This window comes from Electrona antarctica, assembly GCF_951216825.1.
Source record: "Electrona antarctica genome assembly, chromosome: 22".
In the NCBI taxonomy this organism is placed as follows: domain Eukaryota; kingdom Metazoa; phylum Chordata; class Actinopteri; order Myctophiformes; family Myctophidae; genus Electrona; species Electrona antarctica.
Genome location: NC_136805.1, coordinates 34,688,899 through 34,833,077, shown reverse-complemented (window position 1 = coordinate 34,833,077; position 144,179 = coordinate 34,688,899). Strand labels below are relative to the sequence as shown.

The 144,179-nt window shown below is 42.6% G+C and overlaps 4 protein-coding genes and 1 long non-coding RNA gene across 7 annotated transcripts in view; 1 reads left to right on the top strand and 4 right to left on the bottom strand.

Annotated features, from left to right (window-relative positions):
* The window catches only part of star2 (steroidogenic acute regulatory protein 2), a 15,032-nt gene extending 7,662 nt beyond the window's left edge, over positions 1 to 7,370 (bottom strand). For both annotated transcript variants that reach the window (XM_079492728.1, XM_079492729.1), the window contains exons 1-5: positions 7,231 to 7,370; positions 5,033 to 5,170; positions 4,395 to 4,531; positions 2,781 to 2,951; positions 602 to 786 (exon numbers count right to left, since the gene is read on the bottom strand). In XM_079492728.1, coding sequence (XP_079348854.1) covers positions 602 to 786; positions 2,781 to 2,951; positions 4,395 to 4,531; positions 5,033 to 5,170; positions 7,231 to 7,294 — 695 coding nt within the window. In that variant the 5' untranslated portion in view covers positions 7,295 to 7,370. The remainder of the gene's footprint in view (positions 1 to 601; positions 787 to 2,780; positions 2,952 to 4,394; positions 4,532 to 5,032; positions 5,171 to 7,230) is intronic.
* A 15,090-nt stretch (positions 7,371 to 22,460) lies between these two features.
* On the bottom strand, positions 22,461 to 42,520 carry tbata (thymus, brain and testes associated). The gene is made up of 13 exons (XM_079492363.1): positions 42,493 to 42,520; positions 41,839 to 41,914; positions 40,496 to 40,708; positions 36,186 to 36,344; positions 34,336 to 34,424; positions 33,804 to 33,959; positions 31,912 to 32,071; positions 30,499 to 30,587; positions 29,967 to 30,122; positions 26,424 to 26,505; positions 25,873 to 26,041; positions 24,900 to 24,943; positions 22,461 to 22,674 (listed from the first exon to the last, which is right to left on the bottom strand). The coding sequence occupies exons 3-13, from the start codon at positions 40,701 to 40,703 to the stop codon at positions 22,592 to 22,594; spliced, it is 1,395 nt and encodes a 464-aa protein (XP_079348489.1). The 5' UTR covers positions 40,704 to 40,708; positions 41,839 to 41,914; positions 42,493 to 42,520; the 3' UTR covers positions 22,461 to 22,591.
* Positions 42,521 to 49,348: 6,828 nt separating this feature from the next.
* Positions 49,349 to 65,760, top strand: qrfprb (pyroglutamylated RFamide peptide receptor b). Its single transcript, XM_079492001.1, has 6 exons — positions 49,349 to 50,054; positions 52,258 to 52,416; positions 53,179 to 53,240; positions 59,109 to 59,344; positions 62,043 to 62,140; positions 64,106 to 65,760. Exons 1-6 carry the CDS (start codon positions 49,664 to 49,666, stop codon positions 64,540 to 64,542), a joined length of 1,383 nt encoding a protein of 460 aa, XP_079348127.1. The 5' UTR covers positions 49,349 to 49,663; the 3' UTR covers positions 64,543 to 65,760.
* A 3,452-nt stretch (positions 65,761 to 69,212) lies between these two features.
* On the bottom strand, positions 69,213 to 69,920 carry LOC306915634. Its single transcript, XR_013788853.1, has 2 exons — positions 69,800 to 69,920; positions 69,213 to 69,486 (listed from the first exon to the last, which is right to left on the bottom strand). It is a non-coding gene; the product is annotated as an uncharacterized lncRNA (long non-coding RNA).
* A 2,088-nt stretch (positions 69,921 to 72,008) lies between these two features.
* Positions 72,009 to 132,414, bottom strand: polr3a (polymerase (RNA) III (DNA directed) polypeptide A). 2 transcript variants are annotated; one of them, XM_079493072.1, is made up of 32 exons: positions 132,214 to 132,414; positions 130,436 to 130,571; positions 130,005 to 130,142; positions 128,940 to 129,111; positions 128,666 to 128,820; positions 127,630 to 127,869; positions 127,342 to 127,504; positions 126,220 to 126,356; positions 125,882 to 125,985; positions 123,744 to 123,885; positions 122,769 to 122,909; positions 113,793 to 113,862; positions 111,883 to 112,010; positions 111,259 to 111,397; positions 110,768 to 110,932; positions 106,146 to 106,318; positions 104,526 to 104,637; positions 102,332 to 102,450; positions 97,617 to 97,754; positions 94,000 to 94,170; positions 92,577 to 92,690; positions 88,203 to 88,238; positions 86,408 to 86,494; positions 85,805 to 85,887; positions 84,751 to 84,921; positions 83,643 to 83,736; positions 81,578 to 81,670; positions 79,601 to 79,765; positions 75,837 to 76,001; positions 74,806 to 74,937; positions 72,861 to 72,993; positions 72,009 to 72,360 (listed from the first exon to the last, which is right to left on the bottom strand). In XM_079493072.1, exons 1-32 carry the CDS (start codon positions 132,255 to 132,257, stop codon positions 72,209 to 72,211), a joined length of 4,212 nt encoding a protein of 1,403 aa, XP_079349198.1. In that variant the 5' UTR covers positions 132,258 to 132,414; the 3' UTR covers positions 72,009 to 72,208. The 2 variants fall into 2 exon arrangements, with proteins under 2 accessions (XP_079349198.1, XP_079349199.1); XM_079493073.1 differs by lacking the exon at positions 88,203 to 88,238.
* Positions 132,415 to 144,179: the final 11,765 nt, after the last annotated feature.

The following is a 144,179-nucleotide window of genomic DNA, read 5'->3' as shown; positions in this document are numbered from 1 at the left end:
CTCTTGGGAGCATTTAAATGAAACCAAAAAGGGTCCGTTTGGTTACCAACTCTCCATCATTCAGCTGGGGACCACCTGGAACCCCCTCAAGGACCACTGGTGGTCCCCGGACAACTGGTTGAGAACCACTGTCATATATCATATAACGTATCATTTCAGGGATGCACCGAATATTCGGCCGAATAGTGGCAAAAAAAATGCATATTCGGTATTCGGTTCGGTTGATTTTAGAGCTGAAACGGAATAGTCAAAGAACCTCGGTTACCTTTCGTATGGCTATGACAGCAATGGTACAATAACTATAAATAAATAATAATAAATATATTATATACCGTAATAGTAATCATATTCGGCTATGCGGTATTCGGTTTTCGGCCAGCTGTTTCCTACTGTATTTTCAGTTTCGGCCAAGAACTTCCCATTCGGTGCATCCCTATATCATATGTATCATATCATATCATATCATATTCTGAAAGCCAGGAAGGTCTTCAAAAGTACTTTGAACTGCACTCGTTGTCTGAAATGTGCTATATAAATATTTGATATAAGATTGATTGATTGATTGATTGATTGATTGATTGATTGATTGATTGATCCTCACCTAACAAAGCCTTTCTGAAGTGGGAAGGATTCCAGCTGCGTCGGCGCTCCTCCGAGGTAGATGCAGGACTCGTGCCTGCAGCTGTGCCGGACGCTCAAGAAGTCCCGCTGGCCAATCAGATTGCCCGCCGTCTCCGCGGACACCTCGTGCGTGACGACGGTCTCGGGCCCGACGTGCTTGAGGACCTGGCGAGGAAAACACCAAAGGCAACGTCCCATTTAGTGCTGCTGAGAGTCTGAGGCATGTATCATTTGAGCTGCAGCGATGTTGGCGCATATGGCATAATATGTTTATGCATCTGCACGTTGTTGGGATTTGCAGCGTTAGTTGTATTCTGTGCAGGTACTGTAGAGTGGATTCTGATACAGGTTACGGGTATGTGATATTATACATAGGATCCAACAGGAAGCACGCACATCTCCAGAAATTCTACAGGTGCTACGGTTGGAGGCCATCGATATTGTCCTTTTCTTTTTGCTGAGGTTTGGGTGATCTGCGCAAACGGGAACCCCTTTTGGTGTTTTAAACATTATGTTATAATTTAGCTATTGAAAAATAGCAGATCTACAAGCTCATAGCGCGCCACTGAGTGGCGCGCTACGAGCTTGTAGGTCTGCTATTTTTGAAAAATCGTGAATATATTTATTTCAGAAAACTGGAGGATTTAGAAGGATTTTTTAAAATTTTGAGGTCAGGCCTAAATGGGTCAAATGATAAGGGACAATGTCGGTGGCACCCAACTGTAAGTTGAGCGGCCTTCATCAGGTGACAGGGGGTGACACCTGTCATCTGATGAAGGCCGCTCAAGGCCGAAACGTTGTGTCCTGAATAATGTCAGCGTTTTAACAAAAATAAACACTGTTGGAGCAGTGTGCTGTGTGCGGACTTCTCCTTCTCTGTATATTGTCATGACAGGATTTGGCTTTGTCCATGGCGTACACATCTGTAAATAAATACTTTTAGAAAAGTCTATGGGGAAAATGAACAGGGAATTATTTCCTGGGCCTTCGTCGGGGGCGGGACTGCGACGCTCTATAGAGTCTGATGGCAGTTGGCATGAAAGAGAGTCTGTACCGCTCCGTATGCATTCTCGGGAGGGAAGGTAGAGCCTTCGACTGATGGTGCTATATCCTGCAGTACAACATAAAAAGGGTTTCGAGGGAATAGGGATTTGCCAGCATATTGTCCATAATCCTCCTCTCCACTCGGAGGCCAACAGCAGTTCTCAATGTTTGTAGAATCTGCCTCAGGTCTTAATGGATTAGAGAGAGCAGGCCCACTTAGACATTTGTTTAAAAAATACATATAATTCATCGTTTTGGTCATGGCTCTCCTCGTGTGGGACCTCTGCCACATGGGGGATAGATAAGATAATACACAGTGAGGAGGTCATTATTGGGAGATAAACCCTGGGTAAGCCCAGGTTAAAGCAGGACTGAAGCAAAAGCCCTGAAGTGGTACTATACTTATTATACGGCTGCCTGCAACGAGCAAGATCAATGACTTGAACACACAATATTGATATAGCAAGATGTGGAAAAGCCCAACCAACCAGCAGCGTCCAGGCCTAAGAGGCATAGTGCTGCTTTACATTTATTTGACATTTATTTAGAGGATAAGCCCTTTGAGATGCCTCCTCATCTCTGTTCGAGGGTGTAAAAGTAATGCAAGCAGCGTTCAAGTGCTTTGAACTCACTCACATAGAGCACCGCAGTCTGACGTCACTTTCAGTAGAGGGCGCCAATACACAGGTTCATGTATTTTTTTAGTTGCATTTGAGATCCCCATAGGGCGATTTTAGGTCGCTTCATATAAGAACTGTGTTTGGGAAAAAAAACGACCACCCCGGCCTTTCTGTCAGGGGAGTGGCTGTGCGTCGTTAATGATGTCCATTCATATTTGATACAGCCAGTTTCTGGAGAAAATGGAATTAATGTGGCCGCAAAAGCCTTGAAACTACATATGAAGGCCGTAGACTAATACATGTCAAACTGGGGGGTCCTTGAAATTAAACGTGTTGAGAATCACTGCTAGAGCATCTAGCTCTTATGGGAGTCCCTGGCATATCTTTTCAAATGGGGGTCCGCGGGGCTAATTGGTGTCAATGTGGGGGTCCTTGACATGAAAAGGTTTGGGAACCACTGTCCTACACACTACACCACTCTGATGTGTGTCTTACTTTGATGCGATGGATGCTGGGGTTCCACGTGTGCATGTCCTCCACTCTGAGGAAGAGGGCGCCGTAGAGCTCCTCCGGACTGGCGTCGAGCACGCCCTCCAGCCGGAAGACCTTCTTGGAGCCTCCTCCTCCTCCTGGCATGGCTTTGCTACGGACCACGTCACCGTTGTCCTGGAAGACGGGATGGAATTAAAACAAGAGGTTGGGCTTGCAGCAAAAAAAAAGGGTCTCTATAGGTGCAAATAGTATTATGAAAAATGTGTGTACGGTACACATTTTTTTGTAATTACTGTTTTCTTTGTAGGCCATTTACCAATAAATCCAACTTAACGGCTTAAAACGTTTAGGCATCAGTCACACTATTGAGACGGCTGTCTTGTCCGTGTCTTGTGTCATAATTGTCCGTGTTTAATGGCCGCCCCAATGCATTTCCAATGGAAGTCACATGGTTTCACCAAACATTTTTGTTTGATGGGGGGGAGAGGGGCACAACACAGCCATCAAACAAAAATGTTTGGAGAAACCATGTGACTTCCATTGGAAATGCATTGGGGGCGGCCATTAAACACGGACAAGACACAAGACACGGACAAGACAGCCGTCTCAATAGTGTGACTGAGGCCTTAGGCTTCGTACACACATACAGAACAACTGTGCTGTGCTTTGCCTGTGTTTCATGGCCGCCCCAATGCTTTTCCAATGGAAGTCACGTGGTTTCACCAAACACTTGTGTTTGATTGCCCCCCCCTCCCCATCACACACAACTGTTTGGTCAAACCACGTGACTTCCATTGGAAAAGCATTGAAGCATTGAAACACGGACAGCACAGAGCATGTTCGTCTGATATGTATGTACGAAGCCTTAGACTTAATGGACCCGAGTTGCCTCTGTAGTTGGATCGCATTATATTCTGTCTAATCTTTTTGGCAAAAAATAGCCGAACTACACACTCCAGTGAGCTTTATAGGTCTGCTATTTTTGGCTAATCAAACAAAATATATAATGTATACTTTTTTTAGCCATCATTTCCCTCTATACCAACAGTCATCATCCGCCACTGGAACAGTGTGGGGGTGTTTGTTTACCCAGCAATGTGTTTCAGCAGGTAAACGCCACCACAATAATGCAGATGATGACCGCTGGCATAGAGGGAAATGATTGGTAAAACAAATTACACAGCCTATTATGCCTTTAAAGGAGTAGTTCACCCAGAAAAGTTACTTATTTTTTATCAATTCCACACCCCATGAAGCCTTGAATTCATGGAGATTTTTCTGGTTTCTTTTGGTTTTTTCAGATTTCTCTGTTTTAGTCGCATTCGTTAGCCAATAATTTGTTGACCGGTTGAGTATCGAACCTACCGTAGAAAGACTCTCCATGAATTCAAGGCTTCATGTGGTGAGTGAACTACTACTTTATGGCCCGACAGGCCGACACTCAGCCACCGAGTGGCGCGCTACGAGCTTGTAGGTCTGCTATTTTTGAAAAATCAAAGAACGACTGACATAGAAACATAGCCTTTTCAGAAAACTGTCAGGATGTAGAAGACATTTTTAGAATCTGATCTCAGGTCAAAATGGCTTAAGCGCTGTGATTAATCACAAGACAGTTACCTCTACAACTTCGGTCTTCCATCCGTTTTGGTCGCTCAAGATATCCAGTGCTCTCCTCAGCGCTTCCTGGCCTTGGTTTACGTAGAACAGGTCTTTGTCCTCCAGAGGAACAGCCGTTGAATCCTCCTTTCTGGCTTCTGCATCAGCAATTATACATACACATTTATTTCATATATCAATCGTTCAGTAATCAAACTCTCAATAAAATGTATATTAAAAGACAGTGGTTTTCAAAGTCAAGTCCCGGGGTTCCCGGTAATCCCCCAATGGACCCTTACAGGTCCATTTGGTTCCATTTGCACACTCACTGGCCCCTTTTCTACCAGTGTTCAACTTCAACCGGTTCGGTTCTATTTTTGCCTATAATGCTGAACCAGTCTAGAGTGAATTGGTTCAGAACCCTGAAACTTGGTTCGGAACTGTAACCAAAACATGGCTGCCGGACTGTGCCGGTTCCGTGAAAGCACCAAAAAGGTTCCAAGAATCATGAACAGAACCAGTTCTAGAATCAAAGTTATTTTGGTAGAAAAGGGACCTTTTTGCATGTCAAACTGGGGGTCCGTCCTTGAAATGAATACCGTGTGAGAATATAGAAAATAATGAAACTAAAACAATGTTTAGTATAGTTTTTTTTTTACCAGTAGAATTTGAAGCAGGCTGCACCAGTCCCATATAGCTCTGTATCCACTCCGCTGAAAGCTGGATGCGAGCCCATGCGGGGTGATGCCTGCGGCGCGACGATATCTCAATGACAACCACGGCCATGCGCTGCAGTCCTGTGTGTGTGTGTGTGTGGGGACGAAACACAAAGAACTTCAAAAGACGCCCCATGAGTCACCCTTTAATGAGTCACCATATCTTTACCCAAACCTGATAACATGTCGTCGCAGTCGGGTGGAAACCTCGTTGTATAACATCCAAAACCATTCCTTTCTAAAATATATTATTAAAAACAAAAAATGAAAACAGTGAAAATAGCCGATCTACAAGCTCACAACGCACTACCTTTTGTGCGACGCTCTTATATAGTGGGTTTATGAAAAAGAACATACGAGAATTTGAAACATGGAGATCTGAGGTTTCTAGCCCAACAGCCACGATGTCCTAAGATAACTCCTACAGTGCAATCTAAAATGGGACGAGAGATAATGTCCGCCTCCAAAGTCGAGGTTAATCATCGGAGGTGTAAAGATCACAAAAGTACTTTTGTTTCTAATTAACACCGTATTATGTAAGTGTCTGTAAGGTGTAAGGTGTGGAGTAGGTCTTCTTCATTACAGTTTTACAGCGAGGATAACAGAACTGCTGTCCAACAGAAATGCATGTCTATAGCAATGCATGGATAATTCCGTTCTATTAACATCACAATTAGAGATTGCCCCCTGGTAAATGAAATTGTCACACATATCTGCTGACATGTACAGTGTGTGTGTGTGTGTGTGTGTGTGTGTGTGTGTGTGTGTGTGTGTGTGTGTGCGCGTGTGCACGCGTGTGTGTGTGGTTATATTTGGTATCCCTGGTCTTCTATTGAGACCTTCTACATCCTACTCTGTGTCTAGGTTAGATACAGCCTTTGACACAATCCTTTTTCTGGTTTAGACACACATTTGGACCTGATGGTCAAACTTGTATTTCTCCCCAGAGCCAGCGGCCATGCAGGCTATATTAGCTCAGTGGTAAAAAATGACAGCACTTGCACAGGAGGAAAGTTACATACGTTAGAGTAGCAATAGTACAATATATATATAATACATTGCATTTAAAGTCTGACTTAAGTAAAGTACAGTGCAGTACTAGTATTGGCATCAAAATAGACATACCAAAGTAAAAGTCAAAATTGGTCCAGCTCTTTCAAAAAAGATCTACGTTCACGATGTGTCTCATTGTGACGTCTTGTGAACTTGTACATCAGCTATTTTCGAAGTGCAATATTTGCCTAAAAAAACCCTCAGTAAACGTAAAATTGTACTTGTACAGCAAAGTACCTGAGTAAATGTAATAAAGTTTCTTTCAACCGCTTCCAATAACCCCGGCAGTGCATGGCGGCATTGATTGATTGATTGAAATATTTATTAACAGTTTGCAGAATTACAGTACATTTCAAGCACAAACTCAATACAAAGGCTGTTAACTGTGAGTGGACGACCCAATTAAGCATTACACTTGCTTACAAGAGGGTCGACCATGTTCAATTCATCCAAAAAAAGCACAATGTGGGACAACAGAGCCATTCCCTCCTCCATAGCAATGGTTCCCAAACCTTTTAGACCCAAAACAGAAATTAGACATTCTCCCGGGACCCAAACTATAGTGAAAATAGCAGATCATCATCGCATAGCAGATCACAACGCAGCGCGAAGCGACGCGTTGTGAGCTTGTAGATCTGCTACTTCTTAAATATTTGTTCCAATTCATGGAATTTCTTAGATTGTGATTTTATTTGTTCATGAAGTTACTGAATAAAAATAAAAAAAATCATTGAATTTTGTTTTTAATTCATGAAAAGTTTTGCTTTTTCTGAATGTTTTTTTTTTTTGGGGGGGGTGATGTTTTGAAATAACAATTTACAATTACAATTTAGGCATTTAGCAGACGCTCTTAATCCAGAGCGATTTACATTAAGCAATAACAAAAAGCATGGCATACATCACATGTATAAAAAGTAGTTATCATGAATCATGCATGAATCATGCATGCATAACAATAATAAAAAATCCAAATGTAGGAAAGCAAAGTATAAGGGGACCCATAAAAATGTGTCCGCGACCCACAAATGGAGTCCCGACCCAGTGTTTTGGAACCAGGGCTCTACTACAGTGCTCTTCAGTTACCGTACCTGTCATGGTCCTCAGGTGTGGGTAGGCTATTCCACAGCAGAGCTTCACGACGGCAGGCAGCATACTTATTGTCAGTCTTGGCGCACACACGACAGCAGCAGCAGCCTCTCAGAGCGCAGCGCTGGGCTTTATAAAGCCTGTGTGAAGGACGTCCTTAAAGATAAGAGCCTGCGGAAAAGATACCATCTATTCTGAATTCTTGTCCCCCTCAGGGCCATGCACGCACGCTTGTAAAGCATCACATAAAACAGTGGTTGTCAAACCTTTTCTTTCCCCAAGGACGTCACCGTTTGATATTCAATATGGCGTACAACTATATGACAAAGTTGCTGCTAGTATCAGGCTGCTACAGAAACTGTCAGACGAGAAGACCAAAAACACTAGCGGGGGTTCCTGTGTTGCGTTATATTTTTCGACAGAAGCAACAGTTGTACCTATAGTCTCGTACCGGGCCCTGCAAGCTTCGGGCCCTGGCGCTTAAGCTCCACCTAGTTCCATTGTTAGACCGGCTCTGATGACAGGGTACTACAAATGTAACCAAATGGACCGTTTGGTTCCTTTTGGGTGCTTTCAGTGTTACAGTCCTGTAACGTAGGATCCAGTTGGTTCCTTTTGTACAGTCTCAGCACTTGGATCCTGTACACTCATGAGTGTATAAAAGGTGACAGTCTTGCAAGGGTGCATTTGGTTGCTTTTGCTGTCAGAGTTAAAGTCCTGTAAGGGTCCATTTGGTTCCATTTGTACACTCTCAGAGTTACAGTCCTGCAAGAGTCCTTTTGGTTGGTAAACAGAAAGCCTGCCTTATAACATGCTCGCCCTAATGGGTTTCTGCCGACCGCTCGGTGGGGCGGTTCTTGTATTCTTAGATTTGTTTTACTGAGGATAAGGTTAGAAATGGCTTTAGGGTTAGGCATAGTTTTGATCTATATGTATTACTGTATGTGAGATTATGTTCTTATGCCCCTGTGTGCGTGCATGTGTGCATGCATGGACTGGCCAGACTTAAACCACATGTGCTGCTGGTCTGAAGTTACCTTGGAGTGGGTATAGAGCGTCGCAGTCCCGCCCCCTACCATGGACCAGGAAATGATTCTCCTTTCATTTTCCTCATAGACATTTCAGAAAGTATTTTTTAAAGACGTTTACGCCGCGGACAAAGCCAACTCGAGTCGTGACAAATCATGACAACAAACAAAAAAAATTGGGCCGAACAAATAATTAGAAAGAAGAAAAAAACGGCAGGTTACAACACTTTTTTTGTTGTTTTTCTTCTTTGTAATTATTTGTTTGGTCCAAAATATTGTTTGTGTTGTCATGAGTTGTCACGACTCGAGTTGGCTTTGTCCGCGGCGTAACCGTCTTTAAATAAATACTTTTTGAAATGTCTATGGGAAAAATGCATTGGGATTCATTTCCTGGTCCATGGTAGGGGGCGGGACTGCGACGCTCTATAGGGTCTAACTCTGAGAGGTAATGGCTGTCTCAGAGGACTTTATATCTGACCCCAGTATTTCTGTCAGAGCAACTATGACTGTGTGTGGAACAGAGCACCAGCTTCCACGGACTAATGCCAGAGGTTGCCTCCTATTAGCCTGGCGCGGCCAGACTCATAGCGAGGGTTCACTGATGTTTCCTCCCCGCGGGGAAGAATCTTCAGTGAACCCCCGCTATGAGGCTGGCCAAGCCAGGCTAGCCTCCTATGGGCACAACAGCAAAGCCAACGGCAACATTGGACTGAGCTGAGACTGCAATTAAGGCGAGGCACCATGTCTCCCCGCTGCGGACCATTCCGTCTCATGTTCAGAAATGTTGCCATAGACAAGTGTATTGATGTCTTTATACTCTGAAAGCGAGGTAGCAGGTTTTACCATCTACATCTCAATCTCTCCGTCTGGTTTCCAGGCAATCTTCCTCTTAACTGCATACATTATGGTCATAAACATGCTGAAGTGAACATGTATACAGGGGACATCATGTATAGGGGCCAGGGCATTCTACTGTGAAGCCGAGCATGTAGCCTAGTACTGTGTAATGGCTTACAGGGCTTTCATAGAGTCTGTTCATTGTCTCCACCAGCCGAAGGCATGGGGAGAGTATGTTCTGCACTGTGTCCATTTGTTGGTATGGAAACCTTGGCGTAGACTCAAAAATGCCCTTAATGCTGTTGTTAAGGGGGCTAGCAAGATTGTGCATTGTGGGGGTACGATTCAGCTGTCTGCGTCATGAGCAGATGCTCAAGAAAGTGTAATCTATTAGAGAACTCTAGAGATCCTAGAATCTATTTTGGCCTTGGCAGACGACTTCATTCATGATAGAAATAGGCAATAGTCACTTGCCAAAAGGTCTAGGAGGTCTAAGTAATGATGATTGACTTCTTTTTCGTATCCTCAGAAATAAGTGTTCGCTCTCACAAAAAAGCAGAGTAGTATGTATCTCTCATCCTCTGATACTTCCAGGAATCATTAGAATTTTTGAAAAGCAGTTAAATATCTCCAGCAGAGGGGAGTTGCTGGCCCCCCTGCCAAATTTGCAGGAATCTTTTATCTGTGACACAAAGTGAATGTCAAATGTTTTTAATGGCCATTTCAAAAGGGCTGGGCACATATATTTGAGGCACAAAATGCTTCCTCCTCGCATCAAGGTGCTCAGGAGGCGGCTTTTTCATCTGCAGACCCAGACCCCTATATCTTCTGAGATTAGCAGCGTCAGTTGTTGCTAAACCCATAACTGATATTTCCATCCTTTCCTTAACCTCTCAGAACATACCTGTTGAGTGGAAGCATGAAGCGTACGTTTCTTCCCTCCTCAAGGCTGACAACCCTCTGGATGCAGGCTCGGCTCCAGGATGAAATTACTGAGTTTGAAAATGGCGAGGGGAGGAGCACACATTAATTTTATATAGCCTAGTAAAACAATATGTACATATACAACTTAAGCTGAGGGGGAAGAATTTGCAACTGAGGGTGCAAGCCTGCGAGGACCCCTTTGGCACCCCCGTAGGCTACCATAACAGGTCTTAGATCTAGGGGTGGGCAACTTTGACAATGGAGAGAGAGAGCCACTATATTTCCACACTCACTCCATAGGACCGCATTGCATATTTCTGTCATAGCGAAAATAGCAGATCTACAAGCTACAAGCTCAAAACGCATCCCACTGCAACGCGTTTTGAGCTTGTAGATCTGCTATTTTTTGCTATATTTGAATTGAAATCCTGAATTATTGTTTTTAATTTGAATCCTGAAAAGTAACATTTGTATTTAATTTCAGTAGTTATCTTATGTTAACTTTATGAACTTAAATGCAAATACATTGGACATAAAAAACAACAATTAAATTAAACGAATCATTTAGCTACTAATATTGACTGAGTGGGTCATGTTTGCATGTTTGGAATCGTAACAGTTGAAATCAATAATATATAAGTATTAACCTGTGGGCCGCATTAAGTGAAGGTGGGGGCCGCATGTGGCCCCCGGGCCGCCAGTTGCCCATTTATGCTAAAATAGCATGTCTGGTCTTAAATGACATCAGGGCTGCCTCATGGGATAAGTCATAATTTTTGTGCACCCCTGTGTATTGATTTAAGCAAAGCTTTTGACACAGCATGAATTAAAAAAAAAAAAGAAGCAAATGATTGTGTAACGGCAACAAAACCAAGGCAATGTTGTTCACTCCACCGCGTCCACGTGCATTAATATCACCACTGTGGATGGAACACCCATGGGTGGAGTGTTAGAAATACCTTGGTTTCTGGTTGGATAAAAAAAAAAAAATGTCACATTGATTCTTTGAGCAAGAAACTTAGAGGCTGGGTACACGAGGACGTCGCGGGCTGTTCCCCGCCTAAGTTTGAGAACGATATAAAACTTTACTGCGTCTACATTGCGGTTATGTTAATTATGTTTGCTGTACACACGAGACAGGTAAACTGCTCCGTTTTCAAGATAAAGATGCAGTACACATGGTCGGCCTGTAGATGGCCAACAAAAAAAAGAAAAAGCTTATTCTAAAAGTAGGCTATATGAAAGCGTTGGTATTTCACACAGGTGTTGCCAAATAACTAATTATCTTGATCAGATGCGCATATGACATATCTAGGTTATATCAATTGAATGAGCAGAGCAGTGCTGCTTCTCTCTCTGAGTCTGCACACACTGACTGACCAGCTAAAGTGTATGCCTACTAAACCATAATATATGACAAACCTTGGATTAATTCTTCTGAAAACAGCAGCATGCACAAAGTAAGTGTGAGAGAGAGAGAGAGAGAGAGAGAGAGAGCGTGCGCACCCCTTCTCTCGCTCAGATCATCATACACAGCTCACAACGAGGAGCGGCATGGTACATTCTCTCTCTCTCTCTCTCTCTCTCTGTGACTGTGAGACTGACACATACGCGGTCAATAATATATAGCATAAATAATAGGCCAAATATAACACTTTCCCTCTATCTGTGATCAGCTCCTCACACACAACTCTCTCGTGCATGCCTGCTCAATCTCAGCAACTGTTTGCGTGCGTGCGGGCTGCAGATCGGCTATTTTTGGAGAAGAGATTTATAGACATTATGTGCAAATATAAAATAGCTGTGATACTTATATGTAAGTGGTTATGGTGAAATAAACCATTAACACTGGTTAGTTTGGAGGGGGCGAGGGGACTATGACATCAAATTAGGCGGCATTTGCTATACACACGGAGACGTGAAAGTCGCGTCTCCAAACTCTGGAAGGTAGTTTCAAAATTAGCCGTTAAAGTCCCCCAAAACGCTGTCTCCGTGTGACAAAAAGGGCAGATCGGCTAATTACTTGCCCGAGAAACACCGAAATCGTCCTCATCTGGATGGCCCCTAAAATTCACTTTATTTTTGTTATTTTGCTTTTTCCTACAGACTACGCAGGCGTGTTTTTGCCTGTTTGCCTCGCAAACAATTCGTCACTGGTCTGTTTTTGTCCCAGCTGAACTATGGCGACTGTTCCTCCACCTTGGCCAAATTGGATCCCTTGCTGCACTGAGATTCATAACAAACTCACCCTTCAGAACTCATCACTGTATGCTGTATGCTGCTGTTGGTGTGTCTTCATTGACCTCTCACAGACTGTATGCTGCTGTTGGTGTGTCTTCATTGACCTCTCACAGACTGTATGCTGCTGTTGGTGTGTCTTCATTGACCTCTCACAGACTGTATGCTGCTGTTGGTTAGTCTTCATTGACCTCTCACAGACTGTATGCTGCTGTTGGTTTGTCTTCATTGACCTCTCACAGACTGTATGCTGCTGTTGGTTTGTCTTCATTGACCTCTCACAGACTGTATGCTGCTGTTGGTTTGTCTTCATTGACCTCTCACAGACTGTATGCTGCTGTTGGTTTGTCTTCATTGACCTCTCACAGACTGTATGCTGCTGTTGGTTTGTCTTCAGACCTCTCACAGACTGTATGCTGCTGTTGGTTTGTCTTCAGACCTCTCACAGACTGTATGCTGCTGTTGGTTTGTCTTCATTGACCTCTCACAGACTGCATCATTGGTATATTTCCATCTACAAACAAAGCTATTCTTGGTGATCTCCCTTCCTACATTTGCTCCAAATTCAATTTGGTGAAAGTAGCTATAAACAGGAAGCATAGGCCTATAAACAGGAAGTAGGTGTACAAGCAGTGTTGTGTATTCAAAATGTGTCAGACCACAGCATTACATCAAATCCATACTGTAGCAATAGTCATCAAGGATCATAAGCAAGCTAGGAACCTGACATCTGTACAGTAGAATATCTGTACAATGACACTACTGTACGAGTATACACTATAGAGTGCTGCATGTCTACATAATATGCTATCTAAATTACATACGTTTATTTGCATACGCCTGTAAGGCCGAACGGTTTGCGGAGCGGTCTTGTTATCGGAAGGTCGCCAGTTCGAATCCCCGGACCGGCACGTTAAAATTACCACCGCTGAAGTGCCCTTGAGCAAGGCATTGCACCCCTACCATGAAATGTTCTATGAGCAGGATCTGGCTGTAAACAAGCATCTCGAGCTTAGTCCATTCACCCTGGGTAAACAAAGAACTTTGCTTTGCTTTTTGCAAGTGCTGCAGGCTAAGATGGAGTCTTTGCTGGCCTGATCAGATACTCTAGGTTGCTGTGCTTTGACTGCTCCAACTACTGTATTAGTATTATTTATTTATACAATTTTATTTTTTGTTACAGACATGCAGGCCTGATCAGGTTGCTGTAATTGTCTGACTGCTCCAACTACTATATTATTATTATTTATTATTATTATTTGGTACAGAGATGCAGGCCTGATTCAATCAGGCTTGCATCTCTGTACCAAATAAAGAAATAAATAATAATATAGTAGTTGGAGAAGTCAGACAAAGCATAGCAACCTATCTGATCACTGATCAGATAGGTTGCTATGCTTTGTCTGACTGCTCCAACTACTTTAATATTATTATTATTTTTATTTGGTACAAAGATGCAGGCCTGATCAGATAGGTTGCTATGCTTTGTCTGACTGCTCCAACTACTATAGTATTATGATTTATTATTATTATTTTGATTTGGTACAGAGATGCAGGCCTGAGATGCTATGCTTTGTCTGCACTGCTCCAACTACTTTAATAGTATCATGTTTTAATTATTTTGTATTTGGCTAGACACGCGTATGACTTGTGACATTGTCATTTAGCCTACATTCCTCTGCCTGATTTGTGTTCCCAGTCTGGCCTTGATAACAAACATAATTGACGCAAGCCATATTAACAATCATGTTTTTTATCATAGCTCGTCCGGCCTCACTGCCCGCCTCACATTCTCGCGCACGCGCGCGCACACACGCACACAAGCACACACACACACACACACACACACACACACACACACACACCCGAGGGCATTCCATTAGATTTCTGGCCATTTCTAACCTGATTGGTTACCCTGAGATGTGACCATGAGGCGCAGCGAAAGATGACGCCAGTTTTCTCCCTAGCAGAGATAAGCGGCGGTGGCTCAGGGGTAGAGTTTCCGGATGGTAACCACAAGGTCGCCAGTTTGAACCCGGGCTCCCCCAGAGTTAGTGTCGAAGTGTCCTTGAGCAAGACACTGAACCCCTAATTGCTCCTGATGTGCTGGTTGGTACCTTGCATGGTTTCCACCGCCATCAGTGTATGAATGGGTGAATGTAATGCACAATCTATGTAAAGCACCTTGGATAAAGGCGCTATATAAATGCACCATTTACCAAGCCAAGTGGAGATAAATCAGTGGTGGAAACCATACTCACATATATACTCTGTTACAAATAAAAGTCTGTAATAAAGAGTTTACTTGAGTAAAAGTACAAAAGTATTGGTATCAAAATGTAGTTAAAGCTGCTATAAGCAATAATATGTCAACATTTTTTATTTACATTTTTGTATTCAGACAGCCAGCAATTAGTAAAACGCTCCCAAAAATAATTTAGTCTCTGTGACACATCTAGGGGCCACAATCTGCATTCAAAGATGTTCCTAGAAGCTTTGTTATTGGTCGAAAAAAACGGTCTGAAAACCAAAAAATAAAATAAAAAAAGGTCATTAATATTGACATATTATTGCTTATAGCAGCTTTAAAGTGCAGTCCCATTTCACAAGTTTTCAAATGGATCAAAATCCGTTGAAAATAGCAGATCTACAAGTTCACAGTGTGTCACATTGCGCATTGTGAGCTTGTAGATCGGCTATTTTCAAAAGGCCAAAATGTGTAGGCTATAGAGCTGAAGTGGTTAATGTACAGTATGTTGTATGTTGGAGTAAAACAAAGTACAATATTGCCTCTGAGATGTAGTGGAGTAGAACTAAAAGTTGTAAACTTGTGCAGCACTTGAGTACAGTACATGTGCTTACTTTACACCACTGGAGATAATGTACAGTCAGCCTGGAGCGATTGCATAGTTTGCATCACCAATCTTTTTCTTTAATTCACAGAATGTGTTATAATACTGACCCATGCACAGACTGGAATATCATTACATTAAGCACAATATTGCATGGATTCGTCAAACAAGTGAATTGTCAGACGACTTCTTTGCCAAGTGGACTTCAAGGACTTCTGCCAATCTAATCCTCTCTGTGGGAGAACATGGAACAAAAGCAACAAAGTGACTTTCCATGCACTTGCATAATATCGTCTCTGTCGGATGGAAACCTTGTATGTCCAAAACTATTACTTTTTAGGATTCTAATTCAAAAGTAGTACATCTACATACAAGCTACGCTGCTACTTTCTAAGCTTTTGTGTGACGCTGTGGAATGATCAAGTGGCGCACATTCATTTACGGGGGGAAAAAACACGACACAAAAGTTTAGAATAAGCACATACATTAGACACTGCATGAGTCTCTTGTATGACCCGGCGGGGGATCGAACCCCAACCTCCCAGTCTCAGGGTGGACACTCTAACCACAGGGCCACTGAGCAGGAATAAAGACACCAGCTAAATATAGCAGCTCGTTATAATCAGCTCATACAGGTTACAAGAACAATCTGTACATTGCGTGTCAGCGTCATGTAATCATTCACGTTAAAAGTTTCAGCACAAAGAAAAATGGCATATTTACATAGTAATCAGCTCTATACTTTCCAAATCCTTAGAAAAAGCAAAAAATTATATATGATTATTTGATGTAATCATGCTGAAGTAAAGTAATGGATGGTAGCAGAGCATCTATTATTAGATTTTTAATGATAGAGAGGGGCAGGTAGGTATTAATACGATGTATCTTCTTCCTGCTCCTTTTCTTTTATGGAATGTTAAAAAGTACAAGGTAAAATGAATATAATCATGTAAAACCATAAATGAAATTAAATAAAAATATGAAATGAAAAGCCCTCTCTTTCACAAGCACACACATCACACACCGCATGATGTCTATAGCAGCTCATCAGCTGTATGGACTGATGGGTATGCACATACAGCTTAGAACATTGACCAGGGCAGTATTATGCGTGTCTTAAGTACCAGGTCTTATTACTTAACTTAAGACCTGGAGGCATGGTCAATGCTGTTTGGCCACTCAGAATAGCCAAATGGCATTGATCACGCATCCAGGTCTTAAGTTAAGTAATAAGACCTGGTACTTAAGACACGCATAATACTGTGTCCATCTTGTAATATACAGGTATCCGCACATATACAATATTTCAAGAAATATTACATCTTTACAACCATTTACATCCATTAAGATGATACTGTAGTAATCGCCTCTATACTTATGTCCTTATTCCTCTCTGTGTGTGTGTGTGAGTGAGTGAGTGAGTGAGTGAGTGAGTGAGTGAGTGAGTGAGTGAGTGTGTGCGCACGTGGTATTGTGTGCATACACACAATACCGCCTATGGTGCCTATTGTGTAACTTGTGATGTTTACTCTTCCTATGACATATATTTCTCTCCCTCTATCCTTCTGTACCTTGACTGCATGCTGTGCTGCCTCTGGAACCTGAATTTCCCCCGTTAATAAAGGTCTATCTATCTATCTATCTATCTATATCTATCCTTGGCACTACAAACAAACATTCTGCAAAAATAGGTGAACATTTGGCAAAAATAGCAGATCTACATTGTAAGCTTGTGGATTGGCTCTGTTCGTTTGACTATTTTCATTCATTCTGCCTATATGTAGCCTCGATACCCAGGCTTTCATTTCGTCTGCACGAAAAATGAAAGCCTGGATTTACGCATGGGCTGCACTGGCCTAAACGTGGGAGTCAACCCTTCCGCGTAGGCGTCGCTTCAAATGAGGGGCTCTGAGCGGTGTGCACCCGTCAAAATAACACCGTGAGGAAATCATTACCAGTGGAACTTCAAACGAGGCTATGCGAGGAAAATGAGGAGAATGGCTAAAGAACCCACCACACCGTCTAAGAAAAAAAACAACGTGTGCCGACTCTGTGGAAATAACTGTGACAGTCCGTTAGAATGGTATACTCCAGCAACCAGTGGTTTCGACACAATAACAGTGCTGCACTGGGGGGAGGAGAGACCGGGGTTGACGGACAGATCGGTGAACCAATGGTGGGGGTGTGTAAATCTGAGCCGCGGCCCTCCCATCTAGGCCAGAAAGGTCTAGCGTTAGCTCAGGCTAGCCTATATGCAACACCCGGGAATCAAACCCAGGTCTTCCACGTGGAAAGCCAACATCTTAACCACTAGACAAAAGGGATATCCCTATGACTTGGGCGAGATATTAGACTTTTGAGGCCATCAGGCTGAGGCTGTGAGCACTCAGGCCCCTTTTGACCTCCTCCCACAGGGAGACCCGATCCAGGTCACGGCACCGGGAATCGAAACCGGATCTCCCGCGCGGAGAGCCGGCCACTGACCATATCATCAACACCAGCCCCTTATACAGACCACACTCGAAAGCCAGCCTCTTCAACCTGGGACCAGAGATGTTTACGTTATACGAAAGAAAAAGAAGCATGGAGAGCCAACATCTTAACCACTAAGCCAAAGGTACCGGGAATTGCCCTATGACTCGGGGGAGATATTAAGATTTTTGAGGCAATCAGGCTGCAGGCTGTGAGCCACTCTGCTATACTCTGTACACCACAAGGCAGCAAAATATTTACGCGGGTTTTCTCTCTAGAGCACAGCCCTCTGACACTGATAGATAAGCCATGTGGAGATAGTGTACAGTTATCATATTGGAGGTGCATGTGGTGTGTAGCACGGATTCATCACATGGTGAATTATCATGCCACGCACGTGCCAAGTGCACTTCAAGGACTTCTGCCAGCAGAGCATGGAACGTATGCACAACTTCAACGTTATGCCAGGTCATTAATTGACCCGGCATCCTTCACATGTGTAAATGTGTTTATTGATTTTCTTTGGATTTTCTGCCGTTAGACTGATGATAGGTTCTTGGTTTACGTATGATCCTAGATGACTATATTCTATGCATTTGATGTATTACCTTGTGTTGTCCTTGCTTTATAAGTTTTTATTTGATGTAATCATGTATGGTTGGTGGCAGCATCAATTAGATGTTTTTTTAAGGATAGGGGCAGGTATAAATAAGATTTATCTTCTTCCTGCTCCTTTCCTTTTCTGGTATGGAATATGTAAAAAAATAATAAGTACAAAGTAAAAATGAATATGATCATGTAAAACCATAACTGAAATGAAATAAATAAATATGAAATGAAATGCTTTATAAATCGCTCTGGATTAAGAGCGTCTGCTAAATGCCTGAATTGTAAATTAATTGTAAATTGGTTAAGAAAGGCCTTTGAAACAGATGTCTTCCATAAGCACACATAGCAGACTGGATACCATCTACTGTATGACTATTGTGGCCAGCAATGTAACATACACGTAAAAACTTCTAAGCTTTACAATAAGTGTCTGAAAACATTTGATTATTAGGGGTCTACCGTTCTTTCTTCTTCCGCCGCTTTTTGCAGATCTGGCCGTTCTGTGCTGTCGCTTTCCACAAAATTCGGCAATATGGTTATAGTCGGTATGGAAACGAAACTCAGTCATTCATCAAAGAACTTCTGGCTCTGACCTTTAGATCTCCCAATTAAAATTGTATGAATTATATCATCCTCTCTACCCACTCTACCCACAATAAAAATAAAAGGAAAAGAAAGAAATTGCGTACTTTTTCCACCACTGCAGAGTTTAGAAGACAAAATCGACATTCTTTTCACAACCCCACAGTAGGTAAGCGAAGCCATAATGAGCAGTCAATATCTTTAAAGGTCAATCATAATGAATGTCAGCTACTACAGCTAGGTATCCTCTTGCTCGATTCTGTACTTAACTACCCGGGTGTCCCTTAGTCTGGCCATGGCATTTGTGATGAATCTTTCTACAGCAGATCTACAAAGCTCACAATGCATATCTTAGATACATTGTTGTGAGCTTGTAGATCTAGTATTTTTGGGGCAAATTGATTTGGTGTAGAGCAGTGAGTGGTTTTCAAGCTTTCCCTCCGTGTGCATGTTCGGGACTCTCTTTCACTGGCGTGTCGCCCAGTTTGTGCTTAAAACCTAACATTTAACTTCACAAGAACTATGCCTAAACCTAACCTTAACCTCATAAACATGCCTGAACTGAACCCTAACCCTTACAAACACTATGCCTAACCCTAACCTCAAAGAAATAATGCCTAAACCTAATCTTAAAAACTTTGAGTACTTTTTCCAACACTGCTTGTTAAGTCTCTCTGGATTAAGAGCCTACATTTTAATAGTAAACACCCCACAGGTTTTGGAGAACCACTGGTGTAGAGGGAAGAAATGAGGGGCCAAGTACAGAGCCCAGAGGTCAAGGGTGAAATGATAAGTGTACATTATGTAATCTTGGGGGCCAATCCGCTGCCCTGTGACATTGGCGATAACCACACTGGGCAAGACCTATACGCTGTAGAGTGCATAGCTGGAATTTAGCGGAAGTTTCTAGTGGAAGTATTTCTTTCAGAAGTTTTACAACAAAAATGAACAAGTGTAATCTACAGTACGTCCTGCTGCAGTACTACATTACACACAGTGTGGAATTCCACTTTACAATCTCATTGAAATACGTCGGCTACATTACATACACATATACTGCATGAGCAGATAAGCCACCCCATCTCTCTTTTCTATTTGTTTTGAGGTACGGTACAGTCATCATCGACATCAATGAGCTTTACCAATCGCTGCGGTGAAGCTGACAGTACAGTGAGAGAGAATTATAGGAGCGTATAGGCAGTCGTGTCTGTGAAACAGACTCAACTCTCAAACTTGTATTTGTAGAGCACGTTTAAAACGACCCTGGTCGACTCAAGTACGTGCTACACAAAAAAAAGAAAAAACAGCTATACTTAGTAAGAGCCACAGATATGCACACAGACAGAGTTGAAGGCCAAGGAGTCTTAATAAATGATTTATATGAGTGTGACTGCAGCACAACAAATTAAGGGGAAAGCCATTCCATAGCCTAGGGGGACAGCATGCCGCATGCAGGCTCATCACATCACATCATTTATTTATTTTATAGATCTGAGGCATTTTATAGATGCCTCCTCCGCGCTGCTCAGCTAACAGCCCGCCGGCTGAGTTCAGGCCAACAACTAGCCTCTTATCAACATGAAGCAACAGGTGGCCTCGGAAGGATCCAGGGGTTAAGGGCATCTTCACCTAGCCTGGCTAATAAGCCAGACCGAATCAGCCGTTGGCAAAAAGAAAATTGCCTGCCGGCGGATTAGTGTGATTTGAGTCTGGCTTATTAGCCAGGCTAATCTTCACCTGCTATTGACCAAGCCTTTTTTCTTTTTCTTTATTCAGGGAAGGACACTCTTCTCCAAATAACGCCCCGATTACGCCCTGATTACATTCTCTAATGGTGTACTTCTTGTACATTGAGTAATGCAGATGTTTAACAATAATTTAACTCTTGAGACAACTCTTGAAACAAATGGACCCTTATGGGTCCATTTGGTTTCATTTTACGCTCTCGACAGTTGAAGATCTAATAAGTGTCCATTTGGTCACCAACTCTCCATCATTTAGCTGAGGACCACCTGGAACCCCCTCAAGGACCACTGGTGGTCCTCGGACCCTGGAATATCTAGCGGTTGCTTGTGACATGTGCTGTAAGACAAAACTGTGCTGCGCTGCTCTGCTCAACCACCACGACTATTCTTTCCTCCTTGATTGATTGATTGATTGATTGACATCAAAAAGGATGTAGCATTTAAAGTTATATATAAAAGACCCTACCAATTCCATTTCCTCCTCTCTATTTCCCATCCCAAGTGCGCCTTCTAGGTACATTTTTAACTATTTTCAGCAATGCGATAATACTTTTTTTGGTGGGTATAGATCTTGTTGAGCTGGTCATTTTGAAAGTAGCTCGCAAGTCAAAAAAGTGTGGGCACCCCTGCATTACACTCTCAGACACTTCTGGGGGGTCCTTAAACGTTTGAAAACCACTACACAAGAGAGTGTATAATAAATAAGCGTGCATCAAAGTAGAACATAACTTGAATGAAATAAACCACCATAGAGAATTTCAGTACCTGGTTTGTCTCACACAGGCATCGCGGTTCTGGCACAGTTTCTCCAGGTGTCCCCAATCATCTGGGTGACATCCAGGGTTATGACGACAGGCAGTGATGGAAGAAGTAGTCTGGGATGTATACCATTTTTGGGTTTGTGATCTGGTCGTGAGTGGATTGTAACTTACGTCATGTTGTAGTCACTGGTTTCGGTTTGTAGTCAACAGGCCGGAACTCCCAAACCGGAATCAGAATTACAAAAAGTTCCCCGTGATCAAGGGCATCATAATTTTAGGGCCTACCCAATAAATAAAAGCCTTGGTGTACGTCCGTTTCTTCAAGTAATGGTTTGTTTGGTATATCCATCTTTTATTCCAACTCGTAGCGACTGGCGAGACTAAAAACAAACATGGGGGGACTAAAACAAAGCGACGCAAAAAAGAAAAAGCCGGAAACCACAAAACGGACGTTTTCAGTACAGAGCACAGCAGAGTTCAGTAACTATAACAATACATGTATAGTTGTGATGCAAGGTTAGGAAGAAGTAAGCTACTCACATTTTTACTGGAGTAAAAATGTATCAATACTAAAAGTAAAAGTCTGGTATTCATGTTTCCTCTGAGTTTAATCAACACTACTTTTGACCTTGACTGGCATATTGCGGCTTTGCTTGTCTTGGTTTCAAAACAATGAGTACCTCTGCTCTCTTGTCGAAAACATATAGTGAAACACTAAATACATACGTACACTCTACATTAAAGGGACACCTCACCCCTTTTGCAACCAGATCTTACATTAATGATGTTTGGGAGACAAGATACTAAGTAATATGTGTTATTGATATTGATATTTTAGTATTTCAGAGTGTCCATGATGTCATGGACACTGGGCTCACTTCCTTCCTGGACTACAATTCCAATAATGCTTTGGTGCACTGCTCCTCCTTGTGGATAGGGGGAGGGCTGTCTTACTGAGACAACATGTAGTCCAGGAAGTAAGTAGTGTCCATGACATCATGGACAGTGGACACACTGGGACACTGAAATAATAAAATATCTAAAAACAGTACCCACGTAACAACCCCAGGAAAGTGTTTCTTGTCTCCCAAACATCATTAAAATAAGATCTTATTGCAAAAGGGGTGAAGTGTTCCTTTAAGTACAAATAATGACAAAAACCTTGTAGATCACCTGATGCCAGATCTGTTTATGTCGATCAACAGCTATACAAAAACAAACGTTTGAAGTAAAAGCATGCACGTGTGGGATTCCACCAGCTGAAGTGTGCACGTACACTAGGGGAAACACTGCAGCAGCATGGCGATAAGGAGGCCTAAGACTTCTCATCCCGCTGGAGTGGAACTTCTTGAGGAGCTCGGTGGTGTACTCTGAGTACTTCAGCCTCTCCAATCCGCTCTGCAAGAGAACGCTGGCGTCAGAAGAAGTGCATAGATAGTACTACGCAGAACACCAAGAGTGCTCCGGCTAACACACTCACGCAAAGAGTTCTGATAACAACTCCTCCTATTATCTGTCCCCCTAGAGTAGAGTAGTTATAGGGTAGTAAAAAATCACACCCGTGTGAACTGAGTGGTGTAAGGTCTTATATAGACTGATCAGCTGTGGTCTGACGTAATGTCTGACGTAATGAAATCACACCCGTGTGAACTGGGTGACCATAGCAACCATGCTCATTTTTTGGTACGAACAGACAGACACGTAAACTAACAAAGCCAGTTGTAGGAGTGGTTTACACCACTCAAAAAAATGCATATAGTGCGGTGGTGGTAGTGAATTTCCCTCCGGATCAATACATGGCTATCCATCTAACCATCTACAGCAGTGGTTTTCAACCAGTGTACCACCAATGGTCCTTGGGGGGGGGGGGGGGGGGGGGGGGGTTCCAGGTGTTTGCCTGTCATCTCTTCTCTACCATGGTACCACATCAATCAATACAGCATGGAATTGTGGACAAAATCTTATCCAACGATTACAAAATAGTTTTGGGTCTGAGAGGCTGAATGTCACCAAAGTGGTCCGTGGCTCAAATGCAGAATAAATAATGGACCTTGGCATGAAAAAGGTTGAAAACCACTGATCCTGTGTACAGACAGTACAACAGTCTTCATAGTAAAACACTATGCACCCGTCAGGCATGCATCATGCACCAACAGTCCAGACTCTGGACTCCAGAGGGAAAACGTGAGTCAATAATGTCGATCCTTTCATTGATTTATTTGCCTCACCCAGAAAAGCAGCAGGGAAAAATAAATAAAGATTGCTTTCCTAAGTGAGGTGAAAGAAAGGACATGTATCGTTTTCTTGTTCTCAAAACATGAACTATGACGTTCCTGCTCCCCTGTCAGATTCTCAAGAGCGAGACGATTTGATCCGAGTGTCCTTTATCGTTTAACAAAAGGCTCTTGTGAGACTGAGACGAGAGTGTGAATGTACGTTTGTGGAATATAGATCGAGGACACAATGACCAGACAAAGAACGATTACCTAACCGGTGCCTCTCGAAGTGCAGGGTCCATGCAGGGACAAATTATTTTGATTACAGCTATATTATTTTAATTTATTTCAGACAATTTTGTGTTCCAGCTAAATGCTTTTATTTAGAAGCTATTAGGCAATCGGGGTGCATACGTGAATCTATTTAACAGGCAGGCACAGTTTCAGTTTCAGGGACAAATTATTTTGATTACAGCTATATTATTTTAATTTATTTCAGATCATTTTGTGTTCCAGCTAAATGCTTTTATTTAGAAGCTATTAGGCAAGCGGGGTGCATACGTGAATCTATCAGGCAGGCACAGTTTCAGATTCATGCCGGGTCAGATCAGAAGCAGAAACTCATGATGACATTATGCAGATTTTCCTGTAAAAGCTGAAATGGAACAAATCTGTTCATTCTGCCAGGACAGTAGAGTAAATGGTGCATTTATATAGCGCCTTTATACAAGGCGCTTTACATAGATTGTGCATTACATTCACCCATTCACACACACATTCATACACCGATTGCGGCGGAAGCCATGCAGGGTACCAACCAGCACATCGGGAGCAATTTGGGGTTCAGTCAGTGTCTGACTGAACCCCAAAGGTCGTCCATGGATCATTGGACGACCTGCTCTACCTCTTGAGCCACAGTCGCCCCACAGTCTTTTTCAAACCCTGACTGAGTAAGATTTTCTACAGACGAATCCATGGAGGGGTGCCCCGGGCGCAGTCATAGCAGAGGTGTACCATTATAAGCGCGGCATGACACCTTAGCATTGATTGCCTACAGCTGGCCTACAGGGCACCGCCCCATGGATTTGTCTATAGCAGTGGTTTTCAACCCTTTTCATTTCAAGGACCATAATGTACCTGTAATGGATCTGTAAGGGTCCATTTGGTTCCATGTGTACATTCTCAGCTCTGTGGGTCATTGGAATTAAAACGTTTGAGAACCACTGCATTTAATAGAGAGTTGAAAGAAAACAGGGGAGTCTTTGATGTCCAATAGCGCCACCTGCCTGCCTGCCTGGGCTTCATTAAAGACTAATGCATCGAAAGCCGAATGGAACTTGAACAAAATAACTTATATAAACAAAACTAAATGTAAGTAACGTGTGCAACAAGCATAGAGAAAATTACCTGGTTTGTCTAGACCGGAACTTGACTTGTGCGTTCTGCCAGAGCTGTAATAACAAGGCAAGCAAAGCGTGTGATGCACTGGAAGCAGCCTGGTTAGGAATTTGATTGTGAACAATTAACCACTTTTAACCATTATTTTAAACATTAGCTGTTGAAAAATAGCAGTTTTACAAGCTCGTAGCGCGGCACCGAGTGCCACGCTACGAGCTTGTAGATCTGCTATTTTTTTTAAATCGTGAAAACGTGTTCAAATCTTTCAATATTATATTCTTTCCCAGTGAACGCTTTAACATATTTTGACATTGGGGTCCGTGGCCAATTACATATTATTCTGGTGGGCCGTGAGGGCGTTGCAAGTGGCCTGGGCCCCCACATAATTGTCAAAACCTTAAGACTAAAACTATGGCTAAATATACTGACAATTTCATCAACAAATAAAAACTACCGGTAGACCAATGTTAGGGAGGGACTACTAGTGGAGAAGAAAGCGATTCAGTAGAACTAAAAGTAAGAGAAGTAATTTTGTTTTTAGTTTGGTTAGTAAAGTTTGGTTGTGTGCAGGTGTCATTGTAGCCTGGCACAGCCACACTTCACCCGCCCCTATTGCATATGTCCGACGTAGCCCAGCGCAGTGGTATATTAGTATCGCAACGCGAGGCTAGTGTCATTGTGCAGGTGTCATGATTGTGATCTACAAGCTCACAATGAGTCAGAGCGCAGAGCTTGTAGTGCTGCTATTTTTCAGCACACAGCTGTCAGGCATTTCAAGTTTTCAACGCCATCACGGCCGGCCAAAATAAATTTTAGTCACCTCTAATCGTATGATATTTAGTCAACTAGACTAAAAACTAAAACTATTCGGATGACTAAAACATGACTAAAACTAAACGGAATTACATTCAAAAGACGGTGACTATAAACTAAATCAAAATCGTCTGTCAAAATCCCAACAGTGCCGCTGGTCCACTCTGACCTTGTGCTCTGTGGTTTCCTCCCTGGCGGTCCCTGTGCATGCAGAGATGATGTGCATGATGGATCTTGAAGAACCTGCAGATGGTGGAAGTCCCGCTCCTCATCATGGCCACCAGAGGCCTTGATGTCCTCCAAGGCCTGCTGAATCATCCCCATCACCAGGTCTTTCTCTACGGACGACATCGTGAGGAGAATTCATCTTGTGAAGGTTTCTATAATTCAGTCTGTCATGTAGCATGTCTATAATGGCATGGCATGTGTCATGGCATGTAGCAAGGCATGTAGCAAGGCATGTGTCATGGCATGTAGCATCATGGGGCATGGCATATAACAGCATGGCATGTAGCATGGCATATATAGCATGGGGCATGACATATAGCATGGCATGTAGCATGGTGTAGACATGTGAGAGTGACTGTGACTTGTATAGTGGCATTTCCAAACTAGTAAAATATAGAATATTTTCATTTTGGTACTGTATACTGCATTTGTTTTTGCAACATGCTTTGGTTGAGGTATTTGTTTGGGGGGTGGGTGTAGTATTTATTTTACCTCTTGGGCCTGAAAGTAGAAGCCACCGCTGGACCAAAGACAAAGAGTCTGTCTGCAGTATCTGACACAGCAGCTCTAGGACCTGACGGGAGAGGAAAGGAGTGGAACCATAATGTGAACTGTGATGAAATGATTACTATATTTACCCAGGGTATCTGGGCTAAGCTCAAGAACTTGTTTCCAGCCAGGCCCTGCTCATAGAACACATTTCATCGTAGTGGTTCAATGCCTTATTCAAGGGCACTTCAGCGGTGGTAATTTTAACGTGTCGGACCGCTGATTCAAACTGGCGACCTTCCGGTATCAAGACCGATCCGCTATCCGTTCGGCCACCGCTGCCACTAGAGTAGTAGTAGGGCATTGGTTCTCAAACCTTTTCATGTCAAGGACCCCCAAATTGACACTTATCACCGGACCCCCATTTGAAGCGGGTATGCCAGGGACCCATGTATACTTAAAATGTTTCCCTTAAAAAACCTGCACCATCCGCATATGTTTCACACATATAATTGATTTGCTAAATAGTTACTGTATCGATTTTAATTAATGTAATTGTATTGTGCCACCATGAATTAACCAATTTCATCCATGTATTGTATCATCATGTATTGTTATGCTGCTGCATATCGTATCGCTAATAATACAATATATCGTTACACCCTCACTAAGTTGAAATACTGCCATGGGGTTACATTACCGGCTTCCATATTTTCCACAAATGTAAGGAAAGGCTGCCAGATATATGCAATGTCATTATGGATCCTTGAAGAGAATAATTATCTTATGCTCTCCAATTTCAGATATTGCATAATTATCCTCTTTGACTTGACTTAAGCCCTTGACTTAAGCCCTTTGCTCCTCTAGGGTGCATAGGCAGTTGACAAATGTCCTCCATTTCACTCGGCTTTTAGCCGTTCTTTCGAGATCTCCCCACTTGAGCCCACTCTCTGCCATTTCTGCCTCGATTCTCCTGAGGCATGTGTTTGTAAATGTTTGCAGCCTGTGTGTTGTAAGTGTTGTTGTCCTCCAGGTCTCGGCTCCATACAGCAGCACCTGTTTCACACTGGAGTTGAAGATGCGCATTTTGGTGTTGATGGAGATGTTCTTTGAACTCCAGATCTTCCTGAGCATGTTGAACACCACTCTAGCCTTGTTGGTTCTGCTTTTTATGTCAGCGTCTGTCCCTCCGGTGGTGTCCACAATACTGCCTAGGAGACAGCTGGCCTGCATGCATAACTTTGCATGAGGTTCCCTCGTATGAGTTCTTAATGAGGTTTATGATCTTGGTGGGGATTCCATAGTGGTCCATTAGTTGCCATAGTGTTGCCCTATCTAAACTGTCGAAAGCTTTTTCAAAGTCAATGAAGTTGATGTACAAGGACGTGTTCCATTCAATAGACTGTTCAATGATGATGCGTAGTGTTGCTATTTGGTCTGTGCATGAGCGATCTTTCCTGAAACCTGCTTGCTGGTCCCGGAGCCTCTTGTCCACAGCTTCCTGGAGACGGTTAAAGGACCACTTCACCACTTTTCAACTTATCTTCCTATAATTGGTCCTAACTAATGTTCATGATAAAATACCACCATTTTTTCCTACTCAGTCTGTGTCTCATAGGAAGGCTGTGGGCAGTTCAGAAACCCGTCCACCAGTGACATCATCGATGGTGAATCCAAGCTAATAGAAACGGCAGGCTTTCTTTTCCTGAAAAGTTGCAATGCAAAAGTTGAAGCCAATCTTGTTTTAAAAAAAAATCTGCCTAATGATGATGTCACTGGTGGACGGGTGTCCGAACTGCCCAAAACCCTCCTATGAGACACAGGAAAAAATTGTGGTGTTTTATCATGAACATTAGTGAGGACCAATTATATGAAGAGATGTTGAAAAGTGGTGAAGTGGTCCTTTAAGGATGATCCGATTGAAGATCTTACTGGGCACACAAAGTAAGGTGATCCCTCTGTAGTTGTTACATTTCCTTAGGTCACCCTTCTTTGGCCGTTTCACTATGTGACCATCCGCCCATTCTGTGGGTGTATTTTCCTCATCCCAAATTCTCCTAAAGAGGCTGTGGAGCATGTCAGTGGATGTGTTTATGTCCACTTTAAGGGCTTCAGATGGAATATTGTCAGGGCCAGCAGCCTTTGCCGGTTTTCTGTTGCTTGATTGCAGCTTTTATTTCAGTTTTTGTTGGTCTGTGACAATTGATTTTTAGTGGTATCCTGGCCTTAGGGATATCTGGCTGTACTGCTGGTGGTGGCCTGTTCAAAACCTCTTTGAAGTGCTCTACCCATCTTTCGAGCTGTTCCTCCGTGGTTGAAAGCAGTTGGCCATTCTTGTCTGTGATTGGTTTGTTGCTACTGTATGTCGATACGTTCCAGACAGCTTCCTTGTGATGTTGTACAATTCCTTCATGTTCCTTTGAGCCGCTGCGAGTTCCGCCTCCTTGACCTGTGATCTCTTGTCCCTCCTGATGTTCTGTCGCACTTCCTTATGTCACCTGTTGTACTCCTTTTGTGTCGAGGCTTTTTCCGCTCTTGTTCTTGAGTTGTTAACTTTTTCTTTCAGTTCTCTCCTCTGCTGGATTATGTTGAGTGTTTCCTCTTTGATCCACTTCAAAAGAATCTGCTGGCCATGGCGACTGCTTCTATTGATGTATTCAGAGACCTCCATGTATTAAAAATACATCCATTACTTTGTTCAAAAGTGCCTTGCATTACTTTAATTAACTCAATCAACTAGTCGTTGGCGATCTCTATTTGATATTCCACCATGTGGTAAATGTATTTCGAGAAAAGCATTTATTTATTTTTTATGTTTTTTTGTGGTTTTCGCCTTTATTTCATATTTTTTATAGAGGGATAGACAGTAGGCTGACAGGAAAAGGGGAGAGAGATGGGGGGTGACATGCAGTAAAGGCCGCCAGACTGGATTACCGTGCCTGGACCGCTGAGCCACGGCCCAGGCCGAGAAATGCATTTTGAATCATTTGCAAGAGACGTACTTGACTTCACCTGGGAATGTTTCAACCCTGAATTAACATAGAAACATAATAGAGTTCCCTAGCTTTCAAAAAGGACTGAAGAGGAAAGGGAATCTAATAGATCTTTTTGACACCTTCCATAACCTGACACTTCTGTCAAGTTTTCCCATTTGTTTTGTTGTCGTTTATGTTTCCATTACAACCAGAAACAGGGATGTATGTGACCAAAAACAAGTGAAAAAATAGCTGATCTACAAGCTCTCATGATCTTGTAGATCAGCTATTTTGTTGCCCTATTTTTGAAAATGTTAGAAAGTAAAAGGTCTGAATTCTATTTGAAGCATAGCCATAGCGTATATGGAAATAATTAAATAAATCCAGAACTTGTACAATACGTTAGATGGCACATCAATATGTGTCACAGAGACTACATTTTTTGGGAAGCGTTAAACCCATTGTTGGCTGTCTGAATAATACAAAAATAAAAAAGGTCATTCAAAATTTGACATATTATTGCCTTATAGCCACTTTAAGTTGTGGAAAAGAGCCATTGAGTATAATTTACCATGAGTTCTTGGTCGTAGAGGGGCTGTTGGTAACCCAGGCGCTGAGAATGAGAGCGTCTCTGGTAAGCCTTGGTAGACGGAGGGACGATCCGTCCAGTCTGAGTAGAGTACTGGGTCTTTCTCTGACTACCAAGTCCTTCCTCTGGCTGCTCCTCCTGGGCAACAGCACGCACAGAGATGTACACACTTCACAACTAATATTACCGTATATGGCCTATAGTAACAGTGCATGCTCACTCAGTGCACAAAGTGAGTTTGTGGGAAATGACAGAATAATTCTTTGTTGAAAACAGAACTTCAATTCTACTGTGTGAAGTATAATAGGGTGGAGGGGGGGACGGGGACATATTGAGACTACCGGTATTAAGACTATTAAGGCTAGTGAAATAGATCATCTTGGGCTGCACTGGTAACGAACCATTGATTGTGTCAACCACTGTAATCATTGTTCATTCCGGTACGATTTATGTCAGCTTCCCTCCAAACTTAGTTTTTGTCTACATTTATCTAGAGAATCTTAACTTCACTTACACATTTTCTGTCCTCCTTCGCTTGAGAAGACAGGCTGACTTTTGCAGCTAGTTCTTTCAGCTCGTCCTTCCAGGCTTCTGAGAGAAGTACTAAAAAAAAAAAAGAATGTAAATTTGTAGGAGAAAACTATCGCACAACTAGCAATCAGGCGTATGCACAGGTGCGTAGGCCAGTGGACATCAATGAAAGCAATAAGGTACACCCGCACACTGTGTATCTGCTCAGCACAAGATGTCTTAGACAGATGTCAAGACAATACTCTTGTGCCGAGCAGATACACAGTGTGCGGGTGTACCTTATTGCTTAGCTTGAATACATTTGAAAAATAATCTTTTCAGAAAGATATTTGCCACTTCTCAGAAGTGTAGATTAACAAGATTAAAAAACAAACATATGGGACTGTACCAACCTAATCTATAGCTAATCTACACTCAGTGGTGGATGGATTTTTACTTAACTAAAAGGTCACAATACCACAATGTAGAAACACTGTTACAAATTAAAGTCCTGTTATATAGTGTTTTGGCTTGCTGACTCATAATTGCCATTTGCCACTAGAGCCCTTTTTGCCAGTAGTATAGGCAGGAAACTGTGCTTAATAATAATGCATTTTCAGTTTTAAATGCATTTACTTTTTTGCTGTTTGCCTGGGACGTCCTCATGACCGCGGTGCCCGTGTGTTGAAACACAGTCCGGCCCTCGACCTCAACCGATTTCTTTATTTTGGCCCACTGTGTATTTGAGTTTGACATCACTGTAGTAGGGCATTGGTTCTCAAACCTTTTCATGTCAAGGACCCCCAAATTGACACTTATCAGCCAGCGGACCCCCATTTGAAGCGGGTATGCCAGGCACCCATGTATACTTAAAATGTTTCCCTTAAAAAACCTGCACCATCCACATATGTTTCACACATATAATTGATTTGCTAAATAGTTACTGTATCGATTTTAATTCATTTAATTGTATTGTGCCATCATGAATGAACCAATTTCATCCATGTATCGTATCATCATGTATTGTGATGCTGCTGCATATCGTATCGCTAATATAATATATCGTTACACCCTCACTAAGTTGAAATACTGCCATGGGGTTACATTACCGGCTTCCATATTTTCCACAAATGTAAGGAAAGGCTGCCAGATATATGCAATGTCATTATGGATCCTTGAAGAGAATAATTATCTTATGCTCTCCAATTTCAGATATTGCATAATTATCCTCTTTGACTTACTTGACTTAAGCCCTTTGCTCCTCTAGGGTGCATAGGCCGTTGACAAATGTCCTCCATTTCACTCGGCTTTTAGCCGTTCTTTCGAGATCTCCCCACTTGAGCCCACTGAGCAATGTTTGCAGCCTGTGTGTTGTAAGTGTTGTTGTCCTCCAGGTCTCGGCTCCATACAACAGCACCTGTTTCACACTGGAGTTGAAGATTTTTGGTGGAGATGTTCTTTGAACTCCAGATCTTCCTGAGCATGTTGAACACCACTCTAGCCTTGTTGGTTCTGCTTTTTATGTCAGCGTCTGTCCCTCCGGTGGTGTCCACAATACTGCCTAGGAGACAGCTGGCCTGCATGCATAACTTTGCATGAGGTTCCCTCGTATGAGTTCTTAATGAGGTTTAGGATCTTGGTGGGGATTCCATAGTGGTCCTGGAGACGGTTAAGGATGATCCGATTGAAAATCTTACTGGGCACACAAAGTAAGGCGATCCCTCTGTAGTTGTTACATTTCCTTAGGTCACCTTTCGTTTCACTTTGTGACCCTCCGCCCATTCTGTGGTTGTATTTTCCTCATCCCAAATTCTCCTAAAGAGGCTGTGGAGCATGTCAGAGCATGTTTATGTCCACTTTAAGGGCTTCAGATGGAATATTGTCAGGGCCAGCAGCCTTCCCGGTTTTCTGTTGCTTGATTGCAGCTTTTATTTCAGTTTTTGTTGGTCTGGGACAATTGATTTTTAGTGGTATCCTGGCCTTAGGGATATCTGGCTGTACTGCTGGTGGTGGCCTGTTCAAAACCTCTTTGAAGTGCTCTACCCATCTTTCGAGCTGTTCCTCCGGGGCTGAAAGCAGTTGGCCATTCTTGTCTGTGATTGGTTTGTTGCTACTGTATGTCGATTACGTTCCAGACAGCTTCCTTGTGATGTTGTACAATTCCTTCATGTTCCTTTGAGCCGCTGCGAGTTCCGCCTCCTTGACCTGTGATCTCTTGTCCCTCCTGATGTTCTGTCGCACTTCCTTATGTCACCTGTTGTACTCCTTTTGTGTCGAGGCTTTTTCCGCTCTTGTTCTTGAGTTGTTAACTTTTTCTTTCAGTTCTCTCCTCTGCTGGATTATGTTGAGTGTTTCCTCTTTGATCCACTTCAAAAGAATCTGCTGGCCATGGCGACTGCTTCTATTGATGTATTCAGAGACCTCCATTTATTAAAAAGACATCCATTACTTTGTTCAAAAGTGCCTTGCATTACTTTAATTAACTCAATCAACTAGCCGTTGGCGATCTCTATTTGATATTCCACCATGTGGTAAATGTATTTCGAGAAAAGCATTTATTTATTTTTTATGTTTTTTTGTGGTTTTCGCCTTTATTTTATATTTTTATAGAGGGATAGACAGTAGGCTGACAGGAAAAGGGGAGAGAGATGGGGGGTGACATGCAGTAAAGGCCGTCGGGATCGGGAGTCGACACACTGCCAGACTGGATTACCGTGCCTGGACCGCTGAGCCACGGCCCAGGCCGAGAAATGCATTTTGAATCATTTGCAAGAGACGTACTTGACTTCACCTGGGAATGTTTCAACCCTGAATTAACATGGAAACATAATAGATTTTCCTAGCTTTCAAAAAGGACTGAAGAGGAAAGGGAATCTAATAGATCTTTTTGACACCTTCCATAACCTGACACTTCTGTCAAGTTTTCCCATTTGTTTTGTTGTCGTTTATGTTTCCATTACAACCAGAAACAGGGATGTATGTGACCAAAAACAAGTGAAAAAATAGCTGATCTACAAGCTCTCATGATCTTGTAGATCAGCTATTTTGTTGCCCTATTTTTGAAAATGTTAGAAAGTAAAAGGTCTGAATTCTATTTGAAGCATAGCCATAGCGTATATGGAAATAATTAAATAAATCCAGAACTTGTACAATACGTTAGATGGCACATCAAGATGTGTCACAGAGACTACATTTTTTGGGAAGCGTTAAACCCATTGTTGGCTGTCTGAATAATAAAAAATAAAAAAAGGTCATTCAAAATTTGACATATTATTGCCTTATAGCCACTTTAAATTGAGTATAATTTACCATGAGTTCTTGGTCGTAGAGGGGCTGTTGGTAACCCAGGCGCTGAGAATGAGAGCGTCTCTGGTAAGCCTTGGTAGACGGAGGGACGATCCGTCCAGTCTGAGTAGAGTACTGGGTCTTTCTCTGACTACCAAGTCCTTCCTCTGGCTGCTCCTCCTGGGCAACAGCACGCACAGAGATGTACACACTTCACAACTAATATTACCGTATATGGCCTATAGTAACAGTGCATGCTCACTCAGTGCACAAAGTGAGTTTGTGGGAAATGACAGAATAATTCTTTGTTGAAAACAGAACTTCAATTCTACTGTGTGAAGTATAATAGGGTGGAGGGGGGGACGGGGACATATTGAGACTACCGGTATTAAGACTATTAAGGCTAGTGAAATAGATCATCTTGGGCTGCACTGGTAACGAACCATTGATTGTGTCAACCACTGTAATCATTGTTCATTCCGGTACGATTTATGTCAGCTTCCCTCCAAACTTAGTTTTTGTCTACATTTATCTAGAGAATCTTAACTTCACTTACACATTTTCTGTCCTCCTTCGCTTGAGAAGACAGGCTGACTTTTGCAGCTAGTTCTTTCAGCTCGTCCTTCCAGGCTTCTGAGAGAAGTACTACAAAAAAAAAAAGAATGTGAAAAATAAATTAAATGATTTTGCAGCTACAATAGTTCTTTTAGTCAGGTTGCCATTTCAGCTTGAATAAAGTTGTAGGAGAAAACTATCGCACAACTAGCAATCAGGCGTATGCACAGGTGCGTAGGCCAGTGGACATCAATGAAAGCAATAAGGTACACCCGCACACTGTGTATCTGCTCAGCACAAGATGTCTTAGACAGCTGTCAAGACAATACTCTTGTGCCGAGCAGATACACAGTGTGCGGGTGTACCTTATTGCTTAGCTTGAATACATTTGAAAAATAATCTTTTCAGAAAGATATTTGCCACTTCTCAGAAGTGTAGATTAACAAGATTAAAAAACAAACATATGGGACTGTACCAACCTAATCTATAGCTAATCTACACTCAGTGGTGGATGGATTTTTACTTAACTAAAAGGTCACAATACCACAATGTAGAAACACTGTTACAAATTAAAGTCCTGTTATATAGTCAAAAAGTTTGAGTAAAATTACAAAAGTATTGGCATCAAAATATACTTACAGTACCAAAGTAAAAATACTTTAAAACACATTGTATTGCTACTACGCTTGTAGATTGGCTATTTTCGAATAGAAGAGGTGTATAAAACAAGGCTTAATTAATCCATCCATCTTCAACCGCTTATCTGTAGTCGGGTCGCGGGGGCAACAGCTCCACCATGCAGAGAGCTCCAGACTTCACTCTCCAGAGCAACATTAGTAACTTCCTCCTGGAGGACCCCAAGGCGTTCCAGGGCCAGTTGATCCTTGATCCCTGGGGTCTCCTCCCAGTGGGACGAGCATCAAGGAGCTGAGAGGCATCGAGAGGCATCCTAACCTTTCCAAGCGAAGAAGCAGCGACTCTACTCTGAGTCTCTCTCGCATGACTGAACTTCTCATCCTATCTCTAAGGGAGATGCCAGTACCCGTCTGAGAAAACTCATTTCGGCCGCATGTATCCGCGACCTTATTCTTTTGATCATGACCCAAGGTTCAAGGTTCAAGGTTTTTATTAATGTCCCAGAAGGGCAATTGTGTTTACAGCAACACCCACACTTCATGACCATAGGTGAGAGTATGAACGAGAGAGAGCTCGGTAGACAGAGAGCTTTGCCTTCTGGCTCTCCTTCTCTGTCCTCCCCTCACTCGTGAACAAGACCCAGAGATACTATAAACTCCTTCACCTGGGGTAATGTCTCATTCCTTACTTGGACTGCACAATCCATCGGTGTCCTGCTGAGAAGGCTTAATTGCGTACTAAATCTAAATCTACAAAACGAAGGAACTAAGTTTTCAAATAAGTAAATAAGTAAGTAAGTAAGTAAGTAAGTAGTGTGGATGTGTGTGTTTTACACAAATCTTCTCTTCTGGGGTTCCCTGGCAGCCAATTTGGGGGTCCTTGACATGCTTGTACTGTACGTATTGTGTACCTCAGGGTTTCTCAAAGTAGGTGCCAGTTTGAATAGATTGTAATTGTACCGTAATATATCTTGACATAAATGTAAGGTGCTCAGAGTGCGTCCACTAGGGAAAGCGACTCCATCTTTGTATTAGTGAGCAGAGAAAGTGTTATTTTTATTTTTGCAGCAGTCGACAGGCTGCCTTTCATGTGTGCGCAGGAAGTTGAAAGTACCATAGTGTTAAAGAGACACTCCTCCTAACACTATGTACCACGCGATATTTACAGGGGTGACCTGAGCCAAAAGAGTTGGAGAACCTCGGCTGTACTGTATACCTGCTCTGTTGTTACACTTGCTTGCGAGTGTTAGAGTGGGCGGTGCAGCGCCGGCGGCTGTAGTACTGAACACTTGGCTCTTAATGAGAGGATGAGGACACAGAGCCGTGGTGACACACCAGTCATCCTTCACCATGCACACCGGACTGCCGTTGAGACCTGCAACACAAACACCAGTGGTGTAAAGCAGTGGTCCGAGGACCACCAGTGGTGTAAAGCAGTGGTCCGGGGACCACCAGTGGTGTACAGCAGTGGTCCGAGGACCACCAGTGGTGTAAAGCAGTGGTCCGGGGACCACCAGTGGTGTAAAGCAGTGGTCCGGGGACCACCAGTGGTCCTTGAGGGCGGTCCAGGTGGTCCCCAGCTAAATGGAGTTTGTAACCTTAATGGACCCTTATTAGATCTTTAACCCTTGAGAGCGTGAAATGAAACCGAACGGACCCGTATTTTCATTTTACGTATTACTTAATTAAGTTAATTTATAACGTTCCAGTACAGCATGGAATTGTGGACAAATTATCAACAGACAACAAAATGTTTTTTGTTTTGGGTCTGAGAGGCTAATGTCATCAAATGGTGGTTCGTGGCTCAAATGCTAAATAAGTAATGGGCCATGATATGAAAATGGTTAAAAACCACTGGTGTAAAGTAACCTAGTACATTTACTTAAGTACTGTACTTAAGTACAATTTTGAGGTATTTTTTACTTTACTTGAGTATTTCTAATTTTCAATACTTTTGCTTCTACTCCACTATACATCTCAGTGGAACATATTTATTGTAGCCTACTTTTACTCCACTACAATTTATTTGACAACTTTGGTTGCTAGTTACTTTTTAGATATAGATTATTATTACAAAACATACATTGACCACTTAAGTACAATACATTTTGGACATTTGAAAATTACCAATCTACTACGAGCTCACAATGCAACACATCTGCTATTTTCAAAGGATTTGTATTCATTTTATACATTTGAAAACTTGTGGAATGGATATTCTGCACATTGAGTACTTTCTACTTTTGGTACTTTAAGTACATTTTGATACCAATACTTTCATACTTTTACTCGAGTAAAATTTTGAATTCCGGACTTCCGGAGTACATCTATATTACAGTATTGATACTTAAAGTAAAAAACTGTTACTTAAAAATGAGTACTTTTCCCACCACCGACAAAAAGACCTCATACGAGGCTGATTACTGATCTTCCAAATAAGTTTTCTCACACTTTCAAGATAAAAAAATAAATAAATCTAAATAAGCAGATGTACAAGCTCGCATCGCTGACAATCCTGACGAGCAGTTAGAATTTAGGCGTTGAGGGCATTACATTTTGGTTGACTCTGTGAAAATGTTATATCTCTTTAACAGGCAAACATGCAAGGCATGATCAGACATCACACCGCTTCTGGCCACTCTCCACATGTCTGTTTTTAGAATTGATTTTAAGATTATGTTTTTCAAATCGATAAATGGTTTGCCGTCTCATTACCTCCTCCAACGTGTACGCTGCAGGTCATTGAGGTCATAACTGATCAGCTGAAACTGGTCTTCCCAAAAACGAGAGGCCAATGTGGAACAAAGTACCGCAATTACCTCCCTCTCATGCACTTTAAAATCCCAACCTTATGACCCACTATTGTACTTTAGCTTCTAATCCAGCATGAATGTCCTGTGGTCTCTGTTTGGGTCTTGCATTGTTAGGAATCACTGGCTTTTGATGGCTGTGTTTAGTTTTGTTCTTTTATTATCCCTTACTTACTTTTTGACTATTTTTGTTTTGCCATTTGTACAGTTGTGTTGCGTTCAATAGGCCTATCTCACAGCCCGTTTTTCACGCCCACTTCCGGTAAATAGTGGTGACTTTAACATGAGCATTTACACGTTTTTTTCTCTGGAGAATCTAAGTACATTTTCTAATGTAAAAATGTGACAGACCAATATTATTATGAAGCAAACAATATGGTAAATCAGCTCGAACAGATAGAACAAACCTTACCTTGAGAAAACAAAAGTTGTAGACTTCTTAAATTACCTCTGTTAACATGAAGCGTCTATGGAGTGACGTCACGCTATCACCACTAACCCCGAAAGGGGGCGTATTAAGGGGGGCGGGGAAATTCTGTGAGATAGGCTTATAGTCTCATGTCCTTAGCTTAGTATTGTGTATTTGTTTTATGATTTTGTGCAGCACTTTGGTAGCCCTGTTTTCTTAAAATGTGCACTCTCACTTACTTTTTACTTCAGCTATCCAAGCTCACAGCGCATCATTTCGTGCCGTGCTGCTATTTTTGAAATGTGTGCAAATCTTTAAATATATATATATAAAACAAATTAAGCAAACATTTTTAACGCAAATCTTTGCTTCTGGGGGTCCCTGGAACAAATACAAAAATAGATGGGGGTCTGTGGCCAACTACATATATATATTTTGGGGCTCCTTGACATTAAAACGTTTGAGAACCACTGATACGTAGCAACAGAAGCTTTTCGGAAAATAGGATAGGATTTAGAATCTGCCTCAGGTCTAAATGGGTTAACAGCATAGAGACTATGCGTTGCACAATACTGAGGATATTTTATCGTTCATAGACTGATTGGAATTGTAGTTTGAAAGGTCAAACATTCACTACAATCCCAATCAGTGGTTGCATGCAATCTCACACAGAGAGGTGTACTGTGGTCTTAAGGCCATGCGAGGTGTTCACCCTTTGATTAGGCTCTCCTATACTCTGCTTCCTAAGAAGGACATATTGCTAAATCACTATCAATATGAGCCTATACTGTACATGTAGATTGAAACTCGACCATCAGCAATAATTGTATAAAGCAATGTCGTCACATAACGGTTCTGGCTACTTTCAAAAAGAGATCTTGGCAATCATGAGTCAAGGAGCAAAAAAAAAAAAAAACATCTCAGCAGGCTTAATCCCTCAAGACATTTTAACTGAATGGGTTCCCTGCAGATGGCTTCGATCATTCTGAACAGACATAAGAAATGATTGTCTGAAGACTGAGAGAGGTCATCTCAGGCCATTCCCATTTAGCAGACAATACTGTTTCAACAACTCTCTTATGTAAGGTTTTTTTCACTGATAAGCTGTTTTGGTCTTGAGAAGGGTGTACTCGTGGAGCTGTAACCCACGACTCACCAGTCACCTCGTTTCACCCGACACGTGCAGAAGAGCCAGGTGAAAACGCATGTGGAACTTTATGTTTTCCAGGTCAAATCTATACTGCTAAGCCTGGTAAACCATCAATGTTTTAATGTGAATTCACGCGACCGGGATAGTTTAGCAGGCTAATCAATCGAAGCAATGGAAAAATGCAGCAGGTAACAGCAGGTATATGGCAACTTCTGCTAATTGTCCACCCACCTGAACTGAAGCCTCGCCCACAGCTGTTGTTGTATGATAATGGGGGAGGGGTTAGAGTTATGATGACATTAAAAGTGGTGTATTTTGACTGAGCCTTTTGACTCATAGGGCAGTATTATGCATGTCTTAAGTACCATGTCTTATTACTTAACTTAAGACCTGGAGGCGTGGTCAATGCTGTTTGGCCACTCAGAATAGCCAAATGGCATTGATCACGCCTCCAGGTCTTAAGTTAAGTAATAAGACCTGGTACTTAAGACACGCATAATACTGCCCAAAAGGCTTTCAGCTTTCAGGAAGAAACCAAAAATACACAGGGAAGACATTTCAATATTCTAACCACACCTGGGGTCTATTAGAGTAATGTTAACTCCATAGACAAAACAGAAAAAGTACAAAAATCACGGCACTCCATCTTTAAGGGTGGGGCAATGTCGGATCTCACTCTCTGCTCTGTAGGCCTATGTAAAATGTGTCTTAAGACAACTTGTTATAATATATATAACCTATATATATATATATATATATATAGGTTGATCGCCGGTCAACCTAGACTAGAGGAATCAAACCCCTCTCTATGGTGGGCCGGAACTTGACCGATGTGCTATCAATCACACAGCTTAAGCCTATACTATTATGAGCAATTATGAGTCAGCAAGCCAAAACAAACGTTGACATCTCTTCATTCCGAATGGACAGACAAGGATTGTCTGACACAATTCAAACAAACCATTGTCTGACCATTGACCATGAACAATGAGAGAGAGAGAGAGAGAGAGAGAGAGAGAGAGAGAGAGAGAGAGAGAGAGAGAGAGAGAGAGAGAGAGAAAGACAAAGACAGGTATTTTGAAGCCATTGTCATTCAGCAGGAAATTATAGTGCAGGACTTTATTTATATATAAAGCATGGCCAGGAGGTCAGCTTACCTTGGAAATGTCTGACTCTGTGCGGATGAGGGTTGTGCCGAGAGAAGAAGGAGTGGTGGCTGAGGGACCCGAAACGGGCACTGCTCCTGGTCATCATCACCCTGGTCATTTCGCTGGTGAATGGCACTTGATTGCCATGATGACCCAGACTGCCCTTCCACTCCCCCCCGGTGGTCCTTTGAGAATCTGGGCCATGTACCGTCCACATGTCAGCTAGGGCATGAAAAAAAAACAAGTATTGTTCCCTTGACCGTTGCGGCGGTCAAATTGCCCCATCGATAGGCAGTGGTGGAAAGTACATTTACTTAAGTACAATTTTGAGGTATTTGTACTTTACTTGAGTATTTCCAATTTCCAATACTTTACTTCTACTCCACTACATCTCAGAGGCAAATATTGTACTTTTTGCCCACTGCATTTATTTGATAACTTTAGTTACTAGCCCCCTTGTGGGTTAAATTTAAGAAAGCAAGCATGTATAAATTGCAGGTTGCCTATAATGATTGCATGCGGATATTGTTGAAAAAACCAAGGTGGAGCAGTGCAAGTGAGTTATTCTGTAGTGTGGGAGTATACACTTTTCATGCCTTACTGAGAAACTTAATGTATAAATTTATGTGTCGGCTCAATGAGTCTCAAAACTGTATAATTATGCTGCTATGTAACCCCAGCTTCAGTAGCACAAGGTACCGGTCTGCTTTTTGGAAGCACTGGTATGAATGTTTATTGTAAAATGTACGTTTTTATGGGTTAGGGGTGTTTCTTCTCTGTATGTAGTGTTTTATGTTGTCTGTTTTTATTGGACCCTGAGTCTGAACAAATAAAGTTGATTGATTGATTGATTTGAATATTATTACATTTCATTTCATTTTCTTGTGCTTTGTGGTTATGTGTTGTCTTTGAGAGGCGCTATAGGGGCTGCCACATGACAAAGTGATGTGGCAGCCAAGTCTATGGACTTTTGATGTTTGTTTAGAGTACAATGTTTATTTAAAGAAGTGAGGTGCTCCTAACTTCTCACACAAGACAAATAACAGACAAATATCCGTTCGGGGACAATACAGATCATTATTATTATTACAACTATAACCCTTTTTTTAATGATATAATATAATGGCATGTGGTATATCAGGATCTTCCAAATCTAGAAGTTGTTGTATCCTACTGCAGAATAAACAAGAACAAGAAAGACCTCGGGTAAAGAGAAGTTCTAGATACGGCACAAAGTTTGTTTCAGTATGCGAAATACGAATATATTTAAAAGTTGATGAACAGGATTGGCAGGGGAAAAACAAAGCTAGAATAAAGAAAACAATTAAAATGAAAAAGTGTAGCCACTGTACCTCAGATCAACAGCCTCCTCGATGCTTCAAGCTGCCTGTGCCTAAATGCAGTGTTTTCCCCATGTTGCTAAGAAACCTGCACTCAACAAGACAAAAATACAATCCCTTCACAATGGACGACTTTACAAGTTAATTTCGGTTCACTCCGTCCGGGACCAATTACACACCAAACTGTGAATATAGTGTGTCTTATATAAACTTAATTGGTTGCCATCTGTTCATACTGTATATACAGTATGTGCCAAAGCACAAGTTTAGCTCGTTTACCATTGAATAATGATGTGTTAATACTAGTGCCCGTAAAGTAACTACATTGTTGGACACACTGACTTAGACCTATTTGTGTATGAATCCCAAAGGTCAAATTAGCCTTCGTGATTTCTGGGGATAATAAAAAAAAGATATCTAGACTCTAGAGGGTATGCACGACATCATTATACATGTTATGCGTGCCGGGAACACCTACTAAGTGGCAAAAAACTAGCCTGGCGCGGCCAGACTCATAGCGAGGGTTCACTGATGATGATCTTCAGTGAATCCCCGCTATGAGGCTGGCCAAGCCAGGCTAGCAAAAAACTACTTAACAGCCCACACATCCAAACAGAAAAGTCCTGTCTGATTGCATTAAACAACGTTGAACGATGTTAAACTCACTTATCACTATACAACAGTAGCAGATCCACAAGCTCACAAGCTCATGATGTCGGCAGGATTCCTGGCAAAACAGCATCTGGGTTTAGTGGATTTACTGCTGATCAATGGAAGAAATGGACAGGACAACCATCTATTCACTTTTTTTGTTTGGAGGGCTTGATTGATGAAAGTATAATATGTGGTCTTACTTTGTACAATGTACAAAGTAAGACCACATATTATACTTTCATCAATGTACAATGTACATACTTGCATTATTATGTGTTCTAGAGTTATCTCACATGACAAAGTAGAAACAGCTGATGGCTACATTTCTCTCTAAATGTGTTGTTTTGTATGGACGAAACACCCAACATGCACCTGCACTTACATCTAAAAGACTGTATATTTGATTATGAACCTGTCTATCCATTTTGGTGTTTCTCTTTTGAACGGTTCAATGGGATGCTAGGACAATATCATAACAATAAAAACATTGAAGTTCAAATCATGAGACGATTTCAACAAGGCCAACAGCTTCATATGCCTTTGTCCTGTAACATTGGTGCTGAATTCATCAATATCCTAGCAAGAAAGGATGTTGGTTCCTTGTCCCTGCATGGTACCAGCACTCACACGATGCATTTGAAAACACTATTTCCAGGTATCATCTGCTACACTTGTCATGCCAACATGGTTGAACCACTATATCCCCATTCCAAAATGATGTGCTGACAGATTGTGACAGAGAACTGTTGTTATCAATGTACAATCAAATGTACCCTGACAGTTTAATCTCACATATACTGTATGTAGTTTGGTAAAGATTTTCACTAGAGTTAGATGTCTTGGAGTGACTTTTTCTGTTAAGAGTAGGGCTGACAGGTCTGCATGCCTTTTTGCTAGGTGGCGTTCTAGCAACTCCAGCTTTGAGGTACCGATTTTGGACCCAACTGCAGAGTTGCGTCCTGGAATTGTGAAAAAAGATTATGATTCAAAGTTAAGTCACATACAGGCTTCTACTCATCAGCATTGACGGATTGTGCACCATCATTCCTACCGATTGAAAGAATAGATGTGTTTACAGTGCCACACCTGTACAGTTGAGTTAAGCCAGATCAAAGAGAAAGTATCTGTAGTTATACCCCTTGTGGGTTAAATTTAAGAAAGCAAGCATGTATAAATTGCAGGTTGCCTATAATGATTGCATGCGGATATTGTTGAAAATACCAAGGTGGAGCAGTGCAAGTGAGTTATTCTGTAGTGTGGGAGTATACACTTTTCATGCCTTACTGAGAAACTTAATGTATACATTTATGTGTCGGCTCAATGAGTCTCAAAACTGTATAATTATGCTGCTATGTAACCCCAGCTTCAGTAGCACAAGGTACCGGTCTGCTTTTTGGAAGCACTGGTATGAATGTTTATTGTAAAATGTATGTTTTTATGGGTTAGGGGTGTTTCTTCTCTGTATGTAGTGTTTTATGTTGTCTGTTTTTATTGGACCCTGAGTCTGAACAAATAAATAAAGTTGAGTAAAGTATACCACTGTGCACAGTGGTTGAGATTTAACCCCCCTCTCTCTGGATAGAGAGAGATATCAAAAGGCTTCATACTCTGTACATAACAAACCAATGTGACATAGCTCTGTTTATACAATGCTGTACCCCCTCCAAATGTATATACTTTCCCCATTTTAGTTTCCCCAACTGTTTTTATTATATTTTGACACTTTGGCAATGTATGTTTTCTCATGCCAATAAAGCTCATTGAATTTTTAATTAGTAATTATTGTGCAATAGTTTGTCTTGAAAATTTCATTTATATACAAATGTTACCACTTTGGGTCACTGTGAACTGTATATAAAAGCATTCAAAATTATAGTACTTTCATGTCATTCATTGTACTTTTGCTACAGATGTAGCACTTTTTTGTAACAAAGTATCTCTCTCTCTCTCTCATCCTGTCTGTCTCTTTGGTCGAGACTAAACCAGACTACACACACACACACACACACACACACACACACACACACACACACACACACACACACACACACACACACACACACACACACACACACACACACACACACACACACACACACACACACACACACACACACACACACACACACACACACACACACACACACACACACACACACACACACACACACACACACACACACACACACACACACACACACACACTCCTCCCTTTCATCTTTAAATGAGCTGAGACAACGGTGGAACCTTTCTCAGGTATATTCTGATTCTTTCACCCGAAGACATCCTATATATTCCTTAATGAAGGGTGTATGTATGCCGACGAACACACACACATTTCAGTGTTTTACTGTTTACCCAGTGTCTGCCACTCAATTTGCCACTCACTTTATGCATGTGCATACCCTCTAGTGAAATATCATTTATAAGCCGCTAACCCATTTGGCTGACTAATTGAAACCCTTTTAAACTTCTTAAGAATAGATTATTCTGTGCGTACTGCACTTTGGCTTTGTAGGGCATTTTCATTTCAAGGACCCACAGTGTGATATGCATTAGTACAATGGACCCCCGTAACTCTGACGTGCGTATGAATGAATGGACCCCAAGTCCATTTGGTTCCATTTGTACACTCTGGAAGGGTGCATTCAACTAACTATCAATCATTTAGCTGGGGACTGGGGTTAGCTATAGCGAGAGTGCAGCACATGACAGGTGCTAATGCCGTGATATTGTATGTAGAGTTATATAACACATACAGTACAATCTGTTATGCAACCTGCTAATTAATGCTAATGAAGTGAGCCTGCGTTCGTCTCCTCCTGTGACACTGATTTGTACAAATTCCAGCTTGACGACCGTTGTGTGTGTGTGTGTGTGTGTGTGTGTGTGTGTGTGTGTGTGTGTGTGTGTGTGTGTGTGTGTGTGTGTGTGTGTGTGTGTGTGTGTGTGTGTGAGTGAGTGAGTGAGTGAGTGAGTGAGTGAGTGTGTGTGTGTGTGTGTGCAGCCATGCACGCTCGCACAGTATGTGCTGGCAGATCATGCATTTCGAGAGGCATCAGAATCAACATTATTGTCACATCACAAGTGTACAGAAGTGGGTGAAAATCGTTTTCAGGAAGCGCAAAGAGGTCATGGAGAGCAAGGAGAAAAATACATCAAACGGTAGTGGTGGAAATTGATACTCACGTAAAGTATCAATGCTTCACAGCTTTTTTTCTTCTTCCTGTGAAAACATACCAAAAAGACATGGTTATTATTAGACTTGTCCCGAGATGGTACCAGCACTGACATGTATGATGTATTTGAAACACTATTTCCAGGTATCATCTGCTAGCCTGGTTAATAAACCAGACCGAATCAGCCGTTGGCAAAAAAAAGTTGCCTACCAGCGGATTACGGTCTGGCGAGGCTCAGTAGCACGCCTCTTTCCTACAGCAGAGAACAGGTCGGACCAATCGGGACACGGTATGCAATATAGGCGGGCTTTGGTACAGTGACGTTCAATGCTTGAGACTTTTGACTGACAGTAGCTCTGACCAATTGCGTCAAAGAGAAAATGTTCCCCGGGAAATGAAATCCAAGTGGAGCCAGCCCAGACTGATATACCGCGACAGTGTTGTGTGATATTAGTCTGGCTTATTAGCCAGGCTAATCATCTGCTACACTACACTTGTCATGCCAGATACTAACATGGTTGAACCACTATATCCCCATTCCAAAATGATGTGCTGACAGATTGTGACAGAGAACTGTTGTTATCAATGTACAATCAAATGTACCATAGTTTAATCTCACATGTATGTAGTTTGGTATGTAGTTTGGGCGACTGTGGCTCAAGAGGTAGAGCAGGTCGTCCAATGATCCATGGGTCGGCGGTTCGAATCCCGGCTCCTCCTGGCTACATGTCGAAGTGTCCTTGGGCAAGACACTGAACCCCAAATTGCTCCCGATGTGCTGGTTGGTACCTTGCATGGCTTCCGCCGCAATCGGTGTATGAATGTGTGTGTGAATGGGTGAATGTAAAGCGCCTTGGATAAAGGCGCTATATAAATGCACCATTTACCATTTTGGTAAAGATTTTCACTAGAGTTAGATGTCTTGGAGAGACTTTTTCTGTTAAGAGTAGGGCTGACAGGTCTGCATGCTTTTTTGCTAGGTGGTGTTCTAGCAACTCCAGCTTTGAGGTACCAATTGTCCAAGTTAAGTCATGTACAGGCTGCTACTCATCAGCATGTTGTTGCAAAAGTGACATGGATGCATCCTCACCCACAGGAATTTCAGAAAGTATCTGTAGTTATATAACACTGTGCACAGCGGTTGAGATTGAACCCCCCCTCTCTCTCTGGATAGAGAGAGATATCAAAAAGCTTCATGGGGGGCACAGCTTTTTTCTTCTTCCTGTGAAAACGTACCAAAAAGACATGGTTATTATTAGACTTGTCCCGATCCGATCACGTGATCGGAAATCGGGGCTGATCACATGATTTTCAAAAGATCGGAATCGGGAGGAAAATATCGGATTATTAATTATTATTTATTCATGATTAATATGATATGTTTTTTCTGCTGTGCAGAACCATAGAGTTCTGAACTCTATGTCTGAACTGATTGAAGTTTTATTTTGCTATGCATGGATATTTACAATCACATGCAGCTCCACTTCTGTGTCTGCAGCCACCCATATCAAATTAGATATAGTCTGTGATTTGGGATATTATACTACTACTGATATGTTGTGATATGGCATAACTGTTCTATAAAAATATAGAGATAGGACCGGGAAAAGTCGGTATCGGCAGATCTCAACATCAAATGATCGGAATCGGATCGGTAGCAAAAATACGTGATCGGGACATCCCTAGTTGTTATGGTTCCTGAAAGGACATAAAGGTCTTTCCTTCTGGTGTGGAGGCTGTTGCTAGAGTTCTGGGTTTCAGCCGGAGCCTGAAAGTATAACTTTTGGAGCAGATGAGCGTGCAGGTTCTTTTCTTTTTTTTCTGATGCTACTTTTGAACCCAGCACCTCTACCAAGTGACATGCATATTCTATTCGTTTTTGTATATACACAGTACAATCTGTAACGCAGTCTGCTAATTAATGCTAATGAAGTGATTTGTCACACACACGTCAAGCTGAGATAAAGATTTCTCAGCTTGACGTGTGTGTGTGTGTGTGTGTGTGTGTGTGTGTGTGTGTGTGTGTGTGTGTGTGTGTGCGCGCACAGTATGTGCTGGCAGATGTAATTTAGAGGCCGGGGGAGCAGATCAGAATCATAATCAACATCATTGTCACATCACAGGTTTACAGAATACAGGGGTGTACATAAGTGGGTGAAGATAGTTTTGGTGCACAAAGCTGCATCGTTTTTGTGGGTTTTTTCCAGATAGAGAAAAGAGATCGGGGAGAGCAAGGAGAAAAATAAATCAAACGTGGACGAAAAGAGAGCTGAGCCAGAAGGCAAAGCTTTCTGTCTACCGAGCAATCTTCGTTCCTATACTCTCACCTATATGGTCATAATCTGAGTTCCCAGAGGTTTTACTTTTTGCCAGATATGGTCATGAAGTGTGGGTCATGAACGAAAGAATAAGGTTGCGAGTACAAGCGGCCGAAATGCGTTTTCTTCGACGGGTGGCTGGCATCTCCCTTAAAGATAGGGTGGGAAGTTCAGTCACGCGAGAGAGACTCGGAGTAGAGTCGCTGCTTCTTCGCTTGGAAAGGTTCCAGCTGTGGTTCGGGCATCTGGTTAGGATGCCTCTCGAGCGTCTCCCTAGGGAGGTCCTCGAGGCACGTCCCACTGGGAGGAGACCCCGGGGCAGACCAAGGCGCAGTTGGAGGAATCACATCGTCTCACTGACCTTGGAACACCTCGGGATCCCCCAGGAGGAAGTTACAAATGTTGCTCTGGAGAGGTAAGTCTGGAGCTCTCTAGTGGAGCCCCCGCAACCTAGCCTCGATACCCAGGCTTTCATTTCGTCTGCGCGAAAATACCCGCGACCCAACTACGGATAAGCAGTTGAAGATGGATGGATGGCAGTGGAAAAAGTACCCCAATGTTTTTGTCTTAAGTAAAAGTATGCCCATCAATACCACAAGTAAAAGTCCGGTAATGACAATGTACTAAAAGTAAAGTAAAAGTAGGACTACAAAAGTATTGGCATCAAAATAAAATATACTTAAAGTACCAATATTATTCAGAATGTCTATCATTATGTCTAAAACGTATAAAAAGCTTTCGAAAATAGCAGATATGCTTCATTCAGATCTGCTATTCACAGCGCATCGCAACAGGTTATTGTGAGCTTGCAGATCTGCTATTTTCAAATAGCCAAAGTTTAAATAATATTAACCTATAGTGAAAGTGGAATTGATCTCTCCTGGTTGGATGATTGAAATTGTGTCACCAAACTGAAAATGTATTCTCTGTTTTAAGAGCTGGAGAGAAGAGGATACCCCTGATACTGAACATGCGACAGTAGAATGCATTCTATTGTCTATAGGCCTAGCAATGATTACTAGTACTGTCCGAATAGTGCTATAGGCCTAACAGAAAACGTAATTTTGTTTTGACAAAAAAAGAAAATCACTAATACTGATACCCTAACCTCGTGTCACTCACTAGGCTTTTTTTCACCTGGTACCTTCCCCCTTATAGTGGCCGAACTCAGATTAATTGGTACCTAGCCCCATATGTGCCCTCTCCCATGAGCGTATGGGGCTAATTGGTACCCTACTTGGCTACTTTTAATTACAAGTATGTGTTCATATTTTGTCTCACCTTTATTTTGGAAATCTGTGAGAGGAAGTCAAACGCCTATGCTCGTGTGACTTGACGCAGGCAGTTCCATCCCTTCTTGCGCTCACTTGACACACACACGCGACGCATGGCACGCCGCACGCACGCAGGTAGGCCTACTGCACTGCTTGGATGGATAAAGCCACTTTGGAGCGCAGTCGGTCAGCGCGCAGAGCCGATCAGACGCACAACACTCCAGACCTCGCCAGAGTCAGACGCGCATGTTTGTTGGAGACAGACAGACACTCACTCACTTTACTGAAGCGAAACGCATCATCACCATCAACCCCCTGCGATATCATGTGGATGTACAAGATTTACCATCATCAATCTTATGTTTTTAACAACCTGACAGCAGAAGAACTAGGCTATTATTATTATTAAATCATGGCAAACTCGACCACGGAGTCCTCCGGGCACCACGACGACGCGTCGGACGGCGTCGCCAACAAGATCACCCCGGAGGTGCTGCGGGAGATGCTCCAGTACTACAACCTGTCGCGCCAGGAGTTCATAGACTCCTACGGGATCCGGCCGCTCGTCTACGTGCCCGAGCTGCCCTACAGCGCCAAGAGCACATTCGTGGTGGTGTACGCGCTCATCTTCGTGCTGGCGCTGGTGGGCAACTCGCTGGTGGTGTACGTGGTGGCGAAGAAGCGCGCCATGCAGACCGCCACCAACATCTTCATCTGCTCGCTGGCCGTCAGCGACCTGCTCATCACCTTCTTCTGCGTGCCGTTCACACTGCTGCAGAACATACGCTCCGAGTGGCTGGGGGGTAAGTTTGGAAACATAACATAAGTACTCTGCAGCCCCTTATTGGTTACCTTTTCTGTGTTTGGGACGTCGGTACCGAAAAGGGTCCCGAAAGGAGCTAAAACATCCGTGATATAAAGTATAGTAGGTCCTATACCTAATGGGAGGAGAACTTGTTGTGGCCAAATCAATGGATATAGCAACAGCTGGCCAGCCCCAAGCACTGATTAACTAATTATGACCCCATTTACCATTAATAATGGTAAATAATGGTAAGGTGGAGGGAATTTACCATTAATAATGGTAAATGGGGTCATAATTAGTTCATTTACGTCATTATCAACACTTAATTAGCAACGTAAATCCACTGAGGTGACAAAATCAGTGGATATAGCAACAGCAACAGCTGGCCAGCCCCAATGTCATAATTAGTTCATTATCAACACTTAGCAACGGAAATCGAATGAATTGCAGGCCAATTAAGCCTTGCAACACTTCTAGGGTAATTTTGTGTGCACCCCATGCAGACAATGTTGCTATATGTGATATTTATTGTATCAGACACGGCCCCTTTCTATATAAACCCATTGTATCTTCAAACTATAACCATGATAGATTAATTGAAAACTACTTTTTGTTATTTTTTGTCTTTACATATTAACATATGCCCCCTTACGCATTAAGTAAATATCAGTCCAAGAAGAATGTAATATTCTGGGGGCTAAAATAGCAGATCTACAAGCTCACAATGTGTTGCGACAAGTTGCGAGCTTGCATATCGGCTATTTTGGGCAAAGAGATTTGGGGCCTTATTTTCACCAGTGCTATAAACTTCTTTGCCTTTTTTGCTATTTTGAAAAAATAGATCAAATAGCCAATCTACAAGCTCACAACGTGTTGATGTTGCATTTCTGAGCCATTAACACAATCTTTGCTAAGAACGCGAAGTCTCGTTTTTAGCCCATTTACCCCGTGTGCCAAAACGAGAAATCTCATTTTTGATTAATGTTATTTAACCCAGTAATTAATTAATTTTTTGTGTTTTTACTCACATGTTAGACAGCCTACATCCAAATCCTCCGTGCACGCGTCCGTGCACGTGCTTATTAGTTGCTTCTCTGCTCAAAATGGGACAAACTAGGATGTTTAGAAGCTTATAAAACTTTAATCAAAGCTGGTGATAATCCTCCTCCCGCCATCCGTCCAAACTCCAAAGGCGTCCATATTGTGTTGTGAGCACCTGACTACAGAGCAGGATTGCATCACTTCCTGGTGGGCCTAGGGGGTCTTCTTCTTTTTGCGCATGTCACTGGCATTGGCCTCACGATACCGCCTCTAGTGGCTGCATGGAATCTTAATTTGATGACCGGGTCATCGGTCAATAGAACACTCAGTAGGACGGAGACTCCGCTGGTCATCAAATTATTGGCTTAGGAATGTGACAAAAACATCTCTATGAATCCAAGGCTTCATATGGTGTGTTGATTTAATCGAAAATAAGTCATTTTTTGGGTGAACTACTCCTTTTAAATACTGAGGAATTCACACAGTGCACGTTGGGGTCCCATGCAGACCCAGAGTTGGCCTATTTGCACATTATCTCACTGGGGGTCCTTGTAATGATCAAACAGCTCACTTCAAAGGAACGACGCCGCTCGACTCAAAAGACCCACCTTGAGGTCTTTTTTTGTAATGAAAAAGGTTGAGGGAAACACTGACCCAGAAGGTATCCAAGCAGACAGCCTGTGTCCCGAAGGCTGTCTGGGCATTTTAACGACCTGGAGTCACAGACACCAGAGTTTGGTTTCATTTATTGACCCATGCTGTAGGGATGGGACAAATCGGACGATAATCGGTATTATTGTTGTTTCGTATCACAGCGATTATAATTTATTTATCGTGAAATTGTCCTCCATGATACACTAAGATGAATTAGCTTTTGTTGAGCTGCAAATTCAGTACCACCTAAACCCTACACTTCACACACACACACACCAAAAAATAGCAGATCTACAAGCTGACAACGCGCTGCGAGCTATTTTTGGCAACCGTTCCCCCCACACAACAGGGACGTTGGGGGTTCAATCGGGTTAACGACAGTGTCATTTTAAGTTTTAAGCATAATATTTTGATTATCGCGATAATATAGTTAGGCGCAATTATTTTTGGCCCAAAAGGCCCAAAAAAAAATAATAATGGTGCCGCCTGCCTGTCCTCTCCTGTAGGCGTCCTGGTGTGCAAGACGGTTCCCTTCGTGCAGACGACCGCCATCGTGACGGGCATCCTCACCATGACGTGCATTGCCATTGAGAGGTACCAGGGCATTGTCTACCCTCTGAAAATGAGACGGCAGTACACGTCTAAAAGAGCTTACAAGATGCTAGGTACTGAGTGCTTTGAGTGGATTGGACGATCATTAATAAGCATGCCATGTGTTTGTACGATGAGTGAATGAAGTGTACGCAGTGACTTCACTCGCTGCGTGCACTGTATGTATACCGCCGCTGTCGGGGAAACCATGTACTGTATGTCCGGGAAAAAAACGTTCCTGTATTCAATTATTATTTTAAAGACATTTAAAAAAGTAGTGAAAATTGCCAATCTACCAGCTCAAGACAAGTGATCTTAAGTATACATAGATCTGCTATTTTGTGTGACACACATAGGGAATTCATTTAGGGGAAAATAAAGTTGAAATGTACATGGTTGCTGTCAGGTGGAAACCTCATTATGTCAACAACTGTTACGTTTCTGGATTCAAATTCAAAAGTAGCAAAGATAGCAGATCTACAAGCTCACGTCACACCACGGACGCGTTGTGAGCTTCAGGATCTGTAATGTTGGCTACTTTTGTGGGACACTGTAATATGACGAAGTATAGGGCATTAATTTACAAAAAAAGCAAAAAAAAAACCCCGTAGAAAATAAGGAGATAAGAGGTTTCGGCCCCGACAGCAGAAGGAGTGAAATAAATAACCACCGTCTGTAACATTGTATGAACGTGAAAGGAATAGGATAAGTTGTGACTCACCGTGTGTGTGTGTGTGTGTGTGTGTGTGTGTGTGTGTGTGTGTGTGTGTGTGTGTGTGTGTGTGTGTGTGTGTGTGTGTGTGTGTGTGTGTGTGTGTGTGTGTGTGTGCGCGCAGGGTTGGTGTGGATTGCATCAGTGATGGTGGGATCGCCGATGCTGTTTGTGCAGCAACTGCAGGTAAGCACTGTGGTAGTGCAGCGCCCCGACCGTTAGCCCGCTAATACCGGGAAAGCATCCGTTTCACTTTAGATTTGAGACACATTTTATACTTTGGCTATTCAAAAATAGCAGATCTACAAGCTCATAGCGTGACATGAAGTGATGCGCTATGAGCTTGTAGATCTGCTACTTAAAAAAAATCATGAAAATGTGTGCAAATCTTTGATTGATTGATTGAATACTTTATTAGTGAATAAAGGTAAATGGCACAAGGTGCAGTCAGAGACACCACCAGTGGTCCTTGAGGGGGTTCCAGTTAAACTTAAATAATGGAGTTGGTGACCAAATGGACCCTTATAGATCTTTTAACTCGAGAGCGTGACATGAAACCCTTACGGGTCCATTTGGTTTTGGTTATGCTCTCAAGAGTTAAATTATTGTTACTGCATTATTTAATTTACAAGAAGTCTACACAATTAGAGAATGTAGAATTGTTATTTTGATCAATGTTTGCCTGTTATCGCTCCTATAGCCTAAAGCCTACCACATCAATACAAGTACAACATGGAAGTGTGGACAACATCTTATTCAACGACAACACCACATACTGTATTCTAAGACACATTTTGGGTCTGAGAGCATAAATAGTGGTCCGTCGCTCAAATGCAGAATAAATAATGGACCTCGACATGAAAAGGGAATTCAAACCACTGCTTTAGTAGAATCGACCTCAGGTCTTGATGAGTTATGTGTTGTCAATGTGTTTCCAGATAAGGCTTAAGGCAGAGTGTTATTCAGCTGTCTGGAGACTGGAGTATGGAGTTATCTCCTGCACGAATCAAATCAATTCAAGCCACAACCTCAGCTATACTGAAACCCTGACCTGAAAAACAAACATACATTCGAATGCTGCCACTTGCTCCTCGTTGGTCTCAGAAACAGCCACCATCTTCAAACATTTACACCCCCAAGTCAATATTAGGCTGCATGCCTCCATTTGAAAACATTCTGTACTAATTGTTGTTGTGCTCGCTGGGGTAAATGGCTGAAAAGTAACATGGACCAGAGCTATGCTGTCCACCACAGCCTCACTGCAGTCTGATCAGCATGTTAGACACACCATCATCATCATTATAAAAAAGAATCCCGCTGGTGAGGGCTACAACATGTGGAGAGTCAAGCAAACACCAATTGTAGCCTCAACTGCTACAATTGTGTGTGTGTGTGTGTGTGTGTGTGTGTGTGTGTGTGTGTGTGTGTGTGTGTGTGTGTGTGTGTGTGTGTGTGTGTGTGTGTGTGTGTGTGTGTGTGTGTGGGCGGGCGGGTGTGTGGGCGGGTGGTCAGCCTGGTAAGGTTGAGAACCATTAGATGACTCTACAGTAAATGCAGCGATTTACACTCAAAAGAGGCTTTTACTTTACTTGAATATTTCATTTTTTTCAGTAGCCTACTTTATATTTTACTCCACTTAAATATGGTACTTCTTTTAGTCCACTACAGTCAGTTACAAGTTACTTTGTAGATTTAGATTATTGTTATTTTAAAACGTACATATTTTTTTTTAACTGATTATTTCTACATTGTGGCATTCCTACTTCCTACTAAAGGAATCTGAGTACTTCTCTTCTAATCGGGTTGAAATAAACACACACACACACAGACAGACAGACAGACAGACAGACAGACAGACACTAACACAGCAGAAAAGGAACATACCAGTTACTCAGCCCAGTGTCTTGTCTTTTCAATTTCTTCACACTGTCCTTAATTGTCTCTGGTAAGAACAGTGTGCTCCCCTTCATTCTGTGCACACACTAAAGGTGGCCTTATTGGGCATTTTTGACGTTTGTTATTTGCTCTGCCCCGCTCCGATTATCCTGTAGTGTGTGGTGCTATCAGATTTCAGATTGAAAAAAATCGGCAAGTGTAAGGCCACCTTAACCCTTAGAAGATGAAAGACGCCAATTGGCGTCTTCATCAGAATTCCGTAAATGATCAATGACGCCAATTGGCGTCTTCACAGTTTTTGATGAATCTAAACATATTAATATGCTCCGAAGCGCTGTTTAAATTCCTGAGCTTATATTCCAACTACATTACCCAGAAAACCCGTGTCACGTGACACACGTGTACGTGTTGCCATTGGAAGCTGGTCCCACCCCCTGTAAACAGTGGGGGCAGAGGGAGTCTTCATAGTTATCATTGTTTTGCCTGTTTGCCGTCTCGCCCGAGCGATTTTCTAGCAGAAAAAGTTGAAAGCAGTACTATTTATTTGAGCGAGTTTTGTGGTAGTAGTATTGATCCATACGCGTCCCAGTCGCCTTCTCCAGGCGGAGTAGCCCTGGTCCAGTGCTTACAGCGAGACTCGCTGCTCCCTCCCTCCTTTTTTCATTGTCTCCCCATCGTCGTCCGATGAGCTATACCGGGAAACCATTGAAGAAGACGATCAACCCGGAATGTTTTGAGGTAATCTTATTGTAGAAAATGCCCTTCTATAGTGATCAGAAATCATAAGATGATCGCTACAAATAGATGCTTGGATAATTACTACTACTAGTCAGATCATGACGCCAGAATGACTCACCACGATGGCCCCCAGCCATTAGCCAGCACCGAAGGTGCTGGCTAATGGTGTTGGTCGGTGCATTGGTGCTGGCTAAGGGCTGGAGGGGGGGTTGGTGTCGATCAGTTGGTTGGTGCAGTACAAATGTATCGTAGCAGGCATGCACGCATGGCAGTACAAGTATTTTATATTGTAGCGTGCCTTATAGGCGATCTGATCTTTAGAGTAATGTTCGCTCCTTTTATTTACTGTCTACAAAGACGGAGAACAAACATGCATCGTTTACTGAAGCAACGCGTGGTTATGATGACGTTGCTACAAGGATCGGAGGGGGGACGGGGAGTGAAGCTAACAGTAGCGTATTATATAAGATCTGTATGACGTTTCATTGACGTCTGAGCTTGCATGATAATTGCATTCATTGTATATTGTATACAATCATGATTGTACATTGTTTAGTGTGTCTCCGTGTGATGATGATGATGACGATGATGTCAGATAGCCTACGTCCCCCCCCCCCCCCCAACTGGCTATTGGCCGGGCTGACTACAGCTAAATGTTTATTTTTTATATATTTAGAACTGGCATCAGATGAGGAGGATGATGATGATGATGATGATGATGAAGACGAAGAGTCAAGACTGCGATGGAGTTCTCCGACACTGAACCGGATGCATTCATTCATTTCAGTTGTTTTTTTTTTTTAAATTTAGCCTACACACACACACACCGTCAAGAACAACTGGAATGCAGTGGTTTGGGGACACTGGGGAGTTTGGGGACAACTGTTTTGTATGTAGGCCTATTTATTTTCTGTAATATTTATTATAATTGTATTATGTTAGTCATAAAAAATAAAAGACAAGCTTTTACAATGAGTTAGACCTGTCATGGCTATTTTGTTCACTAGTCTGAGGTTTATGGTTTGACTAAGCGAGTTTCAACTGTGATTTACTCTGTAACGGTAGATGGTAAGAACCCAATTTTTTTGTTATAATACAGTATACATTCAAGTCTATATTTTGATACATATCATGGGCACAAAGTCATATCAAAACAATGTCCTTGGATGAGTTTTTTATCAAAACTGTTTCTTCACAACAGGTTTTTGAGATACATGCATGAATAGACACGGTACTGGTAAGACTATGTAAACATGGTATATATCAAAATGTGCGTTAGAATGTCTAATTTTACCCCAAAAAAGAATTGAGTTTATATGATGTTCCATTTCAGAGCTAGGGGGACTTTTAGCTGGATAGGTCAGATTGATCATGACTGACCATGCTATTTATAGATGGCAAAATATCTACAGTGGTACATGTGAGAAACTTTTTATTTTATTTTAATTGAACTAGACAACTCACCCTTTAAAATGAGATATTGCATGGCTATGTACGCCCAGCAGAAAAAAAGTTATTTAGAAAATAAAACTTCAACCGGTCATAACTTTTTTTGTTGTCCTAGAAACACTACCCAGTGTAAATGCAGGCTCTTTTAAATGGCTTCCAACACCACAACTAAACATTTTATCAACTCAGTTCATTTTTTTCCTGGAAGCAGACAAGCCAAGCTTTCTCTGAAGGTCTTTCGTTGTCACACATTCACAGCAGAGAATTTTCAATAAATCATTCAAAAACGCCATTCTGCCATAGAGAAGTCTAAAAACTATATAGAAATCCATGAAACTCTCAAAGAGTTAACAATGCACCTGTGTACCTGTGCTTCTTATATCCTTTGCCTGTGTCTATCAAATGCCCGCCATGGCGCCGCCTGGTGTCTAGACATAATACTGCAAATCAACCAAAGTATCATGCCAACACCAAGACATAAAATAATAGCTCCTAGTAGGTGATTTTTGCCTCTGCTGGGGGGAGCAAAGGAAATATGAAAGAAAATACATTTTTATTTGATATATATATATATATATATATATATATATATATATGAGACGAAAAAGGACTCCTGCACATCCAACAAGACCCGTGGGAGGTGCAAGTCTAGTTAGCAGGCATAGACATCAAAAAGGGAAAAACCTTCCAAGGAAGGGACTTGCACACTCCAGGGAACAAAGACGGACAACTTACTGCATCAACTTATTTATTAGCACGACGCGTTTCCCCGTTAGCTTATTCAGGTGCTATGATAGCGTCTTTGTTCCCTGGAGTGTGCAGTCCCTTCCTTGGAAGGTTTTTCCCTTTTTGATATATATATATATATATATATATATATATATATATATATATATCTCAAATCAAAAAGGTCTGCATTCATGTTGCACAGCGAAAATAGCCTGACGGTTTAAGATTAGAGCATTTGAAGTGGTCAAACTAGCAATATGTTCAGAAGCACCTTCCATAAAACCCTAATGGTGTGTGTGCGCGTTTCAGGTCGCACATTAGGCATTAGGACTTGGTCATACAAATATTTTCAGTGGTGAGGTTTTACTTTGCTTTAACCCTATCTAGCATGACAGAAGTAAAATGTGACAGAAGTAGCATGTGCTTAAATTCATATTTAGAAAATGTTTCAGATGTCAAACATTTCTGAGATGATGGAATGGTGATGGATGATGATGGTCATGGAAGGGGAACCTTCTGAAAGCTTCATGGGCAAAGATAATCAACTTCACAATAGGTCAAAATGACCTCTCAGTCATGCTAGTGATAAAGACCTGAGGCCGATTCTACAAAGGCCTTGTTCTAAACCAGTCGTTCTCAAACGTTCTTGTGCCAAGGATCCCCATCTGAAAATGTTTTGTGCCCGGGACACGTGATTATGAATCTCACCACCGACCTAGGTTAGACCGCGCCTTACCATGTGTCTGATTGGCTCCCGGACAGGCAGAGTTTTACCGAGGTTAGGTTTAGGGTTAGATTTAGGCATAGTTACAAAAACGAGAACTGTCAATCACGGCGACTACTGGCCAATCACAGCAGGGCTTTCCTAGAACGTTGGTGGGATACATAATCACGTGCCAGGGGGAAAAAAAAGAAAAGAAAAAAGTTAAAAATTGTGAACCACTGTTCTAAACCAATGTTATAAATCCTATGAGTTTTCAGAAAAGCTTACGTTGCCATATAGCTAAAATGACAGTTGCTTTCCCCGGTTTTAACCCATTTTGGGCGGGAACCCCTTTTGGTGTTAGCATTATGTTATGCTTTAGCTATTGAAAAATAGCAGATCTTTTTGAAAAATCAAAGAACCATGCATAGAAACATAGCTTTCTCAGAAAACTGTCAGGATGTAGAAGACATTTTTTGAATCTGATCTCAGGTCAAAATGGGTTAATATGATAATCAACATCCATGTGTGTCCGACAGGTGAAATATGACTTCTTGTACGACCACTACCACGTGTGCTGCCAGGAGAGCTGGCGCTCCCCGGCCCACCGCCAGCTGTACGCCACCTTCATCATGGTGGCGCTGTTCCTGCTGCCGCTAGCCGCCATGCTGCTCCTCTACACCTGGATCGCTGTGGAGCTGTGGATCCGCCGCAGGGTGGGAGACTCCTCCGTCCTGGACACCATGAACCACCGGGAGGTCAGCAAGATGTCCAGGTAAACACTCAGCAAGAAGCCACTTAGAGTAGGGTAGGGTAGGTACCCTCACAAAAAACATGCAGTAATCCTGGTCTCTAAACTGCCTCCCCCTGGCCAGCCGGGGCGCCTGATGGAGGGGAAAGGAACTAGGGGACTAGGTTGGCGGAGGGTGTGTAGAGCCCAGCATCACATTAGATAATTGACACAGGGGTGAAAAATGGGTTACAAAATCGTGGGATAAAAAATTATAAAAAAAGAAAAAAAGCCACTTAGAGTTGTAGTCACTATAGTTTGTAGTCATAAGGTTGGAAACCGGAACACAACATTCCCTGTGATCAAGGCAGGGCATCCTAATTTTAGGGCCTACGCAATAAAAGCCTTGATGTGGCGTATGAATCCGACAGGTTTCTTCAATACTTCTTGGAATAGTTTGTTTGGTATATCCATATTTTATTCCAACTCGTAGTGACTGGTGAGACTAAAAATGGGGGACCAAAACAAAGCCGGGAAGAAAACTGAAACTACCAAACGGAATACAAGTTTTTTTTAATGTTATTTTACCATCCGGTCTAGACCGGATCACACAGGCGATTTAGAAACACAGACCAGGCTTTCCGCCGAAGTGGAAAGACTGGTGACGTGAGGTTACCTAACCCTCACAAAAAAACCATGCAGTAATCCTGGTCTCTATACTGCCTCCCCCTGGTCAGCCGGGGCGCCTGATGGAGGGGAAAGGAACTGGTTGGAATAACGCGTTCCTTCCATGCGCTACAGTATATCCTGCTCACTCCTCATGCATTGAAGGAAGCATGAGCTCAGTTCGGGTCTCTCCTCAGGTTGGCAGAGTGAGAGTAAAAATGGGTTACAAAATAGTGGAACAAAAAAAGAAAAGAGCAAAGAATGGACTTGGATCGACTCTGTGGTGTGGTCACGTGGAACAGGTTTAACGCTTGACCTGTCACAATTATTACATAATCGCCCAATAGAAATTATTTGAAATAATCGCCTAATTATTTTCGCGTTGTCGTCATAATCGTTTCCATGTTGAGAAAGATCCATACATTGTGAAAGGTCTTCAAAAATACTGGAAATGACAGATCTACAAGCTAAATTTGTCAAAATGTATGAACCTTTCTCAACATTGAGCTTGTAGATAGGCTATTTTCACTATTCATGTTGTAGTTATTCAGTTATTTGTCATATCTGCACTGTGCACCTTTTGTTTAAGAAGCCTAAAAGACAAACAGAAATGTAATTTGTATTCATAAACGACAGAAAGCCCACTTTCGTTGTTTTAAGTAAAGAGAAAAGGAGGAAGGATTTAAACGCAATAAAGCAGGATTTCCATTGACAGAGAGAGGCGCGCGCACACGCACGCGCACACGCACACACGCACACGCGCACACACACACACACACACACACACACACACACACACACACACACACACACACACACACACACACACACACACACACACACACACACACACACACACACACACACACACACACACACACACACACACACACACACACACACACACACACATCATTCCCTGCTGCTGTGATAAGCGCCTTGGCTTGGCGTCTTCAGCCCTTATCACCCTGTCCCTGTCTGGGTGTATTTCTCAACAATGACCTTTCTCACCATTCATTATCCCTTGCCTATTGTGCCTCTTTCCCTCACCTGTTCAGTAGCGCAGCAACCATACTTGTTATGTTATATTTCACATCCACACAGACAGGCGTGTGAAATAGAACCCTGTGGAGGCAACATTACTACCTGACTTGTACTAACTGTACAGTATGTGTGTCTTGATATGTCTGGGTTGCTGTGAGCCGCTGTGAGTGGCAGAATGACTCGGCAGACCTCTTTCACTTGATTTGATTTCAAGAGGCGGATTACTGTATGTCCTGCTGGTTTTTTAAAAAGGCTATAAAGGCATACTGCAGTATACAGTATTTTATGTTAGCTGTTTTTTTTTCTTTTTTCATTTGGTTATGTACTTGCTGCACACTTCTGTTATTGTCCTGTCCCTTGTTTTTTTTATGGTGCTTTGGCCGTATGTCTCACTGGTCTCAAGTCAAAGTTAAAGTGAAAAGCTCTCGAACCGGAATGTGACTCTCCTTGTTGAATAAAGGTTGCATACAGTACATACATACATATACTCTGCGCTTTATTAGTATTAAGAAATTTTTAACGTATTATCATTTTTTACATATAATTACCCAACCCGAGCAATTAGCATAACTTATCGGCCTGAACGCGAGCGACACAAGCCCATCGTCGTACACACTGCCGGGGCCTTTCAGGTCCCGTCAGGCTCTGGATGAAACCCAGAACTCTAGCCAAGCCCCCAGAAAGGCCCCCAACGTTGAAGCCGCAAGACGTAGTGTTCGAAGCTGGAACTGCAGGCGGGCCCCTGCATTTAGCACGAGGAAACCCCGCGCAGCTGGGGTTTAACATTGAGCACTTCCAAATTTTGGACACCAAATCGCAAAAATTCAGAAGTAGAACGTTCTTCCGCGTGCTTCAAAACGCCACTGAGCAACTTCCATTGAAATGAATAGCGGGTGGGCGGGGCAGTCCGCCCTCTATCCTTTTGTAACTCTATGACTCTAGCAACAGCCTCCACACCAGAAGGAAAGGCCCTTATTATCTCCTTTCAGGAACCATGACCATGTCTGTCTGTTCGGTATGTCTTCACATGCAGGAAGAAGAAAAGAGCCGTTAAAATGATGATCACCGTCGTGCTGCTCTTCACCATCTGCTGGGCTCCGTTCCACACGGTGCACATGCTGTTTGAGTACAGTAAGTATCACTGGATAATAGGGAGGGGTGCACCACATCATCGCTAGCATCATTGGAATCGGCCATATCGGTATCGGATTGGTCTCAAAATAATCCAGATTATTTAATCGGTTTTCACCAGCAAAAAAAAAAAAAATCATCAATGAGTTCAATATAAATCCAAAAGTGCTATAGTACCTCTAGTCTAGAACAAAAGCCAAATAAAAAATTATGTAAAATCTTAAAGGACAACTTTAGTTTTTTTCAACCAAGGTTCATGTTTTAGGATGTTATTAGAGAAACTAAAAGATGAGTGTCATTTCTTTTTAATTTGCTGCTTTCTTTCGTTTTAGGGATTTTAGCTGTTTTTGACAGGGGGCGGGGGCATTCGAGCATGGGGCTAAATATGTATTCTTTTACAACATTTTATAGCGATTTCTTTTTTAATTATTTACTATAGTCCTAATAAACCCCAGGAAATTACATCTGGCCACAAAACATCACAAGATCTACTGAATGTGTCAAACTGACATTGAGCCTATGACACACAGTTTTTTTGTGGACAGATGTAATTTCCTGGGGTTTATTAGGACTATAGTAAATAATAAAAAAATAAATCGTCATATTTTGTAAAAAAATACATATTTAGCCCCATGCTCGAATGCCCCCGCCCCCTGTCAAAAACAGCTAAAATCCCTAAAACGAAAGAAAGCAGCAAATGAAAAAAAAAATGACACTCATCTTTTACTTTCTCTAATAACATCCTAAAACATGAACCTTGGTTGAAAAAAACTAAAGTTGTCCTTTAAGTACATTTTTCTACATTTCATTTGTGTACTCATCTCATTCAGTTGTGAAAACAGACAAGAGTATAGACTTTATTAACAGGCTTTGGGCAAAGAGGCCTAGGCTTTTTTCCATCGTGGTCCTCTGCATAATATCGGAATCGGTCAGAATCGGTATCGGCAGTTATGGGTTCTCAAAGTGTGGTCCAACTCCAATCATACACAATTTAAATTAGCAAAGTCATCATTGTTGTGGTAAGTACTGTAAGTTGTGCCAGCTGCAGCTTTATGTTAACGTGTTAACGAGACCATCACCTCAAAACCCTAAGAAACACATACAAAGGCAGCTCAAATGAAAACAAATCCACCAAGGTGGAAAAAAGTGGCACTCTGAAATAAAGCAGTTAGACAATTGAACTCAGTTTGAACCATGTATTTTGTTCCTCCAGCTTTAACTGTAATTATCAACATACATAACAAGAGCCACTTGTCCTAGAATACTGATTTTCCTTTCAGGCAGGCTTGCAGTATACAGGGTAGGTGGGAAAACAAACAAACAAATACTAATTTGGTATTATGTCCAAAATTACTCCTCCATAGCTGGAGCAACAAAACAAATGGTTCACTTCAATCAATTGCCTTTTCTTTTTCGTTTGGGTACGCTTTGTTAGTCGCTTTGAAGTCTGTTCCACCATTGGCTTGGCAAAACAAACCAGTCTTTTTACTTCAAGGCCGTAAACCTAAATATACAGTGGATTTATTTTTTATTTATTTTTACATAGTAAAACTGGTTTAATTCTGGTGACCCAAGGACTTACTTCCACTACCCAAACCCAGAACATACTGCTTCACAGAAATCCATAGTACAGTCGAGGGACCCTCAGGACCCTTAATTGTCTTTAACTCTGATGCGTTTTGTGCGTTCACACGGGCAGGTGCAAAGACGAATGGGAGTATCATTTGGAGCAGCTACATGCATCATTGCGTCTTCACATCGTCATATCGCTGGCTTCCATTGACAATGAATGGTGGACTGCATCGTTGCGTCTGCCCGTGTGAACGCAACATGAGTGCTACGGGTCCATTTGGTTCAATTTGTAACAATTTGAGAATCCATCCTATAATGGCCTTATTAATGTTATTGTTCTTTTTCCTTTTCTTCCCGACAACTGTCGCCTGCGTGCATCAAAACGTCCTCCAGACGACCTGGAGAAGAAGTACGACGAGGTGACCATCAACATGATCATCCTCGTGGTTCAGGCCATCGGCTTCTCCAACAGCTTCAACAACCCCATCGTGTACGCCTTCATGAACGAGAACTTCAAGAAGAGCTGCATGTCCACGCTCTCCCACTGCGTCCGCCGCAAGCCCGTCTGCCCGCGGAGACGGAGCGGCGCCAGAGGCGGCGGCGAGGCGCCTCGTCTCAGCGTGCAGTTCGTCAAGCCGCTGCACCGCCAGGCCTTCCTGGAGCCCCGTGACCCGGACGGCGGTGCCAAGCTCCACCGCCACCACACGGCGGCAGAGAAAGTAGGCCCCGCCTCGGGTTCCGGTGGAACGACCTCCTACGAATTAATGGACGATAAGATCTCCACCGTCCAAACGGAGCTCCCTGCTGTCAGCACGCTCCTCGACGTGTAGGAAATGGGAAAGGGTCGAGGTCCCGGAAACCGGAAGAAGCGCACGATCCAACCAACATTGAGCAACCGGGAATCGGTTCCATTGCATTTGGAACCGTTTCACCGAACCGGTTCTATCACACTCTATGGCCTTCAAGTCTGCTGTACAATTACATCAGTGATTCTCAGACTTTTTAAGTGTGCAAATGGAACCAAACCGTTACGGGTGCAATTGGTTCCATTTTTGTACACTCTCAGAGTTACAGACCGGCCTGTAAGAGTTCATTTGGTTCCATTTTACTCTCAGAGTTACAGACCTGTCGTAAGGAATCGTTAAAGGGAGCCGTTAAGGAATCGGACCATTTAAAGAGGGAATCACTAAGGAACTGGAATCGTTCAAATCCTTAAAGGACCCTAAATGAGAAGGAGCTCGCTGATTCATAGAATGCTTGACTGTTGTGACTGATGCCACTGCCGCCATATATAGCCAAAGTCTCCTTGAGCAAGACAGTGAACGTCTACCGATGGAGTGGGTTGGTGCCTTGCAGGTTGCCTCTGTAAGGTGTGTACATTATCGTGCAGCCATTTTCAGGGTTCCATCAATCCAGACCCCATTCATTTTGAGAGATTTCCAAAAATATTTATATCAATTTTCTTAAGCCTGAATCAATCCATCGAGGATCGTGGTGAATCATGACCATAAAACATATGATTCTGTGAAAAACAAGAAATGACTCAAGTCATTATATTGATATATAATGATTGATAAGCTTGCATTCATTTCTCTTGCATATTGTACCTTAGTGGGGATTTCTTTAGTCGCGTTTGCAGTCTCTGCCCTACAGAAATGCAGATTATTTACTAGATGATACAGCCAACGCTGCCTCTTCTCGACCTCGTGACTCCTGGAGTTTCTGCTAAAGTCATGGATTGAACAGGTCAAAAGAACAAAAACACAATAAATGTATTTTTTACAATGTGGAAGAACTTGAAAAGGAGGACGGCTACTGTATGCGGATGCTCCCAAAACTACCCTGGGAGCAATAATGAATAACAGTCACACGCTGTGTCACTGTCTGGTGGTGACAGTATATAATAGGAGACTGTTTGAATCTTTGCAGTACTTCAGTCTGCGTGGCAGCTGTGCAGAGCTGAGCTTGTAAACTGTTATTTTACATGGACAGAATTTACAGCTCAGAATCAAGCAAGTGGAACTGTTCTCACTCATGACAGGAAAGCATGGGCCATAATAATAATAATAAACACATTTTGTCTGTGGATGTCTTTGGTATTACCGCACGTACAGTGCCCAAGACGTCTGTGGACGTCTTTGAAAAACAAAAAAAATACATGGTGCCAAAGTTTGTGTTTTCGCCATTGAGAATGCAGTGGGCGTTTAAATTAAATAACTAAAACTATAAAACATTTCAAAGTAAAAAGTTCCAGCATGTGTCTCCACAGTCAGCTGAATTATAAAAAATGTGAATGGATTTTCTAGGTGAAAGTGTTTTTTGGGCAGTTTTGCGTGGGCTCTCAAAGTGTTAGTGGAATGTAAATCATCCAGGAAGATAAAGGCAACCTTAAACTCACCTCAATTACATTTTGATCAACACCTACAGTATACTACTGTGATAGGCTGAATCACTGAGAGAAAGCTTTTATTTATAAGAGACCTTTAATGTGGGCAAAATTATAATATAATAATATATATATTTAGATGACCCCTGGTCCCCTTATGCATTAGACGGAAGGACGACAATATCCAGAACCATGGCTGTGTTTTTCAATGGAGTTTGAAGTTGAATGGGTTTGTTATATATGAATATCCATTATCTAAAATCTAAATATTGAATTATGCAACTGAATAACTCTTGGTTTGCACACAAAGGTCCGAGTAGACGACGTGACAATACCAGGTAGTGATGCCCCATATAATCAGCTGTACGATGGAAATCAAAAATAGCCAATCTATAAGCTTGTAGATTCACTAATATTAAAGAAAGACACTAGGCTAAAGAAAGTGGTTCATGTGTGTGTGTGTGTGTGTGTGTGTCCATTTGGTTTCATTGTACTCTCAAGAGTCCAATTATTGTTAAACATTGCATTACATAATTTCCAATTGGAGCACGTAGAAGAATTGTTGTTTTGACCAAAGTTTGCCTGTTATCTCTTCTATGGTACCACATCAATAGAGCATGGAATTGCAAAATCCTATCCGACGATAAACTATTGAGGCTAAATTGAGTGACCTCAAACCTGTTCAGACATATTGTACCACAAAACCAGTCTAAACTTAAGCTGTAGAAGGTATTTCAATCGCAAGGAGGAATGCCAATTTATCCTTATGACAATGTTTTATGTATACATGTTTAGCATTTTTATGCCTAATGGTGATCGTCGAGGTATTTCAATCACAAGGAGGAATGCCAATTTATCGTTATGACAATGTTTTATTTATAAATGTCCTGACGTACAGTATCAAATCATGGCTGGTTTTATATAGCCGAGCTTGCTTTGCTTCATATACCGTTAGCCTATGTTGCATCTCCAGTCCACACACGTTCTTGTAGTATTGGTGTTCAAATGCATTTGTAAGTGAAAGTGTTGAAATTCTAGGCATTTGTTTGGCATAAGTAACATGTTTTTGAGCCCCTCCGACATCTTCCGTTTGAAATGACGTCATATGGAAGCCAAGTCTATGGACTTGTTTTTGTGTTTGGAGCACTTTCAACAAACAGTGTGGCAGCCACGTCTATGGACTTTCAATGTTTGTTTACAGCCGTTAAACCCTCACTTTACACAAGTGTGATTCTTTGTTAGTGATTACTGCAGTGAATTCATTCCGTGTACACAGTGTTATGTCAGTGGTCTTAAGGTTGTTGCAGTGATAATGCTTTTTTAATTACGAATTAATCTCATCCAGGTTGTTTGGATATTGACATGAGTTTCCCTTCCTTTGTCTCACGAAGTAATGATAAATAAATAAGATTTACACATCTGTGTATTTGTTATTATACTTGCATTGGTGGCATTGCTTGAGGTAGACACCATTATTTCCCCTCTATATTGCATGCAATGATGCAAGCAGCATGCGTAGTGCACGCACGCACGCACTCACTGTGACACACACACACACTTCACATATAAAGTGACTCCAAATATATTTTTTAACTAGTTTATTCACAGGCAAAATATACACATTAATATACATTCACACACACACAATGTGATGCTCCATACAGTGTAGGAATTACTGATGTGAAATCATTTCAAACATATTTCAGAAACAGATCTGCACTGTTAACGAGCTCCAAAATGAAAACTACCGTCAATTATCTTTATTTTCTTTCTTGGCAATGGTAACATGCCTAGCTGACGAACACAAGCTAACCAGAAAAACACAAGTCCCTAGTCTGTAGATTCAGAGGTATTTTAGTGTTTGTGTGTGTATCCATTTGGTTTCATTGTACACTCTCAAGAGTCCAATTATTGTTAAACATTGCATTACATAATTTCCAATTGGAGCACGTAGAAGAATTGTTGTTTTGACCAAAGTTTGCCTGTTATCTCTTCTATGGTACCACATCAATAGAGCATGGAATTGCAAAATCCTATCCGACGATAAACTATTGAGGCTAAATTGAGTGACCTCAAACCTGTTCAGACATATTGTACCACAAAACCAGTCTAAACTTAAGCTGTAGAAGGTATTTCAATCGCAAGGAGGAATGCCAATTTATCGTTATGACAATGTTTTATTTATAAATGTCCTGACGTACAGTATCAAATCATGGCTGGTTTTATATAGCCGAGCTTGCTTTGCTTCATATACCGTTAGCCTATGTTGCATCTCCAGTCCACACACGGTCTTGTAGTATTGGTGTTCAAATGCATTTGTAAGTGAAAGTGTTAAAATTCTAGGCATTTGTTTGGCAGCCGCATAAGTAACATGTTTTTGAGCCCCTCCGACATCTTCCGTTTGAAATGACGTCATATGGAAGCCAAGTCTATGGACTTTTAATGTGTTTGGAGCACTTTCAACAAACAGTGTGGCAGGCAGCCACGTCTATGGACTTTCAATGTTTGTTTACAGCCGTTAAACCCTCACTTTACACAAGTGTGATTCTTTGTTAGTGATTACTGCAGTGAATTCATTCCGTGTACACGGTGTTATGTCAGTGGTCTTAAGGTTGTTGCAGTGATAATGCTTTTTTAATTACCAATTAATCTCATCCAGGTTGTTTGGATATTATTGACATGAGTTTCCCTTCCTTTGTCTCACGAAGTAATGATAAATAAATAAGATTTACACATCTGGGTATTTGTTATACTTACATTGGTGGCATTGCTTGAGGTACAGACACCATTGTTTCCCCTCTATCTATATTGCATGCAAGCAGCATGCGTAGTGCACGCACGCACGCACGCACGCACACACACACACACACACACACACTGTGACACACACACACACTGTGACACACACACTTCACATATAAAGTGACTCCAAATATATTTTTTAAATAGTTTATTCACAGGCAAAATATACACATTAATATACATTCACACACACAATGTGATGCTCCATACGGTGTAGGAATTACTGATGTGAAATCATTTCAAAACATATTTCAGAAACAGATCTGCACTGTTAACGAGCTCCAAAATGAAAACTACCGTCAATTATTTGTATTTTCTTTCTTGGCAATGGTAACATGCCTAGCTGACGAACACAAGCTAACCAGAAAAACACAAGTCCCTAGTCTGTAGATTCAGAGGTATTTTAGTGTTGTATGTTTTGTACATCACCAAGGACAAAGACAAGACCCACAAAACGTCTTGATGCATAAACCATATTACATACCTGGTATGGTACATGAAAGAAAGCATGTTTTTACAAGATAAACAAACAAAATGAACTGCGACTACTGTCCTTGCGCTTACAGTATGGTCAAATAAAAAGGCCCTACGTACAGTTGGAGGCCATCGATATTGTCCTTTTCTTTTTGCTGAGGTTTGCGTGATCTGCGCAAAAGGACAGTTAACCCATTTTGGGCGGGAACCCCTTTTGGTGTTTTAAACATTATGTTATAATTTAGCTATTGAAAAATAGCAGATCTACAAGCTCATGAGCTCACGAGCTTGTAGGTCTGCTATTTTTGAAAAATCGTGAAAATATTTATTTCAGAAAACTGGAGGATTTAGATTTTTTTTTTTTTAATTTTGAGGTCAGGCCTAAATGGGTCAAATGATAAGGGACAATATCGGTGGCACCCAACTGTATGTGGCATATTTGTCTGCATTGAAAGCATGTTATCCCTCACGGTAAGTTAAATCAAAATAAGTCTGTAGCACAGACCCAGAACATGAAGTACAGAGATTTGAACTAGTATGTTTCCTGGCAGAGGGAAATGAAAAAACATTTTAACAGGCACTTCAGCGCTCAGGAAAAGGAAGTCTATAGACAACAGACTTCATCATTGGCAAAATAAAACTAAAAGCGAATACAGGGTCATTCTCTTAAGTGGTACTGTACTTCATTGCACATCTGTGTTCTGCGCTGAAAATAGTAAATCTACAAATTCACAACGTGAGCACTTGTATTTCTTTTTCATGTTATGTATATACTGTATATATTACTGATATGCGTTTGGTATTGTGGTGTATTTTTTATTTATTAATCTGTTGACTGTGAGAGGACCTCAATGGAAATATGTGTCGGGACTTTATTGGGTAATCCACGAATTGCTGTACCAATGTGATTTCAATGCTTTTCAAATCAAATCAAACCAAACCAAATCAGATCCGTTGTGAGCTTGCAGTTTGGCTAATTTCAAGGAGTTCTATCAGTATTACATCAGGCTTAAGGCTAACCTACCTGCAACACTTATGCTGTCATTTGTGTGAATGACCTCTGTAGAATAAAAAAGCACACTTTGTTCATTCTGAACCTAAATCTCATTGTTCTCTGATGTGAGGAGATAATATAGTGTGGCGCCGAGAGCTTGTCGATCTGCTATTTTAAAGCGAAACATTTTTAACTCAAAAAATCTTTTCTGGAGCTAAGAGCTTGTAGATCTTTTTATTTTTTTGGTCCAGTATGGATATAACGTTTGTCCTCACTCGTAGAACGTTTTTTAACTCGCTGGCCAGTTGAGGATGATTCTTCATGCACTTAAGCAGATGGTACGGGAAGCGACATGCCCGGATCTGGTAGTTTCTCTCATGGGTTAAAAGTTAACAGCTTCGGACATACAGGGTTTCAAACCAACAGCGACAGTATAGCGTCTCTCTCTCTCCTCACATCTGAGCGAAGGGACTTGGGTTCAAAATGGTCAAGGTGTAGCTTTAAGGCAGACGACGGGGAGGCAGGTGAGGGTGACTAGGGGGCTACTGGAGGAACATGGGGTGATTAGGGGTACAGGTGAGGGTGACTAGGGGGCTACTAGAGGAACATGGGGTGACTAGGGGGCTACTAGAGGAACATGGGGTGATTAGGGGGGCAGGTGAGGGTGACTAGGGGGCTACTAGAGGAACATGGGGTGATTAGGGGGGCAGGTGAGGGTGACTAGGGGGCTACTAGAGGAACATGGGGTGATTAGGGGGACAGGTGAGGGTGACTAGGGGGCTACTAGAGGAACATGGGGTGATTAGGGGGGCAGGTGAGGGTGACTAGGGGGCTACTAGAGGAACATGGGGTGACTAGGGGGCTACTAGAGGAACATGGGGTGATTAGGGGGGCAGGTGAGGGTGACTAGGGGGCTACTAGAGGAACATGGGGTGACTAGGGGGGCAGGTGAGGGTGACTAGGGGGCTACTAGAGGAACATGGGGTGATTAGGGGGGGCAGGTGAGGGTGACTAGGGGGCTACTAGAGGAACATGGGGTGACTAGGGGGGCAGGTGAGGGTGACTAGGGGGCTACTAGAGGAACATGGGGTGATTAGGGGGGCAGGTGAGGGTGACTAGGGGGCTACTAGAGGAACATGGGGTGATTAGGGGGGCAGGTGAGGGTGACTAGGGGGCTACTAGAGGAACATGGGGTGATTAGGGGGGCAGGTGAGGGTGACTAGGGGGCTACTAGAGGAACATGGGGTGATTAGGGAGGCAGGTGAGGGTGACTAGGGGGCTACTAGAGGAACATGGGGTGATTAAGGGGGCAGGTGAGGGTGACTAGGGGGCTACTAGAGGAACATGGGGTGATTAGGGGACAGGTGAGGGTGACTAGGGGGCTTCTAGAGGAACATGGGGTGACTAGGGGACAGGTGAGGGTGACTAGGGGGCTTCTAGAGGAACATGGGGTGACTAGGGGACAGGTGAGGGTGACTAGGGGGCTACTAGAGGAACGTGGAATTCAGGGTTGTCGAAGAGAAGAGGCCTCTCCGGTGGAGAGGGTGAGGGTGACTAGGGGGCTACTAGAGGAACATGGGGTGATTAGGGGGGCAGGTGAGGGTGACTAGGGGGCTACTAGAGGAACATGGGGTGATTAGGGGACAGGTGAGGGTGACTAGGGGGCTTCTAGAGGAACATGGGGTGACTAGGGGACAGGTGAGGGTGACTAGGGGGCTTCTAGAGGAACATGGGGTGACTAGGGGACAGGTGAGGGTGACTAGGGGGCTACTAGAGGAACATGGGGTGACTAGGGGGCTACTAGAGGAACATGGGGTGACTAGGGGACAGGTGAGGGTGACTAGGGGGCTACTAGAGGAACGTGGAATTCAGGGTTGTCGAAGAGAAGAGGCCTCTCCGGTGGAGAGGGGTTCTTGTCAGCCTTATGCAACAGCTTGAACAGACCCGTGCCGATGTTCATGGGAATGCCCATGATGATGCACTCGGACACACCTGGAATGAACGAACAGAGGACATCATGACCACTTCATGAGAAGTCGTGGAAATGACAGGTCAATTTCATAATGCAGCGTTTATATTCACCCATCGTGTATATCTAAGAGAAAATAACAGGTTAGACAAATAGCCTTTTTGCTGCAAGGCTCAAAAATGCAATAGGAATGAAGGTCCGTAACACGTCCGTTGTCTGTCTATCAGAGGGAAATAAATCATGTGGAAAAGGACATTCATTGTGTGCTGGCTACTTCTTTATTTCTATCTATATCTAGACATCTGTCTATATACACACATGCACACACATACAGTACACACAGTATTATAGCCTATACTAAATCAGTTTTCTTAATTGTAATATTACAATTGTACATGTAGTGTACAATATCAACGTATTGTAGGTAAATTACAATATTATTTTATCCCCCCCACCTTAGGTTACTCGTAAAAGCCCAATAATAAACGATATATTAAACTCAAATAATGCTGAATTAATTTACCACAGACGGAGTCCTTCTGTCCGAAGTAGGCAGCATCAAACAGGTGATCCGCCGTCTTCTCAAAGGAGGCCAGCATGAGGACACTTTCCTTCATCTTGGCCAGGCCGAACCTGGTGATGCCCAGAATCTCCCCCTAGTGACACAGCAGGTACATAACATATCAATCTGGGAAGCCACCGCTCCAATTCCCCCAGCGCGCAGAGACGCGAGTCTCCAATGGCCTTCGCCTTTGAGCAAGGACGCGCTGTGATTGGCCAGTAGCTACTTTGAGTGTCAGTCGGGGGGAAATGCTCTCGCCAGAACATGATTTACTGTTCTGTCCATATCGGGTCGCAACTCAAAGGGGGCTGAGTCGGCTAAGCGAACTTCACAACGTTCGCCACGGCACTCGGTGGTGTCTCTCGTGGTTCAAGGTCGCTTGAGATGGCGCCCCTCCATCCAGGTCTAACACTGTGCTTAGGAGGAGGGCGTGACCATTTAGTCAAACATGAAGTAGTGACCGGATGTTGCCCATTCTCTTCTGGTGGTGCGTCTTTGTTTTCATTCCTAACAACAGACTCTTACCGACAGATTCAGCTGCGGAGCTCTGAATCTGTCTTGAAAGATTACAGATTAAAGATAGAACCGAGATACACTGTAGTCGTAGTGTATGCTTTTCAAATATCTGAAACCAGGGCACACCCAATGGGCAAGTCAAAATGTCAATGCACACACATTAAACATTTTGAGATCGAAATTGTGGTAAAGTAGGGTATAGATATTAGCCCCAATTAGAATGAGCGGTTGTCACAAGATCCCATAGGCACACCTGGAGTACCACAGGGCAGAGGTACCACCCAGTGTGCCTCAGCAGGCACATTGTGCTGTACATTTCGGATTAATCACATTATTGAGATAGAAGCAAATTTTATTTCATCACACAACACTGTCATGCAAAACATCTATTTTTCACTTTTTTGAAAGCTATCGACCCTTAATGACACACTGTACCTTGTAGGACATGAGCTCTGCTACTAGCAGCATGACATTATGGTGGTGACACACTGTACCTTGTAGGACATGAGCTCTGCTACTAGCAGCATGACATTATGGTGGTGACACACTGTACCTTGTAGGACATGAGCTCTGCTACTAGCAGCATGACATTATGGTGGTGACACACTGTACCTTGTAGGACATGAGCTCTGCTACTAGCAGCATGACATTATGGTGGTGACACACTGTACCTTGTAGGACTTACTGACTTACCGGCATGCACACTTAAGCCTCTCCAATTGATCCAGAATGCAACAGCTCACTTGTTATTCAACCAGCCAAAATTCTCCCATGTCTCCCTGTGTACTGTACTCCCTGTCCCTCTGTGCGGTCACTGCCCGCACAGAGTACAAAACTCTAATGCTGGCCTTCAAGGCAACCAAAGGTATGGCAGCCCCATAATCTTGCAAGTCTGATCGGACCCTACAAACCCTCCCGCGTGATCAGCCAACACAGGGAAGCTGGAAGTACGGAATGGAATGCACTTCCCATTGCAATCAGTACTAGTACAGACTCACTCCCAATCTTCCATCGTAGTCTGAAAACCCACCTCTTCAGACTCCATCTTAGCCCACAGCACTTGCTGTAGCACTTGCCCTAGCCTTGACGACCTTACAGGCATATGCAAAGGCTCAACTTATGTAACTTAGACAGCATTGTATGCAGACATAGCACTCATTCTATAGATATTCCACTGTTAGGGGGTACAGGCTTTAGTTACCGACATACTATTGGTCCGACGGTCATTAGACCGACAACCTACCTCTAACCCTAACCTAGCCCTAACCGCAAGCACGGACCAACGCATGTCGGACCAACGCATGTTGGATCTTTGGTGTGTCGTATCTGCGTGTGCTCCCCCTGTCAGGTTCTTAGCTATTTTTTAGTCTAGTAAATGCCTAAATTGTACCTTGTAAGACATGAGGTCTGCCAGCAGCATGACATGTCGTCGGTCCACACTCATGCCGTGGCTGCTCATGGTGTACTGGATCTCGTTGATGATGGTGGTCCTGGCCGCTTCGATGCCCAGCGTCTTCTCCACCTGCGGAAGCACAACGGTTATTGTTCAACGTGGCTGCTTCCAATAAATCAATGTGCCTCGGTTCAGGGAAAGGTTATAATAGTTAAGTGCTGTTAAATAAAGCATTGGTTAAACTAGTGCCTCATAGGTGTTGTTAAATAATGCCTTGGTTCAACTAGTGCCTCATATGTGTTGTTAAATAAAGCCTTGGTTCAACTAGTACCTCATAGGTGCTGTTAAATGAAGCCTTGGTTCAACTAGTACCTCATAGGTGTTGTTAAATGAAGCCTTGGTTCAACTAGTGCCTCATAGGTGTTGTTAAATGAAGCCTTGGTTCAACTAGTACCTCATAAGTGTTGTTAAATAAAGCCTTGGTTCAACTAGTACCTCATAAGTGTTGTTAAATGAAGCCTTGGTTCAACTAGTACCTCATAGGTGTTGTTAAATGAAGCCTTGGTTCAACTAGTACCTCATAGGTGTTGTTAAATGAAGCCTTGGTTCAACTAGTACCTCATAGGTGTTGTTAAATGAAGCATTGGTTCAACTAGTACCTCATAGGTGCTGTTAAATGAAGCCTTGGTTCAACTAGTACCTCATAGGTGTTGTTAAATGAAGCCTTGGTTAAACTAGTACCTCATAGGTGTTGTTAAATGAAGCTTTGGTTAAACTAGTACCTCATAGGTGTTGTTAAATGAAGCCTTGGTTCAACTAGTACCTCATAGGTGTTGTTAAATGAAGCCTTGGTTAAACTAGTACCTCATAGGTGTTGTTAAATAAAGCCTTGGTTCAACTAGTACCTCATAGGTGTTGTTAAATGAAGCCTTGGTTCAACTAGTACCTCATAGGTGTTGTTAAATAATGCCTTGGTTCAACTAGTACCTCATAGGTGTTGTTAAATAAAGCCTTGGTTCAACTAGTACCTCATAGGTGTTGTTGGAGGTGGTCCTGCTGCCCTTGACGCCGTGCGTTGCCATGACGGCGCGCATGTTGTCCCCCTCCACCAGCAGCTTGTACTTGTTCTTGCCGCTCGCTTCGTCGATGTGGATGACCGCTCTGGACACCTCCGGGATGCCCTGCACCACCACCTGTCAATCAACATTAAAAACACCACCTTCCAATCAACACAGAGCTTGTTAAAACACCTGCACCACCACCTTCCAATCAACACGGAGCTCGTTAAAACACCTGCACCACCACCTTCCAATCAACACAGAGCTCGTTAAAACACCTGCACCACCACCTTCCAATCAACACAGAGCTGGTTAAAACACCACCTTCCAGTCAACACAGAGCTGTTTAAAACACCACCTTCCAGTCAACACAGAGCTGGTTAAAACACCACCTTCCAGTCAACACAGAGCTGGTTAAAACACCACCTTCCAGTCAACACAGAGCTGGTTAAAACACCACCTTCCAGTCAACACAGAGCTGGTTAAAACACCACCTTCCAGTCAACACAGAGCTGGTTAAAACACCACCTTCCAGTCAACACAGAGCTGGTTAAAACACCACCTTCCAGTCAACACAGAGCTGGTTAAAACACCACCTTCCAGTCAACACAGAGCTGGTTAAAACACCACCTTCCAGTCAACACAGAGCTGGTTAAAACACCACCTTCCAGTCAACACAGAGCTCGTTAAAACACCACCTTCCAGTCAACACAGAGCTGGTTAAAACACCACCTTCCAGTCAACACAGAGCTGGTTAAAACACCACCTTCCAGTCAACACAGAGCTGGTTAAAACACCACATTCCAGTCAACACAGAGCTGGTTAAAACACCACCTTCCAGTCAACACAGAGCTGGTTAAAACACCACCTTCCAGTCAACACAGAGCTGGTTAAAACACCACCTTCCAGTCAACACAGAGCTTGTTAAAACACCACCTTCCAGTCAACACAGAGCTGGTTAAAACACCACCTTCCAGTCAACACAGAGCTGGTTAAAACACCACTTTCCAGTCAACACAGAGCTGGTTAAAACACCACCTTCCAGTCAACACAGAGCTGGTTAAAACACCACCTTCCAGTCAACACAGAGCTGGTTAAAACACCACCTTCCAGTCAACACAGAGCTCGTTAAAACACCACCTTCCAGTCAACACAGAGCTCGTTAAAACACCACCTTCCAGTCAACACAGAGCTGGTTAAAACACCACCTTCCAGTCAACACAGAGCTCGTTAAAACACCACCTTCCAGTCAACACAGAGCTCGTTAAAACACCACCTTCCAGTCAACACAGAGCTCGTTAAAACACCACCTTCCAGTCAACACAGAGCTGGTTAAAACACCACCTTCCAGTCAACACAGAGCTGGTTAAAACACCACCTTCCAGTCAACACAGAGCTGGTTAAAACACCACCTTCCAGTCAACACAGAGCTGGTTAAAACACCACCTTCCAGTCAACACAGAGCTGGTTAAAACACCACCTTCCAGTCAACACAGAGCTCGTTAAAACACCACCACCTTCCAATCACGACAGAGCTCATTGAAACAGTGCTTCTGTCAAGGACCCCTCCAAATTTACTACCCATCTGAAAATTATTTTGTGCCAGGCATCCCCCCGTAAATGCCTCCGCCCTGTTATGCAATACTAGTTATACCCATCGTCAGGGTAACCGTCATATACAATATGGAGATCTATTATGTGTGTCCTCGTCACTTATCTGGCCAGATATCTTGCTCTATTACGCCACTTATCTAGCCATGCATCTTGCTCCATTACGCTAGCCTGGCGCGGCCAGACTCATAGCGAGGGTTCACTGATGTTTCCTCCCCGCATATGTGACCAGGTCTAGCAAAATGGTCTGATTTTTTGTTTTTGTGATTTTCGTTTTTTTTTCATATTAACACAGTTTGAATGTTGAAGGTGGTTTTCATTCCAACAGATTATTGATTTGGGCAAATGAAATGTATACATTTATAAGTCAAAGTAGGCTAGCCAGCTCTAGGTGTTGAAATGTTGTGAACATTCAAAGGGGATTTTCTCAGCTTTGGGTAAAATGGTCATATCTCCTTCAAATATTTTCCAATTTCATTGAATGATACATCATATGAAAGCTTACATTCTGTACTTTAATAATCTGTAAAAATTACTCTGGTCGAGATGAGGCCCTATTTGCCAGACCCGGTCACATATAAGAATCTTCAGTGAATCCCCGCTATGAGGCTGGCCAAGCCAGGCTACCATTACGCCACTTATCGTCTCTATCTGGCCAGATATAGTCATTATACCACTGATTAGAAATTGAATAGAAAACAGCTCGGTGACTCTTTTAGCACATAAACAAATGCAAACAATGCGCATTCTCCCCATTTATAGTGTCACAAATTCAAAACGCGGTACAGTTCCTTTTATGTATTTGCTCTTTTTTTTTATCCATTATGGATCCAGTCCAATTCTGATTTGGAATAAGCTTAATCAACATGAAGTTGACACAGACAAAGAAAAAGAAAATCCATAGTGTGTTTTTTGTGAGGTTCTACATTTGCAGAATGGTCTTTGTGTGCCTTTGTGTGTTTGTGTGCTGAAAGAGTGACTTTGAGAGCCATCTCATTGTGCAACTTACGGTATAATTTACCAATTGGACAAGTTACATCATCCCAAACCTCTACCACAGTGTTACACAAAGGAACAAAAGAAAATACTAAAATAGACCACAACATAATTCAAGTAAAGAATGAACAGAACCCCTAGACAGTAATGACAAATCCAATCATGAGCCAACATTCTCCCAAAGTGAAAACACAATGTCTCAGTCTCGTGTTGCTACATGATATAACTTCCCATTTATGCAAAATGTCATTGCTTCTGTATATTTGCTAATATGAGTATGGGGGTGAATCTCAACTTATCTATCCCAGTTGTTCTCCAACTGTTTAACCCATTTTGGGCGGGAACCCCATTTGGTGTAAACATTATGTTATAATTTAGCTATTGAAAAATAGCAGATCTACAAGCTCATAGCGCGCCACCGAGAAACATCGTGAAAATATTTATTTCAGAAAACTGGAGGATTTAGAAGATTTTCTTTTAAATTTTGAGGTAAGGCCTAAACGGGTTAATATCAAGGAACGCCCATAACTCAAGAGTGTACAAATGTAACCAAAGTGGTTCCATTTCATACAGTCAGAGTTACAGACCTGTGTAGGTCCATTTGGGACCATTTGGAACCACCTCGAGGAACCCTGATGGTCCCTGGACCCCACTTCTGAAAACCATTGGTGTATGGCTTTATTCCACTGGTGGTACCATTTACTCAAGTTTTACTTTACTGGGGTATTACCAATTTTCAATAATTTTACTTCTACTCCACTACATCGCAAAGGCAAATATTGTACTTTTACTCCAGTACAATTATTTGAAAACCTTAGTTACTGCTTACTTTGTAGATTTGGATTATTACAAATCCACTTCAGACTTATACTTTGGCAATTTGAGAGGCGATCTACAAGCTCACAATGAGCTGGGATAGCTCTGCTATTTTCAAAGGATTTCTATACATATGAAAACTTGTGAAATGGAACCTTCTGCATAATGACTATACTTCCTTTTGGTACTTTAAGCCAATACGTTTGTAGTTTTACAGAGTTAAAATTTATAACAGACTATTTCTACAATAGGGTATCGATACTTTTGTACAAAAAAGTGGAGTTCTTCTTCCATCATTGCTTTCTTCTCACCTTAGGAAGGTCTTCCTTGAGGGACTGCAGAACGTAGTACATGGAGCTCTTGCTGTTCTCCCGCGGAGACACGCAGACCACCGCCTCTCCGTGCACGGCGATGTCTCCCGGCTTCACGCGCAGCTTGGACATGCAGATGGAGTAACGAACCGTTTCTGCATTCACCTGGACATAGAAAACACCCCGCTTAGACATGCAGATGGAGTAGCGGACCGTTTCTGCATTCACCTGGACATAGAAAACACCCCGCTTAGACATGCAGATGGAGTAGCGGACCGTTTCCGCATTCACCTGGACATAGAAAACACCCCGCTTAGCGCTTAGACATGCAGATGGTGTAGCGGGCCGTGTCTGCATTCACCTGGCACCCCACACACACACACACGTTTCTGCATTCACCTGGCCCCACACACGCACACACACGTTTCTGCATTCACCTGGCCCCACACACACACACCCAGCTTAGACATGCAGATGGAGTATCGGACCGTTTCTGCATTCACCTGGCCCCCCACACACACACACACACACACACACACCCAGCTTAGACATGCAGATGGAGTAACGGACCGTTTCTGCATTCACCTGGCCGCTCGCACAGTGTGTGCGCGGCCGGCCACTTAATTGTCTCTTGATGACTATCATTTACACAAACCGTGCAATTTACCACCCCGCAATCTACATACAAACAATGCATTGCAAAACAACTGTGCCGTTTAGTCTTGGTTGAATGCTGTGCATGAAATTTGTGCACAGCGTGCAAACAATTAGTATAAATCGCCTTGGAGGAGCAATTCTATTATATGAATAGCTTCGTATAATTGGCCCTCACAAGAAATGCTAATTATAGGATCTGGCACCATTTCTATCTACTGGCTCCGTGTCTCAGAGGTGGGCTATGAACCGCTGGGAAGCCTTTTTCACAGAGCGTGGGACCTGATGGGCCGTTAGTGGAGTAGAGAGCGCTCCGCTGTGTTCATTTGGACCACGTACAAGTGGTTATATAACCTCACAAACAACAATATACCTTAACCTAACCTTAAGCCTGACCCTAACCTCACAAAAACTATGCCTAAACCTAACCTTAACCCTAACCTCACAAAAACTATACCTAAATCTAACCTTAACGTACTTTATCGGGCAACTAAGTAGTCCGCGGCTGTTGGAAAAATAGTGCTGGCGGCAGCGGGATTCGATGGAGATGTGGGTTGGGAGTCTAATGACCACGAGGCATGCTACCGAGCTGGCTGCCAGAATTGGGTTTTCTGGCTGTATTAGAATATGAGGAAGCCCCGCCCCACGGGCCCCCCACTACTTCCTACTAGTAGTAGGGCGGGGCGAAGCGGTGTAAACCAAGCACCTCATCAGGTCCCACCCGCTCTGCGAAAAAGCCAGTCCCATGAACAGTTCAGAAACATGCCTATTAATGACATGGTCGATGAGGATTCCAAGCTAATAGAAACCTTTCTCTTCCTGGGAAGTTACTGCAGGATGTTGGTTTGGGCTATGTTGATGACGTCTGTGGCAGTCAGACAGCATATACATTTGATCAGCTATTTTTGAAAAGGTCTGTGGATTTTTGAAAATGTTCACCTAAAATGACATGACCAAAATATGGGTGCGACGTTCAACGTGCTAAAGAATCAGGAATCATCAGCTGCATAGTAATTACCACTTCAAAAACGTCTCTTAACACATTCTGGACGGGAACCCGTTTTGGTGTTTTAACTAAGCATTATTTAGCTATTGAAAAATAGCAGATCTACAAGCTCATAGCGCGCCACCGAGTGGCGCGCTACGAGCTTGTAGGTCTGCTATTTTTGAAAAATCGTGAAAATGCGCCACAAATCTTTGAATATATATTCTTTCAGAATACTTTATTTATTTCGACGTCAGGCCTAAATGGGTTAAAACCGTAAAGGCCATATCAACAGCGGATCAGCAAACAAACAAACAAACAGCAGATGACGTATATACCTCTAGTCGCAGCAGCCGTATCCTCTCCAATGACAGCTTCACCAGAATGAAACAGTCATCAGGCAGAAAGACCTCCTCGATGTACTCCGAGATCTGCGAGAGGATGAGAAACATTGAGTGTCACAGATGGCTGACACAGCTGCCTGGCCTTGTGGTGTGTTTGTGCAGCAAGCCAATTTCAAAGAGGACGTGTGTCTCTGGCTTTTCACATGTCATGATGCCGTCTCTCTCACGTTCACATTCGGGCTCATTTGGGATCCAGGACCCTCATTCTCCAGAAGGGTTCGGGTCTCATGCATATGTAAATGAGACTTGCTCTGCAATGCATCGACACAGCGGTTTACCAAGGCTGATGACTAGCAGGTGTCATACTAATTACTGCATCTTGTACTTGGATCAGTTCTAAATGTTGTACATAGGGGTGTGTCTGACCTTAAACCCATTCTAATATAGGACTTTATATGTATTGTTGATGGATTAGGGCCCAGTAAATCTGGATTATACCAAGACGACTTCTACATGATTTCTTTGCTTTTGCTTTAATTACGGTTTTTTTACGTTATATATTATTATTATTATTATGTTCTTGTTCAGTGCTTTGGTTCGAGGGTTTGGTCGTTGTAAATGTGCTATATGAATACACTTTGATTTGTTTTGATTTGATGCGATTAATGTGGGTTTTGTACATTCCATTATTATTTAGACATAAACACAACACAAACATTTGTGAGAGCACACAGGTAGAAAGATATCACCGTAAAATAATGGCACAGGTCATAACTCAAGAGCTTAGAAATGAGTTTTGTTCATTGCAGATGGGTAATATTGGGTATCTCTGAGGTAATTCTCAGCGTTCGGTTATGTGTAAAACATTACTCCATGTACTGTACACTTTGCACAGATGGAGTGTGCAAAACCACCCTCGGTCTTTCATTAGGGCCAGCAAGCAATCTGAGACTCCGGAGGAGCACTTTGGATATCGCTGCTATCGGCCAGAAACCTCTTATCTCCATTTTCTATTTTTTATTTTACTTTTTGTAAATGAATGCCTTACTTGATCATACTACAGCGCCACAGTTAAGTATCCAAAATAGCAGATCTACGAGCTCGAGACACACACGTGTTGAGCCACTTTAGCTCATTTGGAATTTGATTTCTGAAAATTAACAGTTTGAGACATATGAGGTTTCCACCCGACGGAGACGATGAGTGCTCACACGGAACGTTCATTGATGTCTGCAAATCTGTGCTGTGCTCAAATGTCTCAGTTATTCATTCTAAGCACAAATAGAAACGAAACAATAACGGTAAAAATGGATTTAGTCAGGTCATCATGACTCGTAACCGGCTATTGACCGCCACTTCTCTCCACAAGTGAAAGTCATTTTCTGCTTGAAGTGCTCGGGTCGCTCTGCTTCCCAGAATGCTGGACGTGTCACGTGGCTGGAGAATTGAAGTGTGATGCTCTGCGCTGGGAAGAGGGACGGTCCACTGCCTCTTACTTTAACCATAGACATGCATGGCAAACAGACAGACAGGCACCGGCAGTTTGTTGTTGACAGGGATTGATCCTTAAAGGCCTGATGTCGAAATTAAAAAAATGTCCTGACAGTTTTCTGAAATACCCATGTTTCTATATCAGTGGTGCTCAATATTTCATGTCAAGGACCCCAAAATGTATATTTAATTGGCCTCCGACCCCATCTGAAAATATGTTGTTCCAGGCACCTCCCCAGAAGCAAAGATTTGAGTTAAAAATATATATATTCCAAATTTGCACCACATTTTCAAGATTTTTCAAAAATAGCAGACCTACAAGCTTGTAGATCTGCTATTTTTCAATAGCTAAATGTAACGATAATAGTAACTGCATCGAAAAATCGATTTTAAATCATTGAATCGTATCGTCCATGAATGAACCAATATCGTGATACGTATCGCGTCGCTGTTACAATGCATCGCTACACCTACCTACGCATTACCTGTTCAACCGCTGATGGACTGCAGGTTCCACATGTAAACAGTAAAGAAAGAAAGAATAGGTCATGAAAAATGACACATTTACCTCTCCAAGAAGAGTTTTCTCAATCCTTCCCTTCACCAGACGACCAAAGTCTGCATCATCATCGACGTCCAGATGGGCACTGATGATTGGTGTGCTGAGTGGCAGATACAGGAGAGTTGATTTATTTTTAGTACATTTACCAAAACATTTTTTTATTTTATTTTTAGCCCATCAAGACCAGAGCTGATTCCACAAATGCCTTCTAAATCAGTAGTTCTCACACTTAAGATCTTTCCAAAAAAAGATCAAAAATAGCAGATGTACAAGCTCGCAGCGTGGCACTTAGTGACACACTGTGAGCTTGTATATGCGCAATTTTGAATAGCCAATGCTAAAATCTAAAAAGACAGATGCTTTCCCGGTTTTAATGTGTGAACTGTATAAGGGTAAAGTGTTTTCTGGGCTGTGTATTCATCCTAGACAGGGCAGTTTCACAGCTTGTCACTGCAGCCAAACAAGTCAGTGACCATGAAGGCGTGCTGTATTTAGTGTAGGTGCAATGTGCTTAGAAAAAGGCCATTTTCAGCTGTCAGGCTGTCTTTTTTTTATGATTTGTACTTTATAAAATGTCTTGCCGTCAGGCTGTCTTGAACAAACCGCCTATGAGGTGTACTGTCGGCGCGTGTCAAACTTGGGAACAAATTGTTCCCATTTGAAGGAGCCAGTAGTCACCACTCACCAGTCAATAGCAGATTCTCTTTCAATTTGGCAGTTTAAAGCCTTTAACCCTCATCCCAGACACACACGCACAAAAGAAAAAAATGACACATCCTTAACCCATTTTGGGCGGGAACCCCTTTTGGTGTTTTAAACATTGTTATAATTTAGCTATTGAAAAATAGCAGATCTACAAGCTCATAGCGCGCCACCGAGTGGCGCGCTACGAGCTTGTAGGTCTGCTATTTTTTTAAATCGTGAAAATATTTATTTCAGAAAACTGGAGGATTTAGAAGATTTTTTTTTAATGTCAAGGTGAGGCCTAAATGTGTTAAGTACCACTACAAAGGAAGAGACAGCTCCAATTTGTTTCTTTGTCTGCATGTGGACCAGGAGGACGAAGTGAAGTCTCGGTTATTATTTGCCACAAGCCTCGAAGCCTGATGCTTACCTGATGTTCTTGGAGGCATTAATGATCTCCTTGATGCGGGGCACACCCAGGGTGATGTTCATGGATGCTACTCCGGCAAAGTGGAAGGTTTTCAGAGTCATCTGGGTGCCAGGCTCCCCGATGCTCTGGGCACACAGAGCCCCCACCGCCGAACCGGGCTCCATCTGGGCTCTGAGTTCACACACACACACAGAGAGAGATTAGAGAGCACCACAACTACATATCAGTATACATACCTCATATACATATAGTTGTGCATTTTAAAACTGTGTACATTGGTGACTATAACGATAATCTAGATGATCTTGAGGCATACAAAAACGGGAAAAACAAACCAACTAGTACCAACAAGGTCGACTAGTGGATTTACTAGTCGACTAGTTGAATAGTCGCTTGCTTAAAGCCTTAGGGAACATTACATTCGTCCGACATACCAATAGTCCGACATACGTGGCCGGTTAAGACGGTTAGGGTTAGGTTATGTTGGACTAACGCTACGCACCCCTACATATCAACTCTTTCTGCTGCACAGTCCCTCCATCATTGTATAAAAGCAACTTATTTTATGTGAAATGTAACCATGATAAAAATTGTAAAAAATAAATTATATATATATAAAAAAGTGCCATTTCCTGCATCTCATATGATACAATACATCTTTGAATAATGAATATGAACAAGAATTTTGTCATTCTGTATATCGGAAGCAAATTTTTGATTTTTATGTTATAGACATTTATGGAGGGGGAATTGAGGCTCTTCGGAAAATCCCAGTTTATCAATTAATCGATGATCGATTAAAACAAGTAAATCAAATTCAACTAAGTGAACCCGCGAACTCGTCGGTATTCCAGCGGGATTAGATTCTGTCCACGATTCTTATCAGTCCGAGACACACCTGTGTCCCGGGGGGAGTTACATGGGAATGACCATTTGATCCACACAAGCCCCCTCGTGTGGATTAACAGGCATTAGTGGAACCAGGTGGCACATCCTGCCGGACATAAAGCAGCACAATCTGCAGACAGTCTGAAGGCACATACAGTCGCAGTACCTCATATATTTGTCCCTGCACGTCTCCAGGAACTTCTCCAGTTGCGTCGGGGTAACTCGGTCCAGCTGGTAGAGAACCTTAGGCTGCAATACGAAGAAAAAGCAACAAAAAGCTTTTAGTTGCTCAAGATTGCTTTATTTGTCATTCTTTCCAACTGCAGCAGCAGAAAAAAACTAAATTACGTTTCTCGAATTCTTCAATTAAACTTAACAATAAAAATAAAAAACAATCTGCGATTCCATCATCGTAATGCTGTCTGTGTGGCCGAGGAACGCACATCACCCTGGTAGCCAGAGAACCGTCTCTGCTTTTGCATGTGATGTGACAGACAAGAACCTTGCACTTTTAATTTTATTTTATTCCTCACACAAAGATGCCGTTGCCTGGTCCTGTATCTCAAATGGTCAAATACATATTTGATGAAGGAATACAATATGCCTTTTGTATTCTTTCTGTATATCTTCAAAATGTAGATTTTTATGTTAGACATTGAGGGAAATTAAGATTCTCAGATCAAATTTAAAAACAAACGCTGCTTATCAACTAACTGGTTAATCGATCGATTAATGATGATGGTGAACGGTGTGTGGGTGCTGGGTTTACCTCCGTGCTGCCGTTGTCGTTAATGCCGTACTTGTCTCTGGTTCTCTTGATCCTTTCGGACATGCTCTTGATGAACTTCCGTATGCCCTGTTGGTCGAGAGAGGAGACGAGATGGGGAACAGAATCAGAACAGGGAAACAGAACAGAATCCAAACGCAACACACCGGTCACTAAAGTCTCCTCTTCAAGTAGGCAAAACGGGAGTCATTAGTGCTCTCTCCAGCCATGATGAGTCATGCTGTTATTTCACATCACAGGTGAGCGGAACTATTCGGAGATCAAATAAATCCAAACTCTTGTTTACAGGGCATTCTCATTCAATCCCACGCACAGCTGTGCACACTTAGTCCGGTCAATTATTTGAGCAGCGAGTCAGAGAGCCACCGTTCTTGTTATGCAATCTGTATTCAAATATGTCCCACTGAACTGAAGAGTGATCGGAATAACTCAAGTTTGCATTTACGTCCGGTGTATTCTCGCCGATTGCATTGTGATCAGGGAGAGCTCAGGGACGGGATGTTCCTTAAGGCCTAGTCATACTCCAGTTTCCGCGATAAGGTGACGACCAAAACGGTGCTTAGTCGAAACAAGAGACGTGTGTTTGGGTGAGCGGTGAAGCGCTTACTTACGTGACGTCATGTTGTAGTTTTCGGTGGTCACCTCATCACCTAAAACTGGAGTATGAATAGGACAGGACAGGACGTACAGTAGGGTTGCTGTACAACGTGCGCTTACGGCTGATCCGATCACATTACGTCATCATTCACAATGCGTCCTGGGTGCATCGGCATCATGCATTAAAGGGGGTGTAAGTCATGTTTTTGTACACACACACACACACACACACAAAATATAATGCAGGTTCTATAACGATCATCATTGCTATAATGTGTTTGTTCTCCAACTTTTTAATAAACAAAAAAAAACTCTACAAAAAGGTAATTTATCAATTTTACTAGTTAAATACTCCTGCACGAGGTCTCTCTCCTGATTGGACATAATTGGTAACCTAGGTATCCTAGCCTGAACATGTATTTTCTGTTTACTACTGAAAGAGCTGGAGATCCTATTAACACCTTTTGTGCTAAAAATGTTTATACACGTCCTCTCAATTCAAACCGCGGGGTGCCTCGGACGTGTATACAGGTCCTTTAGACCCTTTTAATGGTATAAAACGGGATTGCTGTAATCCATTTTTTGACAGCTCCCGTTGGTAGGCAACGCCTTGTTCAGCGCTCGTGGACATGTTTCGTGCGTGCGTGAAGCCACTTCACTTCCTTGTTCACGGGCTGACAAAGCTGTCTATAATCTATGAATCTACGGCGCATGGTTTTGATCAGAACGCCGATGTTCTGTCCTAATTTCTGACTTAACCAAGCATCTTGTTTGGAATATTAACACTTCTAAAGAGTGATCAGACTTGACAGTGCGAGGTAGTAATGGAACGTCATACTGTACCTCCCGGTTTTGGGGGGAAATGGAAGGCGGGGCTTTTCAGAGTAAAATCTGCCCATCTGCTTGGCACTCTAGCGCCTTTATTCTGACAAACTCTGGCAGCATCATAAGTGTTAATGAACGAACACACCATAGCAATGAATGCTTTTAACATGCGTCCTTCCCTTGTCCGGAGAACATATCAAGATACAGATCACATGTTAATAACACGTAACATAAATCGGGGCCATTGAGAGCGTCTGTTTTTGCAACTGAGAAACAAAAGAGTTGTAATGCCGAATAAATGCTTTCCACACATGTAATCACTATAGCAACGTAGCATGCTCATTATGAACTATACCTCCAGGTACTTATCTGAGCCTGTGTCTGTTAACTCCTTCACAAAAGGGGGAAGAAAGGTTTGGAAGCGTTACTTACTACAGCACTGATAGACTGCACCAGTTTCACAAATCCAATTAGCAACCTGGCCTGGCGGAGACCTGTGCTCTGAGGAGCCCATTTTTCATCTCTTAACCCATTCAGGCCTGACGTCGAAATTTAAAAAAAAAAGTTTTCTAAATCATGACAATTTTCGGAAAGATTTGAGGCACATTTTAACTTTTTTTCAAAAATAGCAGACCTAGAAGTTCATAGCGCGCCACTCGGTGGCGCGCTATGAGCTTGTAGATCTGCTATTTTTCAATAGCTAAATTATAACAATGTTTAAAACACCAAAAGGGGTTCCCGCCCCAAAATGGGTTAATGGTTAATGTGGTTAAACGCTAACGTGACATGGATGCGTTCCAGGTTTCAATGGATTAACACTAGCATGTCTGAAATAAATTCTCTACTATTATGACGGCTAACGGTCAGGATGACCGTGTTTTTCGTGCGATTTGATTGGCCATTATCTCCCCCACTCGTCTAATGATCTTCACACCTCCCTGCACCCGTTGACGGCTTGACATTGTCTTCTAAATGTTACATTCCAACTAATTCAAGGCAGCAGTTTCAACTGACAGGACAACTCAAGTTATTTTTTCTTTTTCATTTCAGTTTACCAAACTATAATTATAGTGACGATGTGAGCGCTATATTGAATACCCTTGCGCAGCAAACACTGTCCGACTTTGTATCGAGACAATAAAATAGGCTACCACACGTTATTGTAACAGCCAGAGCCTGGCACATTGCTCAGAGTCAGACGAAATACGACATTAGTTATATATTGTCATTTTTATATAGAGGGGAAACATTATAGGGAGGGAGGTCTATCGCAATGGAATGATTCATGTCATTCATGTCAGTTTGGGAGCGGATAAAACACTGTCCGACTTTGTTTTACCATTGGGTAGGTTTTTGGGAAGGCTAAGCCTTGCCTAGCCTTACAGACCCGCTGCCTATGAACGATGTAATTTATATATATATTTGATTGATTGTGCAAGCAGAGAGGTCCGTAGCAGAAGTTTTATAGCAGCACGGTTTATATATACACCATAGGATAGATCAAGTCATGTGACGCATCACCGCCACAAATAGTGCTACAGCGTTATCTAAAATGCACTTCCGCATACCTCACCGGCAGTTACTTGGATCCATGAACATATGTGACCACATTTGACTTTGAATTTTTGTTTTTTCATGTCATATGAAAGCAGGGAATCATAGCTTCAAATTGACATATTGGTTGTTCAGTTTGACCCACCAGTTTTGGAGATATGGCTTATAGAGTAATGTCTTGCAGAAAACAGCGAGATGAGAAAACAGGCTTGAAAGGTTCACTTCTGTGGTCTCTAACATTACACCTAGCTACATGTTTAAGCATTTATTTCATATTTACATGTCAATTTCAGCTCCGACACTTATTTCAGACATGCTCTAGTATGTGAAGAGTCTGCCTGTGCTATTAACTCATTTTGAAAAAAAAAAAAAAAAAAAAGTTTTTCTCCTCTTTTGAAAAGCTGGAATGTGCGCGATGGCAGTCTCTCAGTCAAATCTGGTCACATATTCTCTCCCTCTCTGCGAGAGAGGGAGAGAGAAAAAAAAGAGCCGTGATGCATGAAAATCAGTTCCACTGGCCGCGTGCAGAAAAGTTTACAGGCAAAGAAGGACGGACAGAACTGTCAAAACATTTAGAGGTTCGGGACGTCTATCGGGTTGGACTGATTTCAAACACTGTCATTTTTATTTGGAATCGCGCATCGGCAAGCATTCTCGCTCCAAGGAAAGGAAATGTCGGTCGGGTCAAACAGACCATGCTATAAACTTTATTATTCCAGGATAATTGATCTATTTTTATCATCACCACCTTACATAATTATGCTATAAAGATGGCGTGTATAGTCAACATTTATTTATATCTATTGAGCTATGCGCTTGGTGGAAACAATACGCCAGTCAGTCAACACACCATATTTCACCATATATATTTTTTCCGTTTCTGGAAAAATAAAGTCAGACATTGTTATTTCTGCAAACCGCATATAACAAATATAACCTCTAAAACAACATTTAGTCTATGCTGTGAGTAGGCCTACATTCGTAATGTAAGTTTGCCTACATGTGGCAGTTGAAATGCAAATGAACCATTGGCTTGAACAATGCCGTCTCCAGCTGTCGGGAGGTGTGAAACTTCACTGCTTGCGGGGGGAGAAAGGGTGAGGACGGTCAATGTGACCGAAAAAGTCATAGTAGGTATAAGCATGTCTAAAATCATATTTACAAAACGTTTCAGATGGGGAAAAAACAGAGATGATTTGAATCGAACATTTAGAAAAAGTCATGCAAGGGGAACTTTCTCAGGACTTCATGGGCAAAGAAAATCCACTTCAAAATTTCAAAATCTGTCAGAAAGACCGCTCCGACGTGCTAGTGTTAACCCATTTAGGCCCGACGTCGAAATTTAAAAAATGTCTTCAAAATCCTGAGTTTTCTGAAATACTTCATGTTTCTGTATCAGTGGTGCTTAATATTTCATGTCAAGGACCCCCAAAAATGTGTTGCCTCTGCCCCCCCATCTGAAAATATGTTGTTATAGGGACCTCCCAAGAAGCAAAGATTTGAGTTAAAATGTTCACTCTGTAACAATATATTCAAAGATTTGAGGCACATTGTCACGATTCAAAAATAGCAAACCTGCCAAAGCCATACTGATGCAACTCCATGTCAACAGTTGCAGAGGAAAGAATAGAGTAGACGCTGGAGCAACTGGGATGATAATGACTGATGTTTGGACCTTGCGATCTTACTCAGAGCCATAACTGGCATACATCAAATAATGAAAAGACATAAGACAAGCTCTCCTGCTGTGCGTTCTCATGCTTGAAGTTGTTGCATCATCTAGTCAAACTGGCGATCCCCCCGGCCATTTATAAAAACCAAAAAAAAAAATGTCTCTCTCAGACAATTGAACTCTCACATGGCAAGTGTCTGGAAGCAGCATGAAGTAAAGTATTTTTGTGATGTTTTGAGCTGAGCCTTTTCTGTTGGGTTATTATTTTCCCCCCTTTTTTAAATTGATTATGCATGCATGAAGCATTGAGTGTTTTTGACATTTTCTGAATATTTCATTATTCTGTGAAATTCAATAAAAAGACTAAACTGAGTTAATTCAATTGTCTGAGTTTGATTGCTGAAAGTAGGTCTGCATAATGTTACTAGACAGGTAATATCCTCACTTCAAATTGAATTGTTCTTTCAAATGTTTTATTGGGGCCCCTTATTGCATTGTTTGTTAATAGCAGTGACTGAGAAAACAGACTGAAAAACAATGCTGTATGAGTGAATACGTGTGAGCGTGGGTCCGCAACTGGGCCCACATCAAGTGACCTTTTGACCTATGCGTCCCTCACCCCAAAATGAGTTCGACAGGCCTAGGCACTAGATTGTAGTGCGTGCATGCATGTGTAAAAGTGGCATTGAATTGCAGATGATTTGTTTTCTAATTTATACCCATTAAGACCTGAGGCCAATTCTACAAATGCCTTCTAAATCAGTAGTTCTCAAAAACGTTCAAAAGTAGCAGCTCCGCAAAAGTTGTACATCTGCTATTTTTGAACAGGCAACGCAAAATTCTAAAACGGCACTTTTTTGCTTTCCCGGTTGTAACAGGTTAGTCTAGTTGTGGAACAGAGGACGTGAGCGGGTTTTCGAAACACAATAGCTTCTAATGGTAATCATCCTTGTTATTATTTGGTAGAGGTCATGTATCGCAAATAGCATGAGAGCTTCCACAGAGTTCTCTCATTGACATTTATGGTTATAATAATACTGTTAAATAATAGTCCACAGACGTCCTAGGAACTACCGCATGTAGTGCCCAGGACGTCTGTGGACGTCTTGGGGAAAAAAAAGAAAACGAAAATGTGGGTCAAAATGTGGGCACCCCACGTCGCTATTGTGAAAGAATGAAAGGGCACATAATGTGTTAATATTTCGGAATGGGTTTCATTTAAGTGCTAAGACTTCTAGACTCATCTGCTTCCTGCATGGCTCCCATTGTGTCGATGTTCACCAGCTATCCTACTGTAATGGGAGGGTGATATTTGTCACTGCATGTACTCCTTAGGGGGGCTGGGGGGGCGGGAGGAGTGGGACGGAGGCGCTGCGCCCTCCTCCCGGTGGGGTCTCCTCACTGGCAGGAGATCCAGTAGGGTAAAACAGCAGTGACAACAACACACAGAACTCATGTGTGTGGTGGGTGGGAGGACTTAATTGGCATAATTAGTCTAATTACCTCCAGGAAGCTGTCTCGGCAGCACAGGAAGTCCGCTCTCTTCATGATGGAGTCTCCAGTGAGGCACAGCTCGTTCTTACTGAGGGCAGGCTCCTGTGGGCACGGGTAGACCGCCTGCACACAAAGACACTATTGGGTCAATTCCCTATAAAGCAGGAGTAGCCATTAATAACTGTACTTTATAGGTTAAATATAATTTTAGAATTTGGTCAGAATTTGAGCAGCATCTCATTTTAGAGGGGGTCCCGTACACAGGGAAATACATTACATACAGACATGTACAGATAGCTTGCTCATCCTATTTTAGTTATGCGTCATACTGTAACTGCCCTGTGTAATTGTTTTATTACGAAACCTAAAGGCAAACTTTTTTAATTAATATGTTACAACGTTCAATGTTCAAAAACACAATTTAATCGTTAATCACAATTATCTGTGAGCCAATTAAACACTTTGACTACTATTCACAAGTTGCCCGAGTTAATCAATTGTAGAACACTTTCCCAGCGATTCGCGAGTTGCCCGAGTTATGTTTTCATTGTTTAATCCATGTTTTTTTTTATCAGTTTTAAGTCATACGGGCAATCCACCGAACAGAATGGGATAGGAGACGCATTTTGATGACGTCATCGCAAAAAGGTCCGTCGCTCCGGTGTGCAAAGGGTTATGGGAAATTGAGTCCCTATTGTTTACAATGGAGAAACTGCCGGAGGAGGAATCCATTAAGCGCATACAACACTCAACAATCGATTACACCGTTTTAATTATTTTCTTGCCATCTACACTTATAAACGTAGCTCGGCTATTGGGACCTATCTATGCCAGCTACGCTTATAAGCGTAGACATATGTTTAATACGCGCCGTCGGTCTGTTTACCTTTTAGCATTGCTCTGGGTAGAATAGCCCTCCTCCGTCACCACCAGCGATGCGATTTCTAAATCCAGCTCCGTTGAGCCTCCATTATAACCCGATTTTCAAAGCGCCGTATCTCCAAAGGTTAGAGAGCTGTCCATGGTGAGCCGGCACGCACCCGACGATCGTAAATCATTTGTGATTTTGTATCGCATCTCTGAGAAAATGTAGCTGGTTGTTCTGCTATCTAAAGGCTGTGGGCTGTGTTGTGTGGTGTCGTTCCACTTCCGGAAGCCCCCACCTTCCTGTTTAACCCGGAAGGAAAACAAGCTCCATAGAGTGGGCCTGGACGGGCGGCCCCTGGGGCAGTACAACCATGCTAACACTAGGGGCAGCAAAGGAGTTAAAGTGGATTTTCATGACAAGCAACTCGGCGGTCGGTGCAGTGGCTGTTCAAAGGCAACTTTACACTTAGGCAGTCTAGCCTAAAAGACGGCCGTAAATGGTCCGCAGTTAACCTGTTAATGGTCAGACATAAAGATGTGGTAATGGCGGCGCCACGGCCCTTACCCGGATGTTGTCCAGCACTCTCTTGAACTCCAACGGTTCGTCCTTGCCCTCCATGTCGGCGGGGTCGAGGCCGTCGCCGCCGTAGATGAACTGGATGATGTCACCGGTGGAGCTGCGTACCGTCAGGTCGTACTGGGAGCACAGGTCCTCCAGGGACTTCACCAGACGCCTCTGTTTCATTCAAGCACACACACAGGACATTAGCAGGGGTCATTAACTAATTTATTGCGGCTAGCTGTTAGCATAAATCCCAGTTCCAGGTGCCACCATACGCGTTCACTTTAAGAGTCGGAGTTTGTCCGCCTTCCCGCCCCAGCCCCCCACACACACTCGAATATCATTGGCACAAGCACACACTGTTTACCATTCGTCAGAAGCTTTTACATGGTGGGAGCGTCGCAGTACAAAGGCACAAATTCAATCCGAAATATGGATGGCAGAAGATCCACCAAGGACAGCTCTCCTGGATTCCGACTTATGGACGTTTGAAAATCCTCCTTTCAACTGCTTTACACGGTGCAGTGGGGCGTTGCCATAGCAACCTTATAAACTCAGCAACAAAAGTTTGGAAACTTAATTTTGGTCCACTATTTCTCCTCTATAATAATACCAATTGGTATTGTATTGTATATCATTTTAATCGTTGATTTAATCGTTGACCTTTACAACGAATTACAGTATAGATTGTAAGGATCGGGTGTTCGTGGAATGAGCAACACAGCTAAACGCGTGGGTAGCGCCTCCAAAACATTTGTCAAATAGTTGGTTTTCACCCTTGCTTTGAGTTGCTTAGTGGATTGAATAATTGCACTCTCCCACAGCAATAAGGAAAAGAACATATATTGGCTATTTTTACACTTTATTCATTTTACACTTTACAGGTAGCATGTGGAAGATCCATACGCAGTCATAACACTTGGTATGGGGCAGTATCTCTCTCACGCAGGCAAGACAGGCACGACAGAATGTCATCATTGAAGGCAATCTAAATGCAGTGAGCAAAATGTGGCTAGGTTGGTGACCAGCATGAGGAGTAGGTGCCAAGATGTTGCGGCTGCGTTTGGATCTTCCACCCACTACCGAGTTCCATAACACCGAGTGTAAAATGTATTAAGTGTAAAAATGGCCAATATGTGTTGTGCAATCATCCAATCCACTAAGCAACTCAAAGCAAGGGTTGAATACCAACCATTTGTCAAAATGGCAAATGTTTTGGAGGCGCTACACACACGTTTAGCTGTGTTGCTCATTCCAGGAATGCCCGATCCTTACAATCTATACATCGTTGTAAAGGTGACTAATCAACCATTAAAATTATATAAAATACAATACCAATTGGTGTTATTAAAGTGGAGAAATAATGGACCAAAGTTAGGATTCCGAACTTTTGTTGCCGAGTTTATTTTCAAGGACGCCCATAACTCAGAGCGTACAAATTTGTAAACATGTCCACTCTCAACTGGGGACCCCCTGGAACCCCCCTCAAGGACTCCTGGGTGTCCTCGGACCTGCGATGTGACATGTTGTGAGCATGTACAGCAGATTGGTTATTTTTGCCCGGCAAAGTTTAAAAAAAAAACCTGGGGGTCCTTGAAATGAAAAATCGGTGAAAATCACTGCCAGAGCCGTACAAATATTCTCTTACGGGGGTTCCTTGGCATATATTTTCTAATGGGGGTCCGCGGGCTAATGAGTGTCAATTTGGGGGTCCTTGACGTGAAAACGTTTGGGAACCACTGCTTTAGGGGGAAATGTGGCTCCAGTGCCAGAAGAATGCGTGAAAAGCCAAAGAAGAAGAAGGGCTCCCTGACCAACCACGTGGTGTAGCCCCCATGTTATTGTGATTGTTGTTAGTCGATTGTTATTAGCAACGGCCAGCGGTAGCATCAGCGCTAGCTTAGCTTGTTTTCATGTTTTATAAGATCCTAAAGATGGCAGATTGTCTCATTTGGAGCAGAAAAAGAACAAATAAGCGCGCGCGCGTGCACGTCGGATCCGTGTGGAGGCTATCTAACATGTGAGTAAAACAAAAAAAATGAAATATTTGTATTTATTTGAAGACGGATTTTCACGTTCTGGCACAGCCGGGTTGTGGAGATTAGAACGTAATTCCGTTTAACGATTAAATGATAGTTAACGGGAGGGGGGCTGGGTTGGCGGGCTTTTTTTTTTAAATAAACCATGAAAAGCATAAATTAAAAATAAAATGTATTCTGTTCAAAATCCATCCACATAAATGTTGCCTCAATCGGGCTAATGATAACAGATACCGTTACCATCAATACCAATAATGCAGGCACACTTTGGTAGGCCTGTAGCCCTGTACTCAACATTGCAATATAAAGCATTCAAGTCACCTGCAGTAGGCCTATTCCATCCTACAGTAAGTTACAAAGAGGAAAAACAGGAAGCTAATATCTGCAACCAATCTCCAACCAGGGGAGATATCTGAAAGAACACACCACCTCCATCCCCATGAGATCACCCTGACACAGGCAGATAGGTGGGAGGACGGTCCATGATTGTTTGCAGAGTGATAGATTTCAGCTTTGCAGCCGCCTGTCTCGGGAGATATTACTCCACCGTGGTGTACTTTGCCCTGATGAAAGAAAAAAACCTCCCTCCCCTGCATCTCTAGGCAGGTAGTTGCACGGTGAAAGGGAGCGAGCCTGTGAAGGTGGCTGGAGCACTAGTCAATCTATATCCATATAGATTGACTCATGCATGTGGAATTCACATGGGGGAACAACACTCTCTTTGAAAGTGACTTATACGTGATGGTGGGCTACTTAAAATGCTGGTATCGCGTCCAGGGTAGGCAGAAGTCAGCCCCATTATAAGGAAACTGTTAGTAGAGTGTGGAATACGTAATGCAGCTGTACTTGGTGTTTTAAGCATTATGTTATACTTTAGCTATTGAAAAATAGCAGATCTAGTGCCGCGCTATGACCTTGTAGAACGTTTTTAACTCATATCTTTGCTTCTGAGAGGACCCTGGAACAACACATGTTAAGATGGGGACCGCAGGCCAAATACAGATAATTTTAGGGGCCCTTAACCCATTTAGGCCCTCGAAATAAATAAAAAGTCTTCTGAAAGAATATAATTATATTCAAAGATTTGTGCCGCATTTTCACATTTTCGTTCCCATTTTCTTGTAGATCTGCTATTTTTCAATAGCTAAAGCATAACATAATGCTTAAGACACCAAAAGGGGTTCCCGCCCAAATTAACATGAAATAGTTTGAGCACCACTGACATAGAAACATAGGTTTTTCAGAAAACTGTCATGATTTTAGAGGACATCTTGTAGAATCGAGCTCAGGTCTAAATGGGTTAAAAGCAATAATGCACTTTATGCACAAGTTACTTTAGTAACTGTATTGCCCTATAAAAATGCTGCTAAACCATATACACTTTATACCTTGTACTTTGTTTCTTGTAGGTATGTTTTCGTAGTGTGAAGTGCTTCACTTCTCTTGGCCAGTTCACCACTTAGTCTCAAAGTGTTTTTTGCTGGTTAAATATAAAAATAAAAAGGTCGCCCTGACCCGACAGTGTTTTCCGAAGGTGAGCAGTGCATTAAAGCACACAAACAAAATGTCTCCGGCCTTCACCTGCATGTATCCGGTCTCTGCGGTCTTAACGGCCGTGTCCACCAGACCCTCACGGCCAGCCATGGTATGGAAGAAGAACTCGGTGGGTGTCAGGCCAGAATAGAAGCTGTCAGCCACAAAGCCTTTGGCAGCAGGCAGCTGTAAAGACAAAGAAAAGGAAAAAGAAGGGGTTAGTTGATGTTAAAGGACAACTTTAGTTTTTTTCAACCAAGGTTCATGTTTTAGGTTGTTATTAGAGAAAGTAAAAGATGAATGTTACATTTTTTTCATTTGCTGTTTTCTTTCGTTTTAGTGATTTTAGCTATTTTTGACAGGGGGGCGGGGGCATTTGAACATGGGGCTAAATATGTATTTTTTTACAAAAATTGATAGCGATTTATCTTTTTATTATTTACTATTGTCTGGCCACAAAAGATCACAGTATCTACTGAATTTGAAGGGGGGTACTATAGGGGGCTGCCATACTGTGTTGTATGGCTCAACAGGTCAGTTTGTCACCCCAACCTTCACATTCAGTGATCTTTTGTAGCCAGATGTAATTTCCTGGGGTCTAGTACGACTATAGTAAATAATAAAATAATAAATCGCTATAAAATTTTGTAAAAAAATACATATTTAGCCCCATGTTCAAATGCCCCCGCCCCCCTGTCAAAAATAGCTAAAATCGCTAAAACGAAAGAAAGCAGCAAATGAAAAAAACATAACACTCATCTTATACTTTCTCTAATAAGAACCTAAAACATGAACCTTGGTTGAAAAAAACTAAAGTTGTCCTTTAAGTGGGTTCCCTGCTATGCGTAAAGTAAATTGACATTATAAAAATCTAGCCATAAAAAGAAATGCCTGATTAAAGAGCAACACTAAATACACAATCACGTAATATTAGCTCTGGGGAGTGTTGGCCTTTCACATGGATTAAAGCAAAAATCAAATCCCTCGATGTTTATGGCAAAGTTCTAATGTGAAATTTAAGTTTAACAGTGTGAAAGGAGGCCCCCACACTAGGGCCATTTACTAAAGAATTAACATTATTTTAGCATAATTAACATAATTATAATTATTAGATTGAGGCTTCAAAACCTTTGCTTTTATGCAATCAGTCCATTAGGTGCATGTGGATCGGCTAAAAAAAGACAAAGTCATTTTCAATGTTTCCGTTGCCTGTTCAAAAATAGGCTATTTTTTGAGAACCACTGATTTAGAAGGCCTTATTTTGTAGAATAAGGCCTGGGGCCTTTCTCGGCCCCACCCCTCTCCAACTGTTTATATTGTGTTTAGTTTCCAAGATGGCCGTAGCACCAGGAGGGGGTGGGGCGGAGGTGAGCGGGCGGGGTCGACATATGCCCTTACTGAGCTGCATTCAAGACACTTGCCTTGTGTCTGACACCTGACTTGTGTCTGAACACAGCTTTGATGGATGTGTTCTGCCCCCCCCCCCCCATCAAACAAAATGTTTGGTCAAACCATATGGGCTTCCATTGGAAATGCATTGGAGCGGCCATTAAACACAGACACAAGACAGGTGTCTTGAATGTGTGAACGCAGCCCAGTAAGGGCATATGTCAACTCCACCCACTCACCTCCGCCCCACCCCCTCCTGGTGCTGCGGCCATCTCGGAAACTAAACACAATATAAACAATTGGAGAGGGGTGGGGCTGAGAAAGGCCCTTACTTGACCCTTTTTGCTAAAAAATATATGTTAATAGAGCGCCGAAGTCCTGACGTCACTCGCTCATCCCCTCGATTCCCCTGGTTCACGGAAGTAATTTCTCTATGGAGAATAACATGGGGTCATCTTAAAATCGTTTCATATAAGCATTGTGGTCCAAAAATAAACAAGCTGTCTCTGCGTTATTGTCAGGGAGGTGTCTCTGTATCGCTTGCGACAGTCAGTCACTCATATATGATAGCGAAAATGTAATTAATTCAGTAGCAGTGAGCCAGTGACAATAGAGTTTTCTCTCAGTCAGTTGATTCTTCATATCCATATGAGTGAAGCGGCCTGGATGACATGTTTATTTCATGAATTACATATATTCATGTATGCCAGTCTCTGAGGAAGATCGAGGATGAACATCAGTCATTATTATTAGAGTCTACTCTATTCTTTCCAGCACACATCAGGAGAATGTTCCTCTCAGATGTACTCACACCTCACCTCACACCTCACACGTAATCGCAGCGCTCCGTCTGATTAGGCACTAGGCAACAGCTTAGTCTGTCTAGCTTAGTGGTTTTCAACCTGTTTCAATCAATTATTATTTATTTGGCATTTGATGAGATTTAGCCTCTCAGACACAAAACGTGGGTGTTTTGTTGTCGTTGGATTAGAATTTCTCCACATTTCCATGCTGTATTGATAACAATTATTATACATTCCCTAATTGTGTAGACGTCTTGTGAATTAAGTAATGAAGGTGTGTTTCACAATAATTTAACTCTTGAGAGAGAGCGTGAAATGAAACCAAATGGACCCGTAAGGCTCCATTTGGACACATCGTGGAGGATTCATACCTCTAGAAATGAAACCAAATGGACCTGTAAGGGTCCATTTGGTTAAATTTTACGCTCTCAAGAGAGCGTTTTATGCATTTTTACGCATTTTACGCTCTCTTGAGAGCGTAAAATGCGTAAAAATTGCTCTCAAGAGAGCGTAAAATGTTAAAGATCTATAAGGGTCCATTTGGTTACAACTCTCCATCATTTAGCTGGGGACCACCTGGAACCCCCTCAAGGACCACAGGTGGTCCCCGGACCCCTGCTCTAGGTAGATACATACATTAGCTACTCTCACTACTCCCACAGCTTGAGGAAATTGGAAGGATGAAATGCAATCATTGCCTCCACCAGGCCGAAGGCATGGGGAGAGAGTATGTTTTTCACTCCGTCCGTGTGTCCGTGTGTCCGTGTGTGTGTGTGTGTGTGTGTGTGTGTGTGTGTGTGTGTGTGTGTGTGTGTGTCCGTCCGTCCGTCCGTCCGTCCGTTGAAAAACACATTTTTTTTCTCCAGATTCTGTCCAAAAGTCCCACAAATCGTTACACACTATCTCTATAGTCATGTGTTCAAGACGGATCTGTCTGATATTTCAGATTCCATCCTAATTGGCTAACATTGGCTTTCAAAGATTGCAGGATTGGCCCATTTTTAACAAAAAGGCTCAAATCATGAACACAGCATGCAATTTACGTGAAATCTTTCACAGACTTTCCTACTAGGCGGAGGAATATATGTTGGCCTGTTATAGCGCCACCAACAGGTGGATTTTTGCAAAACACATTTTTTGAAACAAAATGCCTCAAATCATCCAATTGCCATCCAAGGCGTAAGAAGAAATGTCACCCTTTTCACATTGGCCTATTATAACGCCACCAGGAGGCCACAACCTCACCTGCCCTGGTGGAGACCTGTGCCCCGAGGGGCACTTTTTATAGTTGTTATTATTTTGTTCCTCAGAACATGGCGTGCGGCCGGTCTCCCATTGATGCACCTGTTGCAAAATACCACATCGTTCCTATAACGGTAGGGCTAATGTAGACGACGAGTTACCACCATTGGACAAAGTGGACAATTAACATTGGTGCTCTACCTACAGACGAAGTAGGCAGTGACGTGTCAGGGTTCTTAGCAACCCAAACATCATGTTTTTTAACCTTAACGCTATTGCATATATTGGTGACTATTTGAATGTTTTACGACGATTAAGCAGCTGATGTGTCCCGATTCTTTACCTCTTTCAACGTGGCATGGTTAATATATGTGATTTTTATTTTTCCTTCAAATGTAATACAAAAATATCGGTCAAAACTGGCCATCATTGGGCTAGGGGGACTATTATCTCCAAGATCGTGATCGACATCAGACAAAAGACAAGTATGGCATGGGTCAGGCTCTAGTTGCGAGCTAATATCAATTTTCTACGAATATTCACCCCCAGAGTAGACTAAGGATTCTAGGAATGTGATTAAATATGCAGGCACACTAGGTAAGCTTTCAGGCAGATTGCCTTTGATAATAAGCAGCTTCTTGGAATTTCCTTTTATTCAGCTTTTTCTTTGTTAACCCATTTTGGGCAGGAACCCCTTTTGGTGTTTTAAGCATTGTGTTGTATTTTCAAAAATAGCAGATCTACAAGCTCATAGCGTGCCACCGAGTGGCGCGCTACGAGCTTGTAGGTCTGCTATTTTTGAAAAATCGTGAAAATGTGCCGCATCTTAACTAAAATCTTTGCTTCTGGGGGTCCCTGGAACAACATTATTTTCAGATGGGGGTCGGAGGCCAATTACATATAATTTTTGGGGTCCTTGACATGAAATATTGAGAACCACTGATACAGAAACATGCCCAAGACGACCACAGACGTCCTGGGAATTACCGCTATGCGGTGCCCAAGACGTCTGTGGACGTCTTTGCAAAACAAAAGAAAAATAGTGTTGTGTGGGCACACAAAGCGTTAAAAAATCCTTTTAAATTTCGACGTCAGGCCTAAATGGGTTAATTTCAGATGGAAAAGCCACGTGAAGAAGAGCAAATGCAGAATAAATAATGGACCATGATATGAAAAGGGTTGAAAACCACTGCTGTAGTAATATGATCAAGTATGAACATGAACAAAAGGTTGTACAGTGACGGTACAGTATGTTCCAATACATAATAATCCAGCATCATATAGAGTACGTACATTATGGATTATTAATGGAGATGAATAACGCCTTACTTTGGAGTGCTTGTCGAAGTGAGGCAGGGAGCGATTCTCAAAGCCATCAGGCACTCGAGAGCCACTGATGGCCTGTTGACCCACACAGGCAATCATCTGGGAGATGTTGATGAAAGAGCCTGTGTGTGTGTGTGTGTGTGTGTGTGTGTGTGTGTGTGTGTGTGTGTGTTGATGTGGACGCAGTAGGGATTCAGAGAAGAGAGGAGAGATACAGTGTTATTACAATAATTACAGTGGTGTTACAATATATATATATATACACAAGAAGAATGCATGGATTAAAGAAAAATAAAATCTCACGACTGAACAATGTCGTATGACCATGTCTGATTTGTGAAACAATGTGAAAGGACACAGTGTCGCCGATTCCAAAACAATTAACACAACATGTAAAATGATGATGTTTTAATAATGTCGACCAGGTGAAGAAATCACAGATTTGCTTTTTGCAGATTTGCTTTTATATGAAATATCTACCCAGACCATTAGGGTTTTATGGAAGATGCTTCTGAACAAGAGGTGCTCCGATCACGTTTTTTGTGGGTTGATCCCGATCACCAATCTTTTTTTTCCATGATCGGGCCGATGCCGATTTTATTTTATTATTTTTTTAACTTGGTTGGCAAACAGGTTGGCAAACCTGCCAACCTGTGGTCATTTTCATATACCCAGTTGCTTGGAAAGCGCTTAACTGGCAACCTGGGCCGAGTGGCCGTTTAGTTTCTGTTGCTGGAGTTGTTGTTAAACAAAAACAATGTGGATGTATGTTTTTTAGCAAGGTGAAACTGAAACAACAAAAGCCAATGGAACGATGCAAGTTGGAATGTCAACCGTGTGGACTATAGAGCATATTATGGACATTTTCTGCAAGTATGAAGTCGGCGAAAATGTACTCGTTCTGTGTTCAACAGAGGAGAGAATGCATGCTATTTTATAGCCTGGATCCAGCCCATAGGCCCCACCCACTCTAGTCTGATAATCAGACTAGCTATTTTATGCAGCTCATTACTCTGGGGCGGGGGAGGAGCCACAGAGGCTGTGACAGCTGTGACACATTATTTTGGATGTAGCTTTAAGCTTTTTTGATCGGATTTGCGTATCAGTGAATTTGGCGACGGCCGATTGGCCGAATTTGACCGGCCACGGATCGATCGGAACAATTCTCTTCCGAACATATTGCACGTTTGACCACTTGAAATGCTCGTGATCTGAAAAAATAATACGTGGAAATAGCCCATCTACAAGCTCTCAATGTGTCATGACTCATGCTGCGACGCATTGAGAGCTTGTAGCCATTTTCGCTGATGCTTTAATTTATAAATACATTTAATTCATTTAATGAATTAAATTAAATTAAATGTATTTAATAATTTTATTAATTTCATTTTATTTTATTTATAATTGTTGGTGAGAGCGGATGATTCCTTCGTTGCTCATGTTGTCAAGAAACTGAAACAACCCAGTTTGAACTGAAGTTCTTGAGCGTGACGAGCCTCTGAAGTGAGTTGCTTTCATTATAGACTTTATACTCATTATAGACTCACATTATAGATCACGTTACTCTTTTTCCCCAAGTCCAACTGCTGAACACAATGGTTCTCAGAGTGGCTCCTAACCCTGAACTTAAAGCTGCACTAGATCACGTTACTCTTCTGCCCCGGATTTGCACCCGGTTTCTTGTGCAAGTGCTGACATTTTTACCATTGAGCTAATTGAGCCTGCCTGCTTGCTCAGGGTGGGGGAATTGATCTTGACCATCAGGTCAAAATTCGTGTCTCGAGTCTTGATGAGACATGACGTCTAAACATCTCAACAGGAGAGCGGGGAGACAAAGTCATCCTGCATTAACATATTCTACCAATTCAGATTAGACAAAATTAATTTGTATTGGTACAAAAAAAAAAAACCCACACAGTGCCGCTTTAAGCTACACAATCGTTTTATATCGATCATTTCCATAATCCATTAGCCCCATTAACCGCCCGTCGCACCCCTGGAGCGCGTGTTTGCTGTGAGCTACGGTCGGCGCAGCGTTAAAGGTCACTGTCGTCCACTTATTAGCTTCACAGTGTTTTGTCTGGGCCGAGTGTTGTTGTCATGGTGAAGGACTACTGAGGGCTAGGGGATCATGGCGTCACGCGGCCGGCCGGGGACCTCATTACCGCTGTGTTCACATTGTGTTCTGTGGCTTTACCTTTGGAGCCACAAAGAGCCATGATCAGCGGGCTGTTGCTCTTGTCCAATTCCCGGAGGCACGCACTGCCGGCGTGATCTCTGATGACTGACAGCTCTTTCAGGATGAGAGCCTGTGTTGGACGCACGTGCACGCACGCACACACACACACACACACACGCACACGCACACGCACACACACACACACACGCACACGCACACACACGCACACACGCGCACGCGCACACGCGCACACACACACACACACACACACACAGGGGTGTGATCCCACAGAAGAAATTGTGCTCTCATGCGGTACTGTTCTAGCTGTGGGTCACAGCTGATGACAAAGCAGTAATGAGAGGACATCAACCAAGTGGGGGAACAAAGGGCCCTGATGATGAGATGGGATAACTGTGCGTGTGTGTGTGTGTGACTGTGTGTGTGTGTGTGTGTGTGTGCGTGCGTGCGTGCGTGCGTGGCTGCGTGGTACAGTTAGTAATTGGTGTGATAGGAGTGTGTGATCCTTTTAGCACGTTCAACGTGGGCGGCATGAACTGCAGTTTATACTGTATATATCAGGCAAATGTATATGTTTCTATTCTGCCTGTGCGTGTGTGCACTTGTACTTGTATTACTATACTTGTGAGGGCCAAAAGTGGACGCCGTGATGACATACATTTTGTCCTGGTTAGGATTAGAAGCGGTCCTACCTGTACTCATTATTTCCCCTAATAGACAATTAAACAATATCACACAAAGTGTTCTTTATCGTCATTCTAATGCACACCTGCGATGCTGCAGGAACTCTCCCGCGGGGCGGTCTGTGAAGCATCGTATAATCTATTCACTGTGTTCATGGACATGATGATGAATGGGTTTGCAGGCATACAATTATGGTTTCCTGTTCAAATAACTACACTGCGTAAATAAATGTTCAGACAAGCATTTGTGATGTTATATGTACTGTATGCACTTCAGAGAGGGGGCATACTGTACGTTAGAACGGCATGCCAAGTCCGACATACGTGGCTGGTTAAGACTCAGCCGTGGCTTCTACACATGTGGCCGGTTAAGACACACCAGTGGCTCCCGAACATGCGTTGCCGATTAAAACTCACCTTTGGCTTCCCTGTGAGGTTGGGGTTAGGTTAGGGTTTCGGGTAGAGTGTCTGACTAATGCCTGTCGGACTGTTAGTACGTCGGACCAAAGATATGCACCCCTTCAGAGATATTGCCGCATTTTCTTTCAACTACTTTGGTGGGGGATGTGTGTGTGTTATAATTTAATTCAAAACAATTTTTTTTCTACACTTTTTTTTCTTCTTTTTTCCTGACACAAATCTAATTCCATACTTTTCCATAAACTTTCATGCTTGTGTACGAACCCTGCAAATGGACACTTACAGGTCCTTACTCTCCGGGTTATGGTGGTAAATGTTTGAGAACCACTGACAGTGGGCGGCTGTCACGATTACAAATTAAATCAACGATTAATTGACACAAATAATTGCGATTAACGGTTTAATTGTGTTTTTGGCATTGGACGTTGGGAACTTTATGAATAAAGACTATATTTATGTTAATCAAAAATGCAAAGGGCAGATAACTATGACAAATAACTGTGTGTCGTTGCCTGACCTCCAACGTCTCCTCTGCGGTGCAGCCTGGCTGCTGCTGCAGCTTGCCGGTCTTCAGAGCGTCGATGTACTCGTCACACTTCCGGTATCCTCCGTCCAGGAGGTCCTGCTTGGCCTTCAGCAGGCCCTGGCCGGGCGTCACGTCGCCGATGCCGATGGAGAAGCCACGGTTGGCTGCAAAGAGAGAGTGGGACCAAAAACGACACCCGACACATTATAGCCAGGATTTGGTAGAAATCAGGGTTTGCCCGCTAACACCTGGAATGCATCTGTGTCACCTTGGCATTTTACCACTTTTAACCGTTATTTTAAACTTTTGCCGTTGAAAAATAGCAGATATACAAGCTTATAGCGAACGCTTTTAACTCATGTCTTTGCTTCTGGGGGGGTCCCTGGAACAACATATTTTGAGATGGAGGTCGGCGTGCGGCAAAATATATAACATTCTGGGGGTCCTCCATCCTTGACATGAAATAGTTTGAGAACCACTGATGTAGAAACAGGTTTTTCACAAAACGGTCCTGATTTAGAAGACATTTTGTAGAATCTGGTCTCGGGTCTCTAACTGTAAATGTGACGACTCGGGTCAGTCGACTGAAGTTCCGACAGAACCACCCTTAGCGTCACCGTCCTCAGTTAGAACGATTCAGGATGAAAGCTTGGGCAAATAATTGCAATTCTGGTGTTGTTTCATAAAATGGCCTTAAAAAGACCTGATATATCGCTGTGCACTTCTCTTGATTAATTAAATCCTTTGCTGCCATCTAGTGTTCAAAACGTTTGACCGCTTCACTGGCGCTCATTGACTCCAATGTTACGGAGCTTGTTGTCCTTCCGGGTTAAACAGGAAGGTGGGGGCTTCCGGAAGTGGAACGACTCATCACAACACAGCCCACAGCCTTTAGCTAGCAGAACAACCAGCTACATTTTCGATGCGATGCGATACAAAATCACAAATGATTTACGATCATCGGGTGCGTGCCAGCCATGGACAGCTCTCGAACCTTTGGAGATACGGCACTTTGAAAATCGGGTTATAATGGAGGCTCAACAGAGCTGGATTTAAAAAAAACATTGCTGTTGGTGAAGGAGGAGGGCTATTCTAGCCTACTAGCCGGAGCAATGCTAAAAGGTAAACAGACCGACCACGCGTTCATATATGGATTATATGTCTACGCTTATAAACGTAGTTGGCAAGAACAGGTCCCGGGGGGGGGGGGGGACTATAAATAATGGTTGAGGCTATGAATATTATGTCTTCTAATTACAGGTAATCAAGTCAAGGATAGCAGGAGGAAGGAACACAGAATGAATCCTATGGATTGGTGCGGTATGGATGGGTGCAGCGAGTTCAATCACAGTCAAGTGTTAAGCTCTGCAGTCTGCACGCCCAGAGGGGGAGTGAGAGAGAGAGAGAGAGAGAGAGAGAGAGAGGAAAGGAAAGTGAGAGTCCATTAAATAGGAAATCGGTCTTTGCTTACACCCCTCCCCCCCCCCCCCCCCGCTTCACACTCACTGCCATTCATGTTGAAAAGGTGTGGAACTACTGTTTGTGAGACTTGAAACTTGCTGCTGGGCAAAGGCATCTGTCAGCCTTGGTGAAGTTCACCCCCTGCCATACCCAATCTTGGGAATGGACATGATAAATAAAGGGGGTATTTACTCGCGACCCATAAACATTGGTCCATGACCCACATGCGGGGTTGCATTTGAAAGACCACTGTTTGGGAAACAGTGGTCTTTCAAATGGTGCAGTAAGAGGTATAGTACAGTATATAGACCAATCCACAGAGCAGCAATCATAAATAGGGATGGGACGATAATCGTTTAAATGTGCTAAAAAAACGCTCACAATAATCGTATCGCAGAGATTTCATTTATCGTGTCATTGTCCTCCGTCGCGCACTGGGATCAATCCACCTTTTATTTGCCGAGCTGCATACCACTTAAACCCCCTATAATGGTAAAAGGCGCCTATCTTGGTATTGTGACGTGTTGTGAGATGCTTGTAGATCGGCTATTTTTGACAAACGTTCCAACCCAGAAAAGGGATGATGCTGGGGTTCAAGGTGTTAACAAAAGTGACATTTGAAGAGTTGTAATTATATTTTTATTATCGCAATAATGTCGTAAATCGCAATTATTTCGGTCACAATAATTGTGACAATGTTATTGTCCCGACGTCCCAGGTCCTAGGTGTCAAGCGGCAATAATTAAGAGTTGTCCCAATACCATTTTTTTCAGACAGAGTACAAGTACAAGTACTTAATTTTTAGTACTCGCCGATACCGAGTACCGATATGAGTACTTTTTATTTTTGTTGAATAACCACTTATTTTATCCCTTTTTTCTCATAGATGCAGATGGATCTCCGATCTACACTTGTCAGTTGTCATTTATGCTTGTAGATCGTCTGTTTTTGGCGATTTGCTGCAGTGTTGTAAACAATGGGTCAGACTTGCTCCCGTTGCATTCGTTCAGCCTAGTGTCAATTGGATGTTTTGGTACTCGGGTCAGAGTATTGGGGCCGGTTCAGAGTACGAGTACTTGAGGGTGGTATCGGCCCGATACCCGATACCAGTATCGGTATAGGCACAACTCTAGCAATAATGAAACCTCAACTACAGTGCAGCGCTCTGTGGATTTGTCTATACGACTCCACATCCACAGGATTGGAATCCTGTAGTAACATATAGGACACGCTCCAGTGACTAGCTCACAGTCTCACACTAAAGGTCCCCAATGTAAACACAGAGTTGGTGAATACAGCCTTTTGTTTTATTGTCCCAACCACGTTGTGACAAATGCACATTATGTTATTATTATCTGCTTTTTCAATGTGTGTGTGGTTGTATACGTGTGATATGAATACATGCGAAACCCTGTGATATGAGCACTTCCAATTCATGTGGGAGGTAATGGGCCTGATTAGCTGCCACACGCACTTGACAAATAGAGGGTGTGGTGCAGGAAGAGAAGAGACCTGTGTACTAGTGTGAACGGGTGTGGAAGGAGGAGATCTCAGAGGCGCCAGGGTCTGTAGTTAGTGTCAAAGTTACATTAACTAACTACTGGTAACCTGCAGCCTAAACATACAAACTGTCGAGCTCAGCTAAGCACGGAATAAGCGGCCGTGTTGGGACGCTGGGGAGACTGCGTCATCGGCGCTGGATCCATGAATGAACTGCCGGTCAACGAGGTGAGATAAACCCATGTTCTGTTGGTATTATAGTTTGGGGTACCCCTAATTTGCGCTTCATGTGGATCTGAGGAACTATACTGTGGGAGCGTGCTGAGAGGAGGACGGTCGCGGGACCGTTCTTGATTTAAAGTGCCTGCCTCGCGTGACGAACTTGTTTTGTTTGTTGTTTACAACTGACGTCGGGACTTTGTTAGGTTGAAAGGGGATTGGGGAATTGAGTATTGATTTGTTTGTTTGTTTATTATTTTGGTATAGGGTCAGAAGCAAGTGTATTGTATTGCCCGATTGATTTATGTAGTTATTAAATATGTGAGTTTCATTAACCTAAGAACCTGCCGATCCCGTCTTTTTTCCATTCACCTTTCGAACGAAAAGGCAGATTGTTACAACGTCGTGGAATGACCTACAGTTTAAATTGAAGGTCTGTTCTCCCATAACATACGGTCATTTTAAATATTTGATTCCAGACCTACCCACAAGTGTCTGCAACGGCTTTGAAACATGTATTTTGTATTATATCACATGATAGGGAAACGTTGCCACTATTGATGAGAAAATGTATCTCGACGACACTGCAAATGAGGGCAATAAATATAAGTTTGAATGAACACATGTGGTCTTTGCAGGAACCTTACAGAGGTAGCAGGGGGCCAGCCGGGCCATAAACAACACTAGTTTTTAGGAACCTTACAGAGGTAGCAGGGGGCCAGCCGGGTCATAAACAACACTAGTTTTTAGGAACCTTACAGAGGTAGCAGGGGGCCAGCCGGGCCATAAACAACACTCGTTTTTAGGAACCTTACAGAGGTAGCAGGGGGCCAGCCGGGCCATAAACAACACTTAGTTTTTAGGAACCTTACAGAGGTAGCAGGGGGCCAGCCAGGCCATAAACACTTAGTTTTTAGGAACCTTACAGAGGTAGCAGGGGGCCAGCCGGGCCATAAACAACACTAGTTTTTAGGAACCTTACAGAGGTAGCAGGGGGCCAGCCGGGCCATAAACAACACTTAGTTTTTAGGAACCTTACAGAGGTAGCAGGGGGCCAGACGGGCCATAAACAACACTTAGTTTTTAGGAACCTTACAGAGGTAGCAGGGGGCCAGACGGGCCATGAACAACACTAGTTTTTAGGAACCTTACAGAGGTAGCAGGGGGCCAGACGGGCCATAAACAACACTAGTTTTTAGGAACCTTACAGAGGTAGCAGGGGGCCAGCCGGGCCATGAACAACACTAGTTTTTAGGAACCTTACAGAGGTAGCAGGGGGCCAGCCGGGCCATGAACAACACTAGTTTTTAGGAACCTTACAGAGGTAGCAGGGGGCCAGCCGGGCCATAAACAACACTTAGTTTTTAGGAACCTTACAGAGGTAGCAGGGGGCCAGCCGGGCCATAAACAACACTAGTTTTTAGGAACCTTACAGAGGTAGCAGGGGGCCAGCCGGGCCAGGCGGGACATGGCGTTGGCGGCCTCCAGCTGTCCCCAGTCTCTCAGGAGGATGTAGAAGATGTTCTTCTTGGAGCCGGAGCCCAGCGTGCCCTTGTCCATGGTCCCACACATCAGCTCACTGTTCTGGATCACTACGACTGTGGATAGATATAGTGACACATCAAACAGTGTCTCAGGTTAGAAACTGTGCTTCGGGGGTTTTGGGTCGACTGCAAGGCTAAAATCTCATCAAATGGTGCTCCATGGTTCAAATGCAGAATAAATAATGGGCCTTGATTTGAAAAAAAAGTTGGTTACCTACCAAAACTGTGCTCTTCATGTGCCCATTCATTTGAGACGAAAAAACGTTTTGGGGGAAAACTACAAGCCGGGCTATACTGCTGTACGGCAAAGTATAAAATAGGACTTTCGATTGGATAATTTTAGGGTACATTTTCACCTGCGCACAAACCGTGGAACTCACATGAGTCGTTGTAGCAGAGGTCTTCTCCGCTGCCACAGTACTGCTTGCCCTTGGTGCGAAGGTTGGCCTTGACCGGACACTCCTTACTGGGCTTCAGGATGAGGCTGAAGATCTGCTTGCCTGTCCACAGAGCCATGGGCTGCAACAATAACAACATGTTAATCTGTAGTCAGCAACATAGTGGACGACCAAGGACTCGACTGCACTACGCCACTTCAAACGTTACTCAATCACAAGTGAAAATGTGCTCGGTCAAATTTCTAGTTGCAGGTACCTTCAGTATTGAGGGGTGGGGGAGAGTGATCTAGACTCAGGTACCTTCAGTATTGAGGGGTGGGGGAGAGTGATCTAGACTCAGGTACCTTCAGTATTGAGGGGTGGGGAGAGTGGTCTAGACTCAGGTACCTTCAGTATTGAGGGGTGGGGGAGAGTGATCTAGACTCAGGTACCTTCAGTATTGAGGGGTGGGGGAGAGTGATCTAGACTCAGGTACAGTCAGTATTGAGGGGTGGGGAGAGTGATCTAGACTCAGGTACCTTCAGTATTGAGGGGTGGGGGAGAGTGATCTAGACTCAGGTACCTTCAGTATTGAGGGGTGGGGGAGAGTGATCTAGACTCAGGTACCTTCAGTATTGAGGGGTGGGGCATAGCGACCTTGACCTTCTCGTCCATGCCCACCAGGATGGACGCTATTAACTGACAGGCTTTAGACCGGTCGAAGAAGGTGTCTTTCAGCGTCAGCAGATAGGCTCCTACAGGAGGAGGACAACAGACAGTATTATTATAAAGAAGGTGTCTTTCAGCGTCAGCAGATAGGCTCCTAGAGGAGGATGACAACAGACAGTATTATTATAAAGAAGGTGTCTTTCAGCGTCAGCAGATAGGCTCCTAGAGGAGGATGACAACAGACAGTATTATTATAAAGAAGGTGTCTTTCAGCGTCAGCAGATAGGCTCCTACAGGAGGATGACAACAGACAGTATATTATAAAGAAGGTGTCTTTCAGGGTCAGCAGATAGGCTCCTACAGACAGCATATGAGGCCCAATTGCTCCCTCTTCAGGCAGAGAACAGAGAACAAATGCTTTCAGTCAGCCATCAATGAATCATTCGTCTTTTAAATTAATGTTAATCAATCATATTAATTAAACTCTTTTTGTATTTTAGCGTCGGGCAATTTAAAAATAGCTCACAGTGTGCCACTTCCGTGCCACGCTGTGAGCTTGTACAGTTTGTACACCTTCTATTTTTGAACATATTTTTTTTAAATCTTGAAACTGCTGATTCAGAAGGCATTTGTAGAATGTGCCTCAGATGTTAATGGGTTCAAAATAAAGTGAAGGTAAAGTCCATTGAGTATTTTAGTTTCTAAAACAGTCCCAATACTTGATTCTGATTGGCTGGTTTGCCATGGTAAATCTCACGATAATCCACACCTTCAATCACTTTATATCATAACCAGCTGTGTTACATTGATCCCGCAGCTTTGTAGCTGAACTGGGGAAGGGGAGCACTTGATTGCCTTACAAACACTGGCCGTGCGGGCGTCTAAGCACATCAAGTGCCTCCTATTCCCCCGTCTGAGTAAAAAAACTGTGGCTCGCTCTGGTGGGTGCAAAATGGCACAAAGTGTAGCTACTTTGGTGAATAGTTTTGAGGTTAATATTGCTATATGTATGTAACCGTTTTAGAAAAGCAATAAGCCACTCGAGGTCCCAGCTTACCGGGTATTTTATAATGGCTGAAAGGGTCGAAGATACTCCGCTAGGCGTCGGGTCTCACTATGCCTCTCAGCCATAATAAAATACCCGGTAACCTGAGACCTATGGTGGCTTATTGCTTTAATATCCCATAGACTAGACTAGAGGCTATAGTATGCACGTGACATCATCGTACCCGGAAGATATGCTGGAACGCCTACTGAGACGCAAAAAATACAAAATAAAATCCTGGCATTGACAGCCTATACATCGAAAAAAAAGTCCTATCTGATTATTGTCAGAGTTTCAGAAGAACACAACGTCCTATCATTATGTGCAATTGAGAAACGGGTGGTATGCAAGAGCGTTGAGTGATTTCCGATGCAAACTTCCAATGCTCCATGCTGGCTGCTCAATGGTTTGCCACTCATGGTGGTGATGGGGGGGGGGGGGGGGGAGGCGGGGGGTGTCCAGGTGAAAAAAAAATCACTTTGCACTTTAACCCATTTTGATCAGATTCCCAGATCAGATTCTAAAAATGTCTTCTACATCCTGACAGTTTTCTGAAAAAGCTATGTTTCTATGTCAGTCGTTCTTCGATTTTTCAAAAATAGCAGACCTACAAGCTCGTAGCGCGCCACTCGGTGGCGCGCTATGAGCTTGTAGATCTGCTATTTTTCAATAGCTAAAGCATAACATAATGCTAACACCAAAAGGGGTTCCCGCCCAGAATGGGTTAAAAGCACACAATGTAAGCTCAGTGGGAGCCATGTACCGGTACAGTAATAAGCCCGTAGATGAACAGCGAAGCACTGATTGCCCACATAATGCCTACCTGTCAAGAAGTCCTGAATGGCAGCAATAAGAGGCTCGCCGTTTCTTGGAGTCACAAGGTTGGCTTTAGTCTGGGGAGAAAAGGTTCAAGAATATCAGAACGTCTGGTCTGTCTGTCTGTCTGTCTGTCTGCCTGCCTGCCTGCCTGTCTGTCTGTCTGTCTGTCTGTGCCTAGTAGCAGGGCTGCAACTGTTGATCATTTCCTTAGTAATTAATCTATTAAGTGCTTTTTGTGATTGATTGAATGATTTAGAAGCATGTTTTTTTTTCATATACCTTTTCTAATTGACTAAATCGATTAGTAATATTAACTACTTAATACATTGTTGTACAACAGTATGAATCATATAAAAATAGTGCATCTACGAGCTCGGAATATGTTCGCAGTGCGTCACTTCATGCCACGCTGCGAGCTTGTACATCTGCTATTTTTGAACAATCTTGAAAGTGTGAGAACTACTGATTTAGAAGGCCTGAGATCTTAATGGGTTTAATGGGTTTAACTGTTGAACCCATAACTAGCCCATTCAGGACGGGAACCCCTTTTGGTGTTTTAATCATTATGTTAGGCCTATACTTTAGCATACATAGCACGGCACCGAGTGCCGCGCTACAAGCTTGTAGATCTGCTATTTTTGAAAAATGTGGTGCAAATCCTTCAATATATATTCTTTCAGAGCAAACGTTTTTAACTCAAATCTTTGCTTCTGGGGGGGGGGGGTCCCTGGAACAACATATTTTCAGATGGGGATCGGCGGCCAATTACATATAATTTTTGGGGTCCTTGACATGAAATATAGAGAACCACTGATATAGAAACATTTTTTTCAGAAAACTGTGACATAGAAGACATTTTTTTTAGAATCAGCCTCAGCTCTAAATGGGCTAGGATGTCCCGATCACGTTTTCCTCCCGATCCGATTCTGATCATTTGATTTTCAGAATGTGCCGATACTGATTTTTCCCAAACCGATATTCATATTTAGATTACACTTAAGCCATATCACAATAGTACAATATCCAAAATCAATATCCAGTACGAAATCCAGTACGAAAATACATCGCATGGATGCACCTGGGACTCAGTGATGTATCCCAAGGTCATCGGGGTTTCGGGTCTCACGAACATCATACCCCTCACTCGGGTGACCCAGCCGGGGTGATCAAGTCCCGAACGACGTCCCAGTAGCTACCCTCGATCAGACCCACTAGGGAAAGACCAGGGCCACACAATCCGTTGGAACCACTCCGGAACTACTCTGCCGGGACTGGGAGGCACAATTCTGGCATGTGGAGGGACTAGGCTCTGTGGGTTGACTCCTGTCCGGGCCCCTCTTACGTCTCACCAGGTCCACCCCTGCTCTCACCAGGAGAAGCTGTCATAGAAATTTAGACTGCAAACATATAATAATACCCCTTTATTGCACTCTGATGTTATCTTATCTGTGACACCCCTGTGGTGCTGTTTTGGTTACTTTGTTACTGTCCCAAATTCCTTAGGGCTATGTGGGGGTTGTCTCTTGTGGGAGTGAAACTATAAAGGCTGTGAGCCTATGTTAACTTTTTGAGTCAGACTGGGGTCTTCCGTTGCATTGAATTGGTCATGTAAGTTCCTGACTCCTTACTCGAGTAAAATCCTAATACTTCCAAACTATGAATCCTTGTGTTGCCTCATTATTATGTCTTCCTGAGCATGTGTCCCACAGATTGCCATAACATTTTGGAGGTTTCCCACCGAGATTATGCTGGACTTGGCGGTCGTCGGCTTGGTGAGTAAGTTCATTCTTTCGGGCTGGGCCGACGACGCGCTCAAGTGAGTATATGGGTGTCTGTTTGGATGTTCAGGAAATGAGGTATTGCTTTTATTCAGGGTTTTAAGGTATTAGTGATGAAATTTGGTTGTGATCACGATAGGCATTTTTTGATGGCCTATTTAAAAGAGGGAAACGAAAGTTTTGCCTTTCATGTGCATGCCATGAGAGACGGAGGAACAGTGTTTGGTTGGTTGAATGACTCAAGATGGTTAGACAAGGAGGTCTGACAAATGGTACTAGTGTACATTTGGAAAAAAGAATAGTCTATTCAATAAATCACTCATTACGTTGCCTGCTGTCTAAAAAGGGGGACTTGATCCTGCCTGGGGTATCCTGTTGTTTTATGAAGCAACAAAAAAAATTGGCTAGCCAGAGTGTGTGTGTGTGTGTGTATTGTCTGTGAGTGTTAAATGTATGGCCTAAAAGGGAGACAAGTTGTCTTGCCTAACTTCGTAGCTACTGAGAAGGGAGGTTGATCCTCGCCTTATACTAGGGTACCTTTGCTAACAGAAGCATAAAACAATTGTGAAGCGCTATGTATGGATATATCATTTGAAAATGAATGTGAATGGTCTGTCATGAAAACTGATTGAGTGTTGAATGGAGTGGTCTGCTGTATGTGAGTGTGTGAGAGACAGAAAAGGAGTGTGAGAGGAAATTGTGAAAAAGGGATGTTAAATAGTTAACAGCCTAGAATGAAAATGAAGATATGAGAATTGATATAGAGATATATTAAGGTAAAGTAATACGTTTTAAATCATATGATGTCATATGATTCTCGAGACGAGAAAATGGAAATAGTTCCAAATAGGGATAAAAATAAGGAAGTAAATAGTACCTACAGTATGTGTATGAGTGAAAATGCTCAAACTTGTGAAGAACATTTTTAGGGCCAGGAGAAGATATTTAGGTGCATTATGTACAGTTTCTGTGTCGAAATGTGGGCTAGAGTAGTCAAGGTGAAAATGGTAGTCAAAATAGTTTTAGTCTATTACCTCACTCAGTTATTCTGAGTGTGGGGCTAATAGTAGCCTTGATGAAAGAGTAGCATCGATGACTGGTTTACCAGTTATCACTTCATTTTGATCAAGTGACTGTCTAATATAGACTTATTTATCCTTAACATGGCATGGTAGTTAGCCCCTGAGGGCTATTACGGTTCCCTTTTAAGGGGAGTTGTCGTGAAATTTAAAATTGTTTTATGTAGAAAGAATTTAATCTAAATTCCCCAGGCAGGCCATGCCCTGATTGATATTAAAAGTTAGTTTAAGTGTTTAAAATTAAGTGGCTCTTTAGTTCCTAGAGAAGTGAGCCTTGCTAAGCCATGCACCATACAGTATAGGTCAGGAGGCTATCACCTGGTTTTCTGTAATATACGCAGCTTGATGTATAAGTATGCCCCTGGATATTCATGTTGTAAATCGCTCTGAATTAAGAGCGTCTGCTCAATAGTAAATTGGACAGTGTGACAGTTAGTGGAGTGAGATTGAGATAAAGATTACTTGAGACTGAAAGAAAGTTTTTTTAAATGACATATCTACTGCGTGCGCGCGAACCTAGTTATTATAAGCACGTTGTTTAATTGTAGACAGATTGGAGAAAAGAAAAATGCCAAACAGTATGGTAATGTTAAAATGTTTAAGGTAAAACAGAATGGATAGGTAAGATTAGGATAGAGGAACACCGAATAGGCCGAAAATATTACAGAGCAGTGTATGCAATCAATGCATTCAAAAGAGCTGAAAATGTTTTATGGACCCATAATAGTGATCCTTAAAAGCCCAATAAAAGGCCTACAATATAACGAACCTTCATTTACCACCTACAGTATATTGCGTCCTTTTCACCCCTAGGCCAACTCGTAGTGTTAAGGTTAATTTAAGAACGTAAAATGGGCTGGGGGAGTAGTAAAGTAAGCTCCAAGCCGTCGGCCTGTGAAAGCAGAAAAGATGCAAAGAATGTGGAGTCTTCACTCCATGTGGTACACAAATAATGCCTGGGGCTAGTGTTTTAGTCAGTATAGGGAGAACCAGCTGGTGTTCTATTTAAGGACTTAAAGTGTAAAAAAATGTAGTGTAAGTCATAAGTATACCCAGTTTGTGTTGGGTTGTAATCTACAGTATGTCTTAAAGTGTAATCTACAGTAGGCCTATGTCTTAAAGTATATACAGATTTGCATAAAATAAAATAAGTATGCCCACATGCTGATAGCTTGTGACAGTGATTGATTTGATGACATTATTTTAAGGACAGGAACCCAAAAGTTAAATATGGAATAGAATATAGCAGCTATAATTGCAAACTTTAGTGTACAGTGGATTGCAATATTACGCAAAAATAAATGTACAGCTGTCGACAACACCTCATCCTGTTCCGTTGGAAAGAGGATACCGCATGTACGGGCCAAACTACTGGTTTTGTTTTTTCCAGTATGAGGGTGCAACTCTGTGTCAGGGTTGAGATGAGAACGAACTGAACATTGGGAACTGAGCATGGACATTGATGCACTGACATTGAGATGGAACATTGTGGCACACAGTGATGGGGGATCACTGGACAATGATACGATCGGAATCTGAAGGAAACAAAGATTCTTGAATCGGAATCCCGACATGAAGGAGTACGCGTTTGTGACAACTGAATTGCGACAGAAGTGCTATTTTTGTGCCTGATTGGGTTTCTCTCTGATGAAGGAGGGGTGAGGTGAAGCTGACAGGTGTGCATTGGGATCAATTGTGAGTACAGGATTGCATTTGTTCCACTTATGGCTGCTATAAAACAAAAATAGGTTGTATTTACTAAAAATATAGTAGTGATAAATACTGTGAATTGGTTGTCAATCTCACTGACAACTGGCAAACTCTTAAAAACAGAGTTTGACTTTTTGTGTCCCATGCAGGACGTAAAATGATCTTATCAGTAAACAAAGGGATTTCCAGCTGTTTCAGGGCACTTATCTAAGTTCCTGTGACATATGGTCAATAGCAGAGATAATAAAACCCCCTTCTGGAGATATTGTTTAAGTGCTGCCTAGGGGCTTCATTCGGCTAAAAATTCAGACCAAGGTATAGTGAAAGTACAAGTTAATGTAGTTCAGTTAGTGGTGCCGAAGTTATGAGTAGTTTTAGCAAAAAGGTCTATTGATTACATGGCTGTTATTGATGTATTGGCTGTATGAGTTAAATTTAAGACATACTGTACTGATGTAACCTGTTTACATGATCAGATTGTGATCAAGCTTTAGGAGTAGCCTATTGTCAAGGAATTTGGGTTGACCTGGTTGAACCTTCCAAGAAGCACCAGGGCAGCTGTGTTTCTTATCTCCATGATGGTAGGCCAGCTGTGTTTTGATTAGCCTGGGGAGGGTGATGTTATGGGTGATGCTATGTTGAGAATGTAAAGGCATACTATGATCAGCTGCACAGGGTCAGATACTACAATACTAATACATTGGTGGAGTTCAATAGTAGGCCTATAGTACTAGATAAGTGAGATAGATCATTGAATCACTTCAGCATGTGTGTGCAGTAATTACGCTCTGTAGTCATGAAGGTCATGATCAAGGTAAAATCTTAGAAGTTGAAACGGTGTAAAATCAGTCAATCTCTACATTATATTGTTTAGAGAATTACTTAGGATGCAAGTACAGTATACTGCAGGCATAGTTTTGTTAAATAACAATTGATTTGAGTAGTATTTGTAATGATGCATGACAGTTTGGTTGACGCTACATTGTGTTATACTCTTGTCTTCAAGACCGGTGAATTTGAATTGATAAATTGAATGTGTGTCACAGATGAGATGAGATGAGATTCAACGGATTGTCAGTGTACAGTACAAGCAAAGTACAGCGGAAAGTATTTTCGCATCTCACCAATAGTGCGAACATATCAGTAGAAGGATACATTAATAAGTAGGCTACAGTAGTAAGAGCAGGTATGAGCTGAATAAGGATTTGGGCAGGAAGAGAAGAACCCATTGACAAAATAGGTCATATTGTGATCTATTTTTTGGACACCCCAAGGTGGAGTATCATATGAGAAATAGAAGTATATGGTGTATTTAAAATAGGACAAGGTATGTGTTTCACTGTAAACATTATTCATATACGTGTGATAAAAGGGGTTTGTTTCGAGGGACGCCTTGAAACAAACAAAAGTATGTAAGAGTGTACTAAAATTGTTATGTTTCCTGTATGAATATTCTGATCCAAGTTTCTTAGGTCCATGGTGGAGGCGATCCAGATTGATGGAACATGAGATTGATTTCTCTCATATGTTTGTGGCATGGTGTTACTAACGAAATTGACTAAATTGAAATTGTGCATGTGTTGAAATTGTGCATGGGTTGAAATTGTGCATGTACGCCGAATGTTATCTTGCTGTATTTGCAGGAAAAAGTATCAAAATCTGTGAGTGTTACGTGGGTAAGTTATGCAACAACTTGATGTTTCCTGGTGGAATAATAGCATAGGAGGATATTCTAAATCATGTTCTGTTGCAGTTATGCGATTAGTTCTGAACAACGGTATTGTTTGATGATGCCATACTAAAGAGACATATAAGAATGTGTTCAGAGATAAGATATCTACGCAATAGATAGTTGCACAAACACACATATGCTTACTGAGAGTTAGAGTTGTACGTTAGAGCTGAGCATAGCTGCCTGGTTGAGTCAGAAAGAGCATTGAGAAGTGGTGGACTAGCAGTAAATGAAATTCGATAATACATGTTTATTGCTGCTGTAGCTACGTAGTATTGAGTCCACCATCAACATTCAAATTAGTAGTAATGTGACTGTATCTGAGCTGGATATGACATAGCGAAGGGAATATGATCCAGGTAGAGTAGGGCTTTTCAATGGTGTTGTAGTTTTTTCTTTCAGCTCCATAATAATGAGAAGAGTCGTGTTGGAATAACATGACGAATGATGAAGTGGATCTGATGACATGGCTAAGTATCGTTTGGGGATGATATGGAATATGTATTAATGAGAAGTTGTCAACTAAGTCAACTAACTAAGGTCCACTTAGATGCGGAGTCGGGTTGAATGAATGATAGTATGTAGACTGGTTTATGAATGAATAGTTAATTTTGGTACTTACATTTCCGTGTTTAAAAGACAGTTGTGTTACATGATCAAGCCAAAGCTTATTATGCCTATCCATGTTGAGATAACACAAGGTAATAATGTGCCAGCTGATTGTTGTGGACAGAAGATAAGTACGATTGATTAATGCAGGTTAAGTTCAAGACCCGACTTAAACTACCCATAACAGACCAGGGGTTGCTGTGACTGCTCCTGCAGGCTGGGGGCTTAAATGCAGGCATGCCCACGGAGCGGGACCCGTGATTTATATAAGGTCAGGGGCCATCTCGAATGAATGCCCGGCTCCGGTTAGGTGTGGTTAATGACATATTACTCGCATTGGTTTTCATTCTTTTTCAGAAATGAGTGGTTAGTCTGCTGTCCGCGACGTGTCCACGCTGATGTCCCTATGGGGGATCAAGTGCTGTTAGCACTCTGGACTCTGAATCCTGCGATCATGTGCTCGGGAGCCGTTTCTGAATGATGTTGCATCACCTGTGCGGTGACAATTTCTGGTCTTTTGGGAGGCTTTGACGTGTGCAGCTGTTCTGTCAAATGGCCGATCTGCAAGCTCACGACATGTCTGGAGCTTGTGGATGTGATGCACATTGTGCTTGAGCTTTGTGCTTTGAGCTCTGTGAAAGAGCTACTTCCGGTTTGGATTGCTCTGTGCGGTGTTGACCACATGGCACCTGCAAGTGGACAGTTCTGAACGGACATTTTTTGGTGCTGAGATGTTTTTTGTCTGAGGGCTACGACGTTTTGCTATATGTTTAATTTGGCTTTGCCTTGTTTTGTTTGTTGTTGTGAAACGATTGTACCACTGTGTATCGTAGGCCTTGTGTGCGGTCGCTCATAGATGAGGGCCATGTAGGAATTTTCCCTGTTTGTCTAACCCATTGGGTTCCAGGTTTTTTTGCCTACATATGCGATGTACTGTGGTGTTTAGGGGTTTTTAAATGTTTAAAAGTGGGGTAATGTCATAGAAATTTAGACTGCAAACATATAATAATACCCCTTTATTGCACTCTGATGTTATCTTATCTGTGACACCCCTGTGGTGCTGTTTTGGTTACTTTGTTACTGTCCCAAATTCCTTAGGGCTATGTGGGGGTTGTCTCTTGTGGGAGTGAAACTATAAAGGCTGTGAGCCTATGTTAACTTTTTGAGTCAGACTGGGGTCTTCCGTTGCATTGAATTGGTCATGTAAGTTCCTGACTCCTTACTCGAGTAAAATCCTAATACTTCCAAACTATGAATCCTTGTGTTGCCTCATTATTATGTCTTCCTGAGCATGTGTCCCACAGATTGCCATAACAAAGCGTCTGGCTGCAGTCAGACACTATAGAGCGTCGCAGTCCCGCCTCCTACCCTGGACCAGGAAATTATTCTCCGTTCATTTTCCTCATAGACATTTCAGAAAGTATTTATTTAAAGACGTTTACGCCGCGGACAAAGCCAACTCGAGTCGTGACAAATCATGACAACAAACACAATCTTTTGGGCCGAAAAAAACGGCAGGTTACAACACTTTTTTTGTTGTTTTTCTTCTTTGTAATTATTTGTTTGGTCCATAATATTGTTTGTGTTGTCATGAGTTGTCACGACTCGAGTTGGCTTTGTCCGCGGCGTAACCGTCTTTAAATAAATACTTTAAGAAATGTCTATGAGGAAAATGCATTGGGTTTCATTTCCTGGTCCAGGGTAGGAGGCGGGACTGCGACGCTCTATTGCTCACCAGGGCTACAGCCAAGAGCACCAGACTCCCAGCACCAGACACTTCATTCAGGAGTAGTGGATTCCGTTGCACCAATACATAACTCACCCCCATCATCAGGAGGACCATGGGGCCCGTTGCACGAATACATAACTCACCCCCATCATCAGGAGGACCATGGGGCCCGTTGCACCAATACATAACTCACCCCCATCATCAGGAGGACCATGGGGCCCGTTGCACCAATACATAACTCACCCCCATCATCAGGAGGACCATGGGGCCCGTTGCACCAATACATAACTCACCCCCATCATCAGGAGGACCATGGGGCCCGTTGCACCAATACATAACTCACCCCCATCAGAATCAGGGCCTCTGCCTTGGCCTCCTCCGTCTGCGGTAGGTGGAGGTTCATCTCATCGCCGTCAAAGTCGGCGTTGTACGGCGTGCACACGCACTCGTTGAAGCGGAACGTCCTGTGAGGCTTCACTTTGGCCTGTGGGGTTTGGGACACACCGATAATGAACAGTTCACTCTGGCCTGTGGGGTTTGGGACACACCGATAATGAACAGTTCACTCTGGCCTGTGGGGTTTGGGACACACCGATAATGAACAGTTCACTCTGGCCTGTGGGGTTTGGGACACACCGATAATGAACAGTTCACTCTGGCCTGTGGGGTTTGGGACACACCGATAATGAACAGTTCACTCTGGCCTGTGGGGTTTGGGACACACCGATAATGAACAGTTCACTCTGGCCTGTGGGGTATGGGACACACCGATAATGAACAGTTCACTTTGGCCTGTGGGGTTTGGGACACACCGATAATGAACAGTTCACTCTGGCCTGTGGGGTTTGGGACACACCGATAATGAACAGTTCACTCTGGCCTGTGGGGTATGGGACACACCGATAATGAACAGTTCACTTTGGCCTGTGGGGTTTGGGACACACCGATAATGAACAGTTCACTCTGGCCTGTGGGGTTTGGGACACACCGATAATGAACAGTTCACTCTGGCCTGTGGGGTTTGGGACACACCGATAATGAACAGTTCACTCTGGCCTGTGGGGTTTGGGACACACCGATAATGAACAGTTCACTCTGGCCTGTGGGGTTTGGGACACACCGATTATGAACAGTTCACTCTGGCCTGTGGGGTTTGGGACACACCGATAATGAACAGTTCACTCTGGCCTGTGGGGTTTGGGACACACCAATGTTGATGTTGGCACAAAATACTTTTTAAGATGGTGTCCACAGACAAATATTGGGGGTCCTTGTTTGAGAAGCACTGCTCTAACAAACACAAGAGGGAGGAGCTTACGATGTGGGCCATGATGCTGAGTTTGTGCAGGGACGGCTGTCGGTTGAACAGCACGATGTCTCCGTCGATCATGTGTCGCTCGACCACATCGCCAAACCTCAGCTCCTGGGCCATCTTCTCGCGGTTGCCGTATTTCAGAAACCTAATGAAAAAGACAAGTGGATATAGTCCGGCAGCCAGGGTTGTGTGGTGGGGAATTTGGTATACTAGTCCTTACCCGTTCTAATAAATGAACACCAAATTAGGTACAGTGTGGGTAATGCTGTGTATAGATCACATTATTGTTTGGGAGGGAATTGTTAAGGGCTGTAGGGATGTGGAATGACGCGCGCGCAACCCGTCGTGAGCCAGTTAATCGAGGTGATGTTTTTGTTTTTTTTATGAATTGTGTTTTATGACATGCGGTGCAGTAGGCTATCCGCGCGTCAAAGTCCTTGGCTTTGACGCGCGAGTGACTGCAGGACAGAGTCACAGGACATGGCCATCTGTAATGCACCCACGCACCCCCCACCACAATGACTGAGTGACTACAGGACAGAGTCACAGGACATGGCCATCTGTAATGCACCCACGCACCCCCCACCACAATGACTGAGTGACTGCAGGACAGAGTCACAGGACATGGCCATCTGTAATGCACCCACGCACCCCCCACCACAATGACTGAGTGACTGCAGGACAGAGTCACAGGACATGGCCATCTGTAACGCACCCACGGACCCCCCACCCCAGTGTGCTGGTCAATGCCTTTGTGAAAAGTGTGAGTGTTTGGTGAAAGCAGCAGTGGACCCAGCATGATGCAGTAACATGTAAGATAGTAGCGTGGTCACGGTGGTGGAACTGGAAGTCATCAGGTTGTCCTTCGTGAGCAACATGTGGGGAGTCTGCGCCTCCGCGGAGAGCAGCAGATGAAATAGGGGTGTGGGTGTGTGTGTGTGTGTGTGTGTGTGCAGGTCGGCAGTGTCAGTGGTGGGGCAGGCCACTGTTTGTCGTGTTGCAGCGGTAGCAGAGGAAGCATGCCAGTGGGGTAACACCGAGAACAGTGGCCTGTGATGCAGGTGTCGCTAGGGGGCGGAGGTGTGAGGGTGCGTGTTTTCCCATGGAAGTAGATGGGGAATTTTGTATGCACTAATAAAGTAATTAGTAATGTTTATAAGTTGTTCAATGGGAAAAAGGGCTTCGTTAAGACCTCCATAATATTATGGTCAATGGCTGTGTCAGAAGTGAGGGTGATTGGTGCAGGCAGTGAGGAGCAGCGGAATTGTTTCATCCATTCATTCATTCAGACATTGAGTGAATTATAGTATGATAGTTTTTTTTATTGGCCTAAAATATTGTCTATATACATTCATGAATCCACTTGCTTGAGAAATCGGATGGGCACCCCAGGTCACTATTTTGAAAGAATGAAAGGGCACACAAACTGTTTAAGTAGCATGTGCCATAGCCACTTGCTCAAATGTGCCCAAAATGTGCTGACCTCATCACATTTATGATGATTGCAATGACCGTTTTTAGCCAAAGGAATGTTTTTTGTGCAAAACGAATGCTTGGAATGGATTCAGAAGCATGAAAACCCCCTAGTTTGACATGTCACATGCTACTTAAAGCATAATGAAATTTTGATATTTTTGACATTTCTGCCTTATATAGGATAAATAAAGGCAATGGGTCGCACACACCAAGACAGCATTTCAGTAATTTATTCTTGCATTTTGGACAGGAGACAAACATCGGCAATCCAGCCTTCTTCAGTGTGAAGGCCGTCTAACATAACGTAAACGAAAAAAACAACAAGAAAAAAAAACATATTTTTAGCATTATGTTGCTTTAGCTATTGAAAAATAGCAGATCTACAAGCTCATAGCGTGCCACCGAGTGGCGCGCTACGAGCTTGTAGGTCTGCTATTTTAGAAAAATCGAAGAACGACTGACATAGAAACATAGCTTTTTCAGAAAACTGTCAGGATGTAGAAGACATTTTTAGAATCTGATCTCAGGTCAAAATGGGTTAAAGAAAAACAGATTTTTACGTTCTGGCACAGGCGGAGAGTAGAACGGAATGTTTAATACGGTTAAAGAGAAGTGACTCTATGCAAACAAAATGTGTGCAATGCTTCATTCTATGAAAGGCTCACCGTTTCATTTGTGTGGAGCGCTGCTGGATGAAGTTGGCTCCAGGGTGGACGTCAGGGCCGGTACGGACCAGTTTCCTCAGCATTTCCAGATTGGCTTTATTCACCTAGAACGAACGTTTAAGCATAGAATCTATCAGAATCAGAATCGTCTTCATTGTCATGTGTGAAATTGAGAGTTATGCATATAAACTAAGGTTCTATGAATACCGGATGACCGCCAGAGGGCGGTGTTTTCAAACACCTGGATATACAGAACGGTAGAACAGCCACCCACGGATTTAGATTGCATGTATTCAGTGTGTTGGGCAATATGTTCAGCGCGACAACAAGATACGTACTTTCTCTGGATAGGTCAGGATTTTGGCGACGTGCACAGGCACAGCCACCTCGTCGATTCTCAGGTTAGGGTCTGGGGATATCACCGTTCTCCCGGAGAAGTCCACTCTCTTTCCAGAGAGGTTCCCTCTGAATCGCCCTGCAAATTGAGACAAAATAGAATTGTCCATAATATGTCAAACTATAAACCTTATTACGTCAATCTGGGAACCCATCTGCAAACTGTTTGGTTCCACCCACAGCCGCCCTCTTCCGGTGGGGACGCCTACGTTTTCATTCCCACTAACAACAACGTATACACGTTCTGAAAGCCCCTGCGGACAGATCCAGTAGCACAGCTACTGTTCTTGAGAGATTATTATTATATAGCTGCTTCTTTTATTAACCCTTTATCACTGCCCACAGCTGTTTGATAATGGGGGAGGAGTTAGGGGAGGGGAGGATTTCATGATGCCACTAAAATGGTGTATCAAAAATAGACAGGGAAGACATATTTGAATACTATAACCACACCTCAGGGTCTATTAGAGTAATGTCAAGTAACTCCACAAGAAAAAGTGCAAAAATCATGGCACTGATAAGTCGAAACGGGTGGAAAGATTCCACCCGATTCGACTGTTATCAATCGACAAGAGCGCAGTGATTACTTAGGATCAGTATGATTGTTTTTGACGAGTATGGGCATGCTCTGCCGATTAATAAAACGAAAACCCGGAAAACGACCGGATTAAGGTTGGCGATCATGCGTTAATATTGGGACCGCGCTGCGACATGCTTGTGGTTATGTTTAGGTGAGGGTATGAGGTGGCTTGTCATTTTCAGTAGGCTCCCAGCATGTCCAGTAGACCGATACGATCGGTTAACGTGTTATCAACGCCAATCGCAGCCAGTAGGCTCCAGACTACAGTAGGTCCGATCGGCTAGATAAGATCGGCGTAATAAGTAACCTACTGGGAATTATCGGTTGATTTTCGGTCGAAACGGCTCATCTTTCAGTCTACCGTCTCTGGACAAAATCCCGGGTCCATACCTTGTTTTCCCTTCAGCCTCTGGACAAAGCTGCGGGTCCATTACTTACCTTGTTTTCCCTTGAGTCTGTGGACAAAGCCTTCCTGGGTCCATACCTTGTTTTCCCTTCAGCCTCTGGACGAAGCCGCGGGTCCATTTCTTGGGGGCCATGTTGAGAGGGATTCCTGAGAGTTCGCTGTTGATGTAGAGAGCACACTGCAGCTGCAGGAAGTCCCAGTCCTCCATGATCATCTGGGTCTTTGCCCCCGTCATACGGTGCTGGGTGATGATACAGGCGTTAACATTAACAGAGTTGGGTTTTAGTATGAAAATCTGTATTTTCACGGGAGTGTGTGTGTGTGTGTGTGTGTGTGTGTGTGTGTGTGTGTGTGTGTGTGTCAGACCTTCTTGATGACGTCGTTGAGGAAGATGATCTCGGTGAGCTTCATGGTGAGGTCGTCCTCGTTGGTGCCAGACTTGAGGTCGCTGATGACCGAGGGCCGGATGCAGAGGGGCGGGACCAGCAGGCGCGTCAGGATCATGTCGGCCGGCTTCCCCGCCTCCGGGTTCATCAGCAGCAGCGGGACGTCCTCGGCGGGAATCCTCCGGAACATGTTCAGCACTATGAGAGGGTTCAGGTTCTCCTGGGGGATGGGACGACAACAACATGTTCAGCACTATGAGAGGGTTCAGGTTCTCCTGGGGGATGGGACGACAACAACATGTTCAGCACTATGAAAGGGTTCAGGTTCTCCTGGGGGATGGGACGACAACATGTTCAGCGCTATGAGAGGGTTCAGGTTCTCCTGGGGGATGGGACGACAACAACATGTTCAGCACTATGAGAGGGTTCAGGTTCTCCTGGGGGATGGGACGACAACAACATGTTCAGCACTATGAAAGGGTTCAGGTTCTCCTGGGGGATGGGACGACAACATGTTCAGCGCTATGAGAGGGTTCAGGTTCTCCTGGGGGATGGGACGACAACAACATGTTCAGCACTATGAGAGGGTTCAGGTTCTCCTGGGAGATGGGACGACATTGAACATGTTCAGCACTATCAGAGGGTTCAGGTTCTCCTGGGGGATGGGACGACAACATGTTTAGCACTATGAGAGGAGCAGGTTCTCCTGGGAGATGGGACGACATTGAACATGTTCGACATTGAAAATCTACTTTTAACATTGGCCCGGTTGCTAGGCAACGCCTTCGTCACACCCAGCAGCAGGATTAGTGTGCACGGTCCCATAGGGCTCCATTTAAAGTAGATTGAATCATTACGTGCCTAGCAAGACTCTGAGAACATGCAATGTAAGGAGTCTAATGCCTAAAATATGAACAAACGTATTAACTTATTAGAAGTTGACAGTTTACCGTTTGACTGTTGAAATAAATGAAATGTCTGAAATGTGAAAGGAGTGTACAAATGCATTAGTTTACCTGTGCCTTGTTGAGCAAACCTTCCACTTCCTTGTTGTGCTCTATGGCGAAGTCAAACGACTGGATGAACTCCGACACGAACGCATCCACCACCTTCTTGGTGGTTTTATACTTCTCGTGGAGGATCTTTAACAAGCCACACTTTTTCACCGGTCCTAAACGATCAATCACAGGGGAAGATGACTCAGACATTTTTGAGCAATCACATAAGACAGGAGAAGATGTCAGTGTGAAATCTTTCAAATGCCCCAAAATATGTATTGTTGTCGTTTACCATTGTAAGCGTTGCAGTTTAGACAGACTGTCCTTTTGCGGCATTTGTCGGAGATCTTTTTCTTCATGCCTCGCTTTTGGAGGTAGGCCAGGTTGGGCCTCTTCAAGACGTCCATGAATGTCAGTTTTTCAGCCTTTGTCAGCATGATGTGGGAACATGTCTTACAGATCATCTAGTGAACACAACAGGGAGGTTATAGTTGCATTTGCAAGTAATGGTTAATTATAACTGCTGTTATGCATGATGTCAATATTGTCTAGAACTCTCTTAAAAACGGACGCACACATCTGCAAATTTCCAGGCCGTCTTAGGCATATTAAATATAATATAAAAGGAACAAATTCAAACATTCAACATGAACAACAAAGCATACTGTAGGTAGGGCTGTCACAATTATTACATAATCGTCTAATCACAATTATTTGAGATAATTGCCAATTATTTTTTCATAATCGTCATAATTGTTGAAATTTAAAAAAGCTGAAATTGCAGGTCTACAAGCTTACAACACGTCACTTTGTGGCACGTAAGCTTGTAGATCAGCTATTTCCGCAATTAAAAATTGTCTTTGTATAAAATTAATAAATAATATGGCAGTAATGTCTTGAATATTTAAGTTATTTGTCATATATCTGCCCTGTGCAATTTTCGATTCACGGCCAAGCTACACCAGGCTTTTCGCGCACAAAACGCGCGCGTTTACCCTAAATGCGTGCGTTGAATTTAGGTCCAGTCCTATTTTAAAAAACGCACGCGCGGACCACGCGTTTAGGGTAAACGCGCGAGAAAAGCCTGGTGTAGCTTGGCCGTAAGAGGCCTTAAAGGCAATCTGAAATTTAATATTTATTCATATGTTGCCCAATGTTCAACGACCAAAACAGAATTAAATCGTTTATCATCGGTAATCGTGACAGCCCTGTCACGATTGTTAGTCTTGCGTAGCCAGGCAACTATTCCACAATATCTCTGAATGCTATATACAGTGCTACACAGAGCTTCCATGCTCCAGACATTGCGAGAGGCACCAGTCTGGCAACGCAAGACTAGTTTGGTGTTAATACTTGCCTGTAGGATTCCTATGATAGCTTTGAAGTATCCCACGTGGAAGCATGGCAGCTCCAGGTCCAGGTAGCCGTAATGTCCTAAACAATCTGCCAGGTTCTTAAAACACGTCTCACACGGCCGGTCTTTCTCACTGGTGCCCTGTAGCGGTGGAAAAATGTATGTAGACATATAGCAGTCTATATTATATACTGATTTCATTGTAGAGATATTCTACTGAAAGACAGATGTTATAGGTTCTTAGCTTTTTTATGATCCTTGCAACTTGATGACTCCATCTATGTATTTGATGTATTACCATGTGCTGTTCATGCTTACCGGATTAAGAGTGCCTGCTAAATGCCTAAATTGTAAATTGTACAGTAGTACTACAAATACTTTGGGTACTCATATACCGAACGGATATGGACTAATATATAGAAATCATGTCCCACCATGCGGTGGTCGAGCACCCCATAGGGCAGGGGGGTGTGCCGAGTGTCCTGGCTGTACAGGTTCTTGCTGACCACCTGGATGTGAGCCTGCTGCCGCATCTGCTCCGCAGACTTCATCCCAAAGCAGATGTGGCTTCTGTGGCGTGTGGGAATAATAGGACATAGAGACAATGGAATTAGGATAAAACTTCTGTGGTGCATAGGAATAGGACACAGAGACAATGGAATTAGGATATAAAGCATGTGGTTCACCAGTTCACTGAGCTCAGTGGCCTTGTGGTTGCTCAGCATCAAGGGGTGGATTGGGGGTAAGTTAGAGAATACTGGTTCACCGATCAGACCCCCCCAATGCCCCCCTCCACCCCTCCCCTCACTGGTAGAAAACAGCGGAGTAAACTGACACTATAGAGGGTATGCGCATGCATAAAGTGAGTGGCAAAGTGAGTTTAACATTGTTTAATATGCAATCAGATAGGACTTTTCTGTTTGGATGTATGGGCTATCAAGGCCAGAAAGTATTATTTTTGCCACTCAGTAGGCGTTCATGCATAACATCCGGGTTTGATGATGATGTCACTCCCAGACCAGGAAATGTCTCACGCTCCCCCAGGCTTTCATTTTTTGAGCCTTAGCGAACGAAAATAAAAGCCTGTGTACCGAGGCTAAGGGTAAGTCCCTGCGACATACTAGCGTCATGTCCAGGCCTTACGCTACAGCAACAGCCAACAGGAGATAGGCTCCAACCTTGTGGGGTTTACTTACTTACTTATGTGGTTCTCAAACTGTGGTCCCAGGACACTCAGGGTCACATAATGTGCAAACACCAGCAAAGGGAACTCCGCTGATCTCATTCACCACCAGATTTGACACAAACATGGGGATGAATTCATTCTACTACTACGCCACCAACATGTGCCCTAGGCTACCACTAGCCATCAAAAAGTGCGACTCAGCCCCGGACGGCAGGGATAGTCTGGGCACCTTGGCTGCTGATCATCTAGCCTGGCAGCGTACGTGTCGCAGGTTCGAGTCCTGATCCGGACGACCTTCCCTGCATGTCTCTCTCTCCCCATCTCCTGTTAGTCTACTCGCAGTGGTCCCCAATTCCCAAACTGTGGTGCGTGCACCCCTTGTGGTGCGCGAACGCCTTCTAGGGGGTGCACGACATGAAAAGGCTAATGGTGGTGCTATGGTTTTATTTAAAATATATTAACATATTACGCCAATATATGGCAGGTATATGCAGAATATAGCCTATGCTGCAGTATGTGCATGTGGTTAAAAAGGAAATATATGTCTCTATATAGCTTATGGAACTTATATTTCCATGTGGGGGGGTGCGTCAGCTACTGTAGGTCAGGAGATAACAGGGGTGCATGGCCAAAGAGGTTTGGGAACAGACTGTAAAGCCCCCCCCAAAAAGAAATAATATATATAAAATAATAAAATAATAATAAGTTTATGGACTTCTTTAATTTATTTTCTTTTTTAAGGTATTAGGTAAAATAAAAAGCCTTAACTGTCACTTTTCTGCCATCTGGGGACCCCTGGGGGACCCCCCCATAAATAAATAAATAATGTCCTCCTGACCCACATGTTGAGAACCACAGGGGTTATCTGACCAAAGTAACTTGTGTACCGGTATGTCATATATGTACAATGGCTTGTAGATCTGTTCTTGTCGGCAAGCGCCACCGTACTACAGCAGCCTATAAGCTAACGTTATTGGCTTATAATTATCCATCTCATTGCTGCATGTGTAACGTTTTTTTACTCACATTTTCTTAGCCACATCTGTCTCTCTGAACTGCTCCTTCACCATGTTTGCTGTCGCTGTGGCTTCGACACTAAACGGAGAAATTAACACTTTATTTTTATTTATTAGTTTGGAAAACAATTGTCTGTCACTGTTTGTTTGTCACACATCGTTTCATTTCTCCTCCATGCTTTGCTAAAACGTCGCTACACCAGCAGCGCCATGTTGTGTGTTGATGCTGATGATGAGGCACGTGATCAAACGAGCCTAAAACCCCATAGCCCAGAGGGACAGCCGGAAAGCAATATTTTATTTTTTGAAAACATATTTTGTGGAGAGCAAACTAATCTAGTCTATCTGTGAGATCATTAAAAATAATAACAAAAAGTTGTTTGTAATTTCACTGAACTGAAGTGTAGTTTCAAGTTAACTACAGGTCGTTATGATGTTGCTTTGTATTTTTACCTTAGAGTATTTTTTTTTTTTTTTACATACGTCAGGCTTTCAGACTACTGGAGCCGTTGCCCAACTTACTTATTAGCCTATCACAGGGCGGCCATCCATAGGTGGCCATCCCTCCAGGCTATGGGATTCCAGACTAGCACAACGACAGTAACAAAAGACTGCACCCAGGAGGTGCTGGCTCGAGCCTGGTGATTCGGTGCTGCCACCTAGCGGACAGGCTCTGTGCACATGGTCTACCCACCCAGTCATAAATGAGGGAGATACTGAACTTTATTATCTCTAGGCAGTAGTGGAGTAAAGGGGCAATATTTGCCTCTGAGATGTTGTGTGGAGTCGTATGGGCTGTCAATCAGATAGGAAGACAGGCTGAAATTGGCAGATCTACAAGCTTACTTTCTACTTTGTGCGCTTGTAGATCTGCTATTTTCCAAACAACCAAACATAAAAGTTCTACTGGATCTCTTCTCCACTAGTCCCCTCCTAGTTTCAGTTTGTATCCTTTGACAAAATTGTCAAGTTTCAGTTATCGCACCTTAGTTTTTATTTTGTCATGGCTTCCAGTTCCCACCTGATCTGATGTCATGTGGGACTCAGTGGGAGTTCAGACTGATCCAGGCCGTACTGAATAACTGCTAGCTTGCATTCAGTAGGACTCAACAGGTCATCTTCTTTGAATCCACTATCCTCCAAAGAGGATGACACGATTTCCCACCACGCAACAGCACATTCTGAACATTGGATTCGGACCATTCCCCTTGGGCTTAACCTCCTTCCAGGAAGTTTAAGCCCAAGGGTTCCTTGCCGTGCAGCCACCAAATATGTAGCCCTCCGTTGTAGGTGAAGGCTGACTGACCAATGCGTTCTTCTGGAAGAGGCTGTGCAAAGGTCAGATGTGTTCATCCAGCGGTTGGTTCAAGGTTCAAGTTTATTTAGTGTCCCGAAGGGCAAATTGTGTTGCAGCATAGACAGTACATTAAACAATGAAGTGCACGTTGGCCATAGAAAGTGCGTGTGCATATATAGGCACGAGACCAGTAAAGTGCTCATCATAAGGTTATCTCCTTGATCTACCCACAGCAGCATTCAGTGTGCAAATAGAGACAGGGACAAAGGGATATTTGTGCCTGTTTTTTGTGGCACAGGGGGCTCGCAAGCGAAGGCCGGATGGGAGAAGGTTGTACTCTCCATTTAGTGGGTGAACAGCATCAGATCGAATACACAGAGCTTTGTTGAGCACCTGTTTCTTAAAGATATGTTCTAGGCTGTTCATTTGTGAGGTCTCTGCAGTCTGCACTAGACAGCACTTTTTAGACTTAGATAGCATTTGATACAGACTTATAGCATGTTATGTAGACAGCACAATAATTGCATTGTATGTAGTCATAGCACTTCATAGTATATATGTACAGCATAGTATAGTATATATGTATAGTTTATATGTACAGTGTCATTATATAGATATGTTCTAGCTACGTTCTTAGCTTACGCATGTTTCTTGATAAATGCTTTTTATATATGTGATGTATTCCCATGCTTTTGTTCTTGCTTAATGTAAATCGCTCTGGATTAAGAGCGTCTGCTAAATGCCTAAATTGTAATTGTAATTGTCTGCATGTCAAACACTCTGATGCTGTTGTTGTTGCCGGTGTAGGCTCCGCCCCAGCAGAGTGAGCTTCTGTAGCAGGTGGTTCAGGGCCTCTGGTGTTAATCAAAGCCCAGACCATTGTGGTGGTGTCCAACTTGTAGATGTCACTAGTCCATCCAGTCTGGGTTCAAATAATCCTCCATGGATATACATGACCTTTATTCTGCACCACCATTTGATCGATGAGATCCAAAACGAAAGAATATCTTGTCGTTGGATAAGATTTTGTCCACAATCACAATTCCATGCTGTATTGACATGGTACCATAAGGAAAGATGACATGCAACCGTTGATCAAAAATAACAATTCTCATACATTCTCTAAATTGTGTAGACAGTAGTCTGTCTTTGTTGCTGTAAATTGTAAAGCAACTGTTATACAACAAAATTATCGTCTGGTCTATCGCTGCCCTCTAGAGGATCACACTGCTTTCTGCATCACTTTGGTACAGTTGATCACTTGATTTAAGTATAATTATATTATTAAAAAATATACAATAAGCCAGCTAGCTGCCATCAGTCAGTTTCAGTTTTCACCTGATGCAATGACATCATAGGCATGTTAACGTATGAGTTGAATCGTGTTATTCACTGATAACTCAGTAATCCATAAATCATTGTTTCACTTTTTGTGCAGAATTATGTTTTAGGGTAGCCTATGTCTATTTAACCAGCTCAGTGGCCTTGTGGTTAGAGTGTCCGCCCTGAGACTGGGAGGTCGGGGTTCAATCCCCGCCCCGGCCGGGTCATACCAAATACCTACTGAGTGGCAAAATGGGACCCAATGCCTCCCTGCTTGACACTCAGCATCAAGGGTTGGATTGGGGGTAAGTCCCTGTGACATACTAGCGTCATGTCCAGGGGGTGTACTTGTACATCAAGCTACGTCACGCTACAGAAACAGGAGATAGGCTCCTGCTCTATGATAATACAGATTATAGTCATAATTAGTTATATATATTATTGTAAATTGGACATTTATTGTAAATCACAATTATTTTGGTCACAATAATGGTGACATGAAATGTTCATATCGTCCCATCCCTAGTGTTGACCTTTTGATGTACAAAACACAAGACCACAGTGGCATACAGGTGTCATCTGAATACATATTTATTAGATAAATATTAGGTTGTCACATCATCTAACTACATACAATTCTGCAAGACTAAAAATCACAATTAGTTCCTTTATTTTCTGACCAGTTTTTTTAGAATATGAAATGATTGTACATACAATGTACAAACATATACAGGACAATGGCCACGTTGCATGGATCATCTTAGATTGTACCATATTGTCTTTTCTCTCCATCTGTTCGTGATATCAAAAAATTGTACAAACTATGTTTTTTTTGGGTACAATCTGCAGGACAAGAAAGATGCCTTTCTATCTCCCCCAACCCGCCAAGCGTCACCCCTGCCCCCCCTCCCCCCCCATATTTCCTTTGAAAACATTTCTTCTGCTCCTTTTTTTTTTTTTTTTTTTTTTTACTCGATCGCCTCAGAGTATGCAGGTGAGACTAGAACACTATAGGCTAAATATCATATGTAAAACATAGCTGTCCCAGTTCGTCCCCCGAACAAAAAGAGGGTCAAAAGTATTACTTCAGAGGAGGAAGAGGGGGGGGGGGGGGGGTGTCAAAATGCTGAGAGATAATCCACAGACAGATGCTAAACTATAACCAGGATCATGTTCCATATTCAGCCACTTCCAGTAGAGGGGTTGCAAGCTTTTTATTATTCTGAAATGACAATGCACATTCCCAGGGAAAATGAATACATTTCTGTTCACATGTCTCTATGTTCATTTACATATATACAGACATCCATGGGACATTTTGCCCACTTTGACCTAGCCTCAACCCTAAAAGATCTTTTTCTAGGCCAGAATAGGTGCACGTGCCCTTTTCCTATCATTTTTTCTTTTTTTTTCCTTTTCTGTTTTTTCCTTCAAAAAAAAGAAAAGAAAAGAAAAAAAGTAATTTTCCCCCAGAGAAATGGCCCTTTATCATGATCGTGCAACTACAGTTTTCGGAGGGGGTGCTGCCTAATACACAAAACTGGCTCATATGTAAATTAGAACAAAATGAAATGATAGCAACCCCCAGGGGTGCCTATCTGGATATTATCCAGATAGCCAGATACTCTATATTGGATATAGATAGATTAATATATTAAATATGAAGCTTACAAAGCAATCTCACATTTAGCAGTTTATTTCTAGAATGTTGCATAGAGCATGACCTGGGGGAGGAGTCAGAGAGGGGTGGAGCACATGCAGCAGTTTGTTAGGGTGTGATTGGTGGCTGATGATTCTATTGTTCCACTCTTTGGCCAATCAACACCAAGCAGATAGTAGTTCCACCTCAGGCTCTCTAGTATAAGAAGAGTTTGTAGTTGTCAGTTCTCCACAACTCCTCCAGGATATCAATACCTTCTGATCTCATCTGACTGTGGACTCCAGGCTTGAAGTGAAGATGGACTCTCTCAACGCCACCTCAAACGATTCTGCTCAACAGGGAGGACCCAATGATCATCAAGACCTCTGTAAGTTACTTACTGTGTCTATATGGATATACAGCATGCCATAAGGATTTGTTTTATCTAGTCATGTTTGTTTTTGATTTAATATTAGCATTGGCAACCTGTTTTTGTGTATTTTCTAAAATATAAAACAATTGTAGAATCGAATTATAAATAGATGCTAAATTGATAATTGGGTACATTAACTTCACACTAGTTTTAGCTATTTTTAAGGAATGCCTCTAAACAACATTCCCTTTGTCTTTGTTTCCAATTCAGTGTTGCATCATCAGTCTGGCTTCCCTGTTCTACCAGAGGTGAATGAACAAAGAAGCTTGGCTAAGCAAAAATGCCACTGCTGTGATCAGTGTGGTAAACGCTTCCCTACAATGTCTAGACTTAAAACACACCAGAGAATTCACACTGGAGAGAAACCCTTTGGATGTGATCAGTGTGGACAACACTTCTCCCACATGGGAAGTCTTAAAACACACCAGAGAATTCACACTGGAGAGAAACCCTATGGATGTGATCAGTGTGGACAACACTTCTCTAACTTGAGCAACCTTAAAAGCCACCAGAGGATTCACACTGGAGAGAAACCATATGGATGTGATCAATGTGGACAACACTGCTCTACAATGAAAGACCTTAAAAGACACCAGAGAATTCATACTGGAGAGAAACCCTATGGGTGTGATCAGTGTGGACAACACTTCTCCCACATGGGAAACCTTAAAACACACCAGAGAATTCATACTGGTGAGAAACCCTATGGATGTGATCAATGTGGACAACGCTTCTATCAAATGGCACACCTTAAACAACACCAGAGAATTCATACTGGTGAGAAACCCTATGGATGTGATCAATGTGGACAACACTGCTCTACAATGAAAGACCTTAAAAGACACCAGAGAATTCATACTGGAGAGAAACCCTATGGGTGTGATCAGTGTGGACAACACTTCTCCCACATGGGAAACCTTAAAACACACCAGAGAATTCATACTGGTGAGAAACCCTATGGATGTGATCAATGTGGACAACGCTTCTATCAAATGGCACACCTTAAACAACACCAGAGAATTCATACTGGTGAGAAACCCTATGGATGTGATCAATGTGGACAACACTTTTCTGACATGTCCACCCTGAGAAAACACCAGAGAATTCACACTGGAGAGAAAGACTATGGATGTGATCAGTGTGGACAACATTTCTCTCGAATGGACAGCCTTAAAACACACCAGAGAATTCACACTGGAGAGAAACCCTATGGATGTGATCAGTGTGGACAACACTTCTCTAACTTGAGCAACCTTAAAAGCCACCAGAGAATTCACACTGGAGAGAAACCATATGGATGTGATGATTGTGGACAACACTTCTCCGGCAAGTCCAGCCTTATAAAACACCAGAGAATTCACACTGGAGAGAAACCCTATGGATGTGATCAGTGTTGACAACACTTCTATCAAATGGCACACCTTAAACAACACCAGAGAATTCATACTGGTGAGAAACCCTATGGATGTGATCAATGTGGACAACACTTCTGACAAGTCCACCCTGAAAAAACACCAGAGAATTCACACTGGAGAGAAACCCTATGGATGTGATCAGTGTGGACATTGGACAACACTTCTCTACAATGGGAAATTCAACACACACACACACACACACACACACACACACACACACACACACACACACACACACACACACACACACACACACACACACACACGATTAATCTGTGTGAACACTTGGTCAATCTGACTCTGCTGATACTCATCAGAGTCAAAGGTGTAAAATGGTCTCAGTGCATCCATAATATGATGTCCATTAACAGGTGATCTGTCCAATGACAGAGAACCAGTGACCATTAACATGTTTAATCTCTGCATTTTAATGCGTTGTCTATAGTGAATGAAGCATCAGGCATCATCATTTAGCGTGTTTTAACGTTTCATTGAAAACACCCGTATTCTGGTGACTGATTGTCATAATGTTTGCGGGTGAGTGATTCTTTTTACTTTTAATTCATTTTTTTGATTTTCTACTTTTTCTACTTGATGAGGCATTTCTGTACTTAAAGGGGCATTCCACTCATTTTCAACATTTTACTATGTCATTAATATACCTTAGAGCTGTTGTGTGGAAATAATAAAAAAGTCCCCCCCATTCTGTGTTTCCTAGAACTAGAGGTCTGAAAAAAATCATTAACATGGTGAAACACATCTTGATGATGTCATCAAGATGTGTTTCACCATGTTAATGATTTTTTTCATAATTACAGTTCTGGGAAACACAGAATGGGGGGACTTTTTTTTATTATTTCCACACAACAGCTCTAAGGTATATTAATGACATAGTAAAATGTTGAAAATGGGTGGTTTTCCCCTTTAAAACCTTTTTTTTATTTTATATTTGACATTGCACTTTGACATCACAAGATGTATTCTCTCTCTCTTTCCTACTCAGATCATGCATCTCAAATTCCAATTATCTGGTTACCATTTCAGATTTGTCTCCATTCCCACAGAGAGAGAAATTAGCACACGTTTTTGTATATAGGCCTAATGTATTTTATAGTGATATATGTGGTAAGCACATGTGAGCATTTTTTAAATTATAACCTGTGAACGAAATATTGTGTCATAAGTTCTTATACTGTAGAGCCCATGGGCCTTCTTCTCTTCATAGTACTGGTCAATTTTTTTAACACATTTCACATCATGAAAGAGTAATAATGATGTTGGTGAAATGGGTATGGAGACATGGGAAGACCTCTGTTACTGAACAAACAATATAACAATGATTACTAGATGTATTTTAACAAAACATATCCCTTACAAGTTACAGCACCTTTAACATTTCACAAAGGATAATAATAATAATAAGTTCTGTGTCATAGACCTATTTCTGTAGTTCTGTTGAAACTCAGAGTCAACGAGGTGTAAAATGGTCTCAGTTCATCCATAATGTGATCATTAACAGGTGATCTGTCCAATGCCAGACAACCAGTGACCATTAACACGTTTAATCTCTGCATTTGAATGCATTGTCTATAGTGAATGAAGCATCAGCCATCATCATTTAGCCTGTTTACATTTTAACCTGGGGAAAGAATGTGGGGTTTGTTCATTATTTAGCATTTGAAAAAAAACATTGAATAAGGTGCAGTCATCACAACCCTATTGAAACTAATTCCACACACCTGAGTGCTCCTCATTCCCTCAGAGCAACTTGTTAATAACAATGTAATGATGGATATAGTATATGATTATTATAAGGATAATGACTTTGAGTATTTGGCAATATAAATTGAACCCCAGAGGTCGGGGTTCAATCCCCGGCCGGGTCATACCAAATACTCTAAAAATGGGACCCAATGCCTCCCTGCTTGACACTCAGCATCAAGGGTTGGATTGGGGGTAAGTCCCTGCGACATACTAGCGTCATGTCCAGGGGGTGTACTTGTACATCAAGCTGCCTCACGCTACAGAAACAGGAGATAGGCTCCTGCTCTATGGGCCTCATGGCTTGGCAAGGCTACTTACTTACTATAGGCTAATGGCTATAGCTATGGCCTGCGTAATTTGCATGTATACGAGTGTACAGAAATATACAGACTTTTGGATAGTTTAAAAAATAATAATTGTATGTTGATTATAGTCATAATTAGTTATAATTTTATTGTAAATTGGACATTTATTGTAAATCACAATTATTTTGGTCACAATAATGGTGACATGAAATGTTCATATCGTCCCATCCCTAGTGTTGACCTTTTGATGTACAAAACACAAGACCACAGTGGCATACAGGTGTCATCTGAATACATATTTATTAGATAAATATTAGGTTGTCACATCATCTAACTACATACAATTCTGCAAGACTAAAAATCACAATTAGTTCCTTTATTTTCTGACCAGTTTTTTTAGAATATGAAATGATTGTACATACAATGTACAAACATATACAGGACAATGGCCACGTTGCATGGATCATCTTAGATTGTACCATATTGTCTTTTCTCTCCATCTGTTCGTGATATCAAAAAATTGTACAAACTATGGGTTTTTTGGGTACAATCTGCAGGACAAGAAAGATGCCTGTCTTTCTCCCCCAACCTTTCAAGCGTCACCCCTGCCCCCCCCCCCCCCCCCACCCCCACCCCCCCCCCCCCCCATATTTCCTTTGAAAACATTTCTTCTGCTCCTTTTTTTTTTTTTTTTTTTTTTTACTCGATCGCCTCAGAGTATGCAGGTGAGACTAGAACACTATAGGCTAAATATCATATGTAAAACATAGCTGTCCCAGTTTGTCCCCCGAACAAAAAGAGGGTCAAAAGTATTATTTCAGAGGAGGAAGGGGGGGCGGGGGGGGTGTCAAAATGCTGAGAGATAATCCACAGACAGACGCTAAACTATAACCAGGACCATGTTCCATATTCAGCCACTTCCAGTAGAGGGGTTGCAAGCTTTTTATTATTCTGAAATGACAATGCACATTCCCAGGGAAAATGAATACATTTCTGTTCACATGTCTCTATGTTCATTTACATATATACAGACATCCATGGGACATTTTGCCCACTTTGACCTAGCCTCAACCCTAAAAGATCTTTTTCTAGGCCAGAATAGGTGCACGTGCCCTTTTCCTATCATTTTTTCTTTTTTTTTCCTTTTCTGTTTTTTCCTTCAAAAAAAAAAAAGAAAAGAAAAAAAAAGTTATTTTCCCCCAGAGAAATGGCCCTTTATCATGATTGTGCAACTACAGTTTTCGGAGGGGGTGCTGCCTAATACACAAAACTGGCTCATATGTAAATTAGAACAAAATGAAATGATAGCAATCCCCACGGGATCGATCGCAAATGAAAAAGAAATAACGTGGCAGTGAGTGTGTTCAAAGAGAGACGCTTGATTTCAATGATACTCTGTTGATATCTACGTATCTGTGATTCAAATATGTAACACATATATCACTGTTTTGTAATGGAATAAATCATATTTCTAATACATAATGGAGTTTAAAATAACGCGTACATACTGTATAATCAAGATGTTTTAATCAGCACATTGCTACAATCGAAGGAAATTATATTTCTAGCCTTAACAGTTTAATAATAAAGAAAACCGATAGAAAATAATTTACTGAAAGAAAATTTAAAGAAAATAAATGGGATAAAAACAAGGTATGGTCTCAAGCTTTTAAAAAAGCCAAATTTTGCAGTAACAAAAATAATATCATGGATTTATTTAAAATAAGGTTGTGATATAACTTTAAAATACCACGTGTGTACTATTGACAATTAGCAACTATGATATTCACAAGGTTTGACTGATTACATAGGAAGGCGGCGCATACCACAGCTTCTGTTTGTTTTGACAGATGAAATCTTAAAATTCATAATCAATATGCATGGAGAGACAGGAGGGGATCATCATCATCTTTCAGCCTGATAGACCGCGTTTAATGAAAAACAGTTTTGCTTAATTGGAGCTTAGCATCAGAAACGTAATGTAGGGAGGAAAAACGTAAAATAAAGGGTCATTTATACTCCATTACAACAGTGTCGTTGCCCAAAAAAACAGCTGCTCTTCAGTGGTGTCTGCGCGAGAATAGTCGATCTACAAGTGTCTGCGTCATGGGATCGATCACACATGAAAATAAATAATGTGGCAGTGAGATAGATGCATGAATATACATATCCATCTAAGGGCCCTTGACATGAAAATGTTTGAGACTGCGTTACGTCCTTTAATTGCCTGTCAGGTTACAGGTATAAAAAGTTCATGTGTTGGTCCTCAGTGCATTCTACACCCTCCAACATGACCAACAGTTGGTCATGTTGCTGAGTGCTGACCCCCATAGTTGGTCACCAACTGTGGGGCTCAGCACTCAGCAGTGACAGGGGCTACACGAGCGTGGGGAGAAATTGGGAATAGGCATAATAATTATCGGGAGAATAGAAAAAGGAAAAACAAAAACGCACTGCAGGTTAAACTGAAGATCGGCTCTGTTCAGAAAGCGACACTGTGATAGAGTATAAATGAACCACTATAAAGCCCCACATCGTGCAAAAAATAGCCAACCTACAAGCTCCACCGCGACACATTGTGTGTGTAGATCGGCTGTTTTTGAACATTTTGGAAAATCTTCACCACCACATAATGACATAATAAATAAATAATGCCAGGTTGAAAGTGGTAGAGTTTAAGACGGAGGGACATATCTCGCTCTTTCTTAAACCGCAGATCCTAATTGAGCGTCTGACGGGGGTTAGTTAGTGTGAATAGAAAGCACAATGAACAGTAGCTTATTATGAGACCTTTTGGATTAGCTTGCCCAGAGAGAAGACGCCAGTTGTTTGTACAAAAGATGGAGTTTCGGGAGGACACGCGGTTATAACCACTTAAACCATCTATAATTAGTAAACTAATACTTAGCTCTGTACCCCCCCCCCCCCCTCTACACCAAATATCTTGGGATGAAAAGAGCCGTTTACAAGCTCACGACGCGTCGCAACACGACACACAGTGTGCTCGTAGATGGGCTGTTTTTCGCAGAATGTTCACCCCGGAACATAGGGCCGTTCGTTCGTGCGGTTGCGGTTTTCGAGTCAACCAATCGTGAATAGGAGAAACGTTATCAAGATGATACAAAAATATTCACAATGATATTTACAGTACAATAGCTTTTCTTTAAAAATAATACATTTTGCATACTGAACAGCACTCTTCTGAAAAAGTGGGGGAAAAAAAAGATAACACAAAACAAGAAAACGTGGCAAAAAAAAAAGTCTGCTCCAATACTGCTTTAAAACCAAATCTTTAGAACAGTATTGATGGATAAACTGTCTTCTACATGTTTGAAATCAATTACCTCCAATCACACACACGCACCCACGCGCACACACACACACACACACCAAACGCATTCAAGACAAACACACATCCATTCATCCACTCCACTCCATTCACTCTCCCCTACAACGCTTTCCCATCGTACAGCGGTTATGTGTGTGTTGTTGAGTTGCGACAGGGGTATAAGTTAGGCTTCACTTTGGTGATGGTTGTTGAGCAGTTTGCCAAGGACGTTACAGACAGTTACATTTGCAGCAACAACAAAAAAAAGGAAAGGAAAGGAAAAAAATAAATCAGAAAAACGAGAGAGGGGTTGGGGGGGGGGGGGGGGGGACAAACATAAATATGACGTCTCCAGCTAATACATACTACATGTACTACTGGTTTCAGCATTATCCCTTCACGGTTAGTGTTAAATAAATCAGACAGAAATGAGAAACAAACAAACAAACAAACAAACAAACAAACAAAAACA

Bases quoted from the DNA above. Each gene is read 5' to 3' on its own strand.
- tbata (XM_079492363.1), bottom strand. From the start codon at position 40,703: ATGTGGACGGTACATGGCCCAGATTCTCAAAGGACCACCGGGGGGGAG. The intron at 30,123-30,498 runs GTAAGTGAAGTT...GCTGTTGCCCAG, and splicing joins CGAAGGAGGACAGAAAATGT to GAGGAGCAGCCAGAGGAAGG. The intron at 26,042-26,423 runs GTAAAATAAATA...TGTCGTCCGTAG, and splicing joins TCTACTTTCAGGCCCAAGAG to AGAAAGACCTGGTGATGGGG.
- qrfprb (XM_079492001.1), top strand. From the start codon at position 49,664: ATGGCAAACTCGACCACGGAGTCCTCCGGGCACCACGACGACGCGTCG. The intron at 59,345-62,042 runs GTAAACACTCAG...CTTCACATGCAG, and splicing joins GAGGTCAGCAAGATGTCCAG to GAAGAAGAAAAGAGCCGTTA. The intron at 62,141-64,105 runs GTAAGTATCACT...AACGTCCTCCAG, and splicing joins GCACATGCTGTTTGAGTACA to ACGACCTGGAGAAGAAGTAC.
- polr3a (XM_079493072.1), bottom strand. From the start codon at position 132,257: ATGGTGAAGGAGCAGTTCAGAGAGACAGATGTGGCTAAGAAAAT. The intron at 97,755-102,331 runs GTAAGGCGTTAT...TTGTCTTTACAG, and splicing joins ACTTCGACAAGCACTCCAAA to CTGCCTGCTGCCAAAGGCTT. The intron at 72,994-74,805 runs GTACAATTTAGG...CTGTGTCACTAG, and splicing joins CAGACCTCATGTCTTACAAG to GGGGAGATTCTGGGCATCAC.